Here is a 102,191-nt window from a genome sequence, read left to right as displayed (position 1 = left end):
AGGTAGGTGGTAGGAGAATTGATGGGGATGTGGTAGGGAATATGGGATTAATGTAGGATTAGTATAAATGGGTGGTTGATAGTCAGCACAGACTCAGTGGGCTGAAGGGCCTATTTCAGGGTTGACTCTATCCACTTGGCAATTTGGGCAGAAAATGGCTGCAAATGCTTCAACCTTGTCTTTTGCACTCACGTGCTGGGCAGCGTCATCGTTGAGGATTTAGATGTTCCTTGAGCCGCCTCCTCCTCCCATTAGTTGTTTAATTGTCCACCACCATTCATGACTGGATGTGGCAGGATTGCAGAGCTTTGATTTAATCTGTTGGTTTTGAGGTCGTTTCCAGTGTTTAGCATACTTGACGCCCTGTGTTGTAGCTTCACCAGGTTGGCTCCTCATTTTTAGATATCCTGGTGCTGCCCCTGGCCTGCTCTCCTACACTGCTCACTGCAACAGTATTCATCCCTTGGCTTGATGGAAATGGTAGAATCAGGGGTATGCTGGACCATGAGGTTATAGATTGTGTTTGAAAACACTTCTGCTACTGATGATGACCCACAGTGCTTTCTGTATGCCAAGTTTTAATTTGCTAGATCTGTTCTGAATCTATCCAATTGAGCACAGTGGTAGTGCCACACAACACGAGGGAGAGTGTCCTCAGTGTGAAGATGGGACTTTGTCTCCACAAAGACTGTGCGGTGATCACTACAACCACTACTGGCATTTTTTTTATTCATTCATGGGATGTGGGCATCGCTGGCTAGGCCAGCATTTATTGCCCATCCCTAATTGCTCTTGAGAAGGTGGTGGTGAGCTGCTTTCTTGAACCGCTGCAGTCCATGTGAGGTAGGTACACCCACAGTGCTGTTAGGACGGGAGGTCCAGGAGTTTAACCCAGCGACAGTGAAGGAACGGCAATATAGTTCCAAGTCAAGATGGTGTGTGACTTGGAGGGTAACTTGCAGGTGGTGGTGTTCAAATGCATTTGCTGCCCTTGTCCTTCTAGTTGGTAGAGGTTGCGGGTTTAGAAGGTGCTGTCTAAGGAGCCTTGGTGCGTTGCTGCAGTGCATCTTGTAGATGGTACACACTGCTGCCACAGTGCGTCAGTGGTGGAGGGAGTGAATATTTGTGGATGGCTTTCCATTCGCAAATACATCTGTTGATTACTACCCTTTGTTTTGCTTTTCTAATTTCCTTTTTTACCCTTTTATTGGTTCTCTCACCACCTGCCACAGACCCACTCTGACAGCTATGGTGCTACCAAGCCACTCTTGGTGATGGACGTTAACGTCCCCCATCCACATTCTGAACCCTTGATGCCCTCAGCGCCTCCTCCAAGTGGTGTTCAAAATGGTGGAGTAGAGCCATAGTTATACGGCACAGAAACAGGCCTTTCAGCCCATCATGTCTGTGCTGGCCATCAAGCGCCTATCTATTCTAATCCCATTTTCCAGCACTTGGCCCACAGCCTTGTATGCTATGGCATTTCAAGTGCTCATCTAAATACTTCTTAAATGATGTGAGGGTTTCTGCCTCTACCACCCCTTCAGGTAGTGTATTTCAGATTCCAACCACCGTCTGGGTGAAAATACTTTTCCTCAAATCCCTTCTAAACCTCCTGCCCCTTACCTTAAATCAATGCCCACAGGTTATTGATCCCTCCGCTAAGGGAAAAAGTTTCTTCCTATGTATCCTATCAATGCTCCTCAAAATTTTGTACACCTCAATCATGCCCCCCTCAGCCTTCTCTACTCTAAGGAAAACAACCCGCGCCTATCCAGTCTCTCTTCATAGCTGAAATGCTCCAGCCCAGGCAACATCCTGGTGAATCTCCTCTGCACCCTCTCCAGTGCAATTACATCCTTCCTATAGAGCGGTGACCAGAACTGTGGCCTAACTAGCGTTTTATACAGCTCCATCATAACCTCCCTGCTCTTATATTCTATGCCTCAGCTAATAAAGGCAAGTATCCCATATGCCTTCCTAACTACCTTATCTACCTCTGCTGTTGCCTTCAGTGATCTATGGACAAGTACACCAATGTCACTCTGACCCTCTGTACTTCCTAGGGTCCTACCATCCATTGTATATTCCCTTGCCTTGTTAGTCCTCCCAAAATGCATCACCTCACACTACTCAGGATTAAACTCCATTTGCCACTGCTCTGCCCATCTTACCAGCCCATCTATATCATCCTGTAATCTAAGGCTTTCCTCCTCACTATTTACAACATCACCAATTTTCATGTCATCTGCGAACTTACTGATCATACCTCCTATATTCATGTCTAAATCATTAACGCACACTACAAACAGCAAGAGTCCCAGCACCGATCCCTGCGGTACACCACTGGTCATAGGCTTCCAACTGCAAAAACAACCTTTGACCATCACCCTCTGTCTCCTGCCACTAAGCTAATTTTGGATCCAATTTGCCAAATTGCCTTGGATCCCATGGGCTTTTACCTTCCTTAACCAATCTCCCACCCGGGACCTTATCAAAAGCCTTACTGAAGTCCATGTAGACTACATCAACTGCTTTCCCCTCGTCTACACATCTAGTCATCTCCTCGAAAAATTCAATCAAATTTGTTAGGCACGATCTCCCCCTGACAGAGCCATGCTGACTATCCCTGTTTAATCCCTGCCTTTCCCAGAGATTAATCCTGTCCCTCAGAATTTGTCCCAATATTTTCCCTACCACTGATGTTAGACTCGCTGGCCTGTAATTACCTGGTTTAGCCCTGCAACCCTTCTTAAATACCACATTCGCTGTCCTCCAGTCCTCTGGTACTTCTCCTCTGGCCAGAGAGGATTTGAAAATTTGTGTCAGAGCCCCTGCTATCTCCTGCCTTGCCCTCACATAACAGCCTGGGATACATCTCATCTGGGCCTGAGGATTTATCCAATTTTAAGCCTGCTAAAACAGCTAATACTTCCTCCCTTTCAATGCTAATTTGTTCAAGTATATCACAATCTCCCTCCCTGTTCTCCATACCTACATCGTCCTTCTCCATAGTGAACACAAATGAAAAATCATTTAAAACCTCACTTATGTCCTCTGGCTCCACACACAGATTGCCACTTTGGTCCCTAATGGGCCCTACTTTTTCCCTGGTTATCCTCTTGCCCTTAATATACTTATAAAACACCTTGGGATTTTCCTTTATCTTGCCCACCAGTGTTTTTTCATATCCCCTCTTCGCTCTCCTTATTACTTTTTTAAGTACCCTCCTACACTTTCTATACTCCTCTAGGGCCTCCGTTGTTTTCAGCGCTCTGAATCTGCCATAAGCCTTTTTTTCCTTATCAAATCCTCTATATCCCTTGACATCCAGGGTTCCCTGGACTTGTTGGTCTTACCCTTCACTTTTACGGGAACATGTTGGCCTTGAACTCTCACTAGTTACTTTTTGAATGACTCCTACTGGTCTGATGTAGACTTTCCTACAAGTAGCTGTGTTAACATTTCAGGTTGATGACCTTTAATCAGAACAGGGAAAAGTTAGAAATGTAACAGGCTTCATGCAAGTGAAATGGGGGAGGGTGGAAAAGAACAACAGGATAGGTCTATGATATGGTGGAAGGGATGATGGTACAACGCCAAAGGGAGTGGCAAAGGGACAAATAAAGAAACAAAAGATGCAACAAAAGGAGGTATGAATGGCAGAATGATAAACATCTGCCATCCAAAAGCAAAAGAGAAAAATGCAAGTAAAACTGAAACCTGAAAAGAAAAAGGAAACAAAATGGGGCAGAGACACAGTCTGAAACTGTTGACCTCAATGTTGAGTCCAAGGCTGTAAAGTACCTAATCAAATGATCTTTTCTATTCTTATTTCAGATTTTCAGCATCTTGTATTTTGCTTTTGTAAGCGTAACGCTGTGTTGGTTCGTGGTCATCCAACAAATATCGAAATAAGTGACTGTTTATGTTGTTGCATTTTCCACATTCCAAGTGACTGTAAAGGGCTTTCAGACATCCGTGGTCGTGAAAGGCGCTATAGAAATGCAAGTATTTCTTTCTTTCAGTTTGGTCACTCAGCTTCTGAAGCCAGGTTGGCTGCTGCGGGTTACTGGGTTATTATTGTACAGATTTTCCACAACGCCTGGCAACACAGGGCGCAAACATTGATGAAGGTTGGCGGGTTTGTTTTCTGCTCAGTGAGGCTCCAGTAAACACAGTGACAGACTCTAACTGCAATTTGCAGGCGGCTTTTCTCTGCTCCTCTCCAGGCCGCGCTGCTGCCGTTGCCCGGTTACTGCCCCGAGTCCACTTCACCCGCTACGCATGCGCTGGGATTGCGTCCCTTGAAGTCCCGACGGTCTGTAACGGGCCCGAGGAACAACCAATCAGCGGTGGCGGAACAGCGGTCACCATGGAAACCATTTGAGTGACACGATTAGCATTTCCGGTACAGCCGCCAATTTAGAATCATAGACTTGTGAGCAACATCAGCAGTAAAGAACCCAGAAAAGTGATGAAGCCCAGGAAGGGGGGGACACTGCAGCAGGATGTGGCGGGGGAATGGGGAGAGGGGACAAAGTGCAGGGGGATTCGGGAGGGGGACTAAGGGGGGGCAGAGTGCAGGGGGATTCGGGAGGGGGACTAAGGGGGGGGCAGAGTGCAGGGGGATTCGGGAGGGGGACTAAGGGGGGGGCAGAGTGCAGTGGGACTAAGGGGGGGGGAGACAGTGCAGTGGGACTGGGGAGAGGGACAGAGTGCGGCGGGACTGGGGAGAGGGACAGAGTGCGGCGGGACTGGGGAGGGGGACAGAGTGCGGCGGGACTGTGGGGGGGGGACAGAGTCCGGTGGGACTGTGGGGGGGGGGGGGACAGAGTCCGGTGGGACTGTGGGGGGGGGGGGGACAGAGTCCGGTGGGACTGTGGGGGGGGGGGGACAGAGTCCGGTGGGACTGTGGTGGGGGGGGGGGGGGGGGGACAGAGTCCGGTGGGACTGTGGGTGGGGGGGGGGGGGGGGGACAGAGTCCGGTGGGACTGGTGGGGGGGGGGGGACAGAGTCCGGTGGGACTGTGGGGGGGGGGGGGGGGAGACAGAGTCCGGTGGGACTGTGGGGGGGGGACAGAGTGCGGTGGGGGGGGGACAGAGTGCGGTGGGGGTGGGACTGTGGGGGGGGGGGGGGACACAGAATCCGGTGGGACTGTGGGGGGGGGGGGGGGGGGACACACAGAATCCGGTGGGACTGTGGGGGGGGGGGGGGGACACACAGAATCCGGTGGGACTGTGGGGGGGGGGGGGGACACAGAGTGCGGTGGGACTGTGGGGGGGGGGGGGGACACAGAGTGCGGTGGGACTGTGGGGGGGGGGACAGAGTGCGGTGGGACTGTGGGGGGGGGGGGACAGAGTGCGGCGGGACTGGGGAGGGGGACAGAGTGCGGCGGGACTGTGGGGGGGGGGACAGAGTGCGGCGGGACTGTGGGGGGGGGGACAGAGTGCGGTGGGACTGTGGGGGGGGGAACAGAGTGCGGTGGGACTGTGGGGGGGGAACAGAGTGCGGTGGGACTGTGGGGGGGGGGAACAGAGTGCGGTGGGACTGTGGGGGGGGGGACAGAGTGGGGGGGGGACAGAGTGCGGTGGGACTGTGGGGGGGGGACAGAGTGCGGTGGGACTGTGGGGGGGGGGGACAGAGTGCGGTGGGACTGTGGGGGGGGGGGAACAGAGTGCGGTGGGACTGTGGGGGGGGGGAACAGAGTGCGGTGGGACTGAGGGGTTACAGAGTGCGGTGGGACTGAGGGGTTACAGAGTGCGGTGGGACTGAGGGGTTACATAGTGCGGTGGGACTGAGGGGTTACATAGTGCGGTGGGACTGAGGGGTTACATAGTGCGGTGGGACTGAGGGGAACAGAGTGGAGGGGACAGAGTGCAGAAGGCTGAGGGGGGGCGGAGTGCAGGGAGACAGATTGCAGGGGGACTGTGGGTGCAGATTACCAGGTTCCTGGGGGGGGCGGAGAACACTCCGGGGGATTGGTGGGGGGGCACAGCCTGGGGTGGGGGGGACAGAGTGTACGATGAGGGACTGGATTTGGTGGTGGGGAGAAGGGGGAAGAGGGTGGTGGGGAGAAGGGGGAAGAGAGTGGGTGGGGAAGTGTAAACAATATGTCTGGGGCTCAGTTGCCAGCGAGATGAGACACCTGGCAATAGGAAATTGTAACTGAGTCAACTCAATAAAACTATCCCATTACCAATGGATTTTCTGCATGTCTGTTATCTCACGTAGATGGAAGGTTGACACCGAGAACAATTCTATGCGGCACAGTGGCTAGCACCGCAGCCTCACAGCTCCAGCGACCCGGGTTCAATTCTGGGTACTGCCTGTGTGGAGTTTGCAAGTTCTCCCTGTGACCACGTGGGTTTCCTCCCACAAGCCAAAGACTTGCAGGTTGATAGGTAAATTGGCCATTAGCAATTACCCCTAGTATAGGTAGGTGGTAGGGAAATATATGGACAGCTGGGGATGTGGTAGGAATATGGAATTAGTGTAGGATTAGTTTAAATGGGTGGTTGATGGTCGGCACAAACTCAGTGGGCCAAGGGCCTGTTTCAGTGCTGTATTTCTAAAAACAACTAAAACTCAATAACTGAAACAGGAAGATCCACCACCGTAATCCAGAGCACTGCTGATAGTTGACCAGCCAGCCTGCCTCATGGATGGAACCCAAAAGTATAAATCTGTCATTCAGGGCCAGGATCCTTCCTACTTAGCTTTCAAACCTTCTTGTAAAAGCAAAGCCTGTGTCCTAACAGGAAATTTGATTCTAGGGACAAGCATTGGAAAGCTTAGCAGCCTTATTATACAGCACTGGAGGGGGCTACCTGGCCCATTGTATCACAGCCAGCTCCTTCAAAACGTATCCAATTAGACCCACTTTCCTGCTCTTTGTCCCTCGTCCTGCAAATATCTCATTTTCTGTACTGGTAAACAGTGTGGTTTTAGCTGGTTAAACTCTCTTAGTATCACTGCTTAGTCGTGCCAACTTATGCCTGAGCTGTCTCTACTTGCGTGGGTGTGATATGTCTTTCAGGAGATATGTTTGCTCCATACAAAAACCCTCAGTGGCTTTCAAGTAGCTTGATTTGCAGACTCTTAAAACATACTGATGGCTTCTGTGTGTCAGCCACCTAGCTAACTCAATATAGACCCCATTCTCTTACACTCTGGTATTACTGAGTCCCACACAGCATCAAGATCATGGTGTAACTCCCTTGCAGTACCAATATCTAATGCAATATTGCTCCAAACCAATGATATCTTAAAGGTGGTTAAAGTGAATGCATTTGTCTTTCCTTTAAAACTTAATTTTAATAATATGAAGCATCACAAATTCATGCTGGAGTGAAAAGGCATCAATCCAGTGACAATTCCAACATTGGTTCCCCTCTCAGCACCCCCTCTCTTGGCTCTGAATTTGATTATAATGGGAAATACACTTTGTGAACCTACAGCCCCAACATTTGGAGGTACTAGTAAAATACAACAGTAAACCCAACTATTTTGACACAATTTCTTCTGTCTCCCAGGTGCTGACTTCAACAGCTGCAAGGGCTCCGGCCTTGATACTGAGTTATATTTTAGTCACAGAGATGGATTTCCTTATTCTCTTCCTCATTTACTTGGCTGTTTGCCTCTCCTGCATGGTGGTCGCCATCAAGTTCTCAAGGCAAAGTCAGGAATGTTTTGCAAGGATTTCGCACTACATGACTCGGGTAACTGCAATTTAATAGGAATGTGTTTCCATCCCAGGTCTGTATTGAACCAGCTGATCTCAGTGATGGGAGCAGAAGGGCTAAAATTGGGTTGGAAAAGAGACAAACATACAGGGTTCCTGCTCCTGATGATTATCCAGCGATGTCTGCTGGAAAGTAAAAATAGAAAATGCTGGAAATACTTAGCAGGTCTGGTAGCATCTGTGGAGAGGGATGCAGGGTTGTTGCTTCAGGTCAATAACCTTTCATCAGAATCCTTGAAAGTGCCTGCTTGGCTTTGATGTTCTCTATAACTAAATAGCTTGCTGAACTGAAATAAATACTTTGAAACACATTGATTAGATACTCTGAGTAAGAATGGAGGCTGTGGCCTGAGCTGCTGTGAGACGCATCCAATTGCTTCTTATGGGCCAAAATACAGAATGATGCCTGGAAATTCCTCAGAAAATGAGTGCAACCTTTTGGGTTACATGCTGTTCTGCAAGGTGCCTGTGGGTAGATCTTCTAACTGGTTGGGTGTACTATTTTTCTCAGACTCTCCTTTCTATCAATTACGCATCTTTCTTCCTCCCTCTTTTGTCCTTCTCTCTAGAAATTCCTATGATCTTTCTCACAAATATTGAAACTGATGTGATCACTATATTTGCAGGTAACTAGATAAACACTACATAGTATTTACAGCACAGGAACAAGCGATTTGGCCCAATTGGTCCATGCCGGTCTTAATGCTCTGCATGAACCTTCTCCCACCCCTCTTTATCTAACCCCCATCAATATGTCCTTCCATTCCTTTCTTCCCCCCCACCCCCCCTGCATTTATCTAACTTCCTCTCAATGTATCTATGCTATTCGCCACAACTCACCTGCAAGTGGAAGAAAAATATCTCAGAAAAATATTAAAAGCAATGGGGAAAGAGTAGGGCAGCTAGCATTGGCACAGGTGTAATGCACTGTATTTTTTCCTTCTGTATTCTACAGTATTGATTAATATAACTGTACCGTGGTGGCCTTGAGGGACAGGATCCTGAATCAAGTACTTACTAAATCCAATTGATTATCTTAGCTTGCAGTAGGAGATATTCTATCTGACCATCTGCATGTTTCTCTCTGAACAGGTTAAATCCTTGTTATCTGGCTGAAATCTGTCTGGATATACAATTGGCAACAAGTCCTGGAATTGTTTTTTTATTTGTTCATGGGATGTGGGTGTCACTGGCAAGGCCAGCATTTATTTCCCATCCTTAATTGCCCTGGAGAAGGTGGAGGTGAGCCATCTTCTTGAACCGCTGCAGTCCGTGTGGTATAGGTACACCCATAATGCTACTGGGTAGGGAGTTCCAGGATTTTGAACCAGCAAGGAATGGCAATATATTTCCGTCAGGATGGTGTGTGACTTGGAGAGCAATTTGCAGGTGATGGTGTCCCATGTACTTGTTACCCTTGTCCTTCAAGGCGGTAGAGGTCGTAGGTTTGGAAGCTGTTGTTCAAGAAGCCTTGGTGAATTGCTACAGTGCATTTTGTAGATGACACACACTGCAGCCATGGTGTTTTGATGGTGAAGGGAGTGAATGTTTAAGGTGATGAATTGGGTACCAATTAAGTGGGCTGCTTTGTCCTGGATAGTGTTGAGCTTCTTGAGTGTTGTTGGAGCTGCACTCATCCAGGCAAGTGGAGAGTATTCCATCACACTCCTGACTTGTGCCTTTGAGGAGTCAGGAGATGAGTTACTCACCACAGAATACCCAGTCTCTGACCTACTCTTATAGATGCAGTATTTGTGTGTCTGGTCCAGTTAAATTTCTGGTCAATTGTGAGCCCCCAGGATGTTGATGGTGGGGGATTCAGTGATAGTAATGCCATTGAATGTCCAGGAGAAGTGGTTAGATTCTCTCTTTTGGAGATGATCAATGCCTGGCACTTGTTTGAAGTGAATGTTACTTGCCACTTATCAGCCCAAGCCTGAATGTTGTCCAAGTTTGGCCACATGCTGGCACAGACTGCTTCATTACCTTCGGAGTTGCAATCAGAACTGAATACTGTGCAATCATCAGCAAACATCCCCACTTCTGACCTTATGGAGGGCAGGTTATTGATGAAACAGCGGCAAATGGTTGGAGCTAGGACACTATCCTGAGTAACTCCTGCAGTGATGTCCTACAGCTGAGATGATTGGCCTCCAACAACCACAACCGTCTTCCTTTGTACTAGGTGTGACTCCAGCTAGTACAGAGTTTTCCCCTGATTCGCATTCACTTCAATTTTACAAAGGCTGTCTGGTCCCACACTCGGTCAAATGCTACCTTGATGTCAACGGCGGTCACACTCACTTCACCTCTGAAATTCAGCTTTTTTGTCCATGTTTGGACCAAGGCTGTAATGAGGTCTGGAGCCAAGTGGTCCTGGTGGAACGCAAACTGAGCTTCGATGAGCAGGTTATTGCTGAATAAGTGCCGTTTGATAGCAATGTTGTTCCCTTTCAGGCAGTGAGGTCCAGACACCCACCACTTTCTGGGTGAAAAAATGTTTCCTCATCTCCCCTCTAATCCTTCTACCAATTACTTTAAATCTATGCCCCCTAGTCACTGACCCCTCTGCTAAGGGAAATAGGGTTTTCCCATCCACTCTATCGAGGCCCCTCACAACCTTTACACCTCAATCAAATCTCCCCTCAGCCTCCTCTGTTCCAAGGAAAACAACCCCAGTCTATCCAATATTTCCTCATAGCTGCAATTTTCCAGTCCTGGCAACATCCTCATAAATCTCCTCTGTTCCCTTTCTAGTGCAATTACATCCTTTATGTAATAAAATGACCACAGCTGCACACAGTACTCAAGTTGTGGCCTAACTAGTGTTTTATATATAGCTCCAGCATAACCTCGCTGCTCTTATATTCCATGCCTCAGTTAATAAAGGAAAGTATTCCATATGCTTTCTCAACCACCTTGTTGACCTGTCCTGCTACCTTCAGGGATCTGTGGACATGCAGCCCAAGATCCTTCACTTCCTCTACACCTCTCAGTATCTTCCCATTTATTATGTATTCCTTTGCCTTGTTTGACCTCCCCAAATGCATCACCTCACATTTCTCTGTGTTAAATTCCATTTGCCACTTTTCTACCCACCTGACCAGTCCATTGATATCTTCCTGCAGTCTACAGCTATCCTCCTCGCTATCAACCACATGGCCAATTTTTGAGTCATCTGCAAACTTCTTGATCATGCCCCTGACATTTATGTCCTAATCATTAATATATACCACAAAAAGCAGGAGACCTAGTACTGAGCCCCGCGATACGCCACTAAAAATGGCCTTCAAGTGGCAAAAACACCTGCAAATCCATGCTGACTATCCTTGATTACTCCGTGCCTTGATTTTACTTGTACATGTACTGGAGCAGCTTGGCTAGGGGTGCGGCTAGTTCCGGAGCATATGTCTTCAGCACTACTACTGTTGATGTATTCAGTGCGCTCAGCTGTGGAGTGAATCAAATTGGCTGGAGACTGGTATCTGTGATGCTGGGAGGAGGCTGAGAGGGATCATCTACTCGGCACTTCTGGTTGAAGATGGTTGCAAACGATTCAGCCTTGTCTTTTCCACTGATGTGCTGGGCTCTGCTATCACTGAGGATGGGGTTGTTCATGGAGCCTCCACCTCTTGTTAATTGTTTAATTTAATTAAATTTGCTGGGCTCCCCCCATCATCGAGGATGGGGATGTTTGTGGAGCCGCCTCCAGTTAGTCGTTTAACTGTCCAGCACCATTCACGACTGGATGTGGCAAGACTCCAGAGCTTTGATCTGATCCGTTGGTTGTGAGATCGCTTGGCTCCATCTATAGTGTACTGCTTCTGCTATAGCTTGCATGTGGTCCTGTGTTGTAGCTTCACCAGGTTGGCATCTCATTTTCAGGTATGCCTGGTGCTGCTCCTGGCATGCTCTCCTACATTCCTCATTGGATCGGGTTGGCCCCTTGGCTTGATGGTAATGGTAGAGTGAGGGATATGCTGGGCCATCAGGTTACAGATTGTGGTGGAATACAATTCTGCTGCTGATGGCCCACAGCGCCTCATGGATGCCCAGTTTTGAGCTGCTGGATCTGTTCTGATTCTATCCCGTTTAGCATTGTGCTCGTGCCGCACAACACAATGGAGCCTTGTTTACTGGTTATCTAAAAGCTTACAGGGTAAGTTAAAGCAAAAAAAGAAAGCTTATGACGATCACAAATACCTTAATACTTTAGAAAGCCTAGAGGAGTATAGAAAGTGCAGGGGTGATGTAAAAAAGGAAATTAGAAAAGCAAAGAGAGGACATGAAAAATTATTGGCAGGTAAAATCAACAAAACCTGAAGAGCAAGAAGATAATTAAGGAAAGGGTAGGGCTATTAGAGATGTACGGGGAACTTATACGTAGATGCAGAAGATGTGGGCAGGTTTCTTAATGAGTTTTTTGTCTCTGTCTTCACAAAGGAGAGGGTTGATGCAGACTTTGTAGTTAAAGAGAAGTGTGAAATATTAGATACAATAAGCATGAGAGGAAGTACTAGAGGGCCTGACATCCTTGAAAGTGGATAAATTGCCAGGACCGGATGGATTGCATCCCAGGTTGTTAGAGGAAAGCACGGAGGAAATAGCGGATGCGCTGAGGATCATCTTCAAACCCTCACTAGATACAAGCGAGGTACCAGATGATTCGAGGTCTGTAAACATTGTACCATTGTTTAAAAAGGGTGCGAGGGATAAACCAAATAATTATAGGCCAGTCAGTCTGACCTCGATGGTGGGTAAATTGTTAGAATCAATTCTGAGGAATAGGATAAATGGTCACTTAGAAAGGCACGGATTAATCAGGGATAGTCAGCATGGATTTGTTGTGAGAAGGTCATGTCTTACTAACTTGATTGAGTTTTTTGAGGAAGTAACGAGGATTGATGAGGGTAGTGCAGTGGATATGGTTTACGTGGATTTTAGTAAGGCATTTGACAAGGTCCCGCATGGCAGACTGGTCAGTAAAACGAAAGTCCATGGGATACAGGGGAAGGTGGCACGTTGGTTCCAGAATTGGCTCAGGGACAGGAAACAAAGGGTAGTAGTCGACAGATGTTTTTGTGAATGGAAAGCGTTTCCAGTGGTGTTCCACAGGGCTCAGTGTTGGGTCCCTTGCTGTTTGTGGTATATAATCAATGATTTGGACTTAAATGTGGGAGGCATAATTGGGACATTTGCAGATGACACAAAAATTGGCCGTGTAGTTGACAGTGAAGAGGATAGCCATGGACTCCAGAATGATATCAATGTTTTGGTTGAGTGGGTGGGAAAGTGGCAAATGGAATTCAATCCAGAGAAGTGTGAGGTATTGCATTTGGGGAGGGCAAAAATAGGAGGATTTTGAGAGGGCTAGAAGAAGTGAGAGATCTTGGAGTGCATGTCCACAGATCCCTGAAGGTGGCAGAACAGGTGGATAGAGTGGTGAAGAAGGCATATGGATTGCTTTCCTTTATTGGCCGAGGTATAGAGTACAAAAGCAGGGATGTGATGCTGGAACTGTATAAAACATTGGTTAGGCCAGAGCTGGAGTTCTGCGTACAGTTCTGGTCACCACATTACAAAAAGGACATAATTGGTCTGGAGAGAGTATGGAGATTTACAAAAATGTTGCCAGGGCTTGAAGGTTGCAGCTATGAAGAAAGATTGGATAGGGTAGAGTTGTTTTCTCTGGAACTGAGGAGGCTTAGGTGGGACTTGATTGAGGTGTCCAAAATTATGAGGGGCCTAGATAAAGTGGACAGGAAGGACCTGGCAGGGAAGTCAGTTACCAGGGGACACGGATTTAAAGTGATTGGTAGAAGGATTAGAGGGGACATGAAGAGAAACTTTTTCACCCAGAGGAAGGTGGGTGTCTGGAATTCACTGCCAGGAATGGAGGAGGCAGAAACTCTCAATTCTTTTAAAAGGTACCTGGACATGCACGTGAGGTGCTGTAACCTGCAGGACTATGGACCAGGTGCTACATGGTGGGATTAGTTTGGGCAGCTAGTTTTTTCATCCAGCACAGACACGATGGGCTGAATGGCCTCGTTCTGTGCTGTACTTTTTCTATGGTTCTATGGAGCATGTCCTCAGTGTGAAGACAGGACTTCAACTCCTCAAGGACTGTGCGGTGGTCACTCCTACAATAGTCTCATGAACATATGCATCTGCAACAGGTAGTTCGGTGAGGCTGAGATCAAGTAGGTTTTTCCATCCTATTGGTTCACCATAGTTTCCACAGTGTAACGGTTATCACGCTTTACATGTGAAAGGTTCCCAGTTCAATCCTGCGCGGAAGTATCATACTGTGTCAGCTGTAGCTCAGTTGATAGCACTCTCATCTCTGAGTCAGAAGGTTATGGATTCAAGACCAATCCAGGACTTGAGGACAAAAAGCTAACACCTCAGTACAATACTGAGGGAATGCCGCACTGCCGGAGTTGCTTTCTTTTGGATGAGATGTTAAACTGAGGCACCCTCAGGTGGACGTAAAAGATCTCATGGCACTATATCAATGGAGACCAAGGGAGCTATCGTCGGTGTCCTGGCCAATATGTATCTCTGAATGAATATTACCAAAACAGATTGTCTGGTCATTATCACATTGCTGTTTGTGGGAGCTTACTGTGTGCAAATTGGCTGCCACGTTTCCTACATTACAGCAGTGACTACACTTCAAGACTACTTCATTGGCTGTTGTGCACTTTGAACATCCTGCAGTTATGAAAGGTGCTACATAAATGCAAGTCTTTTTCCTCATTACCTGCCACAGACCCAATCTGGCAGCTATGCCCTTCAGGACTCAGCCAGCTCGGTCAGTATGGACACTGAAGTTCCCCACCCAGAGTACATTCTGTGCCCTTGCTACCCTCAGTGCTTCTTCCAAGTGGTGTTCGACATGGTGTTATAAAAGTGCTTCTATTTTTTTGTAAAATATGTTTTAAGGACTTATAGTTGAATTATGGACATTGATACATCTGGAAGCTTTATGAGATGCTGAACTTTGTGTTTTTTTTTAAAAAGAGGTCACCAGAAGATTCCTGGATTTGGCTTGTAAACAAGCCCATACTGGAAGGCGCCTGTTTTCAGATAAAATACCAGCAGGGAGCTTGTTGTTTTGACTTGAAGATGTTTACGGAGAAGTGACAGGTCAAGATTTATAGGGGTCAGAAGGCTTGATTCTTGTGACATTGTTTGGGTTTCGCCTTGGACAGTGAGTTGGAGTGTAAACTGCTTGGAAGACAGTTGGTTTTGCCTGCCAAGGAAACCCAGCTGATCTCTTTCTCTTGGAAAGAAACCCTGAGTATCCAGTGTGTCAGTCTCCTCTTTCGTCCAGTATTTGAAGAAACCCTGCATATCAAATGTGTGGGAAATGAAACTGCTGTTGCCGCATTTCTGCTGTAAGGCCTATCTGAAACCACTGTAGTTGCATTTCTTGGAAAGCCTACCAAACAGATCTTCAACATCGCCTGGAAAGAACTGTTCTAGGAAGATTCCAGTGACAGCCATCTATACGCATTTGGGACGCCAAACCAAAAACAAAGGACATCTTTCCATACCGTCTCAATTTTCTTCAAGAATTAGCAAGTATTTCACCCGTGTTTCTCTTGTCTGTTTTTTTTTGTAAGAGCTCAAACAAAAATTCCTTTATTTTTCCGGTTAACCAGTGTGTGTGTGTGTGAGAGAGGTTGAGGGGCTAAGGTAAAAAGGGAACTTGAATATTTCAGTCTGTGTATTTATACTTTACTTCATTACTGGTTAAGACTTGTTTTATAATAAACTGATAATTTTGTTGTTTATTAAAGAAACCTGTTTGGTGTGTTTTATTCTGGGATTAAAAATATGATTGACCGTATCAGTAAGTGGGAAAAAATTTAAATATATGTTGTGACCCGTGGAGAAGTGAAACTAGAATAAACAGTGCACTCCTCCCGCCTTGGTCATAACAATGGAGGAGCACCAATTCATCAGCTAAGGGAGGACGGTAGGCGATAATCAACAGGAGGTTTCTTTACCCACATTTGACCTATGCTATAAGACTTCCTGGGATCCAGAGTCAATGATGAGGACTCCCAGAGCTACTCCCTCACAACTATATATCCAGCGTGCTGTCATCTCTGGTGGTTCTGTCCTCCCAATTGGATAGTACATACCCAGGGATAGTGATGGAGGAGTCGGAGACGTTGGCTGCAAGGTATGATTCTGAGTATATCAGGGTTTTGCTTGACTAGTCTATGGGACAGCTGTTCCAATTTTATGAGCAATTTCCCGATAGGCAGTATCCAAAGGCTGGTAGGTTTTCGAGAGAGATTTTCTTTTCTCAAGTGTCTTGTAAAGTGACTGTGTATTGGGCTGCAGTTACAGAGGGTGATAATTGTATTGCCTCTTGTTCTATCCATGTTAATACTTCAGTGCTGTTGAAGGCAGAGAATGGTGAGTGCTTTATCGATCTGAAATTTGTCAGAAGGAAGAGATTTTGTTTGGATTTTTTATCTAACAGACTGGTGAGAGAGCTGTGTTGCCAAGACAAGAAGTTGTTTTCATGGAGAAATTGATAAGGAATAGCACATTTTAATACAGGAATATATCAATGGTCCAATTGCACCTCCCCATGGAGCTTGCCAGAATCACTGAACAAAAATATGAGCTAGGACCATCTAGTCGACCTTCAACCATAGGTAGAACGATAGTCACATGATAATGGAGTTGTTAACAAATCGTAGCGATCAATCTCTATCAATTAGCCTACAACAGACCCAGTAGGTTCAAAGCCACCTATTCCTCCCAAGTCATGCTACACTCACCACATGGCATGCCTCAAATTACACATACACTGTGTATCCCAAAATATTATTCTGTATTTATTCTCAAGATGTGAGACACTGGCAAGGCGACATCCCTAGTAAACCTAAGAATCTTGGAATGTATTGCCCTACCCACATCCCTTTTTGAACCTCCTTATAGTTTCTTGTTCTACCATCCTTGTTGGCAGTTTGTTCCACATCTTTATCACTCATTTTAGTGGAAAAAAATTTACCTGAATTTCCTATTTTTGTTTTGTCATGCTTCATTTGAATTTGTTCTTGAATTTTGGATTCAGCAGAAAAACGTGGTTTGATCCAAATTCATAATAAACAAGCAGGAATGGTGCAATGGGGATGAAAATGGAGAGCAGGGCCTCCTCATGCAGCTTGTTATTGGGAGGGACTGTGTGTTTGTTCCATTTTCGGTGTCATTGCTTTTCTCAGCCTTCGTTCAGTGGGTAGCACATTCACCTCTGAGTCATCAGGTTGTGGGTTCAAGCCCACTCCAGAGACTTGACACCCCATTGCAGCACTGAGAGACAGGTGCACTGTCAGAGGTGCTGTCTTTCAGATGAGACATTAAACCAAGGCCTCATCTGCCCTCTCGTATGAATGTAAAAAATCCTGTGACACTAATCAAAGAAGAACAGGGGAATTTTCCTTGGTGTCCTGAATAATATTTATCCTTCAATCAACATCCCCAAAACAAAACGGCTTATCTAGTCCTTATCTCATTGTTATTTGTGGGAGCTTGATGTGAGCAAATTGTTCATCACATTTCCTAAATGACAGCCGTGCCTATACTTCACAGGAACCTAATTGGCTTTAAAGTGCTTAGGGACACCGAGGTCACAAAAGGTATTATATAAATGCAAGTCCTTTCTTTTCTTTCTCATCCCTCCATTTTCTTTCTGTTGCTAACAGGTGATTGGGCCAGTGATTCCTCAATGGCTACAGGTGGCAGTGCAACTTGCTTTACATAGGCTCATTCACCAGAGGTAAGTGTGGATATTCTCAAATCACCTACACATATCTGCCCTCAAATCAGTCTGTAGAAACAATTAACTGCAATCAACAGTCTGTTTGTCACAATATTGTGTTCAGCTGAGATTGGGAATAATTTTGATTGGCAGAATCAATTGGATATCAAGCCAATTAAGAATTTTAGACACTTCGATCAGACTCCACATTCGCCTTATCTACGACAATGAATAGTTTTTCAAGCCTGTTATCAAAACTATATTCTCCCATTCCTAGTTTTATCCTACTTCATCTGCATTGTATCTTTTTCATGGCTCCAATATCCTTTCTATAATGAAGTGTTCAAAGTAAGCAGTATTCCTGCTGTGGTCTAAACAAAGCCTAGTACAGATTCTTCTTCATCTGCTTAATTTTACATTCAGGAGCCTATCTATAAAAGCCAGTATTTAATTTTGGTCTCTTGGCTGTCCACTTGGGATCCTGTATATCCTCACCCTTAGATCTTATTGAGAATTTTACCATTTAAGGTATCTTTCTATTCCCTGTTCCAAAATGTGCTAATTACATTTATCTGCATTTGCCACTTATCTTCCTATTTCCCTAAACCTCCTACATTCTACTTGACAGTTAGCCACACTCCCTAATTTGGTATTGTTGACAAATGTTGTTTATTTCCCCTTGGCCCTGAGGCCAAATTATTTGTTTACATGGAGAACGGGAGTCTTTACACACATACCTGGGTTCCTGGAATTCTGCTGCAAAGTCTGGATCAGTTCTCAGCTCTTGTGTAAATGGGGTGCTGGTGGCTGTTACAATGATATGGAATTGTCCACAGGGAGGGAAGAAGCTGTTGGACCAATGGATTTGCATAATGCAAAAGCAAGGTTACCATGAGCAGAGACCTAACTGAAAAATAAACAGGATAATGTGTTATGAATACAAGAATGCATCAACATTTTAGAGGCATTGATGGAATATTATGCACAACGAAGCCAATCAAGGCTCTATAATATTTCACTTATTTCTTCTTTTAACAGAAGCTCCTTTTTCCTGGTCCTGCACCTTGTGTTAGAAGTAGCTGTGTATGGAGAATATTCCTGGGAAGTGTTTCCTTATTGCTTGGAGCTGGGATTCAGACAAAGTAGTCTGCTGCTGCCTTACATCCTGGTGCTTGGCAATATGTACTTTTTCTACCTGTGCTGCACCAGAGACCCTGGTAAGAAACAGATCTGTCTCAAGCTAATCTTTCCTCAGCTGACTGAGACCATTTGTCAATATCAGCAGTGGCTCAGTTGGTAGCACTCAGCATTAAGTCAAATGTCGTGTGTGCAAATCCTACCCCAAAGACTCAAGCACATATCTAGGCTGACACTCCACTGCAGTACTGAGGGAGTGCTGTAATATTAGAGATGCCATCCTTCAGAAGAGACCTTAAACCAAAGTCCGTCTGCCCTCTCTGGTGGATATAAAAGATCCCATGGCAGCATTTTTAAGAAAAGCAGGGAAGTGCTGTCCTGGCCAATATTTATCTTTCAAACAATATTATCTTGTTACTGTACAGATTTGGCTGCCATGTTTCCTACATTACAATAGTAACTGCCCTTCAATAAAGTACTTAATTGGCTGTAAAGCACTCTGGGCTATCCTGAGGTAATGAAAGGTGCTACAGAAATGCAAGTCTTTTAATACACCATGCCTGCCTGTCTTTTGTGCCTAGACAAATTAGTAGAGTGATCTTTGATTACAATGTACAAATTAAACATGACTGGTTCATTGGTTGGTGCTGGGCCATCTCTGCTGTTCCTGTTAACATTTTCCAAATTAGAGGAAGTACAATGAGCCAGATCTCTTCCAAGAACTTGCAACAGAGAGGCTACCTCTCTGTATTTCCAATCTCAACCTGGTTGCCAGATGGAGGCAGAAGTCAGGTGCTTCTCCAAAAAAAAGAGGAACATCTGATCAATTGTTTACTTTGAATACTCAGGACCCCTAACAGCCCGGGCGGAAGTCAGGGAATTACAGGAATTAATACAAATCAGGCCAAAGAATTTCAAACACTAAAACAAAGATGGATGCTGGAAATCTGAAATAAAAACCAAGGAAATACTCAGCAGGTCAGGCAGCATCAGTGGAGAGAGAAACAGAGTTGATGTTTCAGGTCATTGATCTTTCATCAGAACTCAGTTTCAAACACTCTTTCGATTTGTGGCTATGATTGCCTCGACTTGTCCACAGAATCTGCAACAGCTGAAAATTATTTGAGTTTATTGTGGATTTTTTGCTTGTTTCTCAAAGGTACAATTTCTCCTTCAAACCACAAGCAGCTGCTGAAAGTGTACATGTACGATGGAACTTTGTATCGACATGCCCACGTCTGTCCTACGTGCAAACTCGCAAAGCCAGCACGGTCAAAGCACTGCCGTAAGAAACTTACAATGTGTGATGGTGATCGGTAGTGTGGGCGTGTATCGAGAATACATTCCGGAAATGCTGTAAATACACAGCAGGTCAGTCAGCATCTGTAAAGAAAAGACAGGTTAACGTTTAGGACATTGACCTTTCATCAGTTCTGAAAACAGACAAGGGTTTTCAGATTCTGATGGACTCGCTGTGTATTTGCAGGTGTGTTTTTTTCCTACCACAGGAGTGAATTCTGCTTTCCAGCCAGGGAAAGCAAATGGCCAGTCAGCTCTTGGGAGTGAGAGACTTCAGGTGGCTTAGTTTCTGTAGTCTCACTCTTTACAAATTGTGGCCACCAACTTCTGATAATTGTAGAAAATTCACAAGAATGAGTGAAATTGCAAGAACTATTTTTCAGCCATGTATAAACACACAAAAATTTAAAAAGTTCAATTGCAGATTAAAATTGGGAAACCCAGTGGACAATCAGTGAGGTGGGGGAAGGTGGTGAAACAGTAGGCTTTTGCATATTGTACTCTTTAAAACTAAAGAGACCAAGAATAGCAACTCAGCTACATATGGTTAATAAGTTAACAGGTCCCGAATGCTTTGCAGGGTTGAGCGGAGCATATGGGCATTGATGGTGAGCTTGTTCTGCCAGCTGAGATAAAGACATGTTTTCCCTCCTAAAGGTCCTGACGCATGTTGGCTAGAGCCACATGTGTCGTCCAGTACCTTGCCAGAGCAGCCTGACAAGGACAAGTGTTCTAGCATTATTTACAAACCCCAAAACAATCTCTCTAAAATAACTTGGGAATTTAGGGCCGAGTCAGGTGCAGTTCTCACCAGTGGATCGATGTCATCTGGGAATTCTCTAACTCATTTTAAGCAGGACTTACAAAACAGCAGCGAGAAAAGACTTTTAACCCCCTGCACCAAACAGCCATCTGCTAATAATTTCCTCTTCTCCCTCTCAGGAGTGTGCAACCGGTGTGTCCATCGATTTGACCACCATTGTGTCTGGGTAAATAACTGCATTGGGGCATTAAACATACGTTACTTCCTGTTGTACCTGGTAACTCTGTCAGGGATGGCAGCTGCTGTGGGAACCATGACAGTAAGATTCCTCATCCAGGTGACACTGATGTCCAACCTACGTCAGGCAATGTATGTGAATGCTGAGGGTGAGCATGTGCCCGTTGGCATCCTGTTTATAGTCCAGGTAGTGTGTTTGACAATTCTTTGAATCTGTGGAGGATCTGTATTGTTTATTCGGGTCTTTGCAAAAATGAGTTGCTATTGCATGATCTACACAAAAGGTTATTAACTCCCCATAATTGGCAGCAAAACCATTTACTAGGAAATAGAATTTGACCTGCTTTAAACAAAGTAAAATAACAACCAAATGCTAGATATAACAAAAAATGTTTTATCTTTCAGCAACTTTAAACCCATTTTTTAAGCATCTTCGATCCCTCACATGGGCATGCCCAGGGAGCAAACCATTACTAACCCTTTTCATTTTATTTCAGCAACTTGTTTTATCACACAATTTCACATGATCCTTGTTGTCTTCAGAAGATGCCAGAACAATGCTAGACTTTGACAGGCTTTACCTGCCACACACATTTGATACAATAAATGAATAGCAGTGACACAACATAATTTTACAGTAAATAAACCGATTACTCAATTAATACAAAATAATAGTTTGTGTATGTCAGCCAAGAGCAACGTCTCAATTCATTCCATCTTCGCTGCCACCGGAGAATCCTTGGCATCAGGTGGCAGGACTGTAACTCCAACGCAGAAGTCCTCGAGGTGGCCAACATCCCCAGCATATACACCCTACTGAGCCAGCGGCGCTTGAGTTGGCTTGGCCATGTGAGCCGCATGGAAGATGGCAGGATCCCCAAGGACACATTGTACAGCGAGCTCGTCACTGGTATCAGAGCCACCGGCCGTCTATGTCTCCGCTTTAAAGACTTCTGCAAACGCGACATGAAGTCCTTTGACATTGACCACATGTCGTGGGAGTCAGTTGCCAGTGATCTCCAAAGCTGGCGGACAGCCATAAAGGCGGGGCTAAAGAGTGGCGAGTCGAGTCGAAGAGACTTAGCAGTTGGCAGGAAAAAAGACAGAAGCGCAAGGGGAGAGCCAATTGTGTAACAGCCCCGACAACCAATTTTATCTGCAGCGCCTGCAGAAGATCTGTCACTCTAGAATTGGCCTTTATAGCCACTCCAGGCGCTGCTTCACAAACCACTGACCACCTCCAGGTACTCACCCATTGTCTCTCGAGACAAGGAGGCCAAAGAAGAAGAATGGTTTGTGACTGCTGCACTTAACTGACTACAGCTTATCCAAATCCCTTTGTACTTGATCCATTTGCTCAGTTATTTGCAACACTATCCAGTTTGCTGATAGCGAACGTAAAGACAACTTTGTTACAGGTACATTGTAATTGAAATAAATACTCATCACATTGGTTTTACACTTAATTCATTCTCTTGCAGACCCTCAAAACTATGGAACTCCTTGCTTTCCTCAATCGTCCTTTGCTCCAACAATCTACAAGCTTTTTAAAGCCGAAGCGAGACATAATTTAATCACTACACACTGATTAGGTCTTCTCTCTCACCCTTTTCATCCTGGTTGGTGTCCTACTCTGAGCATTACCCATATCTCAATGTTATAAAATAATTAATTTGCTGGTGAGAAATCTGTGCCTTGTCCTCTGGTTTTCAGTTTGCTCTCTACTTCTGTAATCACTAGGGTTAAATTGCTAAGACATCTGTGCTGGGCTCTGGCTGCACCCTGTTATACAAGCTGTCAGCTATGGCTCAGTGGGGAGTACTCTAGCCTGAGTCAAAAGGTCTTGGATTAAAGTCCTACTCTAGAGACTTGAGCACAAATCTAGGCTGACACTTTAGTGCAGTACTGAGACAGTGCTCTTGGATGGATGTAAACAATCCCACAGCACAATTCAACAAGGAGCAGGTGAGTTTTCCTGGTGTCCTGGCCAATATTTCTCCCTCAAACAATATCAAAAACAGATCATCAGGTCCTTACTTCTTTGCTGTTTGTGGGATAACACTGTAGGCAAATTGACTGCCATATTTCCTACATTATAACTGACTGCACTTCTTACTTAATTGGTTGAAAAGCGATTTGGGACATCCTGAGGTTGCAAAAAACTAATGAAAAGTAGTAATTTGATTGTAATGTTAATTTTGAAGGCAGATAACTGCATAGGAGAAAGGGATTGGAATGGTTTAGGGTACTGATGCTTTCTCCTATTCCATGCCCTGTGATAACTAACAGATTGTCCCTTTTGCAGAAACTGTTCCTGACCTTTCCTCGGATTCTTTTCATGCTGGGCTTCACACTCCTCACCTTCTTCCTGCTGGCAGGCTACACTGCTTTTCACTTCTACCTGGTGATGACCAATCAGACTTCAAATGAGTGGTACAAACATAAGAACAGCTGCCAGTGCCACATGGACAACACCAGGCCAGACAAACGCACATGGGAAAACATCTATCATAGAGGGTTTATCACAAATGTGAAAGAAATCATCAGCCCTGAGACAGATCAGAAAAAATTCAAATAACAAAGATAAAGTCTGGCATTTTTTGTTCACTTTCAGAAAAAGGTCTTCTGTTCAATAAGTTAGTTTGTGAATTAAGTTTTTTTTAAAAATAATTTCCACCACCTATTTTTCTACTGTGTCTGATTAACAGATTAAAATTGAGAATGGCTAATTACTCCTTGGTCTCATTCTTCCATTCCATTGGGCAAGGTATACAAATGTGAAAGTCAAAGTCACTTGGGCACGGTCAGGCACTTTGTCCACAACATCCATGACTTTCACCACCTTGTAGAAAAGTACTTCTGTTATTCCTTGCACTCATTTCCCCAGAGTTGAGGGAGGCTGACTGATGGGGACTAGTTTTGCTGAGAGGAGGTGAGGAAATTATTTTGATTTGAACAAGAGTTTGGCACTGCCACAGTGGGCCTGAATCTGCAAGACTAGAAGAGTGAGAGAGAATTAGTTAACTTAAATCTAGAGTGGTGTAGAAGTGCAGAGTACAGTAATGGCAGGATCAGGAACGAAGACAGCGATGGGCATGACAGAAATGATGTGAGAAATTCAGGAGATGTATAGATGCATAAAGTGGCAAAGTTGTGCACACACACAAGTTGGCTATACTCTACAAAAGCTTTCTGTAGCGTTGGTCCATCCGAGACAGTAAGTGAAACAGAAGGAGAGAAGGGAGTGACTGGCTGCAGGGTGAGGGGAGAAGGCAGGAGGACTAGAGGAAAACTCTTTGAATAATTAACAATCAAGACCCCATGTTTCTGTGCTGGTAACATTTCACAACTCTCTTACCCAATGGGTGAAAATATTCTGCCCGACTTCCCTAACATTAACATTTCTGATCAACGACCTTTAATCAGAATTCATATAATTTTTTTTAAAATTGGTCTGGTGAAGCAGGGTTGTGGGAGGAGACTGGTTGGGCTGTTAGTCAAGGAAGAAGCGGAGGGCCCGTAAGTCCTTAGTGAATAGACTGTTTGGGCCAGGACACCAGAACTGGATAAGGTGATGCAGGCCATCAGAAGAGTTGCAAATGTAGGTGGGTAGGGATGAAAAGTCATCGACTGAAATGTTAAATTTGGTTTCCCACTCTACAGATGTTTCCTGCTAAGTGTTCCCAGCATTTTCTGTTTTAATACCTAATTGTGCCCCCTAGTATTGGGGCTCTCACCAGCATGAACAACTTATCTGTACCAGGTTGGCAATTCTTTTCACAACCTTATTTTAATTAGATCATGAACTTCCCTCATTGAAGAAAACAAACCCAACCTTGCTTAGCCTTTCCTCACAGCCCACCTCAGTAACTGCTCAAGGACAATCACAGGGTTATTGTTTGGTGGTCAGAACTGCATGGACAACACCAGACAGGTTCTTTGGCAATTAAATGCTGCACATAGGAGTGATGTTCAAATTCCACCTTTATTTGAGGTCAACCAGGTCACATAATGAGGCTGCCAGTGAGGATCAGCAAAGTAGTTATTTCAACACATGCCTTGAGTATACTGAAAATAAAATATTAGATTAATATAAAAGAATGAAATTCTCATACAGAACCACATGGCATTTTCATTCATAAAACACATTCGTTCCATGGAGTGTCACATGTCCTTTCTGGTGGGAATGCCCCGATGCAGCAGTTAGCCAGAGTGCTCGCAAACGCAAGTGAAAGAACATCAGTCAGCAGAAAGATCCTGCAGTAGAGTTGAGCGCATCAGTACTCATTCTACACTCTGCTGCCCATCTTGAGTTTTAGTTCCTGAAACAATGACCCTGTGAATGGGTAATTATCTGTACGCCAGGCACACACTTCATTATCAAAATACACAATAGCTAAAGCACTGTTGGTAATACTTAAAAGGGATACTTTACAATCTATACAATGCTAATATAATCTTTCTGCTATGAAAAGCTTAACAGGTAATCTCTGATGAGACACATACCTTGCATCATGTTGATCTGTCACATGCAATTTGTTTTTGTCACAATCCAGTTATTTTTGGTCATACTTAAGGCCACATTCTGCAGGTATACCCGTCTGTTTTCCAAAAATAGTTTAAAAATCCTCCACAACACTTGTTGTGGAAAATATCCCTGAAACAACAGCTTACAAATATTGTTCATAAATATCTGATCAATCAGCCTGTCATCTGGGTTAGAAAACATGCTGCCGTAGAGAATCTAAAAAAAAATCCTGCATTTTTATTTACAGCGAGATAGGCAACTCCCGCGTCTTATTTACAGCAGAGGCAGTCAGCGGTTGATGGCCTGGAAAAGTACAAGTAAGCTCGTTGTTTACATGCAACAAACTTTATCACACAATATACAAACACCACTCTACCATGGAGAGTCCTGTACACCTCCAGTTTAACAATCCCAAGGAGAGCAGAAAAACTCTCATTCAGGGCCATTGGTTCACAGCGTTGCAATAATCAATACTTCATTTTAATTACACGGGGTTCTGGGGTCTTTAACCAAGATTTTAGGATCAAATTCCTGAATTCTATTTTTCTGTGGCTCTGTTGACTATTCTTCACAACCCTTGGCACAGAAATGAAAGAAATTCCCGTCCTTTTAAGAGATGAAACCAGAGGGCACAGGCTTCTCTTCAGGATTCCAACAGAGTTCAGAGGTGAGCTCATTTATTAAAGGAGGTAGTAATCCAATGATACTTAACACATGCAGCTTCTCTTTGCCAAGATTATTGGTACAAGTTCCAATCACTGCAGCTGAAGCAGCAGCAAGACAAAAAGCCACAAACATTTCACGAATCGTCTTTTAAATAAATGAGTTGTCAATGGTTCATAAAAGACTCGCATCATATCAATGATGTCTCACATCACTGGGAACAGCTCTTAACTATGTTTGGGATTTTCTTGCATTTGAATTCTTCTGTTAAAAGAATACAATTTTCATTTTCAGCCACTTTGTGCTGAACACATGAGTGTGATCGGGATGTAACCTATGCTGGAGAGGTCTGAAAATCTTTTAATCAAATCTGTCTCAATTTCCTTTTACTGCCAATCATTAATACCAGTTTCTCACCACTGCCTGCCTGGTGCCACCCTCCTTCACTCCTAGTCTTGTGCTTTAGTTCCCAGTCCTTAGTGCTACTTCATTGATTTAATCTCTGAACAGCCCCTGGTAAGGTAACTGCATCTTTAATAAGGCAGAGTAACCAGAGCATTAAACTCAGCTCCTTGTGTGTAATCGAATGGCTGGGCCTGGTTTTGGCACAAGGTAAGGTAGGTATTTACTGAAATCAAAGGGTGAGGTAGGGGAAAGCAAAGAATCAGACACACAAAGTAAATGGGAGTAGGAGCTCAGCTGTTGGCCAGCACTAATTCAGTATATTGGCCAGTCACATTCTGTCTCTTCCCGCTCTCACCACTGATGTCGTTGCTCAGTAACTGAGTTACATATCAGCACTTTCCTCTGAGTGTGAGCACTAAATACTCTGCACAGTCACAGTGGGAAGCAATTGGACATCTTGGCACAATCCGTTGCATACTGGCTCACAGCTCGAGTGATACAGGAAGACCTTGAGCTCAGAGTTTCAATATAATGCATCAGTATTGACATGCATCACCTTGTGGCTCAGAAACCATAAGCGATGCTTACATGGAGCGACGCTTACATGGAGCGACCAGGCACGGTGTGAAGCCGTAACCACATAGTGCAGTATTCAGGGTTCTTGCATCCACCCAATGAAATATTTCTTTTCCCTGATTAGGGAAGCAGGGAGGGTCAGTAGAAGCCCCTTTCATTCACCCACCACCACTGTTTGTATTTCCACATCTCCGTCCTGAGTAGTTATCATGTATTCGTCTGTGTGTTCCAACATCTCAAGATCATCAGCTGCCACCATGGTTACTGTGTCGTGACTGGCCTCCAGGCTGCTATCTGTTGTCAGAGCTGCTCCTTCCCCGATGCTGGAGGCCAGTGTCATTGCAACCTGCTCAGTGAGGCTATCGGGGGTTGCTATGGTGATTGTATCCGTTACTTCTTCATTGTTATCTTCCATGGAAACATTTTGGACAATGATTTGATGGCCAGAGTTGGCCTGGTTCACGATTTGCTGCACGACTTTCATGATCTGGCTGTCAACCTGAAAAGGAAGTCGAGAAAGCTAAACACCTGAAACATCTGATGCCAGAGAGACCGACCGGAAACATTTAAACAGCGGACAGTAAAATCAAGAGTGTAAACCTGAGAAGTGACCAATTCACTCAGAATGTCTGGGTCATTTCTAGAGTCAAAGAGCAACCACCAACCTGGTGCTTAGAGCCTTGGATTAGAGCGCCCATGTCACTGCTTCCAGCAACTTCAGCAGGAGCCTGACAAAGAAACACGAAAACAAAAAGAATGTTTAAAACAGCTTTACAAAAGTTACTACCATCTCAGATCACATGCATACTGCTGCCCCAAAGCAAATCACACCTACATCACTGCCGCAATACAATTCACATGTACACAACTGCTCTAACAAAGATCACATGTACATAATGCTACCCTCAGACACAGACCACATGTACATTTCCGCTGTCCCTCAATTCGAGATAGTGGGATCGGAGTGCTGGATTTGCTTCCTTTTCTCCCCTTCTCTGTTGTCGCTCTGCATCATTAAGGCATTGGGACTCAAAGCGTGATGCAGCTTGGTGGCAGGTTGTTGCCATTCTGAGCGGTTGGTAGAAAGTTCCTCCCAGTCATTAAGGTCAATGCAGCCGCGCTTCTAGGAGAGCTTCACAGCGTCTTTGAAGCATTTTCTTTGTCTTCCCTTGGAATGTTGTCCATTTCAGAGTTCAGAGAACAGGACCTAGCGAGGGAGACAATTTTCAGCCATGCGAACAGTGACCAGTCCATCAGAGTTTATTTTGCAGGAGTTTTGCCTGAATGCTTGTGGATCTAGCTTCAAGGACACCAGCGTTTGTTCAACGGTCCTCCCATTAAATCTGGAGGATGCGACTGAGGCATTGCTGATGGGATTTCTCTAGCGCTCTTATGTGTTGCTGCAGTATAGGAGTTTGGTGACGACAACTGCTCCGTACAGTTAGACTTTTGTTGATTTGCGGAGATCTTTGTTGTCAACAGTCACTGCCGTAATTTGTATAAGGCTGACCTGGTGCAGCTGATCTGTTGTTGGATCACCTTGTCAATGGTGGCCTTTCTCAAAAGCTAACTGCCAAGGTATAGGAAGTGCTCAACATATTCCAGAGTCTCTTCTTCAACATGTATTGGTAGGTGGAATATTTGGCTGATCAGGTGTAGGTTGATGAGTTTTGTTTTGGCAACATTCAAGGATGGGCTGAGTTTCTTGTATGCAGAATTGAAGAAATCGAGAGTGGCTTGTAAATCTGGTGCAGAGTGGGAAAATGACACTGCAGTCATCCGCAAACCGTAACTCATGTACATTTGTGGTGGTCACTTTAATTTTGGCAGGGAGGTCACCGAGGTTGAAGAGCATTCCATCTAGATGGCATTTATTATGGACACCAGAGGGCAGTTGATCTTTGATGAGGTGAATAGCCACCATCAAGAAGATTGTGAATAGTATGGGGACGATCACACAGCCTTGCTTGATCCCAGTTCCAGATTTAAGGTGTCTGTTTCAGATCTCCCACAAGACAGTTGCAGTCAGGCCATCATGAAGCAATTTCAGGATTGTGATGACGTTTCGTGGCCATCCAAATCATTGGAGAACAATCCACATGATTTAGAGTCAAATGCTTTGGTCAGGTCAATGAATGCACAGTTCCTGGTGTTCTCAACATTTTTCTTGGATTTGTCTGGCAGCAAAGACCATGTCAGAGGTTCCTCTGGAAGGCCTAAAGCCACACTGTGTCTCTGGGAGGATTTCTGCAGCCACAGGAAGTAGGTGGTTCAGGAGAATGAAGTTGGGGGGTGGGAGGGGAGAGTTATTTTTCCTCCCAGATCTGTAGGATGAGTGCATGGGGTCTTGATATGAACAAAAGTCCACCTGCTTTGAAGACCTCAGCTGGAATACCATCAGGACCATGGGCTTTGTTGTTTTTCATCTGTTTGTTTATTGCAGCTCTCCCATCGATGGTGGTTCACCCATGGATTCTACCACAGGGCACTGAGGGATAGCCTGGAGGGTATCATCTGTCACTGTGGATTTACAGTTGAGGAGTTGTTCAAGATGTTCTTTACAGTGTTTACACTGTAAATGGCATTGTTATTTTTAAGAGAAATGCCATTCTGTGAATGAAGGGGTTTTGTCCACTTGACCTCGGTGTACAGATGGCCCTGGTGGCTTCAAAAGGTTTGCGTGCCGTGATCATCAGCATACTGTTGGATCTCTTGGGCTTTCTCTTCCCACCACATCTCCTTTATCTTCTGGATTTGTCTTTGGGTGTCAGCCTTGAGCTGTTGGTATGCTGCCTTCTTGAGTTGCGACTTTAGGTTGTTCTACCTGGCAATGAAGACTGCTCATTTTTGTTCAAGAAAATCACATTTGAGCATCATTTTCGTTGAACCAGTCTCGGTGACCGGCGATGCCCAAACCCAATGATCTGGGCACAAGAACCTAGTATAGCTGATTTTATTTGATCCCATTGTTCTAAAATTGAGTTGGATGCGTGAAGATTTTCCAGATTGGTCGTGAACTGCACTTGGAATTCTTCTCCAGTCAGGCTATTTTAGGGTTGAGACATTGATCATCTTCCTCTTGGACTTTTGGGCCTTGCAATGTCTTGGTGCTAGGTGGATGTTCATCACCGATCGAATAAGTCTGTGATCTGTCCAGCAGGCATCAGTCCCCCACGTGGATCAAGTGATAGACATCACTCGTCACTGCTGAAAACAGTGGAGGCACTAGAGGAGTATAGAAAGTGTAGGAGGGTACTTAAAGTAATTAGGAGAGCGAAGAGGGGACATGAAAAAACACTTGTGGGCAGGATAAAGGAAAATCCCAAGGCATTTTATAAGTATATTAAGGGCAAGAGGATAACCAGGGAAAAAGTAGGGCCCATTAGGGACCAAAGTGGCAATGTGTGTGTGGAGCCGGAGGACATAGGTGAGGTTTTAAATGATTACTTTTCATCTGTGTTCACTAGGGAGAAGAACGATATAGGTGTAGAGATCAGGGAGGGTGGGTTGTGATATACTTGAACATATTAGCATTGAAAGGGATGAATTATTAGCTGTTTTAGCAGGCTTAAAAGTGGATAAATCCCCAGGCCCAGATGAGATGTATCCCAGGCTGCTATGTGAGGCAAGGAAGGAGATAGCAGGGGCTCTGACACTAATTTTCAAATCCTCTCTGGCCACAGGAGAGGTACCAAAAGACTGAAGGACAGCGAATGTGGTGCCATTATTCAAGGAGGGTAGCAGGGATAAACCAGGCAATTACAGGCTGGTGAGTCTAACATCAGTGGCTGGGAAACTATTGGAAAAAAACTGAGGGACAGGATTAATCTCCACTTGGAGAGGCAGGGATTAATCAAGGATAGTCAGCATGGCTTTGTCAGGGGAGGTCGTGTCTAACTAACTTGACTGAATTTTTCAAGGAGGTGACTAGATGTGTAGATGAGGGTAAAGCAGTTGATGCAGTCTACATGGACTTCAGTAAGGCTTTTGATAAGGTCCTGCATGGGAGATTGGTTAAGAAGGTAAGAGCCCATGGGATCCAGGGCAATTTGGCAAGTAGGATCCAAAATTGGCTAGGTGGCAGGAGGCAGGTGGTGATGGTCGAGGGTTGTTTTTGCAATTGGAAGCCTGTGACCAGTGGTGTACCACAGGGATCGGTGCTGGGACCCTTGCTGTTTGTCGTGTACATTCATGCTTTAGACGTGAATATAGGAGGTATGATCAGTAAGTTCGCAAATGACACGTAAATTGGTGTCGTAAATAATGAGGAGGAAAGCCTTAGGTTACAGGACGATATAGATGGGCTGGTAAGATGGGCAGAGCAGTGGCAAATGGAATTTAATCCTGAGAAGTGTGAGGTGATGCATTTTGGGAGGACTAACAAGGCAAGGGAATATACAACGGATGGTAGGACCCTAGGACGTACAGAGGGTCAGAAGGACCTTGGTGCACTTGTCCACAGATCACTGGAGGCAGCAGCACAGGTAGATAAGGTGGTTAGGAAGGCATATGGGATACTTGCCTTTATTAGCTGAGGCATAGAATATAAGGGCAGGCAGGTTATGATGGAGCTGTATAAAACGCTAGTTAGGCCACAGCTGGAGTACTGTGTACAGTTCTGGACACCACACTATAGGAAGGATGTGATTGCACTGGAGAGGGCGGCACAGTGGTTAGCACCGCAACCTCACAGCTCCAGGGACCCGGGTTTGATTCTGGGTACTGCCTGTGCGGAGTTTGCAAGTTCTCCCTGTGACCGCTTGGGTTTTCGCCGGGTGCTCCGGTTTCCACCCACAACCAAAGACTTGCAGGTTGATAGGTAAAGTGGCCATTGTAAATTTCCCCTAGTGTAGGTAGGTGGTAGGGAATATGGGATTACTGTAGGGTTAGTATAAATGGGTGGTTGTTGGTCGGCACAGACTCGGTGGGCCGAAGGGCCTGTTTCAGTGCTGTATCTCTAAATAAATAAATAAAAAAATAAAGGGTGCAGAGGAGATTCACCAGGATGTTGCCTGGGCTGGAGCATTTCAGCTATGAAGAGAGACTAGGGTTGTATAGGCTAGGGTTGTTTTCCTTAGAGCAGAGAAGGCTGAGGGGGGACATGATTGAGGTATAAAAATTATGAGGGGCATTGATAGGTGAGATAGGAAGAAACTTTTACCCTTAGCTGAGGGGTCAATAACCAGGGGGAATAGATTTAAGGTAAGGGGCAGGAGATGTAGAGGAGATTTGAGGAAAAAAAAATTTCACTGAGGGTGGTTGGAATCTGGAATGCACTGCCTGAAGAGGTGGTAGAGGCAGGAACCTTCACAACATTTAAGAAGCATTTAGATGAGCACTTGAAACGCCACAGCCTACAAGGCTATGGGCCAAGGGCTGGAAAATGGGATTAGAGCAGTTAGGTGCTTGATGGCCAGCACAGACACGATGGACCGAAGAGTCTGTTTCTGTGCTGTATAACTCTATGACTCTATAACATCACTTAGATCTTTGACCCGAACAATGACATAATTCAGGAGGCGGCAATGCTTTAATCTAGGATGTCTCCATGTGGTTTTATATTTGTCCTTCTGCTGGAAGAGGGTGTTTGTTATAATGAGGCCATGCTGAGCACACTTTTCATAGCAGGATGCCATTTGCATTGACTTTTTCCACCCCATTTTTTACAATGGTTCCACTTCAGACTTCGGAGTCACAGCCAACCCTGGCAGTTGTAGGTCCCCAGAAAGATGTTTTTTTTTCCCGTGAGGACTTCAAGGTTGGAGTGGAACTTTTCCTTAACATCTTCATCAGAGTCAAGGGTTGGGGTATATGCGCTGATGGCGGTGGCATATTGATAACGGCTGAGCAGTAAGAGGTTTCATGAGTCTTTTAGCAGTTGAGGAGTTCTGGCAGTGCATCCAAGATCCTATTCCGGATGGCAAAGCCAACTCCGTGGACATGAGGGTCACTGTCAGACTTTCCTTTCCAGTAGAAGGTGTATCCCCCTGCTTGCTCCTTCAGCTGCCCTTCCCCGGGAAAGCAGGTCGCACTGACAGCAGCGATGTCAATTTGGAGTCTTGATAGTTCACGTGATATGATTGCAGTTCTTCTTTCTGGACAGTTGCTCAATATTGGCTGTGAGAGTTCTAAATTCCAAGTTGCAAAATTTAGAGCTTACTTTCTTTGACCACAAAGTTGGATCCCACTGGGTGCTGCTCCCCAGCCAGGAGAAAGTGAGACAGTCTATTTTTAGGGCATCTTTTCTAGCCGGTTCCCCGTTTGGGGTGAGCAGAGGGTATCCGGAAGAGGACTGCTGTCATGGATGCTGCTGCCCAAAGACACCTCTGTCCCAACACAGGTGTCCAATGACTTTCATGCATCTGTTGTCTGTGTGCAGATCCTTGACGAGGGACGCCTAGGTTCACAGCCCTGTCCCTGCCGCCAATCCTCCATCGCCACAGGACTTGATAGACAGACCATGGTAGAAGCCTACGCATGACTCCGTTTAATGGGGAACTTGCGGTGGGAGGGGGGAGGGGGAGGGAGGTGCCAATCACTATCCACACGATCTTGACAGGTTGGTGGTAAAATTTTGGTGACGTGTCAAACCATGGTGACAGAGAGCTCGTTGCCACTGTAGCCTTCTTCCACCTTCACAGCTGGTGAGACGCACAGTCTTCCTTCACCTGTTCTGCTGAGGACTTTTTGGACCGCACTTTGTCTGGCACCTCTCTCCGATATTTCCACCACTGAATGCCCTACCAGGAGCGAGGAGCTCCCAACGGCATTGCTCAAGGGATCATTGGGATGCACAAGTCTCTCCACCACATCAAGGTTGCCTCTCCTCTATGTGGACAGGTACACTAATAATCCACACATACAACCCAGTTGCACATTAATAATTCACACACACAATCCACTTGCATACTAACAACCAAAATCACAGTTTACATGCACAATAAAAACCCATACACGCAACCCACATGCACACTAATAACCCATACACGCAACCCACATGCACACTAAAAACCCATACACGCAACCCACATGCACACTAATAACCCATACACGCAACCCACATGCACACTAATAACCCATACACGCAACTCATATGCACAATAACCCACACATGCAACTCATGTACACTAATAATCTATGTGCAACTCACATGTACACTAACCCACACACGACTTGTAAACTAACCCAGAAGCAACTCACCTACACTAATAACCAATGTTCCTCTAATTTTCCTTTGCTGTGTACAACCGTTTGTTGCACTGCATGGTGGCTTTAAGATTGGCATGGGGGTACATGCAAAGATCTGAAAGGGACCACTTCTTGTGCGAGGCCTGTTTGTCCCACTGTGCTGTAAATTCTGCACTGCCACACAGCTTAGTGGGAACGTTAATAACCCACCCACAACTCATATGTACATTAACACACAGATCACATGTACACTAATAACCTACTTAGAGATCAACTGTGTACAGCTGCCCCATGCAACACATCATGCTCAGCTACATTTGCAGGAGGGGATCAATGGCTGTACCACTGCTGCCATTCTTCAGAAGTGTGGTGAAACCCAGTACTTTTGAGTGTTGAGTGCCCCAGGTACCTCAATAATATACTCCTGTGTGTTGGCCACCACTGAGGAGAACTCCACCAGCACCGTATGGGGGTCGTCAGTAATGATGGTTGCAGCAACGCTATCTGTGGACTGATTATCTGGCGACACCTCTACCTGTTCCAGCTCTTTACACCCAACATGACAACCTCCTCCAGACAGAAAAGAAACAGGTTAATTTTAGACACATTACATTCAGCAATTCAGCCCCTTGAGCCTGTTCTGCCATTCAATTAAATCATGGCGGATCTGTATCTTAACATGGTTCAGTACCCCCTATCAAAATCTCCTAAAAAAAAAATCTATCAATCTCAGTTTTTTGGGGAGAGTTCCAGATTTCCACTACCCTTTGTATGAAGTGCTTCCTGACTTCACCCATGAATGGCCTAGCTCTAATTCTAAGATTATGGTCGCTTGGTTTTAGACTCCATGACCAGAGGAAATGATTTCTCTCTATCTCATCATCTAAAATGCATCAATTATATCACACCTTAATCTTTTAAACTCAAGGGAATACACTCTAGTCTGTACAAGCTGCCCTGATAGCATAACTTTTAGCCCTGGTATAATTCTGGTGCCTCTACACTGCATCCCCTCCAAGACCAGTACTTTGAGCTGCAGTGACCAAAGCTGAATGCAGTACTCTAGATGGGGTCTAAGCAGAGCTTTACACTTCCACTCCTTTGTATTCCAGTCCTTGAGATAAAAGCCATTTGCCGTTTTGATTATTGTTTGTACCTTTTATAAAAAAATCTTTCATGGATGTGGGCATCGCTGGATAGGCCAGCATTTATTGCCCATCCCTAACTGCCCTTGAGGTGATGGTGAACCGCCTTCTTGAACCACTGCAGTCCATGTGATGCAGAGGCATCCACAGTGCAGACAGGAAGGGAGTTCCAAGATTTTAACCCAGCAACAGTGAAGGAATGGCGATATAGTTCCAAGTCAGGATGGTGTGTGACTTGGAGGGGAACTTGCAGGTGGTGGTGTTCCCATGCATCTGCTGCCCTTGTCCTTCTAGGTGGTGGAGGTCGTGGGTTTGGAAGGTGCTGTCGAAAGAGCCTTGCTAAGTTGCTGCAGTGCATCTTGTAAATGATACACACTGCTGCCACTGTGGATCTGTGTTGGAGGGAATGAACGCTGAAGGTGGTGCATGGAGTGCCAATCAAGCGGGCTGCTTTGTCCTGGATGGTGTCGAACTTTGAGTGTTGGTGCAGCAGCACCTATCCAGACAAGTGGAGAGCATTCCATCACACTCTTGACTTGTGCCTTGTAGATGGCGGACAGGCTTTGGGGAGACAGGAAGTGAGTTACCCGCCGCAGAATTCCCAGCTTCTGACCTGCTCACGTAGCCACAGTACTTAAATGGCTGGTCCAGTTCAATTTCTGGTCAATGGTAACCCCCAGATGTTGACAGTGGGGGATTCAGCAATGGTAATGCCATTGAATGTCATGGGGAGATGATTGGATTCTCTCTTGTTGGAAATGGTCATTGTGTGGCACGAATGTAACTTGCCACTCACCTGCCCATGTCTGAATGTTGTCCAGGTCTTGCTGCATATGGACACGGGCTGCTTCAGTCCGAGTCGTCGTGAATGGTGAACATTGTGCAATCAGCCATGAACATTCCCACTTCTGACCTTATAATGGAGGGCAGGTCATTGATGAAGCAGCTGAAGATGGTTGGGCCTAGGACACTACCCTGAGGAACTCCTGCAGTGATGTCCTGGGACTGGGATGATTGACCAACAACCACAACCATCTTCCTTTGACTCCAACCAGCGGAGAATTCTCCCCAATTCCCACTGACTCCAGTTTTGCTAGGGATCATTGATGCCACACTCGGTCAAACGTTGCCATGATGTCAAGGGCAGTCACTCTCACCTCACCTCTCGAGTTCAGCTCTTTTGTCCATGTTTGGACCAAGGCTGTAATGAGGTCAGAAGCTGAGTGACCCTGGCGGAACCCAAACTGAGCAACAATGAGCAGATTATTGCTGAGTAAGTGCCACTTGAAAGTGCTGTTGACGACACCTTCCATCATTTTGCTTATGATCGAGAGTAGACTGATGGGGTAGTAATTGGCCAGCTTCGATTTATCCTGCTTTTTGTTTACAGGACGTACCTGGGCAATTTTCCACATTGCCAGGTAGATGCCAGTGTTGTAGCCGTACTGGAACGCCTTGGCCAGGGGCGCAGCTGAATCTGGAGTAAAGGTCTTCAGTACTATTGCTGGAATGTTGTCAGGGCCCATAGCCTTTGCAGTATCCAGTGCCTTCAGCCCTTTCTTGACATAGAGTCATAGAGTCATACAGCATAGAAACAGGCCCTTCGGCCCACCGCGTCTACGCTGACCATAATGCCTATCTATACTAATCCTGCCTGCATTAATACCATATCCCTCTATGCCTTCCCCATTCAAGTACCTGTTCAGATGCCTCTTAAATGTTGCTACTGTTCCTGCCTCCACCACCTCCTCAGGCAGCTCATTCCAGATACCCACTATTCTTTGCGTGAAAATGTTACCCCTTTGATCCTCCTCCCTCTCACCTTAAATCTATGCCCTCTAGTTTTAGTCACCCCTACCATGGGAAACAGACTCTGGCTATCTACCCTATCTATGCCTCTCATAATTTTATATACCTCTATCATGTCCCCTCTCAGCCTCCTTCACTCCAGGGAAAACAGACCCAGCCTATCCAATCTCTCTTTATAACTCAAGCCCTCCAAACCAGGCAACATCCTTGTGAATCTTTTCTGCACCCTCTCTAGCTTAATCACATCTTTCCTCTAGTGCGGCGACCAGAACTGCACACAGTACTCCAAGTGCGACCTAACCAACGTTATGTACAACTGTAACATGACGTCCCAACTCCTGTACTCAATGCCTCGGCCGATGAAGGCAAGCATGCCATACCCCTTCTTCACCACCCTGTCTACCTGTGTTGCCACTTTCAGGGAACTAGGTACTTGCACCCCAAGGTCTCTCTGCTCAAGAACACTCCCCAGTGCCCTGCCCTGGTTTAACTTCCCAAAATGCATCACTTCACACTTGTCTGTGTTAAATTCCATTTGCCAATCCCTTGCCCACTTTCCCAGTTTATTTATTTCCTGTTGTAACCTTAGACAACCTTCTTCACTGTCCACTATACCACCAATTTTGGTGTCATCTGCAGACTTACTAATCATGCCCCCTACATTCACATCCAAGTCATTAATATATATGACAAACAACAGAGGGCACAGCACCGATCCCTGCGGCACATCACTGGTCACTGGCTTCCAATCTGAAAAACAACCCTCCACTACCACCCTCTGCCTCCTGTCACCAAGCCAATTTTGTATCCAATTGTCTAGCTCACCCTGGATCCCATGAGTTCGAACTCTCTGGACCAGCCTACCATGCGGGACCTTGTCAAAGGCCTTGCTAAAGTCCATGTAGACAACGTCCATCGCCCTGCCCTCATCAATCCTCTTGGTCACCTCCTCAAAAAACTCAAACAAATTTGTGAGACATGATTTCCCAAGCACAAAGCCATGCTGACTACTCCTACTATCAAGTGGACTGAATCAAATTGGCTGATGACTGGCACCTCTGATGCTGGAGACCTCAAGAGGAGGCAGAGATGGGTCATCCACTTGGCACTTCTGGCTGAAGATGTGGTCAGACTACCGGAAGGTGCTGGGGATATGGTTCGGAAGGGCCGGGGCGTGCACCAAAACCTGGGAGGAGCGAGTAGCCAAGGTACAACAAAAGTTGAGCATGTGGGGGCAGCGATCTCTCTCCATTGGGGGTAAGAACCTGGTCATCAGGTGCAAGGCGCTCACGTTGTTGCTGTACGTGGCGCAGGTCTGGCCCATACCCCACTCTTGCGCTGTGGCGGTCACCCGAGCCATTTTCCGCTTCATCTGGGGATCTAAAATGGACCGGGTCCGGAGGGACACGATGTTCAAACCTCTGGATAAGTGCAGGCAAAATGTGCCCAACGTGGCCCTCATCCTGATGACCACCTTCGTGTGCGGCTACATCAAGCTGTGTGTAGACCTCCAGTATGCAAACTCCAAGTGTCACTACGTGCTGAGGTTCTATCTGTCCCCGGTGTTGCGAAGGATGGGCCTGGTCACATTGCCGTGGAACGCTCCATGCAGCTGGACTGTGCTGTACCACCTATCCTTCGTGGAGCAGTTTCTGCGGGAAAACTCCTTTGACCACCGATCCATCAGGCAGTGGTCTGCACGGAATGTCCTCAAGGCCCTACGGGAATAGGAGACAGGGGATCCTGTCGGATGGTTCCCCGAGCAGACCGCCAAAGTCATTTGGCGGAATGCCTCATCACCAGAACTTTCAAACAAGCACCAAGATGTAGCTTGGCTGGTGGTGAGAAGGGCCCTCCCCGTCAGATCCTTCCTCCACGCAATGCCCCCGCGATGGCTGTGGTGGGGAAGAGACGGTTGCCCACCTCCTCCTGGAATGTGTCCTTGCAAAGCAGGTGTGGAAAGAGATGCAGTGGTTTTTGTCGAGGTTCATCCCAAGCAGCTCTGTAACACAGGAGTCTGTGCTCTACGGGCTGTTCCCAGGGACACACACCGAGGCAAACATCAACTGCTGCTGGAGGACTATCAATTCGGTGAAAGACGCCCTTTGGTCTGCCCGAAACTTGCTGGTCTTCCAGCGCAAAGAGTTGTCCACCACCGAATGTTGCAGACTGGCACATTCCAAGGTCCAGGACTACGTGCTGAGGGACGCACTAAAGCTTGGGGCAGCCGCAGCAAAGGCTCAATGGGGAAAGACCACAGTGTAAGGTCCCCTCACCAAGCTGAACTGAGGGGCTGGATCCATGGGAAACGCCTCGAACTGTATCGGGAAAATTTTCTTTTGCTGTAAAATGTTAAAATGTAATTGGCATGACAAATGTAAAATGGAAGGGTTGTGAGGCAACTCATGATTGTAATGAAGTAAACGGACCTCCTTTGCACTGTTTTTCCAGCGTTCCGGACCACTACATCTGCAGGAAATGTACCCAATTGCAGCTCCTCACAGACCGCATGGATCGGTTGGAGCAGCAATTGGATGCACTTAGGAGCATGCAGGTGGCGGAAAGCATCATAGACAGGAGTTTTAGAGACGTGGTTACACCCAAGGTGCAGGCAGATAGATGGGTGACCGCTAGAAGGGGCAGGTAGTCAGTGCAGGAATCCCCTGTGGCTATCCCTCTCTCTAACAAGTATACTGTTTTAGATACTGTTGGGGGGATGCATTATCAGCGAAAAATAACAGCAGCAGCCAGAGCAGTGGCACCACAGCTGGCTCTGATGTTCAGCAGGGAGGGACAAAGAACAGAAGAGCAATAGTTATAGGGGACTCTATAGTCAGGGGCACAGACAGGCGCTTCTGTGGATGTGAAAGAGACTCCAGGATGGTATGTTGCCTCCCTGGTACCAGGGTCAAGGATGGCTCTGAACGGGCAGGGGGCATTCTGAAGGGGGAAGGTAAACAGCCAGAGGTTGTGGTACACATTGGTACTAACGACATAGGCAGGAAGAGTGACGAGGTCCTGCAGGGGTAGTTCAGGGAGTTAGGTAGTAAGTTAAAAAACAGGACCTCTAGGGTTGTAATCTCGGAATTACTCCCTGTGCCACGTGCCAGTGAGGGTAGAAATAGGAAGATAGTGCAGCTAAACACGTGGCTGAACAGCTGGTGTAGGAGGGAGGGTTTCAGATATCTGGATCATTGGGATCTCTTCTGGGACAGGTGGGACCTGTACAAGAAGGACGGGTTGCATCTAAACTGGAGGGGCACAAATATCCTGGCTGCGAGGTTTGCCAGCGTCACTCGGGAGGGTTTAAACTAGTGTGGCAGGGGGATGGGAACCAGAGCAGGTGAAGTAACTGAGGGGGATCTAGTAAATAAGGCCAGTAAGACTAAGAGGAAGAGCAGGCAGGGAGATGTTGCTGAGCACAGTGGGACTGGTGGTCTGAAGTGCATTTGTTTCAATGCGAGAAGTAGAACAGGTAAGGAAGATGAACTTAGAGCTTGGATTAGTACTTGGAACTATGATGTTGTTGCTATTACAGAGACTTGGTTGAGGGAAGGACAGGATTGGCAGCTTAAACGTTCCGGGATTTAGAAGCTTCAGGCGGGATAGAGGGGGATGTAAAAGCGGTGGGGGAGTTGCATTACCGGTTAAGGAGAATATCACAGCTGTACTGCGGGAGGACACCTCGGAGGGGTCATGCAGCGAGGCAATATGGTTAGAGCTCAGGAATAGGAAGGGTGCAGTCACAATGTTGGGGGTTTACTGCAGGCCTCCCAACAGCCAGCGGGAGGTAGAGGAACAGATATGTAGACAGATTGTGGAAAGATGTAAAAGCAACAGGGTTGTAGTGGTGGGTGATTTTAACTTCCCCTATATTGACTGGGACTCACTTAGTGCTGGGGGCTTGGATGGGGCAGAATTTGTAAGGAGCATCCAGGAAGGCTTCTTGAAACAATATGTAGATAGTCCAACTAGGGAAGGGGCTGTACTGGACCTGGTATTGGGAAATGAGCCCGGCCAGGTGGTTAAAGTTTCAGTAGGGGAGCATTTCGGGAACAGTGACCATAATTCCATAAGTTTTAAGGTACTTGTGGATAAGGATAAGAGTAGTCCTCGGGTGAACGTGCTAAATTGGGGGAAGGCTAATTATAACAATATTAGGCAGGAACTGAAGAATTTAGATTGGGGGCAGCTGTTTGAGGGAAAATAAACATCTGACCTGTGGGAGTCTTCAAACGTCAGTTGATTAGAATCCAGAACCGGCATGTTCTGTGAGGAAGGAAGATAAGTTTGGCAAGTTTCGGGAACCTTGGAAAACAAGGGATATTGTGAGCCGAGTCAAAAAGAAAAAGGAAGCATTTATAAGGGCTAGAAGGCTGGGAACAGACGGAGCCCTTGAGGAATATAAAGAAAGTAGGAAGGAACTTAAGCAAGGAGACAGGAAGACTAAAAGGGGTCATGAAAAGTCATTGGCAAACAGGATTAAGGAGAATTCCAAGGCTTTTTATACGTACATAAAGAGCAAGAGGGTAGCCAGGGAAAGGGTTGGCCCATTCAAGGACAGAGGAGGGAATCTATGCATGGAGCCAGAGGAAATGGGCGAGGTACTAAATGAGTACTTTGCATCAGTATTCACCAAAGAGAAGGACTTGGTGGATGATGAGTCTAGGGAAGGGAGTGTAGATAGTCTGGGTCATGTCGATATCAAAAAGGTGGTGGTGTTGGGCGTCTTGAAAAGCATTAAGGTAGATAAGTCCCCAGGGCCTGATGGGATCGACCCCAGAATACTGAGGGAGGCAAGGGAAGAAATTGCTGGGGCCTTGACAGAAATCTTTGTATCCTCATTGGCTACAGGTGAGGTCCCAGAGGACTGGAGAATAGCCAATGTTGTTCCTTTGTTTAAGAAGGGTGGTAAGGATAATCCAGGAAATTATAGGCCAGTGAGCCTTACGTCAGTGGTAGGGAAATTATTGGAGAGGATTCTTCGAGACAGGATTTACTCCCATTTGGAAACAAATGAACTTATTAGCAAGAGGCAGCATGGTTTTGTGAAGGGGAGGTTGTATCTCACTAACTTGATTGAGTTTTTTTGAAGAAGTGACGAAGATGATTGATGAAGGAAGGGCAGTGGATGTTGTCTACATGGACTTCAGTAAAGCCTTTGACAAGATCCCTCATGGCAGACTGATACAAAAAGGTGAAGTTACACGGGATCAGAGGTGAGCTGGCAAGATGGATACAGAACTGGCTCGGTCATAGAAGACAGAGGGTAGCAGTGGAAGGGTGCTTTTCTGAATGGAGAGATGTTACTAGTGGTGTTCCGCAGGGATCAGTGCTGGGACCTTTGCTGTTTGTAGTATATATAAATGATTTGGAGGAAAATGTAGCTGGTCTGATTAGTAAGTTTGTGGACAACACAAAGGTTGGAGGAGTTGCGGATAGTGATAAGGATTGTCAGAGGATACAGCAGGATATAGATCGGTTGGAGACTTGGGCGGAGAAATGGCAGATGGAGTTTAATTCGGACAAATGTGAGGTAATGCATTTTGGAAGGTCTAATACAGGTGGGAAGTATACAGTAAATGGCAGAACCCTTAGGAGTATTGACAGGCAGAGAGATCTGGGCGTACAGGTCCACAGATCACAAAATGGCAACGCAGGTGGATAAGGTAGTCAAGAAGGCATACGGCATGCTTGCCTTCATCGGTCGGGGCATAGAGTATAAAAATTTGCAAGTCATGCTGCAGCTGTACAGAACCTTAGTTAGGCCACACTTAGAATATTGCGTGCAATTCGGGTCGCCACACTACCAGAAGGATGTGGAGGCTTTGGAGAGGGTACAGAAGAGGTTTACCAGGATGTTGCCTTGTCTGGAGGGTATTAGCTATGAGGAGAGGTTGGATAAACATGAATTGTTTTCACTGGAACAATGGAGGTGGAGGGGCAACATGATAGAGGTTTACAAAGTTGAGTGGCATGGGCAGAGTGGATAGTCTGAAGCTTTTTCCCAGGGTGGAAGAGTCATTTACTAGGGGACATAGTTTTTTTTTAGTTTTAGAGATACAGCACTGAAACAGGCCCTTCGGCCCACCGAGTCTGTGCCGACCATCAACCACCCATTTATACTAATCCTACACTAATTCCATATTCCTGCCACATCCCCACCTGTCCCTATATTTCCCTACCACCTACCTATACTAGGGGCAATTTATAATGGCCAATTAACCTATCAACTGCAAGTCTTTGGCATGTGGGAGGAAAACGGAGCACCCGGAGGAAACCCAAGCAGACACAGGGAGAACTTGCAAACTCCACACAGGCAGTACCCAGAATTGAACCCGGGTCGCTGGAGCTGTGAGGCTGCGGTGCTAACCACTATGCCACTGTGCCAAGGCGCAAGGGGAAAAGTTTAGAGGGGATGTGCAAGGCAAGTTCTTTACACAGAGGGTGGTGAGTGCCTGGAACATGCTGCCAGGGGAGGTGGTGGAAGCAGGTATGATAGCGACGTTGAAGAGGCATCTGGACAAATACATGAAAAGGATGGGAATAGAGGGATATGGACCCCGGAAGTGCAGAAGGTTTTAGTTGAGACAGGCATCAAGATCGGCGCAGGCTTGGAGGGCCGAATGGCCTGTTCCTGTGCTGTACTGTTCTTTGTTGGTCACTCCTACCAATACTGTCATGGACAGATGCATTTGCGACAGGTAGATTGGCGAGGACGAGGTCAAGTAGGTTTTTCCCTCTTGTTGGCTCCCTCACCTGCCGCACACCCAGTCTAGCAGCTATGTCCTTTAGGACTTGGCCAGCTCAGTCAGTAGTGGTGCTACTGAGCCACTCTTGGTGATGGGCATTGTCCCCCATCCAGAGTACATTCTGTGCCCTTACCACCCTCAGTGCTTCTTCCAAATGGTGTTCAACCTGGAGAAGTACAGATTCATCAGCTGAGGGAGGGCGGTAAGTGGTAAACAGCAGAAGGTTTCCTTGCCCATGTTTGACCTGATGCCATGAGACTTCATGAGGTCCGGAGTCAATGTTGAGGACGCCCAGGGCAACTCCCTCCTGACTGCATACCACTGTGCCGCCCCCTCTGGTTGGTCTGCCCAGGGTTGGTGATGGTGGTGTCCGGGACATTGTCTGTAAGGTATGATTCTGTGAGTATGATACATATGAATATACGAATTAGGAGCAGGAATAGGCCACTCAGCCTTTCGAGCCTGCTCCGCCTTTCAATAAGCTCATGACTGAACTGACTACTCCACATTTCCACCTACCCCCGATAACCTTTCACCCTCTTGCTTACCAAGAATCTATCTTCCTCTGCCTTAAAAATATTCAAAGACTGCTTCCACTGCCTTTTGAGGAAGAGAATGCCAAAGACTCATGACCCTCTGAAAGAAAAAATTTCTCATCATTTCTGTCTTAACTTGCTGCCGGGGGAGGTGGTGGAAGCAGGTACGATAGCGACATTTAAGAGGCATCTTGACAAATAGATGAATAGGATGGGAATAGAGGGGAACGGTCCCCGGAAATGCAGAAGGTTTTAGTTTAGGCAGGCATCAAGATCGGCGCAGGCTTGGAGGGCCGAATGGCCCGTTCCTGTGCTTTACTGTTCTTTGTTCTTTGTTAAATGGGCGACCCCTTATTTTTAAACAGTGACCCCCTAGTTCTAGATTCTCCCACAAGGGGAAACATCCTTTCCACAACCACCTTGTCAAGACCCCTCAGGATCTTATATGCTGCTTGACTAGTCTGTGGGCAGCTCTCTCAATTTTGGCACAAGCCGTCAAATGTTAGTAAGGAGGACTTTGCAGGGTCAACCGGGCTGAGTGTGCCATTGACGTTTCCAGTGCCTAGGTCAATGCCAGGTGGTTAGTCCAGTTTCATTCCTTTTACAAGTTTCTGTAGAAGTTTGGTACAACTGAGTGGCTTGCTAGGTCATTTCAGAGGGCATTTAATAGTCAAGCACAGTTTTGTGGTTCTGGAGGCACATGTAGGCCAGACCAGATAAGGACAACAGATTTCCGTCCTTAAAAGGACATTAGGGAACTAGATAGGTTTTTACGACAATCGGCAATGGTTTCATGGTCACCATTACCAAGACTAGCTTTTTTTTTTAATTGACATGGTGGGATTAGCCTGGGCATCTAATTTGCTCATCCACTGACATTACCACTATGCCACCGCCTTCCCACTAGTTTTTCGTAATTTCTGTACTTGGATCCCAAAATCATTCCGCTCCTCCACAGTTCCTAGCCTCTCAACATTTAGAAAATACCCCAAGCTATCTTTTTTAGGTTCAAAGTGGAAGATCTCATACATTCCCACATTGAACTTCATGTGCCATAGTTTAGCCTATCAATGTCCATTGGCAAATTTCTGCTCCCGTCTACATCATTTACTACAGCATCTAACTTTGTGTTGTCAGCTCTATATTTCTTCATGAATAATGATAGTGGAAAACTGAGCACCCAATACAGATCCCTGGAGGACACCACTAGTCACATCCTGCCAACTGGAGTACATACCCATTATCCCTACTCTCTGTCTCTTCCCTCCTCACCAGATTCCAGGATATTAACAGGAGGTTTCAGCAGCTCCCAGCAAAAACACTGGCCTTCAGCTGTCTAGTCCTTAAATTCTTGAATTCCCTCCCAAAAGCTCCCTAACTCTTTTCTTATTTCTCCTCCTTTAGGACCTCCTTGAAACCTACCTCTTTGACCAAGCTTTTGGTCACATGTCCTAAAATCTCCACATGTCAACTTTTGTCTGATTACACTCCTATAAAGCTTCTTAATATGTTAAAGGCACCATATAAATGCAAATATCTGTTATTAAAAATAGTGACAGGAACTTAAGAACAACAAATGTGAAAGCAAATGGCAGGCACAGATTGCTAAATTCCAATCCCACCCAGTGATGCCCTCCATTCCCACCAGGTGCCCACTGGCTTCACACCCACCTTTGGCACGTAAATGTCGATTGAGGGTCCCATGTTCAGCAAAGCCTCGGCCACATTTGTAGCAAATGAACGGCTTCTCTCCTGTGTGGAGCCGCACATGTCGGATGAGGGAGCCCTTCTCTCTGAACGCCCGGGTACAATAGTCACATGCAAACGGCTTGTCCTCGGAGTGTGTCCTCAAGTGAACTTGTTGTGCATTCTGGGAAAAAGTTACGGCCATTAGATATCAAAACCGTAAAGACATCTCTCTGTACTGCACACAGTCACCACTGAATGTACATAGAAAATAAAGACTTGAATTTATATAGTGCCTTTCACAACCTCAGTACGCCCCCAAAGCACTTTACAGCCATTTAAATACTTCTGAATTGTAGTTACTGTTGTAATGTAGGAAACACACATCCAATTTGTGTACAGCAAACTCCCACAAACAATGTGATTACGACCAGATAACCTGTTTTTTTAATGTTGTTAATTGAAGAATAAATATTGGCCAGGATACTGGGGATAAATCCCCTGCTCTTCTTTGAAATAGTGCCATGGGATCTTTTACATCCACCTATCATAGTCAGAACATAGAGAAAGGCAACAATCAGAACACAAAGTCAGAGCTCCAGTCAGAGTGAAGGCAGAGATAGGGCTACGATCAATTGTGAACATGAAAGGTTACCATGTAATGTAGAAAGACACTGGGCTATGGCTAACGTACAGACAGAAAGGGCTTAATCCAAATTAGAGAGAGGGCTACAACTGGAATGCAGCGATACAAGACTATGATTAAATGTTCTGGGTGACACGACTATGATCAGTATATAGATGCAATCAGAATGAAGAGAATGTGCTATTATAGAGACAGCACTGTAATCAGAAACTAGAGATAGAATAGGGCTACAACCAAATGTACAGAAACAGAGCTGTGACTGGAATGTACAAAAAGAACGGATGACAGTCAACAGCACAGAAACACCCATGATAAGAAAATATATCCAGATAGATCCACAATCAAGTGGACAGAGAGACTGGGCTAGAATCAGAATGTAAAGTAACAGCTCTACAATCAAATGTGCAGGAGACAGGTGTACTGCAATGCTGCACTCATTAAACCCATGTACTATGAAGTATAACATTTCTTAACTCATTAACATCCTGGTTCTACACTGTTAAATCATATTATTTGCCACAATTATACAAGGACTATACAAAAAAGGAAGGCCGTTTGGTTCATCTAGCTGACCGCTCCATATAAGTGTTTGATCATCTATTACACCATCTAACTACCTCTTGAATGACATCAGGGATGTTGCCTCCAGTACTCCATCCAGAGGCTGAAACTTATATTCCATATGGCTGCGCTCACACAAAATATCAAAACAGAAGCAAATCATTAGCGCAGATGGAATTTCCCGATGTTCTCATATAAGGTGGGCAGTCATGATCAGGCCCGTTCTCGGTTGAGGCAGCCTCAGTCAATTTATCTGATGCCTATACAGGTGCCAGTTGTGGTTCAGTGGGTAGCTCTCTCACTTTTGAGTCTTGAGTTGTGGGTTCAAATCCCAGTTCAGACTGGAGCACAAAATCTAGGCTGACACTCCCAGTGCAGTACTGAGGGAGTGCTGCTCTATTGTAGATGCCATCTTTCAAATAAGATGTAAAAGATCCCATGGTACTATTCTGAAGAACAGTGGAGTTCACCACAGAATCCTGGCCAATCCTCAACCAGCATCACAAACAGATTATACAGTTATCATCACATTGCTGTGAATTGGCTGCCATGTTTTTTACATTACAACAGTGACTACACTTCCAAAGTACTTTATTGGCTTTGGGACATCCTTGGCCAAGAAAATCACTGTAAAAACGCAAGTCTTTCTTTCCCACGCAGCAATAGTTAAACATGACACGGTACCGGTTTATAGGCTCATCCTGTCATTGTGCTCTTTCTCTGACCTTGGTTTTGTATCTTTTTCCACATTTTGGGCATGGATACGGCCGATCATCTGAATGTGCCCTCATGTGCTCCTTTACGTGGGCAATGCTCTTGTATAGCTTGCCGCACTCCCCACATTTGAAGCGCCGCTCATTGTAGTGCGACTCCAGGTGCTTCCTCAGAATGTAGGCCGTCATAAACTCCTTCTCGCACAACTCACACCTGTGGGGCTTGTAACCTGGAAAAACACACGCCAGGCTTAGAAAATCTCTGCACAAATGCAGGCAGAGTGTCACACTGCACAGCCCAATAACAGAGACCATTGAAGCTTGGGCTCTTCCCCAACCCTTTCTACTCATGGTCAAGGCAGAAAGCCATCTTCAGAAGATCCACATCTCCTATGATCTGAAATTGAGAATCATCAATGGGATTGTGTGCTTAGAGACTAGTTTCCCTTTTACCACCATATTAAACTCAGCCAGAACTGTCCACTCTGAAAGACAAAATGTTCCACAATGTCTCCTATGTAAAGTCAGTGATTTCTCACTGCCTCTACACTGACTGTTATATAGGATCAGTGCATTGATCCTCCATCAACTTAAATTATAAAGTTAAATAAAGTTAAATTTGCTGAGAACACACGCTAATCCACTCTGAAAGGCAACATGTTCCACAATAAAACAACACTGAGCTCCGAATGTGCTGCAAGGTTAGTGCTCTCTACACTCTCTCTCATGTAGGGTCAGTGTGTTGTGAGCTTGCCAAACACAAACACAATAAGGCAGCATAACCTAACAATCATACTCAGTAATAAGAACATAATAAAAACATACAAAACAGATGAGGCGGCCATTCGGCCCTTCAAGCCTGCTCCGTCATTCAACATGATTGTGGTTAATGCAGGACAGAAGCACTCACTTGCATCATATCTCAGATATGATGCATGGAATCTGGCTGCCAATGGACTAGCTATGAAGCAAAGTAGGTAACAACTGTGTTTGTAGACAAACTACATGAGAGGAAGACAGCGACTGGCCTATTCTGTAATGTCCAAACCAGCACATCTGGTAAGGGCAGCACGCACACATTGACTAGCAGAAAGCTGCACTGATGGGCTCATCAGAAAGTAGACAGAAGGGATTGAGAGACATGGTGAGAAGGTGGGACTGATCAATGAAGAAGGAATGGGATTATTGGATCTAATGGTCTCGTTCTGTATTTCAAGATTCTACTGAGTTGATTTGAAGTGTATATTTGGGAGACCCTCCACATTCCCCCAACTCTGGCCTCTTGCATTACTCCCGATTTTGCTTACTCCAACACTGGAGGCTGTGCCTTCAGCTGCCTAGGCCCTAAATTCTAGAATTCCCTCCTTAAATCTCTCCACCTCCCTCTCCTCTTTTCACACAGTCCTTAAAACCTAACTCTTTGATCAAGCTTTTGGTTACCTGTCCTAATATCTTTGTATGCAATTCAGTGTCAAACTGTATCTTATCATTGCTCCTGTGAAGTGACTTGGGACATTTTACCATGTTAAAGGTGCTATATAAATGCAAGTTGTTGTTGAGATGAGGAAGAAACTATAACCCACGTCACTATAAATAAACAATTGAGTACAAGAGGCAGTAACATGAGTGTGTGGCTCACGCACTTACCTAAATGTGCTTTAATGTGCAAACGCAGGTAGCTGGAGCCTCGGAACATTCGACTGCAGTGAGGGCACTTGAAGTTCTTGCAGTTGCTCTCGCTTTTTGAGGTTGTCTATACAAATATAAAAAAGCACAAAACACATTTAAATGGAAGTGGAAGCGCCATAAAATGTACAAAACTATTAGATCCTTCCCCACACCCCTTAACCGGGCAAGGTGCTAGGTGGAATCGTGGATCCTTCTTGTCACTTCATGAGTTAAGAGCATCTTAGGGGTGACACAGTGTCTAGCAGGAACTTGGCAGGGAGCCTCCCCAGCTCCAGAGATAGGATCCACAATCAGATTAAGACAGAGACAGGAGAAAGGAAGTCTTACTGATTCAGAGACACTGAAGGCAAATGATAGTGAAATATGGATCCCTTCCTGAGCTTCAAAAACTCAGTCGTTGAGATTTGGAAACAGACAGATTTCCCTGTGTGGCACAAGGCTTATACCAGGAATCAGAATATCGTTCTTCAGACAGACATGAGGATACTGGGACTACTTTCAATGCAGCAAAGTTAAGAGGAAATTTAAAAGTTTTTTTTAAGTTATGAAGGGTTTAGATACGGTGAATAGAGAAAACCTATTTCCACAGGTCAGGGAATGAGTGATGAGGTATCAATTAGTGTGTGCAGAGGAGGACTCAGTGAATTTCTTTATGCACAGACTTGTTTGGCGCATGAAAGGCTTTGCCAGAAGGATTAACTGAGCCAGACATCATTGTATGTTTTAATGGCAAAGCAAAAAAACTTTTGAATCACAGTTTTCATTCTCAGGATGTCCGTGTCACCGACAAGGCCAGAAATTTATTACCCATCCCACATTGTAGTGAGCCTTCTTGAACCGCTGCAGTCCATGTGGTGAAGATACTCTCAAACAGCTGAGAAGTAGGGAGTTCCGGGATTTTGATCCATCAATGATGGAGGAATCTTTGAAACAGAACACAAGTTGGGATGGTGAGTGACTTGGAGGGGAATTTCGAGGCGATGGTGTTCCCATACACTTGCTCCCCATCTCCTTCTAAGTGGTGGAGGTCATGAGTTTGGGAGGAGCTGAAAAAGCATTGGTGAGATGCTGTGGTGCACCCAGTAGACTGTACACACTGCAACCATGGTGTGTGGCCTCCTCCTATGCTATGAACTTCCATGAAGAATGGAGAAAAATGGGGGAAGATGGAAATACCACCACATTTAAAAGATTAATAGTTAACAAGAAAAACTAACATTTATATCGGACCTTTCAGATGCTTAGGATAACCTAAAGCACTTCATAGCCAATTAACTAGCCCTGAAGTGTTGTCACTGTTATTATGGAGACAAAAACAGCAGCCAATTTGGACACAGGAAGATCCCACAAACAGCCAACAAGATCAATTAAGCTGATTGATGCTATTGCTTGAAGGATGGAAATTAATACACAGAGGGATTTGTTAATTGTATGTTAATTGTCTGCAGGTGGTGGGTATTAACTGGGGATTCATTTGTGCCCTTTCAGTAGACAGAGACAAAAACTGGGATTAAATAAAAACAGAAAATGCTGTAAATATTCAGCAGGTCAGGCAGCATGTCGAAGAGAAAAATAGAGTTAACTTTTCAGATAAATAACCTTTCAAACAGGGTCCTGTTGAAAAAACCCATCTGGTTCACCAATGCCCTTTAGGGAAGGAAATCTGCTGTCCTTACCTGGTCTGGCCTACATGTGACTCCAGACCCATAGCAATGTGGTTTACTCTTAAATGCCCTCTGAAATGGCCTAGCAAGCCACTCAGTTGTACCAAACCGCTACAGAAAAGTCTAAAAGGAATGAAATCGGACGGACCACTCGGCATCGACCTAGGCACTGGAAACGACAATGGCAGACCCAGCCCTGTCAAACCTGCAAAGTCGTTACTAACATCTGGGGGCATGTGCCAAAATTAGGAGAGCTGTCCCACAGACTAGTCAAGCAACAGCCTGAAACATTCATACTCAAGGAATCATACTTTACAACGTCCCAGACACCACTATCACCATCCCTGATATGTCCTGTCCCACCGACAAGACAAACTCACCAGCGGGGATGGCACATTGGTACACTGTCGGGAAGGAGTTGCCCTGGGAGTCCTCAAAATTGACTTCAGACCCCATGAAGTCTCATGGCATCAGGTCAAACATGGGCAAGGAAACCTCCTACTGATTACCACCTACCGCCCCGCACCCCCGCCCACCCCCCTCAGCTGATGAATCAGTACTTCTCCAGGTTGAACGCCACGTGGAAGAAGCACTGAGGGCAGCAAGGGAACAGAATTTACTCTGGGTGGAGGACTTCAATATCCATCACCAAGAGTGGCTCGACAGCACCACTACTGACCGAGCTGGCCAAGTCCTAAAGGACATAGCTGCTAGACTGGGTCTGCAGCAGGCGGTGAGGGAGCCAAGAAGAGGGAAAAACCTACTTGACCTTGTCCTCGCCAATCTACCTGTTGCAGGTGCATCTATCCATGACAGTACTGGTAGGAGTGACCCCCACACAGTCCTTGTAGAGATGAACCCCCGTCTTCACGTTGCCACATCGTGTTGTGTGGCACTACTACCGTGCTAAATGGGATAGATATCTAACACATCAAGCAACTCAAAACTTGGCATCCATAAGGCACTGTGGACCACCAGCAGTAGCAGAACTGTATTCAAACACAATCTGTAACCTCATGGCCCGGCATAGCCCCCACTCTACCATTACCATCAAGCCAGGGGATTAAATCTGGTTCATGCATGGACCAAATCATGGACTACATGCATGCCAAACAGTGGAAGCAGCATGCAGTAGACACAGCTAAGTGATCCCACAACCAACAGATCAGGTCTAAGCTCTGCAATCCTGCCACATCCAGCCGTGAATGGTGGTGGACAGGAGGAGAAGGCTCCACAAATATCCCCATCCTCAATGATGGGGGAGCCCAGCACATCTGTGCAAAAGACAAGGCTGAAGCATCTGCAACCATCTTCAGCCAGAAGTGCTGAGTGGATGACCCATCTCGGCCTCCTCCAAAAGGTCCCCAGCATCACAGATGCCAGTCTTCAGCCAATTTGATTCACTCCACTTGATATCAAGAAACAGATGAAGGCACTGGATACTGCAAAGGCTATGGGCCCTGAGAATATTCCTGCAATAGTACTGAAAATTTGTGCTCCAGAACTGGCTGCGCTAAAGGCCAGCTACCCAACCCGAACCTGACGGGACCCAACGTGTCGGATTCGGGTCGGGTATGGTTGCACTTCCGGGTCCCGCATTCGGGCTTGGGTCGGGCCAGGTCGGACACGCTTTATCACCACCTCCGGTAAGTGGCTCCAATGTTAATGTACCTTTTGGACTTGAAAAGTGGTTTTGTTACAGTTATATAAGCTTGTGCCGATATGCAACAAAGTGAAAAACAGAAGGTAGGTTAACTGATGTTCGGGTCGGTCGCGGAAAAAATGAAAGGACTCTGGCTGGGTCGGGCTCGGATGTGGTTCTGTCAGGCTCGGGTTGGGTTTCATTTGCAGACCCGAGCTGGCCTTTAGGCTGCGCCTCCAGCCAAGCTGTTCCAGTAGAACTACAACACTGGCATCAACCCGACAATGTGGAAAATTGTCCAGGTATGTCCTGCACACAAAAAGCAGGACAAATCCAATCCAGCCAATTATTGCCCCATCAGTCTACTCTCGATCATCAGTAAAGTAACGGAACATGTCATTGGCAGTGCTAACAAGCAGCACTTGCTCAGCAACAACCTGACGCTCAGATTGGGTTCCGCCAGGACCTCTCAGCTGCTGACTGCATTACAGCCTTGGTTCAAACATGGACAAAAGAGCTGAACTCAAGCGGTGAGGTGAGAGTGACTGCCCTTGGCATCAAGGCAGCAATTGAGTGAGTATGGCATCAAGGAGCCCTAGCAAAACTGGAGTCAATGGGAATCAGGGGGAAAACTCTCCACTGATTGGAGTCATATCTATTACAAAGGAAGATACTTGTGGTTGTTGGAGGTCAATCATCTCAGACACTGGACTTCATCGCAGGAGTTCCTCAGGGTAGTGTCCTAGGCCCAACCATCTTCAGCTTCATCAATGACCTTCGCTCTATCATAAGGTCAGAAGTGGGGATGTTCAATGATGATTGCACAATGTTTATCACCATTTGCGACTCCTCAGAGATTGAAGCAGTCCGTGTTCATATGCAGCAAGACCTGGACAACATTCAGGCTTGGGCTGATAAGCAGCAAGTTACATTTGTGCCAGGCAATGCCCAACGAGAGAATCCAACCATCTCCCTTTGACATTCAATGGCATTACCATCACTGAATCCCCATCATGTGGGCGGCACAGTGGCGCAGTGGTTAGCACCACAGCCTCACAGCTCCAGCGACCCGAGTTCGATTCTAGGTACTGCCTGTGAGGAGTTTGCAAGTTCTCCCTGGACCGTGTGGGTTTTCGCCGGGTGCTCCGGTTTCCTCCCACAGCCAAACACTTGCAGGTTGATAGGTAAATTGGCCATTATAAATTGCCCGTAGTATAGGTAGGTGGTAGGGGAATTGAGGGAAGGTAGGGATGTGAGAGGGTAATGGGATTAATGTAGGATTAGTATAAATGGATGGTTGATGGTCGGCATAGACTCAGTGGGCCGAAGGGCCTGTTTCAGTGCTGTATCTCTAATTAAAATAAACAAACATCCTGGGGGTTACCATTGACCAGAAACTGAACTGGACCAGCCATGTAGTACTGTGGCTACAAGAGCAGGTCAAAGGCTGGGAATTCTGCAGCAAGTAACTCACCTCCTGACTCCTCAAAGCCTGTCCATCATCTACAAGGCACAAGTCAGAAGTGTGATGGAATACTCTCCACTTTCCTGGATGGGTGCAACTCCAACAACACAAGCAGCTCAACACCATCCCGGACAAAGTGGCCCGCTTTATTGGCACCCCATCCACCACCTTAAACATTCACTCTCTCCACCACCGGACAGTGGCAGCAGTGTGTACCACCTACAAGATGCACCGCAACAACTCACCAAGGCTCCTTCAACAGCACCTTCCACCACCTAGAAGAACAAGGGCAGCAGATGCATGGGAACACCACCACCTGCATGTTCCCTCCAAGTGGCACACCATCATGACTTGGAACTATATCGTGATTCCTTTACTGTCATGGGTCAATATCCTGGACCTCCCTTCCTAACAGCAATGTGTGTGTACCTACACCACATGGACTGCAGTGGTTCAATAAGGCAGCTGACAGCAATTCGGGGTGGGCAATAAATGCTGCCCTAGCCAGCAAGGCCCATATCCCATGAAATAAAAAAAGGCTCCTTTTGCTGACAATGCAACCATTAGGCAACGTGGTACTAGCACATGCACGAATGCAGCCTCTTCCACTGAAACGTCAGTTTGTGACATTCAGGCAACTGCCAGGATTAAAGATGGCACTGCTCAATTTATCACAGCAGAACAACTTCAACCCGAAAATCCCCTCAATGGCTGCCATCACTGCCTCCATCCCACCCCCAAAGATCCCCCGCTCCCTCCTGCCATTGCGCTGCTCTCTATTGGTCCCTCCTGTGTCCACCTTCTCAGTACTGGCTTCCCGCTGCCTTCCCTTAAGCACTCACTGCAGCCTCGCCGTTTCCACCCCCCCCCCCCCCCCTCAGCAACTCACCCCAGACCTTGCCACAGCTCCCCAACCTCCCCTCGACTGATTGTTCCCCGTTCTTCGCTTCCCGCCCTCCCCTCCAGCCGCCCCACTCTCCGGCCACTTGTTTCCCACTTCCCCCCCCCCCACCCTCCAGTCGCTAGCTCCAGGCTGCGCCACTTTCCTCCTCTCGGCCACTTGCTCCCACATTCGATTGTTCTCCGCACGCCGCTCAAAGAAGCAAGGTGGACCTCGAGGGGTGACGGGGCGACCTAGGAGCGAGTGGCTAAGAGGAGGGAAGAGGATGGTCATTCCATTGACTATATCATGAACTTTAAAGATTGTATAAAAGATTGATTCAATGAAATTTGGGGATTCCTGGATCAGTTCTAGCATTTAAATTATTGGATACTACTAAGGTATCTCATATGGACTGGCTCCTGGCTCTAACTAACATTCAATTCTCACAGAAGGAACCCTGTTGGATCAGATGTTCGCTGCCTTGAAAAAATTTCTGGGGAAACAATCATTTCCTTCATGGAACAAATGGAACATTATGAGCGGACACAAAAAATAGAAGACTCAATGATTGCCAGATTTTGAAATGAGCACAAACAGCAATACAATGGAAGGACGGGCAAAATAAGGATGAAAGCACCTTTAGCAGATCTGGCTATTACAGCAGAAGACAGATGGGAACAGAAATAATAGGCAAATGAATCCCAGGAATGCCCAAGAACAGTTAATACGTCCTTCAGGTGTAACACAAAGTATCATTATGCAGTGAACTGCCCAAAACGAAGAGGTAAGATCCTTAAAATGACACATGGCAAAGAGAATTCTGAGGAAGAGGATGAAGATAATGATATATCCAAACCAATTCACAAGGAGTTTTAGTCCTGGGATGAATGTGTTAGTCATGGACTTCTTTAACTGTGCATTGCACAAGAACACAAGAAATAGGAGGACGATTAGACCATATAGCCCATCAAGCCTGCTTCACCATTCAAAATGATCATGGCTGATCTTAGGATTCAACTCCACTTTTCTGCCCACTCGCCATAACCCTTGATTCCCTGAGAGACCAAAAATCTGTCTATCCCAGCCTTAAATGTATTCAACCATACAGCATCCACAACCCTTTGGGGTAGAGAATTCCAAAGTGTCACAACCCTTTGAGTGAAGTAATTTCTCCCCATCTCAGTCCTAAATGATCGGCTCCTGATCCTGAGACTGTGCCCCATGTTTTAGATTTCCCAACCAGCGGAAATAACCTCAGTGTCTACTCTATCCAGCCCCTTTAGAATCTTACATGTTTCAATGAGATCACCTCTCATTCTTCTAAACTTCAGAGAATACAAACCCAATTTACTTTGTCTCTCATAGGAGAACCCCCTCATCTTAGGGACCAATCTAGTGAACCTGCTGCTAAGGGACCAACGTTTCCTCTTCCTTTTGATATACCTATAAAAGCTCACAATCTTTTTTTTTAAATTACTGACTAGTTTACTCTCATTCCTTTTTATAAATCAACCTTTTGGTAACCCTTTGCTGGTTTCTAAAACACTCCCAATCCTCGGACTTGATGCTCTTTTTTTGGAACATTATAAGCCTCTTCTTTTAATCTAATACTATCTTTAACTTCCTGAATGAGCCATGGATGGGTCTTTCTGGTTGAGTTTTTGTTTTTCGAAGGAATGTATGTTTGTTGAACATTTTGAATTGTTTCTTTAAAGCTTTCTCACTGTTCATTTACCCCCATACCTTTTAGTCTATTTACCCAATTTACCTTAGCCAGTTCTCCCCTCATGCCTACATAATTGGCTTTGTTTAAGTTTAAGATTCTTGTTTGTGATTGGAGCATGTCACTTTCAAACTTAACATGGAATTCAATGGTATTATGATCACTGTTTCCCAGTGGATCTTTTACTATGACATTGCTAATTAATCCTGCTTGATTACACAATACTAGATCTAAGATAGCTTTATCCCTAGTTGGCTCCACAATGTATTGCTCCAAGGAACTGTCCTGAAAACATTCAACAAATTCATCTTCCAGACCACTCCTGTCAATTTCACTGTCCCAGTCTATATGAAGATTAAAGTCCCCCACATTTATTACATTGCCTTTGTTACAAGCTCCGATAATTTATTGCTTAATGCTCTGTCCAACGGTATAACTACTGTCAGGGGGGCCTATAAACTACTCCCACTACTGTTTTCTGATTCTTGCTTTTCCTCATTTCCACCCATACTGATTCTATTTCATGATCTTCTGAGGCCAGATCCTTTCTCACGAATGCCCTCGTCATCCTTTGCCATCAGTGCTACCCCCTCCTCCTTTGTTATTCTGTCTGTCTTTCCAAAACAGTGTGTACCTTGGAATATTTATTTTCTACCCTTGATCACCATGTAACCATGTCTCTGTAATGGCGATTGGATCTAAATCATGTACCTCTATTTGTGCCACTAGTTCATCTATCTTATTGCAGATGCTTTGCGTATTCAGATATAGAACCTATAACTTAATTTTTTTTGCTTCTATTCCCTTCAATGACCTTATTTGCTGACGTACAATTTCTGTTCAACTCTCTGTCCCTTCCTGTCCTATTCTGCTTATCTTACCCACAATGCCAAACTGTTCCGATGCCTTGGCCTTTCTCTGTGGATTTCTAAATCTCACGTCTCCCAAACCCTTCCCCTAACTCTGTTAGTTCACAACCTCTAATCTTATCTGTTGGTTCACTCCCGGGTTTGTACACACCCTGATTATAATTTTCCTTATTGCTATCTTGCTTTCTTCTCTCTCCTTAAATTATCACAACTTCCCTCATTTGATCCCTCACCCCCACTATTTAGTTTAAAGCCCTCTTTACTGTCCTTGTTATATGACTCATCAGAATACTGGTCCCAGCACAGTTCAGGTGTAGACCATCCCAACAGTACAACTCCTGCGAGTGGCCCATGAATCGAAACCCATTTCCCCCACACCAATGCTTGAGCCACACATTTAACCCGTCTAATCTTATTCACCCTATGTCAATTTGCTCGTGGCTCAGGTAATAACCCAGAAATCATTACCTTTGAAGTTCTGCTTTTTAATTTAGCCCCTAGCTGCTCATACTCCCAATGCAGAACCTCTTTCCTAGTCCGATCGATGTCATTGGTACCCACGTGGACCACGACAACTGGATCCTCCCCCTCCCACTGCAAGTTCCTCTCCAGCGCTGAACAGATGTCCTGAACCCTGGTACCGGGCAGGCAACACAGCCTTCTGGACACTCGCTCTTGGCTGCAGAGAACAGTGTCTATCCCCCTTACTATACTGTCCCCTACAACCACTACATTCCTATTTACTCCGTCCGCTTGAATGGTTTCCTGTACCATGGTGCTATGGTCAGTTTGCTCATCCACCCTGCTCTCATCCATACAAACTGAAAGAACCTCAAACCTGTTGGACAAATGCAAGGACTGAGGCTCCCCCACTCCTGACTTCTCGATCCCCTTACCTGCCTCACTCGCAGTCACATCCTCCTGCCCCTGACCACTGACCAAATCAGAACACCCTATCCTATGGGGTGTGACTGCCTTCTGGAATAAAATGTCCAAGTAACTTACCCCCTCCCTCATGCATCGCAACATCTGTAGCTTGGCCTCCAGCTCACTGACTCTGAGCCAAAGCTCCTCGAGCTGCAGAAACTTACTGCAGACATGCTTACCGCAGATCATTAATGCCTTGACCAGAGTCAAGCTGCCTGGTTTAAATTTCAAACAAAGCTTGGCAGTTAACTGTCAGTCACCATAAACTGGTGCATTCTCTATGGCAACACGTCTACCAGAGTCCACTTGCCAACCAATCAGTACTCTCTTCTCATACAGTATAAACTTGTTGCCTTCCCTTACATTGGTATTCTTGCAAATTATTTTTTTTTTAATTCATTCATGGGATGTGGGCGTTGGTTGGCTAGCATTTATTGCCCATCCCTAATTGCCCTTGAGGTGGTGGTGGTGAGCTGCCTTCTTGAACCGTTGCAGTCTATGTGGGGTAGGTACACCCACAGTGCTGTTAGGAAGGGAGTTCCAGGACATTGGTCCAGCAACAGTGAAGGAACAGTGATATAGTTCCAAGTCAGGATGCCGTGGGGCTTGGAGGGGAACTTGCAGGTGGTGGTGTTCCCATGCATTTGCTGCTACCCTTGTCCTTCTAGTGGTAGAGGTCGCAGGTTTGGAAGGTGCTGTCTAAGGAGCCTTGGTGCATTGCTGCAGTGCATCTTGTAGATGGTACACACTGCTGCAACTGTGCATTGGTGGTCAAGGGAGTGAATGTTTGTGGATGGGGTGCCAATCAAGCGGGCCACTTTGTCCTGGATGGTGTCGAGCTTCTTGAGTGTTGTTGGAACTGCTCCCATCCCAGCAAGTGGAGAGTATTCCATCACACTCCTGATTTGTGCCTTGTAGATGGTGGTCAGGATTTGGGGAGTCAGGAGGTTACTCGCTGCAGGATTCCTAGCCTCTGACCTGCTCTTGTAGCCACGGTATTTATATGGCTACTCCAGTTCAGTTTCTGGTCAATGGTAACCCCCATAATGTTGATAGTGGGGGAATTCAGCAGTGGTAATGCCATTGAATGTCATGGGGAGATTGTTAGATTCTCTCTTGTTGGAGATGGTCATTGCCTGGCACTTGCGTGGCGCGAATATACTTTCCACTTATCAGCCCAAGCCTGGATATTGTCCAGGTCTTGCTGCATTTCTACCTGGACTGCTTCAGTATCTGAGTCGTCGCAAACGGTGCTGAACATCGTGCAATCATCAGCGAACATCCCCACTTCTGACCTTATGACTGAAGGAAGGTCATTTATGAAACAGCTGAAGATGGTTGGGCCTAGGATAGTACCCTGAGGAACTCCTGCAGTAATGTCCTGGAGCTGAGATGATTGACCTCCAACAACCACAACCATCTTCCTTTGTACTAGGTACGACTCCAATCAGCAGACAGTTTTCCCCGATTCCCATTGATTCCAGTTTTGCTAAGGCTCCTTGATGCCATACTTGGTCAAATGCTGCCTTGATGTCAAGGGCAGTCACTCTCACCTCACGAGTTCAGCTCTTTCGTCCATGTTTGAACCAAGGCTGTAATGAGGTCAGGAGCGGAGTCACCCTGGCAGAACCCAAACTGAGCGTCACTGAGCAGGTTAATGCTAAGCAAGTGCCGCTTCATAGCACTGTTGATGACACCTTCCGTCACTTTACTGATGATTGAGAGTAGACTGATGGGGCGGTAACTGGCCGGGTTGGACTTGTCCTGCTTTTTGTGTATCGGACATACCTGGACAATTTTCCACATTGCCAGATAGATGCCAGTGTTGCAGTTGTACTGGAACAGCTTGGCTAGGAGCACAGCAAATTCTGGAGCACAGGTCTTCAGTATTATTGCCGGAATATTGTCAGGACCCATAGCCTTTGCAGTATCCATTGCCTTCAGTCATTTCTTGACATCACATGGAGTGAATCGAATTGGCTGAAGTCTGGCATCTGTGATGCTGGGGACCTCAGGAGGAGGCCAAGATGAATCATCAACCCAGCACTTCTGGCTGAAGATTATTGCAAATGCTTCAGCCTTGTCTTTTGCACTCATGTGCTGGGCTCCCCCATCATTGAGAATGGGGATATTTGCGGAACCACCTCCTCCAGCTACTTGTTTAATTGTCCACCACCATTCACGGCTGGACGTGGCAGGACTGCAGAGCTTAGATCTGATCGTTGCTTATGGGATTGCTTAGCTCTATCGCATGCTGCTTACACAGTTTGGCACGCAAATAGTCCTGGCTCTTAGCTTCACCAGGTTGACACCTCATTTTGAGGTATGCCTGGTGCTACTCCTGGCATGTCCTCCTGCACTCTTCAATGAACCAGAGATGGTCTCCCAGCATAATGGTAATGGTAGAGTGGGGGATATGCCGGGCCATGAGATTACAGATTGTGGTCGAGTACAATTCTGCTGCTGCGGATGGCTCACAGTGCCTCACGGATGCCCAGTTTTGCAATGCTAGATCTGTTCGAAATCTATCCCATTTAGCAAGGTGATAGTGCCACACAACACGATGGAGGGTATCCTCAGCGTGAAGGCGGGACTTTGCCGCCACAAGGAGTGTGCGGTGGTAACTCCTACCAATACCTTCATGGACAGATGCATCTGCGGCAGGCAGATTGGTGAGGACGAGGTCAAGTATATTTTTCCCTATTGTTGGTTCCGTCACCAGCCCAGTCTAGCAGCTATGTCCTTTAGGACTCGGCCAGCTCGGTCAGTTGTGGTGCTGCTGAGCCACTCTTGGTGATGGACATTGAAGTCCCCCATCCAGAGTACATTCTGTGCCCTTGCCACCAAGTGGTATTCAACATGGAGAAGTACTGATTCATCAGCTGAGAGAGGATGGTTGATGGTAATTAGCAGGAGGTTTCCTTGCCCATGTTTGATCAGATGCCATGAGACTTCAAGGGGTCCGAAGTCAATGTTGAGGACTCCCAGGGCAACTCCCTCCCGACGGTATACTACTGTGCCGCCACCTCTGCTCGGCCTGTCCTGCCGATGGGACAGGACGTATCTGGGGATAGTGATGGAGGTGTCTGGGACATTGTCTGTAAGGTATGATTCTGTGAGTATGACTATGTCAGGCTGTTGCTTGACTAGTCTGTGGGACAGCTCTCCCAACTTTGGCACAAGCCCCCAGATGTTCGTAAGGAGGACTTTACAGGTTCGACAGGGCTGGGTTTGCCGTGGTCATTTCTGGTGCCTAGGTCGAGGCCGGGTGGTCCGTCCAGTTTCATTCTTTATTGACTTCGTAACAGTTAGTTGCTAGGCCATTTCAGTGGGCATTTAAGAGTCAACCACATTGCTATGGGTCTGGAGTCACATGTAGGCCAGACCAGGTAAGGTCCGCAGATTTCCTTCCCTAACGGACATTAGTGAACCAGATGGGTTTTTACAACAATCGACAATGGTTTCATGGCCATCATTAGACTAGCTTTTAATTCCAGATTTATTAATTGAATTCAAATTCCACCTTCTGCTGTGGTGGGATTTGAACTCATGTCCCCAGAGCAATACCCTGGGTCTCTGGGTTACTAGTCCAGTGACAATACCATTAGGCCATCACCTCCCCAGGAATTGTCCTGCTGAGTGCAAGATGAAAAGCTTTAACAAAATGTCACTATTTTCAGCAATACTCAAGTTCTGTACTACCAAACGACTATCTTTCTACAATAATACTTAGTAAAGACAAAGGGTTATTAAACAAAAAAGAAATGGATAGGGAGCAATCTTGGGGCACCAATGAAGTTTCTGATTGATCATGGAGGGGAATTTGCCAGACAAGTTCAGAGGCATGTATGAAAACATGAACATCACGATCATGAATACGCAGCTGAAAGCCCTTTCAACAATGGACTCTGTGAAAGGAATCATGGTGATTCATGAAATGCTGCATAATATTTTAGCTGATCAACCAGACTGCAAGTTGACAACTGCCGCGGAATAGGAAGTTCATGCAAAGAATTCACTCTAGATGGTTGGATGATATCGTCCCTATCAATTCATTCATGGGCAAAATCCCAAATTGCCTTCTGTGCTGTGTGATCGTCATCCTGCTCTAGACGGTAATATAATTAGTTCAATTTTTTCAGTACTTTTGAATGCTTTAAATGCAGGGAGATGGGCTTTCATCCAGACTCAGAAATTCAGAGGTCTCAGAAATTTGGAGAGCACAGAGGCATCATAAAGAACTGAGACTGAATTTAATTCAGGAGATTTGGTGTATTATAAAAGAGAGGGTCATAGGGAATGGAAAGGCCCTGGTAAGGTAATAGGTCATGATGGTAAGATAGCATCAAACATGGCAATCAGACTGTTAAGATTCATTCCTCACAATTAATCAGAATTAATTACAAAATCTCAGACTCTGAGCAGCTGATAGAAGTAGAAGTTGCACTTTGTAGCTCAAATGCTCATATGTTTTGTGATGAAGGCTCTGAGGAACAGAATATGTCAGGGCAAGGGCTGGATAGTGGTAATGTGAGTGATCATGACACACAGGACAGAGCTATCACTTTCAAAGACCTATTGCCCAGAGTGGGTTCTCAGGTGACATATATTCCAGAAGGGTCTAGTGAATGGAGGGAAACGACAATTGTGGGATGTGTAGGAAAGCTACTGGCAAGTTTAAATATTGGTTGAATGTTCAGGATGATGACCAAGAAGTGAGGTACATAGACTGGCAAAATGGGATAAAAGCGTGGAGAGGAAGAAAGCACAGTGCAAGTTCTGACAGTAGGTCCAGAAGTGACTCTTGTGTCAGAAAACAATGTATTGGAGAAAGATCTTTCGATAGTGCAAGAGGGAGATCTCGCAGTACTAGCCCCGACAGGCAAAAGTACAAGTAGAGACTGTAGAGCTTTAATATATTAGACAATAAAATAAAGGCCACAGAACAGTCTCGGAACTAGAAGCAGAAGTCCTCACGATTATGTTTTGGTGGCTACCGATAAACCTGAGGATAAACTCATAAGAAAAGCAAAACAAAGGGAATTAGATAATGGGAGAGAGTTTGGAGTTTATTCTGATGTATCAGATAAGGGGCAACCAGCTTTTGTCTCATTAGTTGGATTTGTACTGTAAAAGTCCTTACAGATGCGACTTATAAGGCTAAAGCAAGGCTAGTTTCCAGGGGTTTTGAAGAGTGACTGAGTGATACAGATATTAGAGTGGAGTTTCCCACAGCTGCAAAAGTAATCTTGAAAATCTTTTAGCTCTTTTGACCACATATTCATAGCGGTGTAGATCAATCGACTTAAGCCGCATTTCTGTGGAATGAAACTTTTCAGAGAGAAGTTTCTGAAACCACCCAAAGAAACAGGAGATGTACAAGGGAAACTATGGAAACTAAACAAATGTGTCTATAGCCTGAATGATGCTTCCAGGGTGTGGTATTATCCGCAAGATCTGTTTTGCTGAAAATAGGTTGTGTTCAACTAAAAGCAGATCCGGCAATGTTTTATCGATATCATAAAGGAAAATTTTCAGACACCTTCATAATTTATGTTGATGATTTCTTAAGGGGTGGTACTGTGGAATTTGAGAAATGTGTTAAGATTAGAATTTAAAATTGGGAGTCAGGTTCGTGGGGCTTTTAAATATATTGGTTTAAAGATTAAGCAGAGTAGATCTGGAATAACTTCAAATCAACAATCCTATTTAAAGAATGTTCCTCTCATCCCAGTTAACCGTACTAGGTCTGCACAGAAAGATGATATTATATCTAAAGAGACAGAGCAATTGTGAAGCTTGATTTGGTCAGTTCAACTGGTTGGGCCCTCAGACTAGACCAGATGCTAGTTTTGATGTGTTGGGAGTTAAGTACTGTGATGAAACACCCTAAAGTTGCCAATGTTTTTAAGGGCAAAAGTATTACAAGTATTTTGACTGCTGGAACACTGGCTCTTGTTGAGGTAGTGGATATGAGCATACTGTAGATACTATACCGTTGAATGTTATGAAGATAATTATTCATTCTAGGAAAACATACACTCTACAAAAAGTATGAGTGAGGAAAGGTTACAGACTGACCTTGCTACCTTGAAACAAATGCTGGAAAGAAAGGAAATCTCAAATTAAATGGGTGGATGCAAGTCATCAACTATCTGATTTTTTAACAAAAGTACAAATAAATTGTTCGGGGTCCTAGAGGACAAGCATCTCGCTATGGAAAGCTTTGTACAGAATATAAAAGTTTTTGATTTAATTTGTTTTGAAATTTTGGTTGTACATATAAACTAGTGGGCCTAGTGTCCTAGGCCCAACCATCTTCAGCTGCTTCATCAATGACCTTCCTTCAATCATAAGGTCAGAAGTGGGGATGTTCGCACAATGTTCAGCACCATTCGTGACTCCTCAGATACCGAAGCAGTCCGTGTAGAAATGCAGCAAGACCTGGACAATATCCAGGCTTGGGCTGATAAGTGGCAAGTAACATTCACGCCACACATGTGCCAGGCAATGACCATCTCCAACAAGAGAGAATCTAACCATCACCCGTTGACATTCAATGGCATTACCATCGCTGAATCTCCCACTATCAACATCCTAGGGGCTACCATTGACCAGAAACTGAACTGGAGTAGCCATATAAATACCGTGGCTACAAGAGCAGGTCAGAGGTTAGGAATCCTGCTGCAAGTAACTGACCTCCTGACTCCCCAAAGCCTGTCCACCATCTACAAGGCACAAGTCAGGAGTGTGATGGAATACTCTCCACTTGCCTGGATGGGTACATATCCAACAACACTCAAGAAGCTCGACACCATCCAGGAAAAAGCAGCCCACTTGATTGGCACCCCATCCACAAACATTCACTCCCTCCACCACTGACGCACAGTGGCAGCAGTGTGTACCATCTACAAGATGCACTGCAGCGATGCACCAAGGTTCCTTAGACAGCACCTTCCAAACCCGTGACCTCTACCAACTAGAAGGACAAGAGCAGCAAATGCTTGGGAACACCACCACCTGCAAGTTCCCCTCCAAGTCACTCACCATCCCGATTTGGAACTATAATCGCCGTTCCTTCACTGTCGCTGGGTCAAAATCCTGGAACTCCCTTCTTAACAGCGCTGTGGGTGCACCTACCCCACATGGACTGCAACGGTTCAAGAAGGCAGCTCACCACCACCATCTCAAGGGCAATTAGGGATGGGCAATAAATGCTGGCCTGGCCAGCGACGCCCACATCCCATGAATGAATTAAAAAAAAACATTTTATCTAGAGAGAGAAGGGAATCTGTTCATTGCATATTAAATGTGGTCAATCGTATCAAGGTGGTGGGATTCACTTGTGCCTCAATAAATAAACATGGACTGAAACTGTGATGGTTACGAACATACGAATTATGAGCAGGAGTAGGCCACTCGGCCTCTTCAGCCTGCTCCACCATTCAACAAGATCATGGCGAATCTGATTGTAACCTCGACTCCACATTCCCGCCTACCCCAATAACCTTTCATCCCTTGCTTATCAAGAATCTATCTACCTCTGCCATAAAAATATTCCAAGACTCTGCTTCCACCGCATTTTGAGGAACAGAGTTCCAAAGACTCACGACCCTCAGAGAAAAAAATTCTCATCTCTGTCTTAAATGGGTGACCTCCTATTTTTTTTTTTTAACAGTGACCTCTAGTTCTAGATTCTCCCACATGAGGAAACATCCTTTCCACATCCACCCTGTCAAGACCCCTCAGGGTCTTATATGTTTCAATCAAGTTGCCTCTTACTTTTCTAAACTCTAGCAGATACAAGCCTAGCCTGTCCAACCTTTCCTCATAAGGCAACCCACCCATTCCAGGTATTAGACTAGTAAACCTTCTCTGAACTGCTTCCAATGCATTTACATCCTTCCCTAAATAAGGAGACCGATACTGTACACTCTACTCCAGTTGTGATCTCACCAATGCCCTACATAACTGTTGCATAACCTCCTTACATTTGTATTCAATTCCCCTCCCAATAAAAGATAACATTCTATTAGATTTTCTAATTACTTGCTGAACCTGCATACTAACCTTTTGCGATTCATACACTAGGACACCCAGACACCTCTCAGAGCTCTGCCATCTCTCACCATTTAGATAATATGCTTCTTTTTATTCTTCCTGCCAAAGTGGACAATTTCACATTTTCCCACATGATACTCCATTTGCCAGATCTTTGCCACCCACTTAACCTATCTATATCCCTTTGTAGCCTCCTTATATCCTCTTCACAACTTATTTTCCTACCTATCTTTGTGTCATCAGCAAATTTAGCAACCATACCTTTGGTCCCTTCATCTAAGTCATTTATATAAATTGCAAAAAGTTGAGGCCCCAGCACAGATCCCTGTGGCACGTGACTCGTTACATCTTGCCAACCAGAAAATGAACCATTTATGCCTACCCTCTCTTTTCAGTTAGCTAGCCAATCTTCTATCCATGCCAATGTTACCCTCTAAACGATAAGCTTTTATTTTCTGCAAAAAACGTTTGATGTGGCACCTTATCAAATGCCCTCTGGAAATCTAAGTACAGTACATCCACCAGTTTCCCTTTATCCACAGCATATGTTACTTTATTTTTTTTTTGAATTTATAGATACAGCACTGAAACAGGCCCTTCGGCCCACCGAGTCTGTGCCGACCAACATCCACCCATTTATACTAACCCTACAGTAATCCCATATTCCCTACCACCTACCTACACCTACTGCAATTTACAATGGCCAATTTACCTATCAACCTGCAAGTCTTTGGCAGTGGGAGGAAACCGGAGCACCCGGCGGAAACCCATGCAGTCACAGGGAGAACGTGCAAACTCCGCACAGGCAGTACCCAGAATTGAACCCGGGTTACTGGAGCTGTGAGGCTGCGGTGCTAACCACTGCGCTGCCCATCTTCAAAGAACTCCAATAAATTGGTTAAACATGATTTCCCTTTCACAAAAGCATATCAACTCTGCCTGATTACCTTGAAATTTTCTAAGTGCCCTGTTACAATGTCTTTTATAATAGCTTTGAACATTTTCCCTTAGTTGTTAAACTAACTGGTCTGTAGTTTCCTGTTTTGTCTCCCTCCCTTTTTGAATAAAGAAGTCGCATTCGCTATTTCCCAACCAAATGGAACCTTCCCTGAATCTCGGGAATTTTGAAAAAAATACCCAACACATCAACTATCTCACTAGCCACTTCTTTTCAGACCCTAGGTTGAAGCCCATCAGGACCCGGGGACTTGTCAGCCCGCAGCTCCAACAATTAGCTCAGTACCACTTCCCTGGTAATTGTAATTTTCTTGAGTTCCTTCCTCCCTTCCATTTCCTGATTTACAGCTAATACTGGGATGTTACTTTTATCTTCTATAGTGAAGACAGATGCAAAATACCTGTTTAATTCATCTGCCATCTCCTTATTTTCCATTATTAATTTCCCACACTCACTTTCTATAGGACCAACACTCACTTTGTTAACTCTTTTCTGTTTAAATATCTATAGAAACTCTTACTATCTGTTTTTATATTTCTAGCTAGCTTTCTCTCGTACTCTAATTTTTCCCTCATTAATCTTTCAGTCATTCTTTGCTGTTTTTTATATTTTGTCCAATCTCTGACCTGCCACCTACCTTTGCGTAATTATATGGTTTTTCTTTAATTCTGATACTACTTTTAACTTTTTAGTTAACCACGGATGGTGGGTCCTCCTTTGGAATTTTTCTCTCTCATTGGAATGTATCTATTCTGTGCATTCTGAAATATCCCCTTAAATGTCTGCCACTGCATCTCTATTGACCTGTCCCTTAACCTACTTTGCCAGTTCACAAGCTAGCTCTGCTTTCATGCCCTCGTAATTGCCCTAATTTAAGTTTAAAATACTAGTCTTAGACCCACTCTTCTCTCCCTCAAACTGAATGTAAAGTTCTATCATATTATGATTGCTGTTACCTAGGGGCACCTTCACTATGAGGTCATTAATTAACCCTATCTCATTGCACAATACCAAGTCTAGTATAGCCTGCTCTCTGGTTGGGTCCAGAACATTCTATTCTAAGAAACCATCCCAAAAACATTCTATGAATTCTTCATCTAGGCTACCTTTGCCGATCTGATTTGTCCAGTCTATATATAGATTAAAATCCCCCATGAATCTTTCTGAGAAGCTCCCATTATTTCTTCCTTTATACCTCGTCCTACCGTGTAGTTACTGTTAGGGGGCCTGTACACCACTCCCACAAGTGACTTCTCGCCGTTATCATTTCTCATCTCTACCCAAATTGTTTCTTCATCCTGGTTTCCTGAACTTAGGTCATCCCTCTCTACTGTGCTGATACCATCATTAATTAACAGAGCCACCCCTCCTTTTCCTAGCTTCCTGTCCTTCCTAAATGTCATGTATCCATCAATATTCAGATCCCAATCTATGTCATCCTATAGCCATGTCTCTTGTAATGGCAATCAGATCGTACTTATTTCTTTCTATTTGCATATCAGTTCATCTGTTTTGTTTAGAATGCTAGGTGCATTCAGATACAGAGCCTTTAAGTTTTGTTCTTTTATTATTTTTGCAATCTCTAGCCTTATCTGCTGATTTATTCTTAGATTTTTACTCTCTGTCCCTTCCTGTCACGGTCTGTTTATCATTTCCCATATTAATACCTCTCTCTTGCTTTGTCTCGACTCTTTGATTTCCCACATCTTCCCAAATTTGATCCCTTGCCCCCACTATTCAGTTTAAAACCCTCTCTACTTCCCTAGTTATATGGCTCACTAGAACACTGGTCCCAGCACGGTTCAGGTGTAGATCGTCCCAACAGTACAGCCCCCACTTTCCCCAGTACTGGTGCCAGTGTCCCACGAACTGGAACCCACTTCTACCACACCAGTCTTTGAGCCACACATTCATTTCTCTAATCTTATTTTCCTTATGCCAATTTGCATGTGGCTCAGATAATAATCCACAAATTATTACCTTTGAAGTTCTGCTTTTTAATTTAGACCCTAGCTGCTCTTACTCCCTCAGAAGAACCTCTTTCCTAGTTCTACCTATGTCGTTGCTAGCTACATGGACCACGACCACTTGATCCTCCCCTTCCAACTGCAAGTTCCTCTCCAGCCCAGAGCAGATGTCCTGAACCCTGGCACCAGGTAGGCAACACCGCCATCTGGACTCTCACTCTTGGCTACAGAGAACTGTGTCTATCTCCCTGACTATGTTATCCCCTCCTGCCACTACATTCCTATTTACTCTCCCACTTGAATGGCTTCCTGTACCATGGTGTCATGCTCAGTTCACTCATCCACCTTGCAGCCCCTGCTTTCATCCATACAGGTTCAGAGAACCTCAAACCTTTTGGATTAGAAGGGGCATGCTTGTAATGTGTAACTCTAATAAATGCTTCTAGAAGTGTGGTAAGATTGGCTCCAGTTCTATCCTTCACCAACCAACTTTCTGCACTATCATATGAATTCAGAGCCTGAGACACACTCATTAAAAACACAGATTTTTTTGACATAGAAGTATTTGAAGAGGTGGAAAGACTCACGGAAACAGACGTAGAAATAGGGAGATCATGGCTAGCAATGACACAACTGACCTCAAGCATCTCTGCACATGGGATCATCAAAGCCAGCAATAGACCAAGATAAAGGTTTATTCCTGGAAGTGTTTTAAATGGATTCTAGCCCTTCAGTTTACACACAACTATAAAGGCACGGTCATGTTTAGTCCACCAGCTTGGAATGAGGGAGGAGGGTATCACATGCATTGCCCACCAAATCACTGCATCGCTCACAGAGCCCACTGGATCATTGGGGAGAAATACATGGTGTGCACAGACCCTCCTCATCTTGGAGGGTGTGCATCTCATGCTATGATTGAATCAACACTGGGTAAAATAGGGCACTAGAGGTACCATATCATCATCATCTTCCATCTCATTGCAGTCGTCATCTATGACATCCTCTTCAATTTCAATACCTCCCTCGGCAGCCAATGGAGATGCTTCTGTGGATTTCTGGGAATTTCCAATCGTTACAGTTTCTATGACAATCCCAGAATTCCTCATGGCCTGACAGATCAGGTTCTCATTGCCAGTCTCCCCCTCTGGAGGTAGCTCAATAGAAGCAGGTGACTGTAGAAAAAAAAAATTGACCATCATCTCTTCTACGATTCAATAATTATACATCTTTTGGATAAAAGCATTCTTCTGTAACACAGCTTTAGATTTGTTCCTCACATATACACAGATTCCCCTATAATCATACTGATCAAACTTCCCAGATTATAAGATAACTACAGATGAGGAAGGCCCATCTTAGTCGGTTCACCCATCGAGATAGACTATACATTCCCCTCATTGGAACATCCAATTGTTTCTTCAATAAATTCCAGCGTTTTCACCTCCCCTGCACTACCCAGAAGCCCATTCCTACTATTAGCCCTAAATTTAACCTTTTACTAGTTTGAATCTGTGTCCCCTTGCTTTACCATTGCAATTTAAAGTAATATTTCACATTTACCTTTTCTATACCCTTCATCAAATCGCAACAGAATGTTGAACTACACGGCCAGAATAGTAGCATATAAGTTAGAGTAAGCCTTGGTCAAAACACACTTCAAGTGCTTTATCCATTTCTGGGTGATAAGACACAAGGGAGATAACTTGACCATGGAGGCAGTGCAGAGAAGAGACATGTGATTGGTGCCCAATGTCAGGGGCCTGAGTTATGGAGAAAGACGGGAGTAACTCTCAGGGTTTTCAGCCTTGCAAGGCGACATTTGAGGGGAGACACCCGATTCTCTGACAGTAAAGGTGGCCAATAAATCCAAGATATAAGCATCAAAAAAGTTAATTAAAAGGGGCCGTTTTGTGCGTTTTGTTTTTTTTTTTTACTTATACAATGCCGTCCACAACCTCAGGATATCGCAAAGTACTTTACAACCAATGAAGTACTTTTGAAGTGAAGCCACTTTTTTTTATTTATTTATTTTTATTTAGAGATACAGCACTGAAACAGGCCCTTCGGCCCACTGAGTCTGTGCTGACCAACAGCCACCCATTTATACTAACCCTACAGTAATCCAATATTCCCTACCACCTACCTACACTAGGGGCAATTTATAATGGCCAATTTACCTATCGCCTGCAAGTCTTTGGTTGTGGGAGGAAACCGGAGCACCCGGCGAAAACCCACGCGGTCACAGGGAGAACTTGCAAACTCCGCACAGACAGTACCCAGAATCGAGCCCAGGTCCCTGGAGCGGTGAGGCTGCAGTGCTAACCACTGTGCCGCCCCCATTGTTGCGATGAAAGAAAGATAGCAGTTTTAAACACCTTAACATGCACTCTCTCCATTACTGCTGTACCATGTCTGCAGTATGCACCATCTGCATACTCACATAACTTCTTCAACAGCTCCTGCCAAACCCATGACCTCTATCACCTATAAGACAACAGCAGCAGACACATGGGAACACCACCATCACCAAGTTTCCCTCCAAGTCTCAAAACATCCTGACTTGGAAATGTATTTGCCATTCTTCATTGTTGCTGGGCCAAAATCCTGGAACTCCCTACCTAACCGGACTGCCTGAGTACCTTAACCACACAGACTGCAGAGGATCAACAAGGTGGCTCACCACCACCTTCTCAAGGGCAATTCGGGATGGGCAATAAAAGCTGACCTTGCCAGCAGCGCCGACATCCCGTGAATGTATTAAATAAATCTAATTAGTGCACAAGCTCCCACAACAGCAATGTGATAATGACCAAATAATCTGTTTTAGTGATGGTGATTGAGGTATAAATATGAGCTCGGACAGTCGGGAGAACTCCAGCGTTCTTCTTTGAAATAGTGCCATGGGACCTTTTGCCTCTACCTGAGAGGGCATATGTGGCCTTGGTTAACGTCTGATCTGTAAGATGGCACCTCTGAGTATGGCACTCCCTCAGTACGGCACTGATGTGTCAGCCTAGGATTTTGTGTTCAAAACTCTGGGGTGGGACTTGAACCCACAACCTTCTGACTCAGAGGTGAAAGTTCTAACCAAGAAATAGTGCAACTATTTATTAAATATTTTGCTTCAGTTTTCAAAGCAGGAAGGGAAAGGGAATGGTTGGGCTACCCAATGAGCAAGAGCATCAATTGAAGATAAATATCCAAGAGGAAACAGTATTCAAAAAATTAATGGGAGTAAAAATAGAAAAGTCAATCAGTGCACAACTCAAATTCTGAAGGCACTGGGTGGGGAGATAGCAGAAGCATTAAACAGTATTGTCTAGCATTCTTTGGAAATGGGAATTGGCCCAAAGAATTGAAGAGTGGCAAATGTTATAATCCTGTTCAAGAAAGGGGAAAAAGGGTAAGGCAGGGAATTGTAGGCAAGTTATCATTCCCTCAACTGTGGGTAAACTAAGTCCTGAAACTGTGAAATTACACTTAATCATGGAGGTAAATTACATCTTGCATAAATGATAAGTTTCTTTCTGCATTGTCTCCCTCTTTATTTAAAATGAAAGTGGATGACTTTTTAACTCAAGATATCAGACTGTGTGTCAGTGAGATCTTACCTGTGGTTTCTGTTCAACCTCGGCATCCAGAGCCTGGCTCACATTATGGAGCTGCACCTCCTCGATGCTTCCTTCAGAATTCGTCAGCACACTGATCACTGCTGTCGTTTCTGGGGAATTCGATGCTGCCGTAGAAACCAGTTCTTCAATCTGTTTGTTTACTGGAAGTTAAAAAGATGAGGATCAGGGAACAGGTGGTGAGGAAACCTTGCTGAGCGTTACAACACTCGAATCCTCAGCTGCTATTTTAAGAAATGCAAAGCTTACCACACCATTTTGCTCAGAAAACAAATACATGGCAATGGTTGGTGACGTAAAGTGGCTCTGGGCATCTAGGGTATGAACTGCAGAACCGCCAGTTGCCTACTCTCTCAACCACAGCTCCAGGAAACAAGAAAGTTGGTGGCTTTTCAATATAATATTAATCAGCTCCATATATATGCTGTCTAATCAGCAAGCAATTGAGCCAAACCTTTTTAATAGGGCATTTGGGTAAATTTGCCTGTTAAGTTTTGTATTTTTAATCAACTTTTCCTTCAACCATATGACCCCCAGAGCTGATGGGGGTGGCCAACTAACACCTGCAGCTGAGTGGTCACAACAGATCTTTTTCATTCTTTCCCTTTTGTTGATGGATATTAGAACCTCTGCTTGCATTGCTCAGGCTGGAATATTAGAAGGAACGTAGGAACAGGAGGAGGTCATTAAGCCACTTGAGCCTCCTCTTCCATCCAATTAGATCACGGCTGATCTGTATCTTAACTCCATCTATCCAACTTGATTCCAGAACTCTTACCTAACAAAAACCTATTGATCTCAGTTTTGAAATTTTCAATTGACCCAACATCCATAGCCTTTTGGGAGAAAGTGTTAAGATTTCCATTACACTGTGTGTGAAGAAATCCTTTATGACATCATCTTTGACTAACTCCAATTTTAAGGTTATGCCCCATGAGAGGAAATAGTTTTTTCTCTATCTACCCTAATTCCTTTATCATCTTAAACACCTCAATTTACATCACCCCTTAACCTTCTATACTCAATGGAATACAAGCCTAGCCTATGCAAGCTGGCCTCATAATTTGACCCTTTTAGCCCCAGTTACATTCTGGTGAATCCACGTTGTACCTTCTCCAAGGCCCATATATATCCTTCCGGAGGTGTGGTGTCCAGAACTGAATGCAACACACCAGATGGGGGTCTAACCAGAGCTCTGAATAAGTATTTAAAAAGAAAACCAGTCCCTTTTCACTCCAGCCCCCTTGAGATAAGGATCAACACTGCACTAGCCTTTTTGACTAGGAACTGACATGAACCTGCTTCTATTATTAGTCTCAATCTGCCCTAATCCACATTTAAAACAGACTCACTCCAACATGGTAAGTGTGACTGGAGTTTCAAACAGATCAACACATCACAGAACACATGGTCAGTGCAGTACCTTCTTGGATCTCAGGTTTATTTACTGGCTCAGACTCCTCCTGGTAGGGCGTTGAAATAAGTTTCATTTGCTGGAACTTTACTTTCTCTGTACAGGGGGTGATGGCCTTCATGTGGCGAGTGAGCGCTCCAGACTCCCGGAAACTCATCCCACACATCCGGCATTTGTATGGCCGCTCATCTAGAGAGACAATGTAACAGCTATTAAACCTCGAGACTAACCTCGGACTACCCCTCCGACACTGGTCAAGTACATTGGACATTCACAACCCTTCCAGTGAGCTCAGTAATTGTGAACCACTGAGTTGCTGAAAATTGGATCACCTTTAATGAAGAACAAATCAACACGTTGATTGGTCAAATGAAACTCACTTTTACAAAGGGAACACCAGTTCTGAATTTACTGAAAATCTGAATGTAATTATTCCAGATTAACAAATGTGGAGCATAAACATCAGCATAAACCTGTTGGCTGAATAGCCTGCTTCTGTGCTATAAATTCTATGTAAAGTAATAAAGTCTTCCTCAAAACAGATGTGGGGAGAGGTAGAATTACACTGAGGACTTGGTCCTCGTTAAGAAATACATAGGGAACAAACAAGAGAAAGTGGGGAAAGGGAGGCACAAAGGAACAATTGGAACCCCACAGTGCTAGGGAGCTTGATCACAATCAGTAGAGAAGCAGTCAGCAACATAGGGCACAGCTCAATTTGTGACTGATGCCAAGTGCCGGATTCTCCAGTACCCACCAGGGGTTGGGGGGTGGGGATGGGGTGGTGAAATCAGGGGATTGCAGGATCAGTCAGACTCACAGGCTGCCTCAACAAGGAACTGAAAAAAATCGGTATCGCCATCCAGCAAACTGGAGGCTTTAAAAATGGGCAATGACGGTGCGGAAGAATAATGACGCAGGCTAGGAAAGTGCTCGCTGCTCACTGAAATGCAAACTGCGTTACCAGCCTTGGCTGGTCTTTCTCACCTGTATGCCGTCGGTTGTGTCTAACTAAAGATCCCTTTGTTCTAAAAGCCATCCCACAAATCTTGCATTTGAAAGCCTTCTTGTCACTATGGGTAACCATGTGCGCCTTTAGGATGACAGCCTGCAAGTACAGCATCAGACCCTCTGAAAACAGGCTCCGGACTGACAGATTCACGTTATTCTGAAATAGAAGCGCGCGCACACAACACAGACACATACACACAGGCACTTTGTGTAATTAAGTCAAATTACCAGCATACTTTGAACTTCGGAGCTGATATTTCTGAAACTGCAGAAATTAAACCCATTTACCGCAGCAATGAGTTGATCAGTCCTTTATTAACAGTATTAGTATTCCAAACTGGGAATGGGGCAGAGGTGGGAGGGGGTTCCACAACTGTAACTTCTGCAGACCCACTCTTAAAGGCAGCTACATTACTCAGGACTCACAATTAACAGGGACAGACGCCTGGCTACCAAAGGTCAACAGTCCTTACAAGTACTGTACATGAAGGGTGTATTTTTTTTTTGAAGTATAACATTTTGCTTGTTTAATTTTTAAAAATTCCACCTTCCATTTCTCCCCCCACCTTGCAGAGTACACCATTCCGAAAACACAACCTGCCAATGTCACTCAACCGTGTTAAATGATGCACAGGTACTGTGCAGAACAACTCCCTTATGCCAGTCTCAAAGGTTTGTTAAACCCAACTGGAGATGGAATCAGGAAAAAAAAATGTTAAAACCTACTCACCTAACACCTGAAAGAGGGGCTGTTCCATTTCATTCACTCTTCACATTTTACTGATGCTTGCAGTTTTGCAACCATACAGTCTGCAATTACAAACCCTCCCCAAAGTCTAGGTGATTAAACTGACCGTTTTGAAGGTCTTTTCGCAGACCTGACACACGAATCGCCCTTCATCAGTTAAAATCATCTCATATCTCTTCTTTTCAGCTCCACTCTCTTCCTCTGTGCTCTTCTGACAGCTGTGGCCGTCAGCCCCATCATCGGAGAGTTGGTCACTCTGCTGTGTCTGAGGGCATTCACACAATTGTTCCCCTGAGATCTGGCATGTCTTGTTGCTCCCATCATCTGGAAACAAGATCATAAATTAAAGAGATGAAGCCCAACACTGCACTGACCCAAGACAGTTGCAGCTACCAGTCCTGAAAGAGGCCCACAGCTGCATTGACGCTAGATAGCTGCAACTCTTAAAACACTGTAGTGTTTAAAGCCACAGCACCACCCAAGTTTCTCAAACTTTTACCTCATAAATTTGCAAAACAGAAAATGTGGCAGGTGATCGCATAGGACAGTGAATTTGATCTGAAACCAAATTCCACCCAAATAAATGGGCTCTCTCTGCTGGTTCCAAGTAAAATGAGTTTGGCCAGTCTCAATCCAGTTTTCGTGCATCTCAAGCCAAAGTACAACACTGCCTTTAATTAGCCAAATTATTCACAAAACACACAGGATAGCGGCAGTCCAGAGCACTCTTCTGATTTTGGAATTGAGAAGTATTAATGGGATACTATAATGGGAGCTTTACTCTGCATCTGACCCTTTTTTTTTAAATGCCAGAGCTGACACCCCTCACCTTGATGATTATAAACTTCATATACACAAAAAAGAAAATCTTTTCTGGTACTGCCTCACCTGAGTGTGATTTGCTGTTTGCTTCAGGCTGTGATAGGGAAGCCACAACCAACTGCGTGAGAGTGATCGCCGAATCCAAGGACACTGACTCCTGGAAGCAAAGAGGGGAAGAAGTAGAAGAGACACACTGAGCTCCAGGCTGACAGTACCTGCCTCAGCTCCACAAATGTTTCACTTTTCACTAGAAAGGCAATTCAAACAAAACAAAGGAATGTCTGCCAGCTAAACCTCATCCCAAAGGGGGAACCTTACCATCCAGGCCCCTTTCAAATGATCTCTATCCATTTCACCCACAAAGAATCAAAATCCTATACTAAAATAAAAGCAAAACACTGCCGATGCTGGAAATCTGAAGTAATAAACAGAAAGTGCTCGATATACTCAGCAGGTCAGGCAGTATCTGTGGAGAGAGAAGCAGAGTTAACATTTCAGGTCTGTGACCTTTCATCAGAACTGCAAAGGTTAGAAAAGAATTAGGTTACAAGCAAGTGAGTTGGGGGTGGGGGGCAGGGTTGGCGGGGAAGAGAACAAAAGGGAAGGTGTGTGATCGGGCAGGAGAGATTAAATAACAAAGTTGTCATAGGAAAATGGTGAAGAGTGTGTTAAGGCTTGTGGTGAAAGACAAAGCATTAGTCCAGAGAGAGTGTTCATGGCAGAGTAATGGGCAACGCTGTTCACATGAAAAAAACAGGCACAACACCAGCCTCCATATCCAAAGGATCATCCTTGGCCATTTCCGCCACCTCCAGCATGATGCCACCACCAAACACATCTTGCCTTCCCTTTCCCCGTCAGCATTCCAAAAGGATTGCTCCCTCCACGATAGCCTGGTCCTCCAACATCCCCGACTCCTCGCCCTTTCCCAGGCAATCGCAGGAGATCTAATACCTGCCCTTTTGCCTCCTCTTTCCCCACGATCCGAGGCCCCAAACACTCCTTCCAGGTGAAGCAGTGATTTACTTGTACTTCCTTCAATTTAGTATACTGTATTCACTGCGCACAATGCAGTCACCTCTACACTGGGGAGACCAAACGCAGATTGGGTGACCGCTTTGTGGAACAACTCCGCTCAGTCCAAAAGAATAACCCTGAGCTTCCGGTTGCTTGCCATTTCAACACACACCCCTGCTCTCATGCCCACATTTCTGTCCTTGGTGTTCCAGTGAACATCAACGCAAGCTCAAGGAGCAGCACCTAATCTTTTCATTAGGCACTCTACAGTCTTGCGGACTGAACATTGAGTTCAATGATTTCAGAGCATGACTGGCCTTTTTTTTTATATTTTTCTATTTTATTTTTTAACCATGTGCCTGTTTTTCACATAGACAGAGCTGCTCATTATTCTGCTATTAACACTCTCTCTCGACTAATGCTTTGTCTTTCACCACAAGCATTAACACACTCTTTGCCTTTGCCCCATAATCGCTTTGTTATTTAATCTCTCCTGCCCTCTGCCCTATTACACACCTTCCCTTTTTGTCTCTTACCCACTAACCCACCCCTCCCCTTCACTTGCTTAAAATCTAATTATTTTCTAACCTTTGCTAGTTCTGTTGAAAGGGCACAGACCTGAAATGTTAACTCTGCTTCGCTCCACAGATGCTGCCCGACCTGCTGAGTATTTCCAGCACTTTCTGTTTTTAAATAAAAATCCTATGCTTTTGTTTTTCAGTTATCTCTAAAGTGGGTGTGGGGAGGATGGGGAGATGGCCTAACAGGGAGAAAGGATAGAGAAAGGCAGAAAGAGAGAAAGATAAAAAGGGAGGGGGGAATGAGAGAGGGAAAAAGAGCTAGAAAGGAAAAAGAGCTAGAACGGAAGAGAGAGAAAGATTATATAGCACCCTTCACACCCTCAGGACATCAGAAAGAACTTCACAGCTAATAAAATACTTTGAAGTGCAGTCACTGTAGTAATATAGGCAATAACAGGGAGTTGCAAGTAATGTGGAAGAAGGCAGGAAGGTGAGGCAGGAATAGAGAAGGAAAAAAAGCGAAGTGGGCAGGATAAACAAAAGCAAAGAGCAAAGTACTGAAATAGATCGCAGATAAAGTTCCAACACATGAAAATGGAAGCACCAACTACCTTGGAAGTTGCCTGGTTGACATGTAGATGGTCAGAACCACCTGTGGACAGAGCCTGAATCCGTTGGCATGCTTTCTGCAGTTTGTGGGTAATGAAAGCCTCCAGGTTGCAAAACTCGGTCTGACATCGGCCGCACTTATGAACATCGTGCTCCTCTGCAAGGGAGATCCCAGAATTAGCACAGCAAATATATCCCCGTCCCCCACCCAGAGACAATACAACAAATATTACTCAACTGAGCCAGATAGGTTTTTATTCGGCAATATCAAAGAAAACAGAATAAAGGCAGGTAAACGGAGCTCAGGTACAGATCAGCTATTATCTAAGTGAATGGCAGACAGACTCAAGGTCCAGTTAGTCTTACTTCAGCTATTACTGAATTACTGGTTAAACCAGGACTTGTGTTCTAAAAGGTTTGACTAAATTTATATAATTCTTTGAAGAAACAAAAGGGCAGACGAGATAAATACATCAGAAATTGTTGATATAGATTTTCAAAAATTTTTATAAAATAATGTTCAAGACATATGCCAAAAGTAACATCACAAGGAATTAAGGCCATGTGGATGGACAAATTGTTGAAAGACAAAAAGCAAAGGATAGGGATAGAATGAAGAATCTTGGACTGGAAATATATGGTAAGTGATGTTCCACAGATGTTGTGTAAGAGCTCTCTTATTTATTATATAGCAAAAATGTTCTGAATTTAGGGATTGAGGGACAAAATTGAAATAAGCTGATGACAGCAAATTGGATGGAGTCGCAAATTTTGGTAAGGATTGTGAAAGACTGCAGTACATAGATGCGCTAGCAGGAGGAGTAGGTAGGTGTCAGATGCAGTTCAATGTGGAAAGTATTGAAGTTAAACATTTTGAAAGTACTGACAGGTATAGGAAAAGCAAGATTTTAACTGACATGGTGGAACAGAAGATTTTGATGATTAGACACACAGGTTATTGAAGGTGGCAATGTAAGTAAATAAGGCCATTAAAAAACAACAAAATTGAATCCTTTGTTTTGTACCTCCAAGTATAGAACACAAGATAAAATATTGCATTTGTATAAAACCTTAGTGTTAATCTGTTAATTTTGCATCAATTGTTTGATTATATGAAGGATGTTAATTGGGCTCTTACTTAAGCACTTATAAGCAGCCATTCACTGAGACCAGTGGAGGGTTTGAATGAAGAGCTACATGTTTGCAATCCTTTTACACTGAGACCAGTGGAGGGTTTGAATGAAGAGCTACATGTTTGCAATCCTTTTACACTGAGACCAGTGGAGGGTTTGAGTGAAGAGCTACATGTTTGCAATCCTTTTACCCTGCACAATAAATGTGAAACTGAATAAAGATAGGCTCCAGCATTATCCTTCCATAACAAGCTTTCTGGAGTTTAACCTTAGCTTCAGCTTGACTCAATGGTTAGCACACTTCTCTCTGATTCAGAGTATCATGGGTTCAAGCCCTGTCTGGACTTGACCATTTAATTTGGGCTGACATTTCAATGTAGTACTGATGAAGCACTGACTGCTATAGGTGTCTCTTATGGATAAAGCATTACAAACATTAAACTGAGGTCCCATCCACCTTTGCATAAAAGACCATCAGCACTATTCGGACAGCAGGGAGTTCTAGCAGTATCCTAGCCAACAGTCCTCAACTCAACTAAGGCCACCTAAAAAAAAGTGATGTAAACTTTCATACATTCACTGCTTGGGGGACCTGAGTGTGGGATAAACTGGCTGCTACTTTTGCATGCACTTCCAAATACACTTCCATTGGTTGTAAAGCACTTTGTGATGTTCCAAGATCTCCTGCAGCATTGCTCCTAATGATTGGGAGGATACTTTATAGCAATGGTGGAGGTAATTAACAAAGTGTGACCAGCAGCTGTTACAGGAAGTGTGACATATATAGTATATGAGAAATGCAAAACTCATAATATACTATAGATATGATATAAGGTAATAAAAACAGCAGGATTCTTTTGTAATAAACCTCCCAGTGCTTAGCTGTAATGTTGAGCATGGGATAATGAGCACTCAGGTGGGATTAGAACATTCCCTCAATTTGGATTCAAATGAAGCAGAGTCAGCTGTGTTTGGTTGAAATGTTTGGCTTTTTTGTTGTTTGCCTTAAATTCAATTGTTGAAATAAAAGTTGGCAATTAATTGTACATGACTGAACTAATCATATATCTAAACAAATCCTGGCTCAGCTTGTGATGATTCTTGTGCCCAAGTGAGCATTATCTTCATGGTTGAAGACATACTAAAACATGAGTGTCATCACCCTGCTCCTTAAAGAACACCTTTGATCTTTCCATCCTCTCCAAGTTCCTCTTCAACATGTTCCTGAACATGTAGCTACCCCAGTCCATGCCCACCTTCCTTATCATGCCCTCTTAAAATCTAAAATAAGTCTAGTTCTGCCTATACATAGCAACCAGACTGTCCAGAGCCAAGTCATCAACTGCATCCTCTGTGATTGCAACTGTGATGCGGAATCCTTTCTTGACCTCTGTGGCTTCTCAGAAACATCCAACACAGTTGATTGCTCCAACCTTCTCTGCCATCTCTCCCTCCATAGTGATTTTGAAATCTTTATCATATAAACCACTCCATGGCATCACTTGGAGGCATTAAACTAGTAATCCAGAGGCCCAGGCTAATGCCCTGGAGAGACAGGTTCAAATCTCACCAGTGCAGCTGGTGGAATTTAAATTCAATTAATAAACAAATTCAATTAAATCTAGTCTCAGTAATGATGCCATGAAACTACCATTGATTGTCATAACAACCCATCTGGTTCACTAATGTTCTTTAGGGAAGGAAATCTGCCATATTACCTGGTCTGGCCTACATGTGACTCCAGATCCACAGCAATGTAGTTGATTCTTAACTGCCCTCTGAAATGGCCTAGCAAGCCACTGAGGTGTCAAGGGCAATTAGGGATGGACAACAAATGTTGGCCTTGCCAGCAACGCCCACATACCATGAAATAATTTTTTTAAATTGAGAGAGGTTTCAGTTAATTAAGGAGAGCCAGCAGTGGATTTGTAAAAGGCAAATCACGATAGATTAATCTAATTGTATTTTTGATGAAATAACAGAGAAGGCTAATGAAGGGAATGCAGTGGATGCTGTCTATATGAATTGTAAGAAAGCGTTTGGCAAAGTACCACATAAAAGGCTGGTTAACGAAATTGAAGCTCATGGAATAGGAGGGTCTGTCTCAACTTAGATTTTTAAAAATTGGTTTAAGGATAGAAAATAGGGAGTAGTGGTAAATGGTTGTTCTTCAGACTGAAGGTTGGTTGACAGTGTTGTTTCCCAAGGATTAGTGCTCGGACCACATCTTTCTTTCTTTGGCCTCCTTGTCTCGAGAGACAATGGGTAAGCACCTAGAGGTGGTCAGTGGTTTGTGAAGCAGCGCCTGGAGTGGCTATAAAGGCCAATTCTAGAGTGACAGACTCTTCCACAGGCGCTGCAGATAAAATTGGTTATCGGGGCTGTTACACAGTTGGCTCTCTCCTTGCGCTTCTGTCCTTTATCCTGCCAACTGCTAAGTCTCTTCGACTCGCCACTCTTTAGCCCCACCTTTACGGCTGTCCGCCAGCTCTGGCAACTGACTCCCACGACTTGTGGTCAATGTCACAGGACATCATGTCGCGTTTGCAGATGTCTTTGAAGCGGAGACATGGATGGCCGGTGTATATATATGACTTGAATATTGGAATAGAGTAAAATTTTTAAATTTGCTGATGATACCAAACATGGAGGTGTGGCAAATGGTGATGATGATACCAATCTACTTTAACAGGACATAGATAGGCTAGCAGACAAGTGCAGATGGAATTTAATAGAGAAGTGTGAGGTGATGCATTTTGGCAGAAGGGATAGGGAGATGAAATATAGACTTAATGGCACAGCTCTAAAGTGTACAGGGACAGGGGGAACTGGAGGTTCATATGCATAGATCTTTGAAGGTGGCCGAACATATTGAGAGTGTAATTAGCAAAGCATATGGAATTTTGGACTTCATAATAGAGGTAGAGTACAAAAGCAGGGATGCTATGCTGAACCTTTATAAAACTCTGGCTAAGCTACAACTAGAGTATTGCGTCCAGTTCTGGTCACCACACTTTAGGAAGGATATGAAGGTCCTTGAGAAGGTGCAGAGATTTACCAGAATGGTTCCAGGAATGAGGGAATTTAGCTACAAAGTTAGATTGAAGATGATGGAGTTTTTCTCCTTGGAGCAAAGGAGGTTGAGAGGAGATCTAATAGAGGTGTACAAGATTATGACAGGTTTAGAAAAGGTAGACAAAGAAAGGTTGTTCCCATTAGCTGATGGTATAAGGACTAGGGGACAGATTTAACATTTTTTGGGTGTTTGGGGGGACGGGGGGGAGGGGGAGGGGGGGGAATGTAAGCAAGACCTTTCTTACTCAGCCAGTGGTTATGACCTTGACCTCACTGCCTATGAAGGTGGTGGAAGCAGAAACAATGATTTCAAAGGGAAATTGGATGGGCACGTGAGGGAAAGAAACTTGTGGGACTACAGGGATAGTGTGGGAGAGTGGGACTGATTGGATTGCTCTACAAAGAGCCAGCATTCGATTGGCCAAACAGCCTCCTTCTGTGCCATAATGAGTCTACTCTTTATGACTCCATTGTTAGAGAACCTTCCAAGCCTGTTTGTGAAGAATACACTGAGACTAGGATGCTTTGGTGGAGACTGTTTATTGCTTGCAACAGAAGCTTACTACTCCACTCCTAACATTCTCCAGCCAGTGCTGGATGGCTCTTTATATATACATCTGAGTACAAATAACTAATCAACACCCAACACCTGATCGTCCTATTACCTTCAACTACTAGGTATTTAACATCCATCAACAGAACTTATTAGACACTAACAGATTCCCCTCTTTTCTTTAAATAATTATATATAAAACTAAAGAGACAAAATGATACATTTGTTTTTATCTTACATTATTACACCATCAACCTTCAACAGCACCAGCCATTAACATACTGTATAGTCACCCCTTGTTTTTTTTTTAACAATAAAAAATGGTTTAAAGAATTATAAAGCGATCAAAACATAAACATTTCCATGGTCTATCAACTCATCATAACACAAGACGACGACCCTCTTCAAGGACATCCAGCAATTTCTTTGAACAAGCACTTCTTTTCGTAAAACAATACAGTTGATGGACTCGCGTCGACCTATTTTATTGGAAATTTCATTTCGTCCCAACATTTCTTTTATACTCGCGAGATCAATCCTCAACCTCTTTTCCATGACACATTTTGGCACATGGACATTGTCCCAGAGAGAAATTGTTATCTATATAGCGCTCTGTAGGATTTTTTTTTCCAATTGCTCTTTACATAAGAGTTCCTTTAAAATATTCAATAAATACATACTCACATCTATCGCTTCTACCAGTGCAAGTGTCTCAGAAGCTAAGGTGCTTTTAACTATCCTCTTTATTTTCCTCGATTCCCAGGCTAATGGACAACATTTATCACTTCTTTCCACCAAAAATATAATGAACCCTGCTGCACTTGAAAAACCATTGGGAAGATTGGCATGTGAGGCGTCACTAAAAATGACCAATTTAATTCCTGCTGGGTCACCCAAGGCTGGAAACTTGAGTGTACATTTGTCTAAACTCAATTTCTTCAATGTTTTATTTGCTTTCAGCACTTCCCCCATAGTAGCATGGTTTCAGCATGGTGCTCAATTCTAATACATCATAGCAAGCATCCAGTCTAGTTTGTGTGCACAACCAGTTTAATTGCCTTATTAAGCTGCTTAACTGGTCTGCTTCTTTCTTGGTTGCAGAGTCTTCATTTTTTGAGGATCTGGCCCGATTTATTGAGATCCTATTAACATTCTTTAGGTAAGATTGTTGATTTAGGGTTACTCCCAACTTAGGCAGATTAATGTCCCATCCTAAATATTTAAGAGCTCCGGAAGCCTGACTTCCAATTTTAAATTCCTTTAAACTTTATCTAATACAGATTTCTTAAATGCCGTAGATCCTCCCCACAGAAAATCATCTACGTGCATCAAGAAAATGCCTGCTAGTTTTTCTTCATAGTACCAATAAAACATTGCCGGATCCACCTTTAGTTGAACGGACCTAACTGAATAATACCACACCCTGGATGCATCATTTAGCTCACAAACACATTTGTTTAGCTTCCATAATTACCTTTCTATATCTCCAGCTTCTTTTAGTGACTTTAAAAATACTTCTCTTGGAAATTTCTCCCCTTGCAAAAATGCTGCTTTGATGTCAATGGACTTACATTCCCATGAATGTGTTGCTAAAAGGGCTACGAAAATTCTTAAACTTGCTTTTCCTGCTGTTAGGAAGTCTACTTTAACTTCTTGGTCGCCTAGTAATTCCTCAAATCCCCGAGCTACAAGTCTGGCCCTTAGCTTTATACGTACCATCGGGAAGTACTTTCTCTGTACAGATCCATCTAATGGACAACGCTGGCTGTCCTCTATCTGGCACCTCCGCGTATACGCCAAATTCTCTCCAACTGTCAAGCTCTTTTTGTTTTGCATCCTTTACCAACTTACCATTTAACCAGTTAGTAGCCACTAGAGCTTCTCTATCGTAAGGGTTCCAACTTCTTGTGGCGCTCCTCGCCTGCTCTTTAGTCCTCACTCTTGTTAAACTACGTCCCCTACTAGATTTCCTATCCCTTTCTGGACTGTTACTACTCAACCTGTCCCTCCTACGAACAGACTTCCTTTCAAGGTCCTGACCTTTTCCTTGGCGTATGATCATCGTCGGGCCCACTGTTGGAAATTAAACTACATTTTCTAGCCTTCCACAGTTTTACTTCCTTCTGCCAATTCATAGGTCTGATATCCTGTCCCTTATCTTGTACATTCAGCCAATGTTTGTATTTCCCTGTGGCCATTCCTGCCCTTTCTATAATGGTGGCTTCCCTCCATTCATAGAATGGTTACAGCACAGAAGGCGGCCATTCGGTCCGATGTGTCCATGCCAGCAAGAGCAACTCACCTAGACCCACTTTCCTGACTTTTCCCCGTAGCCCTGCAAATTTCCTCTCTTCAGATAATTATCTAATTCTCATTTGAAGGCCTTGATTGAATCTGCCTCCACCACACTCTCAGGCAGAGCATTCCAAATCCTAACCACTCGTTGCATAAAAAAAAGTTTTTCCTCAAGTCGCTACTCCTTCTTTTGCCAATCACCTTAAACTGGTGCCCACTGGTTCTGGATCCTTCAGGATATGGGAAAAGTTTTTCCCTATCTACTCAGTCCAGACGCCTCATGATTTTGAACATCTCCATTAAATCTCCTCTTAATCTTCGCTTCTCCAAGGGGAACAGCCCCAGCCTCACCGACCTATCCACATAACTGAAGTTCCTCAATCCTACAACCATTTTCATGAATCTTTTCTGCACCCTCTCTAATGTCTTAGCTACATGATAGGAAAACATCCCACACTCTGGAATGTATAGCCTTGTTTATAGTGCATGCTTTCAGTGAGCACAGTACAGATTTTCCAGTAACACTTGTCTATCACTCTTTAACACGTCATGTCTTAAACTAGCTATTTGTTATATCTACCTCCATTCCAGTTCTACCCACTGTGTCTTCAAGGTAGGCAGCACTGTGGCACTGTTCCCCATAGCACTATCTGCCTCAGGGTTTAAAAGAGCTTCTTGCCCCATCATTCCCCCCTCAAGTCACCAGCGCTGGTGTCTTAGTCCCAAACACAGGAGAATTCCAGTTCCCTGCTGACGCCATGAACTGCCTCCCATTGCAGTCATCCCAGTTTCTATCCACCCACTCAACACTTACACATTATTATACCTCAGTCTCTTCCCCCGCAAACTGCAACACCGCATCGCCCCGCGCCCCCCACCCAGAGCTCCCATAACCCTGTACCCCTCATGCTACTAACCAGTATCCTGAAACCCTAGGAAGCTCTCCCATCCCGCAATTATAACAAACTTTCGTACCCTCACTATAGTTCTATTAAACTGACAACTTACCCCACACCCCTGTACTAGCCAAGCTCATTAGCATCCAATCCTGCCAAAACCCATGTCACTATCCACTATCCCCTTCTGGCATATACGCAACTCTAGTCCCAACATTCGGTAGTTGACCTTTGTGATAAAAATGGCCTCATCTCGATCTTCACTCTCACTTTGTCCACTCTCGGTTAGCCTGTTATTTGCCACAACCTGTTGCTCGCAAAGGTCCGACATATGCGTATCATCAGTTTCCATCATTTGTTCAGATTCTGTCAGTGCCAATAAGCCGCAAGGAATGCAATCTAACCATTTGGTTGCCATGTTGCAAAATTACTGTTTTGCCATCAGTGCCTATAACTTTTCCTGGGCCTCTACATTCTTTCTGCCCTTCTCTTTTGTAATATACCATGTCCCCGGTATAATTTTTTTTCCCCGACAGCCTGATACGATACCTCAAAACTGCAAATCTACACATTTCCCAAAGACTTATGTTCCATATCCAATTTCAGCTGAGCCTTCTTCATAGATGGCTTACTTAACAGCAAAGGTATTTCACCAAATACATCTGTACACAGAATTACCACTTTTTTAGTGATTCCTCAAACCTGAAACATATAGAATTGTCATATTCTTTCACCTTACTTCAGTCTTCCTTACTTAAAGAATCCATGTAACACTGCAATCAGTCCACTCCACATACCGTGGACGTACACCCGTCTAGTACTGCGCAATTGAATGAATCTGCGACTAGGACAGTCATTACTGGACTGAAGCTTCTGGTGACCAGCACAATTCCTTCCAATCAATCAGTATAGTCATCTTCATTTTCTGAACCTTCCACGTCATGTGCCATCTCAAAAACCCTGTTATTCGTTCTTGGACAATTCAATGCATAATGATACTTTGAGTTACATCAGAAACACCTGTTGACCACTCCTCGGTTATTCTTGGGGTTCATCCTTTTGCCATAACTGCCCAATTCCTGCCATGTTATAGCTGTCAAAAGGGTCTCTATCCTCAGCCTTTTTGTTTGCGATTCTTCTTTCGTACTGACGTCTGGGCCCCACATTGGACTGGCCTCGAAATGCTGTGAGCATTGTATCCTCCATCTTCAGTGTCACTGCTGAAGAGCCTATCTGTGCTATGATGACATGTGAAATAGTGAGTTCAGGGTCAACATGTTCCCGTAAAGGTGAAGGGCAGGACCAACAAGTCGAGGGAACCCTGGATGTCAAGGGATTCAGAGGATTGGATAAGGAAAAAAAGAGGCTTATGGCAGATTCAGGGGGTTGAAAACAGCGGAGGCACTAGAGGAGTACAGAAAGCGTAGGGGGGTACTTAAAGTAATTAGGAGAGCGAAGAGGGGGCATGAAAAAACACTGGCGGGCAAGATAAAGGAAAATCCCAAGGAATTTAATAAGTATATTAAGGGCAACAGGATAACCAGGGAAAGAATAGGGCCCATTAGGGACCAAAGCGGCAATGTGTGTGGGGAGCTGGAGGATGGAGGTGAGGTTTTAAATGATGACTTTTCATCTATGTTCACAATGGAGAAGGATGACGTAGGTGTGGAGATCAGGCAGGGGGATTGTGATATACTCGGACAAATTAGCATTGAAAGGGAGAAGGTATTAGCGATTTTAGCGGGCTTAAAAGTGGATAAATCCCCAAGCCCAGATCAGATGTATCCCAGGCTGTTATGTGAGGCAAGGGAGGAGATAGCAGGGGCTCTGACACAAATTTTCAAATCCTCTCTGGCCACGGTAGTGGTACCAGAGGATTGGAGGACAGCGAATGTGGTACCATTATTCAAGAAGGGTAGCAGCGATAAACCAGGTAATTACAGGCCGGTGAGTCCATCAGTGGTAGGGACACTACTGAAAAAATTCTGAGGGACTGGATTAATCTCCACTTGGATTAATCAGGGATTAATCAAGGATAGTCAGCATGGCTTTGTCAGGGGGAGATCATGTCTAACAAACTTGATTGAATTTTTCAAGGAGGTGACTATAGATGAGGGTAAAGCAGTTGATGTAGTCTACATGGACTTCAGTAAGGCTTTTGATAAGGACCTTCATGGGAGATTGGTTAAGGTAAAAGCCCATGGGATCCAGGGCAATTTGGTAAATTGGATCTAAAATTGGCTTAGTGGCAGGAGGCAGAGGGTGATGGTTGAGGGTTGTTTTTGCGATTGGAAGCCTGTGACCAGTGGTGTACCACAGGGATCGGTGCTGGGACCCTTGCTGTTTGTAGTGTACATTAATGATTTAGACCTGAATATAGGAGGTATGATCAATAAGATGACATGAAAATTGATGGTGTCCTAAATAGTGAGGAGGAAAGCCTTAGATTACAGGACGATATAGATGGGCTGGTAATGTGGGCAGAGCAGTGGCAAATGGAATTTAATCCTGAGAAGTGTGAGGTGATGCATTTTGGGAGGATTAACAAGGCAGGGGAATATACAATGGATGGTAGGACCCTAGGAAGTACAGAGGGTCAGAGGGACCTTGGTGTACTTGTCCATAGATCACTGAAGGCAGCAGCACAGGTAGATAAGGTGGTTAGGAAGGCATATGGGATACTTGCCTTTATTAGCCGAGGCACAGAATATAAGAGCAGGGAGATTATGATGGAGCTGTATAAAACGCTAGTTAGGCTGCAGCTGGAGTACGGTGTACAGTTCAGAGAAGGCTGAGGGGAGACCCAATTGAGGTATACAAAATTATGAGGGGCATTGATAGGGCAGATAGGAAGAACCTTTTTCCCTTAGCAGAGGCGTCAATAAACAGGGGGCATAGATTTAAGGTAAGGGGCAGGAGGTTTAGAGGGGATTTGAGGAAAAACATTTTCACTGAGGGTGGTTGGAATCTGGATCACACGACCTGAAGGGGTGGTAGAGGCAGAAACCCTCACAACACTTAAGAAGAATTTAGATGAGCACTTGAAATGCCATAGCATACCAAGGCCAAGGGGCCAAGTGCTGGAAAATGGGATTAGAATAGATAGGTGCTCGATGGCTGGCACAGACACAATGGGCCAAAGGGCCTGTTTCTGTGCTGTATAACTCTATGAATTTATGACTGTATGAAAGCTGCCGGAAATGAATGTTTCACAAAAAAAATTTTAAGGCTGCAGATATCTGATCACAAAATGCATCGCTTTCCTTGAATCTAACTCCGGTCAAGACTAAGAGCTGATCCATGGATGATATCGTAGCACAATCCAACAATTTGAAGGCAAGTACTGATTTAGGAATTTCCAAGTAGAATCGCTGCAATCTTGCATATAGCTGGTTAAACTCCATGATATATTATTCCACGGAAGAGCTAACCATTTTTCTAAATTTATCAAATTCCAACCACGCCTCATCGGCATTCAATAAGTCATCTTTCATTTAAATTTTATCCACAAATTTCGATTGTCCAAACCTTCCTCATTGTTCAAATGATGAGCCTCTAGCTCAGAGAACACTTTGCAACTGATTTTGCTTCTGGCAGGAAGGGAAAGTGCAAGGGCTATTTCTTGCATTTTCCTTGGTAACAACGTAACCAGTGTCCATAGATCAACTTCCTTCCTCCATTGATCGTAAGGTTTGGCTTCACAAAATTGCAGTGGAAAACTGTATCCCAACACCTACACCTGGTTTCAGTCATCTTTCTCCAAAGAAAAAACAATTATTAACTCCAATTCTAATCTCCTGTCTGAAAATAAATCTTATTCTCCAATCTTCCCTTTTAGGCAGCCATCCTCTGCTACAATGTTAGAGAAACTCCAAAGCCTGTTTGTGAAAAATACACTGAGACTAGGATGCTTTGGTGGAGACTGTTTATTGCCTGCCACAGAACTTACTACTCCACTCCTAACAAACCCCAGCCAGTGCAGGCTGGCTCTTCTTTATCTATACATCTGAGTACAATTAACTAATCAACACCCAACACCTGTTCACCCTATTACCTTCAACTACTAGGTATTTAACATCCATCAACAGAACTTATTAGACACTAACATCCATCACCCCTCCCTACCTCTGCAAAGCCAGACATCCCTACATCGTGTGCACTCCCTATGCTCGCATGGTCACGCTGCCTTCCCTATGCTCCACTTTTGCAGCAGAAAGAAGGGGTAAATCAAGAAAAGCAAGAATTGAGAGAGCAAAAGCTGGGCACATGAGTCATTTCAGCCCTGCTTCCTGGAACACTCACCCTAACTCTCCCACCCCCCTCTTTTTAACCTTTGCTGCCTGCTTTAAAAACGTCATCAATAGGTACTTCTCAATACTCATTTGGTTACAATCCCAATCCTTCTCTATCTATTTCTTGGCTGTTAAATTCACCTCTGTGAAGCAATTTGGAGCGTTGTAATACACTAAAAGGCATGATGAGTAAGAATTGTGTATAAACACAACAACTTACATTTATATAGCACTTCACAGGAATGTTATCAAGCAAAATTTGAGACCAAGCCACAGAAGCAGATGAGAACAGGTGACCAAAAGCTTGGTTAAACAGGTAGGTTTTAAGGAGCATCTTAAAAGAGGAGGAAGAGACAGAGATGTTTAGGTAGGGAATTCCAGAGCTTAAGGTCTAGGCAACTCAAGACATGGCTGCCAACAGTGGGGTGAAGGAAGTGAGAGATGCCCAAGAGGCTAGAATTGGAGTTCTCAATTGGCTGTAATGCACTTTGGGAAGTATTAAGGTTATGAAAGGTGCTATAGAAATGCAAGTGTTTTCTTTAGTTTTGCATTAATTTGTGCAAAAGTTCTGTTATATGCCATTGAGGAGGTTACAGAGATAGGTAGGATGGGGAGAATCTACAGAGGGATTTGAAAGTAAAGATGTGAATTTTAAAGTTGAGGTGTGGACGGACCAGGTCAGCTGACAACTGAATACTAGTTCTCGATCAAAACCACAAAATAACTGGTAGCAGATGGGAGGCTGCGCAACATGTGATACTACCCTCTGAGAACTGCCATCTGTCACGGGTGGCTGTGGTGATTCACCTGAGGCAGTAAGCAAAAAGAGAAACACCACTGTTCGGCAGTACAAAGTAAGCACGTACCTACATAAAACACTTTGTGCAGGACAAACTATCTTCAGAAGACAGTAACACAAACCATACAACAGCCACAAAGAAAGGTACAAGAGACTGAGCGATTTGACTGGTCACTCTTGGCGGGTTTGCTGGTTGCTCCTTAACTGCCTTTTAGCAATTGGAAAAATAGGTCTGAGTGACTTTGCTTATGGAAGATTTGAGCCAATGTTTTGCACTCTACAGATATGTAAAAATGTTCCCATATTTTGCAGATGTACCCCATACAGAAACTGCTTTTACAGATTATATCCTTACAGGCCTCATGTAGCATTGCTCATGTTAAGTTGGTGGATACATTATTTTTGAAGGATTTGAATTTTCTGTAGTGCTTTTCATGGACTCCAGACATCCCAAAGCACTTCACAACCATTGAATTATTTCTAAGTGTAGTCACTGTTGTAATCTTGTCAAACGCAACAGATAAATGTTAGTGTTGTTGGTTGAGGGATAAATATTGACCCAATCTTCTTCAAATAATGCCATGCAATCTTTTACACCCACCTGAACAGGTAGAGGGGTCCTTGATTTAATGACTTATACAAAAGACAGCACCTCCAAAAATGCAGCAAACCCTCAGTGCAGCACAAAAATATCATCCTCGATAATGCACTCCACTCTCTGCAGTATTGCATAAACTCAACATTCCAACTCAGGGGTTAAGTCCTACCACCAAGCTAACAGTGGCACATTACAGGAGTTTTGCACAAATTAATGCAAAACTAAAAAAAACACTTGCATTTTTATAGCACCTTTCACAACCTGAATATTTCCCAAAGTGCGTAACAGCCAATTGAGTACTTTTGAATTTTGTCACTGTTGTAACATAGGAAATGCAGCAACCAATTTTGTGCACAAACAATGTGATAACTACCAGAAGAGCCACTTTTGTATTGATGTCGGTTGGCCAGGACACCAGGGACAACTCCCCTGCTCTTCTTCAAAACAGCGTCATGGGATCTTTTACGTCCACCCGAAAGCGAAGATGGAGGTTTGAATGTGCTTCTTATTCAAAAGATTGCACCTCTGACAGAACATCACTCCCTCGGTACTGTACTGGAGTATCAGCCTGGATAATAGACTCAAGACTCTCGAGTGGGATTTGAACCCATGAACTTCAGACTAAGAGGCAAGGGTGCTACGACTAAGACATAGCAGTCAGCTACAACATTGCTGTATGTATCTTGGTCTTTTCCTTTAAGGTCACATGGCTTAACTGCCATAAACAGGTACAGCCGGAGCTCAGAGGATAATATTTATCTGTAAACCAACCAGTTCTTCCTCAATGTCAGAAAAACCAGCAAAGTTGGAACAAAGCACAATGAACTCAAACTTTTAAATATACTCATGGTCCTCAGCCATGATACTGCTCAAGTGAAGTTAGCTTATACATGCAGACAGGATTATACCAAATAATATAAATATATTATTCTGATGAGGTGAAGCTATGTCTCTTTAAGACAACAATGTTGAACTGCTATTAAGTCAACAGTTGGGGGTGTCAATCATTGTTTAGGATACAGGCCAGAAGCCACAATGAAATGCTTGGCTTACTTTGTATTAATAAACATTATTTGAAAAATCAGTCGGCTCCTGTGTGAATAAGGCATTTTGAATTAATGGGCAGCTCATGTGTACATTCTAAATAACTGCATTTCCTTACACTTTCTTTCCCACCCAAGTGTTACATAGGAATTTGCACATGTAGCAGTTTGATATAGATATATAAATTGTACTACTAACAGATCTCTCCTTGTGCCAGTTACAGGTAGTGTGGGACCTGGAGTGAGATCTCTGAGGACTGATTTTCACTTCCAGTAGTGGCATAAAACTGTTGGTAGCACATCGGCCCCATGTTAAACATGCTGCCCGAATTTTTTCTTCAATCAGACAGGGCAAATAACAAGTGGATGATACTATTCCGTCCATTTCCTGCCACCACTGAAAATAAAAATCACTCGTTGCCCACACAATGTTTACTACAATCCTAATGAGACCTAATTGCAACGGTAGTTTAATCATCTCTGAAATCCAGCCAATTTATTGAAGCAATATTTCACAAAGGATGTTACACAATATGGTAACTGATACTGAAAACAAAAGGCCTCACAGACACACATACATGCGATACAATAAACCTGTCACTTTATAAAATTTAAGACCCAAGCAATATTGGTCTTCCTCCTCAAAACCTCTTGTTGTTATTTATATTATATTTGTTTCTCTCACTTCCCATTGTTTTTCAATATTTGCTTTAGATAAGAACATAAAAAATAGGAGTCGTCGTCCATTCAGCCCCTCAAGCCTGCTCTGCCATTCAATAAGATACTGGCTGATCTGATCATGGCGTCACTCCACTTTCCTGCCTGCCACTCCCACCACAACCCTCGACTCCCTTGTAGATCAAAAATCTGTCTAACTTAGCCCTGATATATTGAATGACTCAGCCTCCACTGATCTCTGGGGTAGAGAATTCCAAAGATTATCGATCCTCTAAGAGAAGAAATTCCTCCCCATCTCCGTCTTAAATGGGAAATTCCTTATTCTGAAGCTGTGCCCTCTCATTCTAGATTCCCCCATGAGGAGAAACATCCTCAGTACTTACCCTATCAAGCCCCCTCAGAATCTTACATTCCAATAAGATCACCTCAATCTTCTAAACTGAGTATAGGCTCAACCTTTCCTCACTAGACAACCCCTTCATCCCAGGAATCAACCTAGTGAACCTTCTCTGAAGTTCCTCCAATATAAGTATATCCCAACTTAAAAAAGGAGACCAAAACTGTAAGCAGTACTCCAGGTGTGGTCTCACCAACACCCTGTATAGTTGCAGCAAGCCTCCCCTACTTTTCTACTCCATCCCCCTTGCAATAAATGCCAACATTCCATTTGCCTTTCTAATTACTTGCTGTACCTGCAAACTAACATTTTGTGATTCATGTACAAGGACACCCAGATCCCTCCGTCAGCCGATCGCTCCACACCTCGCCACTGCTACCCGCCCCCACCACCACCCCCCAATGCTGCACAGCCGCTCGCTCCCTGCTTACCACCACCACCCCCCACCCCCCTCCGCTAGCTCCAGGCTGTGTCAGTGCCCTCCTCTCGCCCACTCCTCCCACATTCGATCATTCTCCGTGCGCCACCCGAAGAAGCAAGGCAGGCGCAGGGGATGACGGGGCGACGTAGGAGCGAGTGGCCGAGAGAAGAGAAGTGGCGCGGCCTAGAACCAGCGGTGGGGGGGGGGGGGGGGCGCGAAGCAGGAAGCAAGCAGTCGAGGGTGGTGTGGGGGAGCAGTGGCGAGTTCTGGAACGAGTGGCTGAGGGGGGGGGAAGCAGCCAGTGGTGGGGGGGAGGGGTTGCGGGCGGGGGGGGGGGGGGGGGAGAGGGGTTGCGGGTGGGGGGGGGGTGATAAAGAGTGGAGGCCTGGAGGACGTTGCTGAGGGGCAGAGCGGCCAGTGGGGCTGGAGCGAGTTGCGGGGATCGTTTTCCCGCGCATACGCCAATTAGTCCTGGCAAGGGCTGAGATGGTAGGCTGCGCATGCGCAACATCTCTCTGAGAGCAGGAGAGCGTTTGCGCATGTGCGCAGCTTGGAACATTCTGATGACGTCGATGGGCCGCTGCATTGTCAGGAGTCATTTTGAATATATTATCCCCAACACCATGAGCTCTTAGCTTGTGTAGAAATCTTTTATGTGGCACCTTATTGAATGCCTTTTGGAAATCCAAATACACTATATCTACTGTTTCCCCTTTATCCCTCCTGCTTTTTACATCCGTAAAGAACTCTCATAAATTTTGCAAACATAATTTCCCTTTCATAAAATCATGTTGATTCTGCTTGATTGTATTATGATTTTCTAAATGTCCTGCTACTACATCCTTAATAATGGATTCCAGCAATATCACAATGACAGATGTTAGGCTAAGTGGCCTATAGTTTTCTGCTTTCCGTCTCCCTCCTTTCTTGAATAGGGACAAAACATTTGCAGTTTTCCAGTCTGCTAGGACCTTTCCAGAATATAGGGAATTTTGGAAGATTGCAACCAATGCAACCACTTTCTCCACAGCCACTTCTTTCAAGATCCTAGGATGCTGGCCATCAGGTCCAGAGGACTTGTCAGCCTTCAGACCCAATATTTTTCACAGCACTTTTTCTCTCATGATAGTGATTGTTTCATGTTCCTCCGTCCATTTTGCCTCTTGATTTTCTGGTATTCATGGGATGCTTTTTGCATCTTCTACCATGAAGACAGATACAAAATACTTGTTCAAAGTCTCTGCCATTTCCTTGTTTCCCATTAATTCCCCAGTCTCATCCTCTAAGGGATCAATATTTATTTTAACTACTCTCTTCCTTTATATATGCTTATAGGTCTATGTTTTTATATATCTTGCTAGTTTACTCTCATATTCTAATTTATCCCTTTTTTTTTTTAAAGTCATCTTTTCAGGTTTCTAAAATTTTCCCAATCTTCTGGTCTACCACTAATCTTCACAGCACTGAACACCTTTTCTTTCAATTTGATACCATCCTTAACTTCCTTAGCCACAAATGGTTCATCCTTCTCATAGAGTCTTTCTTTCTCAATGGAATATATCTTTCTTGAGCTATGAAATATCGCCTTAAATGTCTTGTCACTGCTTACCTACCATCTGACCTTTGCACCTATTTTCCCAGTCCACTATAGCCAACTGTCTTCGTACCTTTGTAATTGCCTTTATTTAAGTTTAAGACTAGTTTCAGACCGAAGTTTCTCATCCTCAAACCTGAATGTGAAATTCCATCATGTTATGATCATTCTTCCCTCGAGGATCCTTGACTATGAGATCATTAATTAATCCTGTCTTATTACACATTATCAGGTCTAAAATAGCCTGTTCCCTGGTTGGTTCCACAATGTATTCTCTTCGAAATGTCCTGAATATACTCCATGAACTCGCCCTCAAGGCTACCTTTGCCAATTTGATTTGTCCAATTGATAAAGATTAAAATTGTTAGCGATTAATGCATCACCTTTCTTAGAAGTCCCCATTATTTTGTCATTTATACTCTGTCCTAGAATGTAGCTCCTGTTAGGGGACCTATATACAATTCCCACCAGTGACTTCTTTCCCTTGATGTTTTTTTATCTCCACCCAAACTGATTCTACATTTTGATCTTCCGAGCCAAGATCACTTCTCATTACTGTACTGATCTCATCCTTTATTAACAGAGCTCCCCACCTCCTTTTCCTTTCTTCCTATCCTTCCGAAATGTCAAATATCCGTTGAATATTCAGTTCCCAGTCGTGGTCACCTTACAACCATATCTCTGTAATGGCCATCAGATCATACCCATTTATTTCTATTTGTGCCATCAATTCACCTATCTTGTTGCAAATGCTGTGTGCATTCAGATAAAGGCCTTTAATTCTGTGTTTTTACAATTTTTCTTTACTCAGACCTGATTTTCGGTGCACTATGTTTGTATGCTCTGCCCTTTCCTGTCAACTCTGGTTATCATTACCCATATTGCTACCCAGCACTATTGCCTTGTCCTTTCTCTTTAACTTTCTAAATTTCCCCTCACTATTTAGTTTAACGATCTTTCTACAGCCCTAGATATTCGATTCGCCAGGACACTGGTACTAAAGTGGCTCAAGTGTAGCCCATCCCAATGGAACAGCTCCCTCTTTCCCCAGTACTGGTGCCAGTGCCCATGAATTGAAAACCATTTCTCCCACACCAATCTTTAAACCACACCTTCAACTCTCTGATCTTATTTAGCCTATGCCAGTTTGCTCATGGCTCAGGTAGTAATCCAGAGATTACTGACTTTGTGGTTCTGCTTTTTAATTTAACCTGCAGCTGTTCATACTCCCTGAGCAGAACCTCTTTCTCAGTTCTACCTATGCCGTTGGTACCCACATGGACAGCAACTGGATCCTTCTCCTCCCACTACAAGTTTCTCTCCAGCCCCAGGGAGATGTCCTTAACTCTGGCACCAGGCAAGCAATACAGCCTTCAGGACTTAATGCTCTCAGCAGCAGAGAATAGTACCTATCCCCTAACTGCACTGTCCCCTACTACATTCCATTTAACTCCAACTGGAATGGCCCCCTGCACCATGGTACTGTTGTCTGTTTGCTCATCCTCCCTGCAGTCTCTGCTCTCATCCACGCAGGCTACAAGAACCTCGTAACTGTTGGACAAGTGCAAGGGTTGAGGCGCCTCTGGTGCTACCTTCTGGATCCTCCTGACCATGGAACAAATCTTAAGTACTTAACCTAAGGGGTGTGACTGCCTCCAGGAACAAAGCGTCCAGGTAACTTGCTCCCTCCTTGATTCATTGCAGTATCTGAAACTTAGATTGCAGCTCACCAACTCTGAGCCAAAGTTCCTCGAGCTGCAGACACTTATTGCAGATGTGGTTGCTGTGAATCACAATGCTGTGGCTCCCACATGCTACAGCTACAACACATCAACTGCCCTGGCATGTCTATTTTATTTTATGTAACTAATTAGGATTTCAGGTTTTGAAATATCACTCAATGAATATTTGTAATTATATTAACTAGTTTAACTAGTTAAGCTATAAATTCAATACAGTACTTCTATCTTAGTTTAAACTACTCCCTAGTTTAGAGAAAAAAAAACTCACTATCACCCACCTGCTCACCTAATTAATGCCTCTAGACCTCAGCTCTTGCTCCCTTTCAGACCACTCCTTATTTTGTAAAAGACCAGAACAGCACCTCTTCCCTCACTGCGCCAAATTCTCGAGATAAGTACTTTATTGAAGCTGTACTCCGTTAATCTGGCCTCCAAACACTGCATCTATTTCCTTATACTACCCCCTCCTTATACTACCAAAATCATCCTCCTTTTTCTCAGTTATTTACACAATTGTAAAAGAGCAGTTGACATATTGTATCATTGCACACAGGGAATCAAAACAGACTAAGGTTTTCAAGTGAAGTGGGTTGGGATAATTGGACTAGAGTATGCAAGTGTGATTCAGTCCCCATTTTCAAGCCATACAGTTTGTCGCTATTTTGATATATCAAATTAAACAAAGGTAACATACGTAACTGAATACCAAACCTTGGGACACCTGGAAAGTGGAGTAATTTGGTTGGAGTTTCTCTGGGCTGAGTAGCTCGGAGATTCACTGAGGTGCTCAGGCCCCACCACTGGTGGTAGAGTGTAATTACAGCATGACAAATCAGCAGTTTTCATTATAAATACGGACCTTGGCATTTTTCATATAAAAATTCACAAGTGACAATGGAAAGTAAGGTTTTGCAGACAGGAAGTTTGCACAGATGTCATTTTTTTTTTTAATATGTTATCGATATTCCCTCTCACCCTTTAGTTCCAATGGTGAATTTGTAGTTCTTGCTAGCGTAGATCTGGTCTAGGAAGCTTTAGCCCTCTGTTGCATTTCCAGTGACCATCATATGCCATGGTCCAGGCCTGACTGGTCACTATGCCCATGCTCAGTATCAAAGCACTCAATAAACATGGTGGCAGATAGGGGGTGGAGCTAAAAGAAGGGAGCAGAGAGAGGAGGGGGCACGGGGGCTGGAGATAGATGGGATATGCTTGAAAATAGATAGAAACCGTGGTGTGCTACAATGTACAAATACCAGATGTCTCTGCAGATTCGATCGAATGTGAAGTACTACAACAGAACAGCAGATTAATAAAATAGACCCAACTTTCAGGACAGTATATATGGATTTCATACTTTTTATGTCAATGAGAAGTCAAGATAGAAGAGAAGGGGTCACAGGAGGGTGGAGAGGAGAGAGGTGGACACAGAGGTGGTCAGAGAAATGGGAAACCAGATCAGGTAAACGATAGGCGGTGGGTACGGGGGAGATAGAGTAGGGCCGGGGTGGGAACGATGGGGATTTTGCGGGGGGGGGGGGGGGGGAGGAGAGTAGGGCCGGGTTGGTGGCAGAGGTGGGAATTGGAGGGGGGCCCGGGGGGGAGTTGGATAGCAATGCCGGAAATTGGGGGGGGGGGGGTTGGAGAGTAATGCCTGGATTTTGGGGGAGAGGGTGTTGGAAAGTAGTGCCGGGATTTTGGGTGGGTGGGTGTTGGAGAGTAGTGCTGTGATTTTATGGGGGGGCGGGTGGAGAGTAGTGCCGGGATTTTGGGAGGGGGGGGTGAAGATTAGTGCCGGGATTTTGGGAGGGGGGCGGTGTTGGAGTGTAACACCGGGATTTTGGGGGGGGGGATGTGGAGTGTAACACCGGGATTTTGGGGGGGGGGGTGTGGAGTGTAACACCGGGATTTTTGGGGGGGGGGGGGTGTGGAGTGTAACACCGGGATTTTGGGGGGGGGGTGTGGAGTGTAACACCGGGATTTTGGGGGGGGGGGTGTGGAGTGTAACACCGGGATTTTGGGGGGGGGGGGGTGTGGAGTGTAACACCGGGATTTTGGGGGGGGGGGGGGGGGGGGGGTGTGGAGTGTAACACCGGGATTTGGGGGGGGGGGTGTGGAGTGTAACACCGGGATTTTGGGAGGGGGGGGTGGAGATTAGTGCCGGGATTTTTTTTTTTGGGGGGGGGGGGGGGGTGTTGGAGAGTAGTGCCAGGGTTTTGGGGGGTGGAGAGTAGTGTCGGGACTGGGGGTGGGGGCATATAGAAGGTAGGCCGGGAATAGTTATTTGGAGACGCAGGCCCGTGTTAGGTATCAACCGGGAACGAGAAGCAGCGGGTCCACTTGAATCGGCCACCCTTCAACCTCCGGCCCGGCCTGGCTGACCCTGGCCTTCATTAAGGCCTGACCGACTCCGGCCCGGATGTCTCAAGTACTCTGGAGCTGGAGCCGAGGCCACGGCCTATGCTGGGGCCTGAGCCAGGGCGTCACGTTACCTTCCTCCCCGACGCCGCTCGGGGACACCACCCGCTGCCTCTCTGCCGTATTCTCGGAATTCATCGGGACTTCCTCTCACTTGTCGCAAGGAGCACAAAATGGCGGGTTTACGACCTGCCGCCAAAGGTGGAGCCAGCGGAGGAGTGTGCGTGCATTACTACGGCTGCGCGGCATGGGGCAGGCTGGGAGTTGTAGTCCACTAGTTCCCTGCGTAAGGTGATTAGAGTTGTCACTTTCAACCTGATTTAAAATTAGACGGCGGCGGCGGGCGTTCTCATGTTTGCTTTGCACCTGATCAAAATTAATTGAAAATCTTAATTATCAACGATAGTGAAAATTATAAATGTAGTTATACAGTAATTATATAGAGGCTTTATTCTCAGGA

At 44.8% G+C, this 102,191-nt stretch overlaps 2 protein-coding genes across 3 annotated transcripts; one reads left to right on the top strand and one right to left on the bottom strand.

The window, feature by feature from the left end:
• The first annotated feature begins 4,393 nt into the window (after window positions 1-4,393).
• Window positions 4,394-23,699, top strand: zdhhc4 (zinc finger DHHC-type palmitoyltransferase 4). Of its 2 annotated transcripts, none has more exons than XM_068055981.1 (7): window positions 4,394-4,458; window positions 7,536-7,721; window positions 17,476-17,549; window positions 18,570-18,748; window positions 19,828-19,953; window positions 20,910-21,154; window positions 23,273-23,699. In XM_068055981.1, exons 2-7 carry the CDS (start codon window positions 7,599-7,601, stop codon window positions 23,543-23,545), a joined length of 1,020 nt encoding a protein of 339 aa, XP_067912082.1. In that variant the 5' UTR covers window positions 4,394-4,458; window positions 7,536-7,598; the 3' UTR covers window positions 23,546-23,699. The 2 variants fall into 2 exon arrangements, with proteins under 2 accessions (XP_067912082.1, XP_067912083.1); XM_068055982.1 differs by having other exon boundaries at window positions 20,910-21,116; window positions 23,273-23,484.
• Window positions 23,700-25,712: 2,013 nt separating this feature from the next.
• e4f1 (E4F transcription factor 1) lies at window positions 25,713-101,942 on the bottom strand. The gene is made up of 14 exons (XM_068055980.1): window positions 101,806-101,942; window positions 79,800-79,954; window positions 77,717-77,807; window positions 76,935-77,152; window positions 76,057-76,177; window positions 75,079-75,258; window positions 73,638-73,798; window positions 70,980-71,198; window positions 49,823-49,928; window positions 48,188-48,405; window positions 46,241-46,439; window positions 34,737-34,897; window positions 27,805-27,867; window positions 25,713-27,638 (listed from the first exon to the last, which is right to left on the bottom strand). Exons 1-14 carry the CDS (start codon window positions 101,867-101,869, stop codon window positions 27,294-27,296), a joined length of 2,301 nt encoding a protein of 766 aa, XP_067912081.1. The 5' UTR covers window positions 101,870-101,942; the 3' UTR covers window positions 25,713-27,293.
• Window positions 101,943-102,191: the final 249 nt, after the last annotated feature.

Source organism: Heterodontus francisci, chromosome 24 (genome assembly GCF_036365525.1).
Source record: "Heterodontus francisci isolate sHetFra1 chromosome 24, sHetFra1.hap1, whole genome shotgun sequence".
NCBI lineage: Eukaryota > Metazoa > Chordata > Chondrichthyes > Heterodontiformes > Heterodontidae > Heterodontus > Heterodontus francisci.
This window is presented reverse-complemented; position numbering and strand designations above follow the sequence as displayed.

Bases quoted from the DNA above. Each gene is read 5' to 3' on its own strand.
- zdhhc4 (XM_068055981.1), top strand. From the start codon at position 7,599: ATGGATTTCCTTATTCTCTTCCTCATTTACTTGGCTGTTTGCCTCTCC. The intron at 18,749-19,827 runs GTAAGAAACAGA...TGTTTCTCAAAG, and splicing joins GTGCTGCACCAGAGACCCTG to GTACAATTTCTCCTTCAAAC. The intron at 21,155-23,272 runs GTAGTGTGTTTG...TCCCTTTTGCAG, and splicing joins GCATCCTGTTTATAGTCCAG to AAACTGTTCCTGACCTTTCC.
- e4f1 (XM_068055980.1), bottom strand. From the start codon at position 101,869: ATGAATTCCGAGAATACGGCAGAGAGGCAGCGGGTGGTGTCCCCGAGC. The intron at 77,808-79,799 runs GTAGTTGGTGCT...CTTTGCTTCCAG, and splicing joins TCAACCAGGCAACTTCCAAG to GAGTCAGTGTCCTTGGATTC. The intron at 73,799-75,078 runs GTACTGCACTGA...TTTAACTTCCAG, and splicing joins TAAACCTGAGATCCAAGAAG to TAAACAAACAGATTGAAGAA.